Source organism: Leguminivora glycinivorella, chromosome 5 (genome assembly GCF_023078275.1).
Source record: "Leguminivora glycinivorella isolate SPB_JAAS2020 chromosome 5, LegGlyc_1.1, whole genome shotgun sequence".
In the NCBI taxonomy this organism is placed as follows: domain Eukaryota; kingdom Metazoa; phylum Arthropoda; class Insecta; order Lepidoptera; family Tortricidae; genus Leguminivora; species Leguminivora glycinivorella.
The window spans coordinates 14,304,537-14,448,715 of record NC_062975.1 but is presented as its reverse complement, the minus strand read 5'-3'; the positions used below and the strand labels follow the sequence as shown (position 1 = coordinate 14,448,715).

General features: G+C 36.3%; 11 protein-coding genes across 12 annotated transcripts; 1 reads left to right on the top strand and 10 right to left on the bottom strand.

Moving 5' to 3' along the window:
• Window positions 1-2,419: 2,419 nt before the first annotated feature.
• Window positions 2,420-10,516, bottom strand: LOC125226176 (cuticle protein 3-like). Its single transcript, XM_048130091.1, has 4 exons — window positions 10,410-10,516; window positions 6,445-6,743; window positions 4,425-4,677; window positions 2,420-3,199 (listed from the first exon to the last, which is right to left on the bottom strand). Exons 1-4 carry the CDS (start codon window positions 10,419-10,421, stop codon window positions 3,101-3,103), a joined length of 663 nt encoding a protein of 220 aa, XP_047986048.1. The 5' UTR covers window positions 10,422-10,516; the 3' UTR covers window positions 2,420-3,100.
• Window positions 10,517-19,681: 9,165 nt separating this feature from the next.
• LOC125226345 (putative protein TPRXL) lies at window positions 19,682-21,922 on the bottom strand. The gene is made up of 3 exons (XM_048130305.1): window positions 21,726-21,922; window positions 20,901-21,086; window positions 19,682-20,536 (listed from the first exon to the last, which is right to left on the bottom strand). The coding sequence occupies exons 1-3, from the start codon at window positions 21,881-21,883 to the stop codon at window positions 20,041-20,043; spliced, it is 840 nt and encodes a 279-aa protein (XP_047986262.1). The 5' UTR covers window positions 21,884-21,922; the 3' UTR covers window positions 19,682-20,040.
• Window positions 21,923-23,272: 1,350 nt separating this feature from the next.
• LOC125226302 lies at window positions 23,273-25,387 on the top strand. Its single transcript, XM_048130240.1, has 3 exons — window positions 23,273-24,432; window positions 24,523-24,625; window positions 24,935-25,387. The coding sequence occupies exons 1-3, from the start codon at window positions 23,381-23,383 to the stop codon at window positions 25,115-25,117; spliced, it is 1,338 nt and encodes a 445-aa protein (XP_047986197.1). The 5' UTR covers window positions 23,273-23,380; the 3' UTR covers window positions 25,118-25,387.
• Window positions 25,388-27,508: 2,121 nt separating this feature from the next.
• On the bottom strand, window positions 27,509-65,568 carry LOC125226018 (endocuticle structural glycoprotein ABD-4-like). Of its 2 annotated transcripts, none has more exons than XM_048129833.1 (4): window positions 65,487-65,568; window positions 34,854-34,981; window positions 33,011-33,185; window positions 27,509-27,879 (listed from the first exon to the last, which is right to left on the bottom strand). In XM_048129833.1, exons 2-4 carry the CDS (start codon window positions 34,964-34,966, stop codon window positions 27,781-27,783), a joined length of 387 nt encoding a protein of 128 aa, XP_047985790.1. In that variant the 5' UTR covers window positions 34,967-34,981; window positions 65,487-65,568; the 3' UTR covers window positions 27,509-27,780. The 2 variants fall into 2 exon arrangements, with proteins under 2 accessions (XP_047985790.1, XP_047985788.1); XM_048129831.1 differs by lacking the exon at window positions 65,487-65,568 and adding an exon at window positions 43,588-43,704.
• Window positions 65,569-68,923: 3,355 nt separating this feature from the next.
• On the bottom strand, window positions 68,924-91,246 carry LOC125226524. The gene is made up of 12 exons (XM_048130510.1): window positions 91,141-91,246; window positions 90,980-91,026; window positions 90,408-90,626; window positions 88,746-88,889; window positions 88,031-88,564; window positions 79,574-79,601; window positions 77,883-78,514; window positions 74,294-74,404; window positions 72,201-72,249; window positions 71,557-71,720; window positions 70,194-70,328; window positions 68,924-69,343 (listed from the first exon to the last, which is right to left on the bottom strand). The coding sequence occupies exons 1-12, from the start codon at window positions 91,153-91,155 to the stop codon at window positions 68,941-68,943; spliced, it is 2,481 nt and encodes an 826-aa protein (XP_047986467.1). The 5' UTR covers window positions 91,156-91,246; the 3' UTR covers window positions 68,924-68,940.
• Window positions 74,155-79,282, bottom strand: LOC125226017. The gene is made up of 4 exons (XM_048129830.1): window positions 78,985-79,282; window positions 78,729-78,857; window positions 77,883-78,514; window positions 74,155-74,404 (listed from the first exon to the last, which is right to left on the bottom strand). Exons 2-4 carry the CDS (start codon window positions 78,747-78,749, stop codon window positions 74,254-74,256), a joined length of 804 nt encoding a protein of 267 aa, XP_047985787.1. The 5' UTR covers window positions 78,750-78,857; window positions 78,985-79,282; the 3' UTR covers window positions 74,155-74,253.
• Window positions 91,247-98,603: 7,357 nt separating the features above from the next.
• Window positions 98,604-101,345, bottom strand: LOC125226250 (pupal cuticle protein Edg-78E-like). Its single transcript, XM_048130171.1, has 5 exons — window positions 101,285-101,345; window positions 100,455-100,687; window positions 100,224-100,296; window positions 99,514-99,603; window positions 98,604-99,228 (listed from the first exon to the last, which is right to left on the bottom strand). Exons 1-5 carry the CDS (start codon window positions 101,294-101,296, stop codon window positions 99,130-99,132), a joined length of 507 nt encoding a protein of 168 aa, XP_047986128.1. The 5' UTR covers window positions 101,297-101,345; the 3' UTR covers window positions 98,604-99,129.
• Window positions 101,346-106,370: 5,025 nt separating this feature from the next.
• On the bottom strand, window positions 106,371-109,290 carry LOC125226251 (endocuticle structural glycoprotein ABD-4-like). The gene is made up of 4 exons (XM_048130172.1): window positions 109,195-109,290; window positions 107,836-107,987; window positions 107,304-107,376; window positions 106,371-106,686 (listed from the first exon to the last, which is right to left on the bottom strand). The coding sequence occupies exons 1-4, from the start codon at window positions 109,204-109,206 to the stop codon at window positions 106,498-106,500; spliced, it is 426 nt and encodes a 141-aa protein (XP_047986129.1). The 5' UTR covers window positions 109,207-109,290; the 3' UTR covers window positions 106,371-106,497.
• Window positions 109,291-112,509: 3,219 nt separating this feature from the next.
• LOC125226252 (larval cuticle protein LCP-17-like) lies at window positions 112,510-113,498 on the bottom strand. The gene is made up of 2 exons (XM_048130173.1): window positions 113,383-113,498; window positions 112,510-113,272 (listed from the first exon to the last, which is right to left on the bottom strand). The coding sequence occupies exons 1-2, from the start codon at window positions 113,392-113,394 to the stop codon at window positions 112,907-112,909; spliced, it is 378 nt and encodes a 125-aa protein (XP_047986130.1). The 5' UTR covers window positions 113,395-113,498; the 3' UTR covers window positions 112,510-112,906.
• Window positions 113,499-118,667: 5,169 nt separating this feature from the next.
• On the bottom strand, window positions 118,668-119,428 carry LOC125226410 (endocuticle structural glycoprotein SgAbd-8-like). The gene is made up of 2 exons (XM_048130390.1): window positions 119,285-119,428; window positions 118,668-119,137 (listed from the first exon to the last, which is right to left on the bottom strand). The coding sequence occupies exons 1-2, from the start codon at window positions 119,294-119,296 to the stop codon at window positions 118,763-118,765; spliced, it is 387 nt and encodes a 128-aa protein (XP_047986347.1). The 5' UTR covers window positions 119,297-119,428; the 3' UTR covers window positions 118,668-118,762.
• A 6,583-nt stretch (window positions 119,429-126,011) lies between these two features.
• LOC125226276 lies at window positions 126,012-143,670 on the bottom strand. The gene is made up of 10 exons (XM_048130204.1): window positions 143,626-143,670; window positions 142,342-142,649; window positions 141,872-141,962; window positions 140,245-140,320; window positions 138,782-138,929; window positions 138,624-138,685; window positions 132,865-132,905; window positions 130,530-130,669; window positions 128,565-128,685; window positions 126,012-126,703 (listed from the first exon to the last, which is right to left on the bottom strand). Exons 2-10 carry the CDS (start codon window positions 142,647-142,649, stop codon window positions 126,539-126,541), a joined length of 1,152 nt encoding a protein of 383 aa, XP_047986161.1. The 5' UTR covers window positions 143,626-143,670; the 3' UTR covers window positions 126,012-126,538.
• Between the last annotated feature and the right edge of the window lie 509 nt (window positions 143,671-144,179).

Below are 144,179 nucleotides of genomic sequence, written 5' to 3'. Positions count from 1 at the left end.
ATCAGCAACGAAATTAAGATCATGCAAATTGAAGCAAACCTGGGTTACCTGGGGGCGTAAGGCGCAAAAAACAATCGCCTCTTATTCAATCTGCTGATTTACAGTCTTACACACAGCGGCTATAAGCAATTTGCCGACGCGGTGGGCACGTGGGTATTTTGGAACGGACAATATTTCAAAGAGCCATGAAATCTTGAATGGATTACATGGTGATCTAGGTGAAAAGATAGCAGAAGATCCAACAGGGAAAGTTCTTGGCTCTCCAGATTGGTATTCTCGTAGTGCTGTAAACAATTGTGTCAAGTCGTATGCCAGATCAAAATCGTCACGATCATAGATCTTCCCCCGTATCCAGTTTTTCGCATCTTTCTTAGTGCTTAATACAGAATATTTAAATAAAAGTAAATTATATGTATTAGAAATTGCATAAAAAGTCCAAAAATGTATTCAAATACTAAGTTTGGGCAATTTATTAACCACGAAGGTCACGCCGATTTCACGCTGATTAATAATCGGCGGCGGCGGCGTGGCCAAAATTACCGGCGGCGGCGGCGCGCCGGCGCGGCGCACACGTCTACTCCGGCCTAACAAAGAAAGGGCTTACATATCTGAACAATTTTTATTTTATTTTTTGATATTATAGTTATTATAGTCTGTTAGAAGGCACTTTTCAAATCTATTTTAAAAACTGCTCTATCACCTAATTAAATAAATAAATATTTTGTCCTCAAAGTAAATTTTAAAAAGTATTGCATTATATGCATGCATAATGTTGTATCATTCTTGATGAATGATCAAAAAAAGGTCAGTAAAATAAAATGTTTTTTTTTTTTAAATTTCACACCCATCCATCCCGAATCAACATGTTCATAGTAGTCGTAAAAAAATTTACGTACTTAGGTACTTTTTAGGGTTCCGTACCAAAAAGGTACAACAGGAACCCTTATGGTGCGACTCTGTCCATCTGTCACATTCCTAAATATCTCGAGAACTACTAATGCTATCAACTTGAAATTTGGAATAGTTGTGAACATTGTAAACCTCTACAAATAGAAAGTATAATTTTTTTAAATATATCAATTTTAATTGTAGAAAATGGCCAAAATGAAAGAGGGGCAAACTGTAAATTTCAAGTTACTAGGTCAAGTGGGGTATCGTTGGAAAGAGCTCAAATTGAACGTAAATAAGCTATTTTTTATATATTTTTTGTTGTGGAAAAAAATATTTTTGAAGGAAAATGTAAAAAAAAATACCGCCCCCCCCCTTATCTCCGAAGTTTACCAACGAAAAATTATGAAAATTTTAGTAATCATTGGTTTTATGCTAAATATTATAGGAAAAATATGATCGTGTTTGTATTTTGGATACTTTTTTTTAATTCACAAAAAACTTTTCAGATTTTTACTTTCAATTTACCCACCCTTGCGGATGTATATCGTACTTCAAATTAATACGAGATGTTACGTAAACCATCTTCTGTGCAATAAAGTAAAAACTGTTTAAATCGGTTAACATTATAAAGAATTATCCCTGAAAAACCAGGTCGCGCAAATTAGTTAGCAAATTGACCGGGACATGGCGCTATACACAATAATACTCATTAGTGCCTATACTTTTTTCCCCTCACTAGCTCGGAAACACGTGTTTTGTCCTTTAATACCAGCGGGTAAAAACGCATTTTATCCACTAGTGGGTAAAGTAATTTGACCTTGAATAAAGTCAAATTAACTGCTTTAAAATTGGTAGGTGAATCTAGTAATAAAGATGATTTACCACCTGTGGAACTACTGGAAGCAGTGATAAACGCATTTTTTGCGTTGTAGTTTCCTCGCTATAGTGAGGGGAAAAGTTTTGTGTTACACTCGGGTGCAAATGTATTTTACATCTCGTGTGTTAAAAAACTCGCAAGTTCAGGATTCTATTCTCGAACCACTCGCTTCGCTCGTGGTTCAACTATAGAATCCTTTCACTTGCTCGTTTTTCAATTCCACACTCGGCGTTAAAATACAACTTTGACCCCTCGTATAACAAATAACTATTGTCTTCTAGTCAAGTCATTAGAGGTATATGAAAATATGAGATTATTTTTACTAGGTAGTTTGATTGTACGGAACCCTCGGTGGGCGAGTCCGACTCGCACTTGGCCGGTTTTATTTAATGTAGAGATTGTTTTAGAAAACAATTTTCTTGCTAAAGCAGTAGGTTATGTTTTGATTTAATGGGACAATGTCACTATTTATTATATACTGACTAACCTATGTTATAGTAATTCTTTACAGATACTTTTCACGGAAGCTTTCGAACATATTAAGTATGTAATTTCTGTGTTCGATTTCAGAAGATACAGTGTTTGACAAAAGACACATGACAAATACGAACCGACCTGATTTAGATATGTTCCGAATCAAAACCACAAATAAATGTTTTAACATTTTATTAAAATATAAAAATAAGAAACGTATTTACAAAAGTAATAATAATCATAAAATAAACAATTCACGTTATCACAATGGCATACAGGATATGCAGAGACTAACTAAGGGGACACAGAGGTAAAACACCGACGTTAAAGGGTTGGCGATACAAATCTATTCTAAAATCCATTATTCGAATATTATTAGAATACACACAAACCCTCCAACCTTACGGCATTTGTTTTTTAAATACCCTCATTTTGTGAGGAGAGTACAGAATACAGAATTTGTCTGTTTTAAAAAAGGCATTAAATTATGGCAGAAAAGTTCTTTAGCCAATTGTTTGTATTGATAATATATGTTAATTAACCTTCGTACAAACAATACTGTTAAATTAAAGCTTAAACCAACACTAAATTTGAGTTTCTTGCTTTTATATGCACTAATATAGTGAACTTTAAAATTATGGCATATTTGAATTTGGACTGATTAGAATGGCAGTGGTTTATCAATCAGTCAAAAATTGAACCACTGTCGGATTGACGATATAAATAACCATAAAGATCAGTAACTATTTTAAAAAATAATGAGTATCTATGGTTTTATGTTGCGTAGTGCTTGACGTCATAACCCCCCCTTTTCTCAGGTACGGAGCACGGTTAGTCCTTAGGTCCTTACACTAGGATTTACTGCTGGTAGTATTGTCCTTTGTAGTCAAGGGCTGCTCTGTCTTGCTGTTGTCTGGCGGCCTCAGGGTTGTTCTTGGCTTCTAACGCGTCACGTTCCTGAAAAACAATACAAATGTTCCATTAATAAAGGATTTAATAAAAAGTAAGACATTGAGCTAATAACTATGATGTTAATAGGCTTAGAATAAAAATAGTGTTTTTGATGGTCTTCACCAAAACATAAAATGTAAATCCAAACTATTATACGCGCTTTAGAGCTTTCCAGTTTACAATAAGAAAGAACCTTTACATGTACTTCAAAAACTAAAAAATCGCTAAATCGTTATTACGATTAAAAAGTAACAAAACACAAGATTCATGATCACGAAATTCTAAAAGTTTTACAACTTTCAGAAACATAGCATCCAGGAGAAGTATAAAGTCACATGAAGCGAACCGTCAATTGTGATTGTAGAATTTCCTAGTTCAATAAATTAACATGCATTTAAAAGATTTTCCATATATTGCGCGAGTTTCTCGTGTCTACACTACAAATGGTCAATCGTTTTTAAGTTATTATCGTTACAATGCGGCTCATTTACTTTCAAATGATATAATTATGTATGATGCCTGTCGGCAGGGCTCATGTAACTCAATATTCAGTACCACTCTTACCAATTAACGGGTTGTAAAAAAAACGATATTTTGATATTGCAATGACGGGTTGCTAGGCTATCGCCATTTTACCACAATATTGAATATGCATATGCACGTAACTCCAAAACGTCCACAATATTTTTATTTGTAATCTTTATTTCTAAAAAACATAGTTTACAGTGGTTTAAAGTGGAATGAATTTTTTAAAAAGCGGCTTGTTTAAATTCCCGCACAAATTCTCAAAACGCAACTTGACATCAATCATCAATATCATCATGTTTCACTTGACGTCTGTAAGTGAGAACGAGAAAGAGTTATTCTTATCTCGCTTCCACTCGTGTGTACGGGCGTACGTGAGACGTCAGATTACGCTCGATCGAGCGCGCATAAATGGCCGCGTTTAAATTGCCCGTACATGATAGTGGTTTAAATTATTTTTTCTAGTTTCTTAGTTTATATTTTGGATGTGTTATATTTATTTTTAGTATTGTATTTAATAACTAGTAAAATCGCAAAAAAAAATCATGCATATACCCCATTGTACCTAAATCCCGCTGTCGATTTCTACGACACGAGAGGAAAGTGAATGGTGAAATTCTTTAGCCCGTCTCCATATGAATAACATTCAGGTTCATAATTATTTTCTTTGCCGGAATTCCTACAAAAAAAAAATTTAAAAACTAACCGCGTTAGCCTTGATTCCAGCGTAGATGAGGTCCAACCCCTTCTGGATCTCAGGGGACACTGGGGGTGGAGTGGGGATGTGGTCTCCCTTGACCCTGAAGCCGAACTCGTCAGCGGTGTACTCGACGGTGATGACCTCTCCGTTGGGCGCGGTGTAGCTGTAGGATCCGTGCTGGACCAGGGCGTTCTGGTCTTCACCGACGGACTTCAGGAAACCGGACTCTTCAGCTTGGATGTGGTTGCCGGTTTCGTACCTGGAATTGAGATAAAGAAAGTTTTAGATGTGGTTTCTAAAATATTGCAACGTCTTTTTTTTGTCTCGGTCAGAACTTGGTCAACATTTTTAGCGGGAGAAAGCAAATAAATAGTTCAGACAGCCTCAATATAACGTAATGTTACAGTTTTAAGTAATACTATTATACAGTGAGCTGCAAAATTGCATGGAAAAATTATGAATGAATTCATTGATAAATTCGCCATACCCTTTTGCATCTGATATATAGTACTTTTAAATCTCATAAACTAAGTTTTAAAGTAGCAGTAAAAAGTTAGTAGTGAAAAAAACCTACGGGTAATTTACATGTTTTTTTCTCAAAGTATCTCCATTTTAAATTTCATCTAAATCTTTTCAGCGGTTTAATTATGGACTAAACTTACAATAACTCTGATGGAATAAAAAAATAAAACCGCCTTCAAAAATAAGCGCGTTACAAAACACGGAGAAACTAAAAAGCCAAAAATAATAAACCTTTCAATTCAGATTTCTTATCGTATTGCAATAAGCTAAACATCCAAATTATAAACAAATCAATTATTTTTGTAGTCGGTACCAGACCTGTTCGTCGCCTTGCTATTGCCTGTTTGCCCCACCCAACCATACACAGGCTGGTACCGACTCCAAAAATAATTGATTTGTTTATAATTTGGATGTTTAGCTTATTGCAATACGATAAGAAATCTGAATTGAAAGGTTTATTATTTTTGGCTTTTTAGTTTCTCCGTGTTTTGTAACGCGCTTATTTTTGAAGGCGGTTTTATTTTTTGTTAAAAAGTTTATTTATTTGTTGATTTTTAGTGGTTCCTAGTGATATTATATGTATCAGTCCGAATACATGTACAGTAGTGAAAGAATTATCCTTTAACTCCTAACCATTGAGGAGTTGACCTTCCATCATCAGCTCAGCCACATAAAATTATTACCATCAGACGTAAATACTGGTGTACCTTTGAAAAATAGACTAAAAACATTACATGTGCCTATAACATTTGAAGAGTTCCCTCGATTTCTCCAGGATCCCATCATCAGACCCTGACTTGGTGCCAATGGGACCATCTCGGGGTTATACCGGTTGGATCAAAAAAAAAATTTTGAAAATCGGTCCACGATTCTCGGAGATATCGAATAACATACATACAAAAAAAAAAAAAAAAAAAAAAAACATTCAGTCGAATTGAGAACCTCCTCCTTTTTTGAAGTCGGTTAAAAAGAGTTTTGCATTTACAATATTACAAAAGGCTATCGAAATTAATGATCTCATAAGCTACCCGAATGTTAACTATAACTATTGTTACCACTGCTATGAAGTTACCTCTGTTACCCAAATTTCACTCATAACAACCTAAGATTGACTTTACCCTTGAGACAGAGTAAATATTTGTAAAAGCGATTATGTATTTTACTATAAATAACATGAGTTGTTATGTCTACGAATTTACCTCTACATATAAGTACTTTATAAAATGTGTTTGCATAGCATACAAGAGAGGCATTTAAGTAACTGGTATTTAGAGTAAGTATTTATTTGTAGAATTTTGATTAAAGTCACATTTTAAATACATAAATGTTATAGCAGTGATAGGTAGTATGTAGTGCATTTTTATGGTATTGTATTAAATGTATGTGTGTTGTATTAAATTCGATTAATTATTAAAACATGCATTTAACGCTATTTTGTGCGCTTAGAACTTAAGCGAACCGATCTTTAGGTGACAACAAATATGTAAACTCATGTGTTACTTACGAAGTCTTGTAGCTTCCATCGGTGCCTTGTTCCTTATCAAAACGGATGATGGGAATGTAGGTGGTAGTCTCCAGCTGCACTTTAGGTCTGAAGTCGTCGATCGGCTTGTTCTGTCTGAACTCCTGCGGCTGCTGCTGTTGTCTGTACTCCTGCTGCTGCTGTCTGTAGTCCTGCGGGTAGTTGTTGTAGTTCTGCTCGGCGGCTTGCTGGTCGTCGAGCGACTGCGGCTGCTCCGGCTTCGACGGTGCTCTTCTCTGGGGAAGAGCTACCGCCAGGGACGCCACAGCACAGAGGGTTACCTGGAATTATGGAGATTAATGGAGAAATTAGTCAAAAGTTTATACTGTTTGTCGTCCGTGATCACAGCTACCGATTAACTTAGCAATAACGTTGAAAAAGAAATAATATATACATAATAATATTTAGCCGCGTTCGATCTGATCTATTCTGATTTAAAATCTTATAGCAGAAATTTTGGTGTAACTTGAATTGATGTCAAGAGCACAACAAATTTTATCATAACATAATATTACTAAAATAAATAAAATAGATAATAAGATACCAATAATTATAGTGTCCGTTACATAATATATATGATCAGCCCCTTTAGCACAACTTGCCTTGTCGCGCGCGAGTCCATACATCAAGCGCGACTTAATGATTTTCTGTAAATCCTTTGTTTTTTTCTTTCTTAATAAAGCCATACCATACGATAATAATAATAAGCGCGACTTCAAATAGCTAAGTGCTAAAGGGTCTGGTAATCTTAATTTTAAAAACGTAAGTATGTAAAACCAATAACTTCCACTAAAATAATCTGAATATATGATCGGTACCTACCGATCCGATCGATAATAATCAATATCGATTGCACTTGGTTTATTTAATAAATGTGCATAAGAATTACACACGCAGGAATTACGTACGGCGAGAGTAATCGGGTGGAATAATAAATCGTGGAAATGCTTGCATTATATCACCGCGTTATTCCGTCATACGTTCGTAAGTTCATAAGACGTAATAATTTTTATATGTAACTATATATAAAAAATCCCATTATGAATAACTATTAAGTAATAAAACAATGAATTAATAAAGACTATTACAGTAACAATCTGTCCATATCACCTTGTTTTACCTGTTACAAAAGATTTATATGAAAATGTCAAATCAATTCGACCTTCGAACGCGTATGGCGACGAAATACAGAACAATGTATAGTTTTATGCGTCTGATACGTTGGCGATGATGCGATGATGTCAGACAAAAAAGCTTAATCATATTCGTTGTGTCGTAAGATGAGATGGAACGGATACAATAGGCTTGTGAAACATCATTCGGCACGCCGTTGGGGCGAAAGCGGACTCAACAAGTTGCCACTTTCAGGACTAGCAATACTATTGTTTTCATTGAGATCTACTTAACTTTGGTTATGGTTTGTTAGCATCATTAAGTATCTCAAGTTGGTCAACCACTGTTACGTCATACAAGTAGTTTGGTTGTTTGTTTTGCGTGTGATGTAAAACTATGTCACCTCAAAATATGTGTAAGGTATACCCATTAATGCGTTTGATTTAAAAAAAATGAATGCCTCTCACAGTGTATTCTATATATAATTATGTTGAAAGTAGAGTATAGCGATCTCCGAATGTACCTATTTATACTAACATTATTTAAAATGAGCATGAGCATTAAGTTACTTAGACATGGTCAAGTAAACAATGATGCTTTACTACAGAATTGATACATGATTCTTAGTATACTATAAAGCGAATAGAAACGGGACTTGTATTATGCATTGTAATGTTTTCAGACTCCTCAAAAACGGTTTAAGAGCAGTAACAGATCTCTGAGACTTAAAGCTTTTTGCTAATACTAAACAGTAGTGTTATGTAAGGTTCGTGCCCGTAAGTGCACTAAACAGCTCAACTAACAGCATTAGCTTCAAATCAAACAATTACTATACAAGTCCTGCCAATCGTCTGTCAGTTGCGTTACTCTACTCTAGTCCATTGCGTTACGCCTTCAACATCTTCATATAAACATTTAATGCGATTGTAAATAACGCAATATATTACACGCCTTGATATAATTTTAATTGATTGTTAAACGTCCATAAGATTATCTGCTTCAGTGACTATTTCGAGTTGAAGGCGTGCTTGTAATTGCTTTATTTAACATACTCAATGCTTTATTTCATTTCATTGTTTGTTAGTTGCGACTGAATGCAACTGAATGTTTATCAGTCCGCGATATTGACGATTAAGGATTACATGGCCGATTGACCAAAATGAAATAAAAATACGTAATCAAGGTTAAGGTTTTTTTTCTTTTTGGTGCATTTTTACTTCATATGAGGCACCAAGTTTGTTTATTGTTTACAACATATCTCCGTGTTTGCATTGATCGAGTTTAGCATTAATTTAATACGTCAATTTCATTATCAAATTAAGAAACCGTCAATTGGTCGTAAGCTGACCTTACACCTATGTGCCACAGCGTTATGCAATCAATGAACTAGTACAAAATCGCTTGTATAACTAAAAGTCTATTCAAATGAGGTTGCCCGTATGTGAAAAAAAATAGATGGTATTGTCTTTCATAATTATAAAGAGCTTTTTAGACAACAATGACACATTTGCATTGAAAATTGCATTTATTTAATTAGTTACATACGTTAATTAAAAAATATTGTTCATAATGAATTGGCGACATTTAAAGTTAAAATAGGTAATGTACTTAGTTCTTCCTTTCAATATCCCTTCTGACTAAAATATATGTATTATGTTTTAGCAACTCAAGATATATCATAAGATATAGTGGTCCAATCAAAAATCTATAAACTTTAGACCAGTAAAAAACTATCACAAGTTTTACGGCAATCAGTGCTTTGGAATTGTACCAATGCGTACTCATTATCTATGCAAATAACTTATTTGCAAGTTCAATATTAATTTTCTTAATGACATTGAGCATTGACATCCATGTGCTATGAATATTTGTGCCGGCATCGATGGCCAATTCTTGCGTTATCAAAATCCCGGGGTTACCCAAAGAACATCATTCATTGATTCATCGATGGTTTATGCAAGAGGAAATAATAAAGATGTTGTTGTTATACTTTGAGAAAGATCGAACATGTACTGAGTTTTAAAGTATTTTGTGGTACCATGAGGTGACTCTTGAACATTGCGTAGGCCAGTATTAGTGGGTAATAGTCAAATTAGGCCAGAGAGATGTACAGATAAGTAGGTACTATTTATATGTAGGAACATAGTAAATGAATGTTTAGTTTACACTTTTAACTAACCAGACTAAATACATAAAACATGGCTTTGCTTTTCTTAAGTTCGCGTTAGATACCAACCTCAATTTGAAGTACCTATCCCAAATTAATTAAATATTGCTACTTGTAAAAAATTAGAGCCTTACAAGCGAATGAACCCAAAATGCCTTATTAAATTAACCGTATAAACAAACAATAAAATTCCATACCGCATTAAATACAGATAATCATCATACGCCAATGATCTTTTGAACACTTTAAATTCCAATAATAGATGAAACCTTCGCACGATATTTTAATGCAATCCTCGAGTTCGTACCATCGTCGCAAGTTCCACGGAAACTGGTATTAACATTTGGCGTTATTCCACCAAGGGTACGAATCTGCCTGCTTAAAGTGAATGTCAAAGTTCGCGGCACGCCCACCGACCCTATTCGATCTCTTGCAATACTTGATCAAAGAAAATCCTTACGATTGCTGCGCAACATCCTTTTTCGTCCTTCATCTTATACACATCTTTAAATTTACTTATGGAAGCAATATTATGATTATCGTGTTTAAAGAAAGCACTTAACGTAACTAGATCTGTCTAGAGACTAATGGATAAGTCGTGTCAAAAAACTAGGATACCTAACTTGAGATTCGGAAGGAAAATTTCTTAATCTAGCTTTCTACTTACCAGAAGCTTCATTGTTTATGCGAGTGATTCGGCCGGCAGGCACGTGGTTGTTCGTGAACTATGCCAGAGTGGTGGTGTACCGCTCACTTTTATACCTCACCCCTGCCACGCGCTCTGCTTCGAGCCATCTCACTTTCATGCTTGCTACTGCAGTGTTGCAGCCACCGGCGGTGCTGTCAATTTTTTATTTCAATGTCAATGGGTATTATAGGGCATATTGTAGGGCTGGAAAAGTAATATTTAGTTGAGATGACTTTTAACCCTTTAACGGGCAAGAAAAAAAATCGTGGATTCAAACTTCAGCGCAGCTTCAAAAATACAAGGTGGTATTTTTTGAGACCAGGCTCTAAATAGTAAGGTCTATTTAACATAAGAACGTCCCTTTATGCCATTCTACATATTGTATTTAAGAACCTCCTACATATAAAACTTAAGTAAAAGAAAAATGGCAAATCTTCTGTAAGTTTTATATTTAGGAGGTTCTTAAATTGGAGAAATTATACCCATTTATTTATTTCAGTAACTGTATTTGAAAGTGGTAAGGCAAATATTGTACGTAGTTTTTTTTCCTCTTTTTGATATAAAACTAAAGAGCGTGGATAAACTGAAATAAATAATAGTAAATAATAGTAGTGTGTCTACTAAAAAAACACAAATTAAAATATTTCCTATGAAATAATTTAATTTGGTCTTAGATTGAGCGTGGATAAATTTAATGATTATTTGCTATTTCAAAATGTAGTAAATGCTTATTAATTTTTGCATAAAAGCAACCTATTTCTTAGTTTTATGAGCATAGCATTCCAAAGGATACTTGTCCAAATTATTTCTAATTGAAGCGGCAATACTCTTAGTCCCACTTGCACCAAACACTTTACTCAGGGTTAGTGGGCTGTCATCTGTTAAATTCCATATAAAATGGTGGGTTAACCCTCGGGTTAACCCTCCATTTTCGTTGGTGCAAGCTTAATGTAATTTGTACACAAAATGTATCTTAAGAACATGTATGCTTAACTTCCTTCTGTGTTTTCATCGAATAGGGTACGAATTGTTACCTACGTAAATATGTTTTTGGAGGGGGCTTCAAGGGAAGCCAGCCACTCCATTTCGTAGATTCCTAGAATAACTACGTTTACTTAAAAAGTAGCAAAAACTTCCTTGTTATCATTCATTCAAACGTTTTTACTGTGTTGCGAACTTTCGTTTAAATATGGTTTGTCTGTAACTGTTACACCTCTATTCGATACAGTATTTTTTATCTCCATTGTTATCAAAGTATCGGTCAGCTGGCCATCGTCTGCATACGGTCTCGTTATATAAAGAGTAGGCGTTGTTTCGCCCATCGGTGTGGCAACAAAAACCTAACGTTTATCAGCGTTGCATAATAAGTTCCGAAGGGTGCGTGTAGTCACACCTCCGATGTACAGCCGCCATCACATTTATCGGAGCACCAAAGGAGATAATAATTTAACACGCCTTTATTATCAAGGCGTTGTGAATGCGTGCTTAAATGTTTCTGATCACCTCGGGTGCCAGGATATATCTGATGATGAACGTACTAAATGTGTTTAAATTGTAAGTTTATTTCAGCGAATTGAGAACATTTTTTGCGGTCTGCTAGTATAAAAGGTAGTTCAAGTTTACACATGTAACTCGTCTGCTTAATAACTTAAAGTAGCTCGAGTTATTCATAGACCTCGTTAAGTTGATCACCGTCCCAATAACTTTGAATTCTTGTAACTCTAAGTGTGTGATCCGTCACGAATCATTTATTAAAATGACGCGTGATTCTCAAAATCATTTTGCAAGTTTGTTTTCAAATGTACTATCTATAACAAGGCTATTCGATTTCAAAAAAATCAATAGGGTTACGTTTGAGTATAATAAGTATATCAGTGTTGGGGAATCTTTCTACCCCTGAAGTATAGACCTTCATCCTGAACTGGACATTTCGGCTAGTTTATTTAGGTACAGATGTAGTGCGAAAAGGGTTTTCGTGTTTTTCCGTAAACGTTCGTATTTCTCATGCTAGTTCAGTCAATGTCAGTACATCTTGTACTGAGACTGACTGAAATAGCATGACCCGTTCGTACTTTTCGGTAACAATACGAAGGCAAATCTTTCGCACTACATCTGTATTTCGATTAACTTACTAACGGTTATTTGTTTAATAAATTCAAAGGATATATTTAACCGATATATTCAAACATAAACTTTAACCCTTAATCAAATGGAAAACTTTTTATGAGATTTTCTAAAACTAAGAGCAGTTTTTAGGTAATTTGGGTGCCTAATTTACGAAAATATACTTTACCAATTTTTTGAGTGGGGGAAAGGGGGGTTTTGCGGTGGGAAATAACTTCCCGTTATCCGGTACGGAATATCAAACTTATGAACTTTTTACTAGTAAATTTTAGTCGACTTAAAATCTAGTAACTTAGAAATGGAAAATATATTCTGTCGACATAGTAAGGATATATCATTATCAGAATCATGATATTCATGATTGGATAAATCAGACAGATCAGGTAAGTTCTCAAGAGTTTCTTCTATATCCTTTTTTGTAAGTTGTGTTCGTATTGTCTTATTCATTTCTCTTTACTAAAAATAAATATAAATAAAATAAATAATAACAAATAAAAAAATAGAGAACAACAAAAGGCCCATTTTTTTAAAGTTTAAGTCGAGCAATAAGTCGAGTAAAGTTAAACACTGGGAAATATATTCCCACTTCATTAAAAAGCACCAAAATCGTGAGTTCAGGCATGAACACTGGGAAATAATTTCCCACTTACCTTAAAATCTTGGCTAAATAATTTCGTTATGGTAATTCTACTTCAGCAAAGCACAGGAAAAATAACTCTAGTTTATGATAGTGTTCAGTGTATGCACTTACCAGATTTTTTTTCGTACTTAGCCTCAAAACACTAAAAAAATTCTTGTTATTATACAAAAAATCTTGACAACTGACTTTTACTTTTAGTCATAGGGCTTACGGCGAAATTATGGTCAAAAGCTGCACTTTATGCAGAAAGCAAGCCACTTTGCACAGTGATACTAGGGACCAATACAAATGATTTCATCCGAGGAAACACGATTTTCATCCACTAGAATTCAAGATGGCGGACATTTTCCAAAATGGCGGCCGCATATTTTTAAAAATTTATAGAATCATAACGGCTGCACCGATTTTGATGGTTGGGGTGTTTATCAGTTTGTATTGAAGAGTTTATTAATATAAAAAATAAAATCATAAAAAAATGAAGATGGCGGCCGAATAATAAGAAAAATATGAAATTTTTAAACTTTTTTTTTCATTCTCGTGAAATTTACCACTAAATTTTCTATGATATGGCCACATTTATATGTATTTAAATTAAACCTGATAATATTATCTACATAATAAAATAAAAATCACGAAAATCCGTTGAGTAGTTTTTGAACTATACTCATTTCAAATGGAGCGCGTGGATTTAAAAGACGTTTTTGCACGTAATGTAAAAAAATTTGGAATCATAACGGCTGCACCGATTTTCATGGTTGGGATGGCTATCAGTTTGTATTAAAACATTTATTCATATAAAAATTAAACTACAAACTGCGAAATAAACTCAAACAACAAAGGGCATGGGACATTCTAGTATCCGTTACCACCCTGAACTCACTCGAGGCTCTTCATGAGGCAAAGACCTTTCGAGGCTCTAAACTAGGTCCAAACCCGAATCTGGCCACTGACTTTACGTCTATCCTTCACCCCTACTTCAGACTCCAGTAGTTTTTATTTAAATACCAAGACATCTGTATCGGAAGATCTGATGATATTTACGCGTGAGTCCCTATTCCGCCATATCTTTTGCGCGAGGTACAATGAGGCTATCAGCTTCTTCCGGTTACGTTCCTATGGTTGACCCTGAAATAGCAGAGCAAATGTTCTCTGAGGAAGTGAATTGTTTAGAAAAAAAAAATTCACCACACTAATAACATCAACAGGCTACAGTTTCTGGAACAAGACTTGTTGGTTGTCATGCTGAACAGTGTCTTCCTGGAGGAATAATGGACAAGCTTGAAAAGTTCACCTGCGGCCTATAGGTACATGATCCGCAGACTCCACATATATCGGTGAACTTGGTGCGCAAGGAACTGTTTCCAACCAAAATTAATAACCAGCATCCCACCAACATCGTTAGCACTACAAAAACATACGCTCCTTGTCGTATAACAAGCAGACCATCTCGAAACGTAGACTAAGTAGACGAGAAGCAGAAAATAAGTTATTTTATACATAGATATTTCTGCCGCCTACAGAAGTTGTCGAAAATTATCTCTGGAGTCCTCGGAATGGACAATTGCTATTAATATTAATACAAATGATATCTTATATGCATTTAAGTTCTTTTACGTATTAAAATAAAAATTATGACCATCAAAGTTTACGGGGGTTATCTAAATATAAACTCGGAATAAAAAACTAATAATGTATATAAATGCTAAAAACATTGATTCTGAATAGTAATATAGTAAGTTGTGACCAAAATAAATAGTCAGTCTTGCGTGTATAGCGGTACCAAACGATACGATGCATTACATCAAGTGCAAAGACGTCTTTCAAACGGGCGCTTTATTTGCAATGCGTATAGTTCAAAAACTACTGAACGGATTTTCAGGTTTTTTGTTTTATTTTGCAGATATGACCATATCGTAGAAAAACTATTTGTAAATTTCGTGAGAATAAAAAAAAATTGAAAATTTCATATTTTTCTTATTATTTGGCCGCCATCTTTAATTTTTTTAAATTATTTTAATTTTTATATGAATAAATGTTTTAATACAAACTGATAGCCACCCCAACCATTAAAATCGGTGCAGCCGTTATGATTCCAAAATTTTTTACATCACGTGCAAAAACGTCTTTCAAATCCGCGCGCTCCATTTGAAATGGGTATAGTTCAAAAACTACTCAACGGATTTTCGTAATTTTTATTTTATTATGTAGATAATATTATAAGGTTTAATTTAAATACATACAAATGTGGCCATATCATAGAAAATTTATTGGTAAATTTCACGAGAATGAAAAAATAAGTTTGAAAATTTCATATTTTTCTTATTATTCGGCCGCCATCTTAATTTTTTTTATGATTTTAATTTTTTATATTAATAAACGCTTAAATACGAACTGATAGACATCCGAACCACCAAAATCGGTGCAGCCGTTATGATTCTATAATTTTTTAAAAATATGCGGCCGCCATTTTGGAAAATGTCCGCCATCTTGAATTCTAGTGGATGAAAATCGTGTTTCCTCGGATGAAATCATTTGTATTGGTCCCTAGTATTACTGTGCAAAGTGGCTTGCTTTCTGCATAAAATGCAGTTTTTTTCCGTAAGCCCTATGACTATTTGACGTGTGGTCACAAATGGGGGCCATTAGAAAAGTCTTGCCTATTTTCAAATTTAAAATGTTACTAAGATTTTAAATCTGTATGATGGGTATTGCTCAGTGGTGTCATTAAAAAAATTAAAAATATTTTGTGGTGAATGATGAAGTGGGAAATAATTTCCCGTTTTTTGATTAATGGTTAATCACAACTCATACTAGAAAATATGAAGATAAATTCATAATATCAATTTCTAAGTCGGTCAAATGTTGTTACACCAAACCTGACCTTATGATAACATACGGCATCACTGTCAAACGTTTCTTTATTTGGGACAATGCGTTCATTTTCTGATTGGAACAGGCTGAGCAAATTGGCGAGATTCATTCCAACTTTTGTGACCAATATAAAAGGAATCTTCGACTAGACACAGAGTTGAAATACCCTAAAAGTACAATAGTTGACGCTTCTTAGCGATTGATGCGCAACTGGCTCTGTCGCACAAATATGGAAATGCTATTGCTTGCAGAGAGGTAACTACAGTTCGATTCGGAGCATCAACGATTAACAATCTTGGCTAGAAGGCCAGTTCTTGGAGGTCTAGTTGTACTGGTTTATCTGGATTAGCGTTTGCGAAGTGTGCGGTCATGAGAACTTGTGGCCTGCATCGGAGATGGCCGGTTACGTAACGAGGTTACTGACACCACGCGTGCCGGTGCCGTAAGGAGATTCAGATGCCCACGCACTGGCGTTTCAATTTCATTAGTCTTATTATAAATACAAAAATGGAGTTTATTAGTAAGTACTTAGTACTTCTATTATAATTTTAGAATAAATATTTTGACTGTACCTGGTGCTTTGAAATTTATGACACAAAGTTTGCAAACTACACATTATATGTATTAAAATGAGTTTAGGAAATGGTGCCCGCCAAAAATATTTTAGTTCTTTGCTACATACAACAAAAATTTTAATCACTTCTCATAAAAAATATTCGTACATAAAGCTGGATTTATTTTTATGTGCAGTAAAGTTTAGAATACATAACATATATTAAATGTACCCTGACCCATACGATCAATGTAATGATTAATTTATATTCTAAATGTGGTAGCTTTTACAGTGTTATATAAACTAGTATGCAGATTAATTATAGTACAGGTTGCTACTGAAGAATTTAAGAATTCATAAAACAATATATTTATTTGCAGAATCGCCAAAATATGTCGCTTTCTTAAATAGAGAATGTATGAATAAAATACACTTGTCTAAAAATATGTTTACGTTTAGCGTATAATATAACCACGTTATATAAGGTCCTAATTTATTAGATGCAGATATTTTTACAGCTGATAGTACTCGGTCTCTGGAGTATATTAAACCGTGAAACATTATAGCTTTTACGATGTTTTTTTGGAGAAAACGGAAAAACAAATTTGCTACGTAAAAACACCCTGTTTATGTGATTATTAAATGAAAACTCATTGAACAGATTCTAGTACCTCTTTTACGTACCACTTAACTGTAACTGGCCACTTCAATGACATGTGCAGTTTTCCCGCCGAACCTTTATGACATTTACAACAAGCAATTGTTGACATGACAGACAGTGTTATTGTGACATGTGATAATGCACATGATGTTTTGTTTTAGACGAAATTATAATTAATTTTTTTGTTAGGAAAATGAAATCAAAAAAGTTACATGAAAAGATTTCATAATTTATATTTAAAGTTAATTATTTTAATGTAAAGTATCATGTGTTAAAATATCTGCAACTAATAAATTAGGACCTTATATATTATATAACCACGTTGTGTATTACTCTCAATGGTGTGAATTATGTGTAAAATTGTTGGTGTAATAAATAGTTATTTGTTTTACAAGGGGGCAAAGTAGTTGTTTAACCGCACGTGCCAATATTGATACCTGAGCAAGCGAAAGATTCCAATAGTGAACCGCGAGCGTAGCGAGTGGTTCAAAAAGTGGAATCTTGAGCGTTGCGAGGGTATCAAGGCACGAAGGTTAAACATACTTTGCCACCGAGTGAAACACAAAATTTTTCACCACACCAACACAAACAAAATACTGACTATAAAACATCAAACTAAATCAAATCCATCAATTTATTTGATATTTATGATTTAAAATCATCATTTATAGGTAACATCTAGCAGCCAGATTAAGACATCGAGTTAAAATTTGTATGAAATTACTTTGCCCCCTTGTGGATAAAATGCAATTTTGCTATCTGTTTTCGAATAGCAAAGAAAGCCTTTACCAGTTGGTGTGGTGAAAATTATATTAATACCAGAAGCGTTCAGCTTATGATGTAATTGTTCACAACCAAATTCTCAAATCTTTATTGCGAATAAGGACAAAGCCATGAAGAATCAGATTATCACTCTCCTTAATGGAAATTAAATCATCTAACAGAACGTCAAATCAGATAAACTTTACATAAACAATCATTTTCGTTACATATCACAAATAAAATATATACCTGCTATTATAATGTAAATATCAATGTATATGCATAAATATTATTTAAATAACAGGATCTCACCAAACCATTAAATTGTGACCTTAAACATTTTCTTATGATAGGTACCTACATTATTTCTGCTGTGGGTGCTTATGGGACATTAAATACCCTATTTTCAACGGCTTCTTAATTAAAATGTTTGTTATAGAGTTGTTTTTGACACTTAATACCAGGATGCCGAATGTAAATGAGTTTTGGTTTTATTAAAGATGTATCTCGGCAAAGATGCTGTGGCCAATGATGATGAATATTCTGGGCATAATTTTGGAATGCAGAAATGATTCACACTTACTTATGTATGGTTACTCATGTGCTGACGGGCTAATTTTTTCACCACCCGCTTCCCTCCCTTGGTTGTCGTAGAAGTCGACTGTGGGTTTTGGGTTCAATTTTAAATCGGCGAAAAAGTTTGAAATATAATTCTTACTTATTACTTTACCACTCAAAACGAAATCATGGGGATCGATCGTGTCATTGGTTTCAAACGAAAGTGAGAGGAAGATCAGCAGGCCTAGCCAAAGTCATAACCGTTAACCCTTCGTGGCAAACGAAACGCAACTGGCTCTGTTACACCAATACTGAAGAGCGATAAAGAGAGATAGTAATTACGATGAGCAAACGTAGTCGATTTGCAAGTTGGTTACGCGTCCTGTTTAACTGTCGACTATACGAGTTCATTCTTGGATTAGAAGTGAATTGCACTTGACATTTGTATCGAATTAAATTTGAAGTCACGTTACACGACGGAATGCTCTCATAAACTAATCTTTGACGTCTTCTAATTTATATCTCACAAAAGTTGTTACATTTTTTTATGAAATAGGCAGCAAACGAGCCGACAAGCCACCTGATGGGAAGCAGTCACCGCCGCCCATGGACATGAGCAACATCAGGGGAGCCACTTATGCGTTGCCGACCTTTGAGAATCCTAAATATCTGCTTCTTGAAGGCCTTCATATCATAGCGCAAGGGAAACACCTCAGAAGGTAGCTCATTCCACAACATGCTTGTTCTGGGAAAAAACGAGCGAAAGGCCCGTTTATTCCTGGTTTGCCACGTGTCGAGAAAGTCAGGATGAACTTTGAGAGCCAACATCTCTCCGAAGGCTAAGAAGATCTAAACCGGCTGTGAGATCGGGATCGCCAACAACATTTATATAAAATGATTAGAACACTTATTCAATTAGGTACCTCAGGTAACGTGGCATATTAGTTTTATCGTTAGTAGAAGAAAATAACATGGTCATGCAATTGATTATTTTACCAAGTATGTGGTGCGAATTGTTTTGTTATACAAAAAGGTACTAATAAGAAACACTTAGTACATTTCAAAATAAAAAAGCCAACTAGTACAATAAAATTATGTATTTACAAATTAAATATTAAATAATAATACCTTAAAATAATTTTCTGTTTCTAGAAGGTGTATACTAGTATGAAAGTTTGTTTACGACTTATTTAAACATTAAGTTTTAGGTAACTAGCCAAAACAAATTGGACAGAGTAGGAAAGAGTATCTATATCTAAATACATTTTTTGGTAATCCTTAGAAACATTACAGACACGTAATATGTACGTTCAAGTAAAATTAAATGACGACAGTGTTTGCTAATGTCATGATATATACTGTAGGCACAGTTCAATATCAGATTTCGGTATCGATTGGAAGCATGCCGTTTAGTATTGAAAATGCACTTAAGAAGATAGGCTTAGGGAGCAGTGGTAGAGGCAGCTTCAGTCGTCGACGCATCAGCGCTAGTGGAAGATGGCTCTTCTGATGTAGCTGGGGTGGTGGCATCAGCAGATTTAGTTGTGGCTTCAGCTGGCGTGCTTGCCTCACTTGCATCTGTGGCTTGGCTACTGGCACTGGTAGTGCTTGACTCAGTTGTGCTAGGTGATGATTCGCTTGTATTTTCAGAAGATGCTTCGCTTTCTGTTGTTTTAGCAGCTTCAGTGGTTGAAGCTTCTACTGGAGCAGATGCAGGGCCTGCTTCCATCTTTCCACTCTTAGGTTCAGGAGCTGGTTTAGACGGTGTAGCAGTCTGAGGTGCAGGTACCGATGCAGGCTTAGGCTCTGATGCGGAGTTTGCACTGTCAGCTGCATTCTGTTTCTCAGCTGAAGAACCAGCTGCTGCGGCCGCGGCTACGATTGATGGAGGAATGTGGTCACCAACTGGTCTGAAGCCGTTTTCATCGGCAATGTACCTGTTATATAAGGAAAAATTGTTAGCTTGTCGACAAAATAACAAGAATGTGTCATAATATTAATATTTCAATGTAAACTTTTGATCCCTTAATTTTGTAGAATGAGAAAGTTGAATTACAAAATTTAAAATCATGGTAACCAACTTATTGTTATTCATAAGTTATATTATCGCACAAAATTAAAAACATAATGAAAGTGATCCAACCTATTCATTCATTCAGCTATTCAAAAGTTTATCGACCATCTTCATAAGTTTGATGATGAGGCTAATGAGTATCCGGATTTCCTTGGTTCCAGGCAACAAAGAAGAACGACGAAGGAAATTCGATGCCCTCAGATATGATGACGTTCGTAAAGTCTCACCTGACACTGATGACGGTGCCATCAGGCGCGGTGTAGGAGTAGGACCCCTGCTGCACATGCACCTCGTTGCTCTCTTCACTCTCGCCGCCCTCGTTGCTGTCTCCCGCCGCTGACCGCCCCTGTACCTTCGGGACCACTTTGTCGTAGGACGTTTCTTCACGCTTGATCCCGTTGCCAGTTTCATAGCTGTTCAAAATAAATTCAGTGTTATTAAATCAGAATTAATTTGATACTTTTGATAGTTATTTGCCTATATCACTCCTATCCTACGTCCCTATCTCCGCTTAAAACATCACATCAATTCGTCGCTCCGTTTTGCCGTGAAAGACGAACAAACAAACAGACACACACACTTTTCTATTTATAATATTAGTATGGATTTTTTATTTGTTGCTCGTAAATCGCACCTTTGTACACATTGATCTTAGGATTTTAAAATAAATGATAGCCCAAAAATGGAGTCATCAAAACTCAATCTATACGAATCAGGTACTGAACTGAACTAAGTACGAGAGAACATTAGCAAGTAAATTTTCGGCACTTCAAAATTCATTTGCATTAATAATGACTAATAATTTGTGTAATGAGACATACATACACCTACTAAGGTATTGTTTCAATTTAAGACAAGTCAATTCGAAATTAATTTCCCATACGATACGAGTAGAATAATTGACTTGTACTTACGTTTTTGGTAACAAATATTAACGTATTTTTAAGTTAAAACTTCACATTTGTATACATATATTTTGTTTTATAAAACAGAAATTTTAAATTATTCTTAAGTTGTGTTTATGCTCACTGGAGAATTTTACGATTACTTACCTGAATTTGTACGTTCCATTATTTTCTAACTCTTCCGATTGTGACACTATGGGAATAACTGTAGGCTGCTGCTTCTCCAGCGGCACCACATCAGTCGCCGCCGGCGCAGCCCTCACGCTAGCCACCGCCAAACACACGAAAACCAATTTAGAATACATTTTTACCTCACTCACTCCAACTCACTGATGAATGATACTCCAGACTCCTTCGCCACCTATATGTAAGGCTCATCTATTTGCACTACCCTCCCCCCGCCTTCCGGTGGTTCCTAAACGTACGCTAAATACTTCAGCCTTAACGCTTGACTGATGTGTTCTTCGAAAAATTGCACAATCGTCGAGGTGTCAACAAAGGTGACGATCCTGCGTGATTAACAAGGTTTATTGGCTCGCTGAAAACAAGCTGTTCTTAGTAGCAGTTCGAAGAATTTACGAGAGACTAAGGTATTTTATAATTACAATAAAAACACAAATGTTTTAAAATTGTAATCAACGTAAGTGAGTACTTTTAAATCATTCAGATTAACCTTTTAAAGCCCCAATGATAAACACAATCATACGTCATTTTTAATTGCTTCTTATCCACTATTCTACACGAATGTTCATTCCGCAGCGTACTATGACAAATGCCCGCGTCTGTTACTATTCCAACACAGCAAATTATTGCATTATGCGGACAACTTTGGGTTACATATATTACATTGTTATAATGGGCACTTAATATATGAACAAAAAGAAAAAATGTAGCATAAATCTTAGTACCTACCTATTGTTTTAAATATCTCGAGAAAACCCCAAGCTCCGGCTCAGATTTGTTATAGCCTACTTTCGACACTAATATTACATAAAATTGCCACCCCATTTCAAAATGCCTCTGTCCCGTGTACGTACAATCTGGTTACTACTTACTGCATTTTGGGGTTGAGGTGACCAGATAGCTATGTTCCTAAGTGGGCCACACGCAACGTTCATAATAATTAGCATGTATTGTATGCCATGACAAATCATAAAACATTTGTTCGTTACATATTACTTATTTTGACTGTATTCTTTTGATTATTTTTAAGGTTAATTATAATTTTGTAATCAGTTGGTATACTCGCTGGCTTTTTTTTTGCAAATCAAACTCATGTTAAACTATATTACCGAATGATTCCATATACATCATTTGACGCACTACCAATGTATCTATTAAATATTAATGAACTTTTAAACTGTATGAACTACATAGATAGGTAACCCCTATCTGAATTAAGTTTTTATTAGGTATTAGGCATTTTAAATATTCCAGCCCGTTTTGTTTTTTGTTTCAAGCTAAATTCCCAAAATAATTATAGTTTGTTTTGACTCAAACCACAACAGCTAATTGGAGAATAAATCTTTATTCTTATAATAAACGAGAATCTTTTGAATATTTGCTTCCTTGTTCAAAACTATGCAAATATCTACTGATGTCATTCGGTATTTATATACAACAAAGAAAAATCTTCACTATATAAATATAAAATTAATCCAACTTGTCTGGTTGGAGTAGTGTGTAGGCGCCTAATCGCCGAAACATTCCAGCTTAAGCTGGCTATTATTGACTCATCTTCATTAATTTACTAAGCGCGGGCGTGGTGTGTTGTTGTGTATTTGATATTTTAGTTTATTATTATGCTAGCATTCAAATTAATTTTATTTGCACTAGTAATATCTAATGGCGTGTTAGGCCGTGACACTCGCAGAAGAAGCACAAGCCTCAAACAAGCTGAAGATGAATACAAGTATAATCACCCACCGACGCCGCAAGAAGCAATACCAGTAGCAGTGGTCTATGAAAATGAAAGCAACCGCGAAGATAAATCAATTACAGGTGATATTACACCAGATAAAGGTACTGATGATGTGAGTACAGAGCCACAAAGTAAATTAGATTCAGATGTAAAACCAGAATCCACTTCCACTGTAAAAGTCAGTAATGATGAAATAGAGCTTACGAAACCATCTAACGTCGAGGAAAAAGAACTTAAAGTAACTACTTACAGACCTCAAATAGAACGTCATATACCGGTAGCTGTTGTTTATGATCCAGAACCAACATATCAAAAGCCTATATCAAACAGAAATAGGGCTACAAATAAAAGAAAAAGAATCCAAGAGCCTGCTGTGGAAGAAAAACATACAGAAGAAGAAGAAGACAATACTAGCTTTACTCCGCAAGTGAACGGACATACTGGCCCTTTGATTCCATCTGCGAACAGAAATGTAGACTTAGATAAGAGGCGAAAACACCGCCGGCCTGTTGTGGAGAAGCAAACTGTTGCCACACCTATTCTCAATGGGACTATATTCACACTATCAAAACATCTGTCTATTGAAACAGAGATGCCAAGCAATTTCCACAAACCTACTAATGAAGAAGCTAAAGTTTCTCATGGAAAGGAAATCTCCACCAACCCAATAGTAAATAAACACGAACAATTGAACACACAAGACGAAATACAACGCGTTAAATCAGAAATAAAAATATCTAAAGACAGCAAAAAACGTCCTAGTATAATAGAAGATAAAAACAATCTAATCGTTAAGGCTGATAAAGCAAGAAAACCGAATACAGACCATAGTGAACAATTTAAACGTGACAACTCAACACGAGTCCGTGAAGTAATTCCAATTGTTCAGTCCGAAAATGTTGTATTTTCACATTCTGGAAACTTCAAATACAGGTAAATTACTCGCAACTACATATTGCGCTTATCATCTCAGAGTGTTGATCTTATTTTAGCCGTTTTATATATAATATGTTTAAATTTCAGTTATGAGGGAGGTGATGGAACAAAAGCCTTCGAAGCGGGAGAACTCAAAACCTTTGATGATGAGACCGCCGGAGAAGCCGTCAGCGGTGGTTTTTCTTATACGGTAATATAAAACTTACGTGAAAAGAGTATTTACAGTTCTTGGTCTTTCAAGCTGGAGATAAATATAGAATCATCAAAAAATAAACAATTACTTCTGTTATCAACTTTATCATAGACAAAAACCAAAGGTTACTTTTCTGCTGAGATAAAGCCAAACGTAAAAATTATCAATTGATTGAGCAGAAGAGAGATCAATGCTATTGGTCGATTCCTCTTTTGTTTGTTTAGGCAATTTTCTCCTCAGCGACAAGTCAGCTTTAACAACGAATTGAGGGTTTCACATAATAAATAATGCTGTATTCTATTCCAGGCTAAAGATGGCAACGAGTACAGCCTGTCCTACACAGCAGATGAGAACGGCTACCGGCCCGTGGGCGCGCACCTGCCTACGCCGCCCCCCATCCCGCCCGCCATAGCACGTGCGCTCGCCTACTTAGCTACCAAGACAACTCCTGAACCGGTCACGGAGTCTTTAGCAGAAGATGATGCTTAAATTATTTAAGGAATTTAATTATAGGTAAAGAATGAGTATTTTGAAATTACATTCTCTTTTATTACGCCCCTCAGTCCTTCTATACCACACATGAAGTTATTCTGCTACGAAGACTTAGGCAAGAGAGCTACATTAATCATACCTTGTACATTATAACTTACACAGATAAAGAGACTTGCTAGGTATAAAGTAGTTGAGAATTGTAAAGTTTTATGAAAGTAGAATTTTATTAATATTTAAGATCTCTATAAAGATTTCTATCCTACAAAATATTTATTTTTATTACCCTTATACCCAGCTTATAACCCGGATTTTACTTAAGATCTATTACACGGGTTTGTCACCTAAGTCAACAATAATCTAAAACCATCCGAGGACAGATTACAGTGGTGTTACATTTCAGTGAGTCAAAGTACATACGTGATTCATAATAAGCGTAAATTTAAATCCAATAAACTGATGTCATTCCTAAACCATCAAACCAAAGAAATAAATAAAGACATTGTTTTTGTGAAGAAAAACATCTTTCAAAACAATTCAAAGTTATTTTTGTACATGAAAATGATGTAGTTTTGTTATCAGTGCATCTCGATCACGCTAATTAAGCTATAAATCCGATAGAATATAAAAGCAGGCGCGACGATGTCAGTTAAATACGCACCTGTGTTCGAATTGACCTCCTTGTCATCCTCATCCAACTAAATGTTACATCCTATAACAAGCCTGTCTGCTCACCTTGACCTTATAGAGCCTAACCTACCCTTGTGTATATTTTAAATATTTTTTGGCAGGTGATCGCCAATTGGTTCATTTTCTTGTTTTTTTTTTATGCGTCCCCTTGTAATTACTTCGTACTATATATTACTCATATTACCCAAGTGTGTCAAGTGTATCTTTCCAAGAATATAATCTTATGGTGTTCTCACCAATGACCTTGTGAAGACGCTCACTCTGCTGAACGGGTTTGACGAGGAATGTCTGTTCGCTCAACCTGTTCACTTTTGCTTTCCACGTCATCTTAGGGATCCGTCTGTGGAAATGAAATTGAAATAAAGCGATGAAGATGTCTACAAATCATAAATACTGTGCCAATTTATTTATAAACGATAAACCCTGACAATTATTGATATTTTGTTATAGTCGATTATTGATATCTTATCTTCCAGTTTATTCGTCTTTAAGAGCATAAATAGTAGGTATAATCATAAGTAGAAGAGAATTCATTTTACGCATTTTACTGAAAAGCAGTTTCTGCTTAATGTAGTTTCTAAACTATTTGTACTTAATGCCTCTAATAACAGCATTTTATTTATTATTTATTTTATTTTATTAATATAACTAGCAATACATGAGGAAATCTCATAAATCCCTGTCACATTTACTTGTTAGAAAGTGACAGCCACAATGAAAGGCGATAAGTGATAAAATCGCGATCATCTTGGTCCTGATCTGGAATTATGTCGCGGTAATCGTTATGATACAATATTTCCGAGGCAAATAAGGAGGATTCTTTAAAGGTTATTCGGATACATACCGATACGCTTTACTTTCCCACGCCGCTGCGGTGCTGTTTAATATACCTCTTAATTAAGCTACTAATGGAGACACACGTTTTATCTACTTAGTTCGTGAGCAGTTAAAAATAAAAAGGAAAAATATATAAATAATATGAGATGGATGAATGGCGACATGTCTCCAGTAAACTTGAGAGATAAATAAACTAAGATCGTGAAACCTGTGTAGAGATAATGCGTTTTTAATAGCGTCACGAGAAATTACATTCATTGTTTGTAAAAAGTGAGAGCGCCCACAAAGTTACTTACTATAATTTTACTTAGAATCAAAACTTACATACATGCTCCGTTCAAAAACTCATGTGACGGCTTTAATTAAAATAAAGTGCACGCAAATTAAATGAAAATAATAAAAAATTAAAACCGCTATTTCATTAGATTTTAAGAACTTATATTAAATTAAATATAAATATATATGACATATGTAGATATGCCATTCTTTCAGCGGCAGGTAGGTAAGTTAAATACAGGAAGTGGCGTTTAATTTTACACCTAGTCTTGAACTTGTTGTTTGCTGCATGCTAATTACAATACATTCGCACATGACAAATATGTCATATGCCATTTTTAGACATTCTTGAAAGTTATTTTTGGCATGGTGTCATTTTGTCATTGTGTTACCCAAAAATGACGTACCCAAAGTTTATGAAATTGTAATTAAAACACGTCGATAGTTGTCACCTAAATTACACTACGCAGAACAATATTTATCATTTTTATCAATATCAAATACTTAGGTAGGTACTTATTTAGGTATTTGAAGTAAGGTGTGGATAGCTTAGCAGTTATAAGGGTAGCAAATGATTAAATGCATCAATTATTTTGCAATGCATCTTTGGCATTGAATTTGCTTTAATTTAATAAATAAAAAACATTTACATTGTATAAAAACTCTCGGGCATCTTCGCTTATCACAGATCAGTCACATTTTTTTGTTTTCTTTATTGCTGTTTGAATATACATTATTTCTACAACCGTTTTGTTGAGCCTTCTACAAACTAAAACGTCTCTAACTTTTGTTTGGCTGTTTACAAAACGGTGAAGCGAGTCGTTGAGTACTTGTTGTAGCCGTTGGGTAGTCTTTCAGTGTTAGTTTCGGCCTGGGGGCGGTGGGGGCAGCGTGGCCAGGTAATCTAGGGCCTTCTGGATCGCAGGCGGTATCGGTGGGGGAGTCGGCAGGTGAGCGCCCTGAAACACATTTGCAAAGATAACGTCAATAATATATTACCTATTATGATTTAGTAAATGAACATAATATGTGGGCCTTTTGTTAAAGACAGACAGGCAAGGGCCAACCCTTAGTCACTTTACCTTTCATATATTTCATACATACAAGATAATATTCAGTTTGCTTATCACCACCCCTTGTCTTATGTTTGTATCTGTTTTATGAAATATATGGATATATTTTATATATGCACGTTAGATAACTGTCAAAAAAGTAAACAATAAATCGTTGATTACAGCTTCGGCAGTTGTTGAAAAAATGTACGTAGTGTATAATGCCGACATAGAACTGAAGTTCAATGATTGCTTTATAATATGACATAATCAATAACATATTAGGGTCTATAACACCTGTGACGGCAATTAAATTACAAGTCAGAGAGGTAATAATGACTAATATTGATTATTATACTTCCTGAATATATCATTCAATGTAACAATTAATAACAAATGTGATCTTTCATTGCGAAGTCACTTACTAAATTGATTTCAACAGTCTTTCACAAAATAATATTTACGTAAAAATATTTACGGAACACTCCACTATTGGACTACATAGGTATCAATACCAATAGCTCTGTCTCTCTCTAAAACAGCTGCAATCTGCACGTGTTGATAAGCGAACGTCCGCGTGATGATCGTGAACTTTATTACGTAGGGCGTATGACTTAGTAAACAAAGCATTTATGATCTTTTTCTTATGTGCGCGATTTAATAGCCGCCTAGTCGGAGATAAGTCGGAGATAGGTCGGATGTCGGAGATACGTCGGAGATAGGTCGGAGATATGTCGGATGTCGGAGATAGGTCGGATTTAGGTCGGAGATATGTCGGATGTCGGAGATAGGTCGGATTTAGGTCGGAGATATGTCGGATGTCGGAGATAGGTCGGATTTAGGTCGGAGATATGTCGGATGTCGGAAATAGGTCGGATTTAGGTCGGTTGTCGGCGATAGGTCGGATTTAGGTCGGAGATATGTCGGATGTCGGAGATAGGTCGGATTTAGGTCGGAGATATGTCGGATGTCGGAAATAGGTCGGATTTAGGTCGGTTGTCGGCGATAGGTCGGAGATAGGTCGGATGTCGGAGATAGGTCGGAGATATGTCGGATGTCGGAGATAGGTCGGAGATAGGTCGGAGATAGGTCGGAGATAGGTCGGATGTCGGAGATAGGTCGGAGATAGGTCGGATGTCGGAGATAGGTCGGAGATAGGTCGGATGTCGGAGATAGGTCGGAGATAGGTCGGATGTCGGAGATAGGTCGGAGATATGTCGGATGTCGGAGATAGGTCGGATTTAGGTCGGAGATAGGTCGGATTTACGTCGGAGATATGTCGGATGTCGGATGTCGGATTTAAGTCGGAGATAGAGGCTATAAAAGGGTCGAAGCGAGCCGACGCGCGTCATTCTTAAAATATCTACAAGACTAACAGTGTCTCTGGCTTTCGTGTGTTATACTGGTGAATGAAGTTGTTCTGCTATTGTTTCTTTGTTTGTTTTTACTTGGAAATTATTCTAAGTGATTGTAAACTTTGAAATTGTGTCTCTGTTTGATTGTGCGGGGACAATATCGTCGTACAGTTGAACTTAGACCTGTGGTAGAATTGCTTTACCGTCAGTTGTGGGTTTATTTTAGTATTCTATTTGTAGTGTAGTGTTACATTTTAATTAAAGTGTAGTGAAGTTTTCTGTGCTTTGTTTCATGAGTGCCGTCAAGCAATACAAAGACTGGGTCGATGTATGGCTGGTGCTTGGAGATAAGTCTGTGTTTGGTTTTGTAGGGAGTAATTCTTGCAAAACTAAGCTTAGATTATAGCACGTAAAGAAAACTTCACTCGTTTATTTAGTTGGTCAGTAAAATTGAATTTAGTAATTTTCTATGGGGTTATTTTGTGAAAGTTATAAGCCAGATCATTGTTTGTGACAGACTGTTGTCCGGCTAGGCGCTTCTTCCCTTACGGTGTCAAACAAGGAGCGTTTAGGGGTCTTTTGTTCCAAGTGGAGGGCTTGGGCGCTTTTATTTACTTACAAAAGCGTATTTTCTCACCGGTCTCAAAGAGTCCAACTGTTAGATGGAAGTGAGGACTTTCACGATTGACGAAAGACATTAGGAGTAATCCTTGCTCACTGAAGTCGGCAGTATTTGAGGCTGGGGTCCTATATATATATATATTTATTTACTCGGTGTTCTGGTTCATGCTGGCGTTGGTCGCTGGAGATTTCGGTTGTGATCGATCCATATCTAAGTAAAGTCTGATCGCAGCTGGGTCTCCCATGTGGCTGGTACTGGTGTGTCCTAGAATACTGGATATATACACGGATAGGGCGATCTACTCTCTGCTACCCTAGCCCGCGGGCAAAAGCAGAGGGGGGGATCAGAACTCAAGCCTATAGGTTGCCTATCTCAGCTTCGCTGGCTGAACTGTACAGCTTATGGTAGGGATACACTTGTGCATATTCTGAACACAAGATCTATGGTAAGTGAGGGTCTGTGTTTCAGATATGTTAGAGTAGGAAAAACAATAGGATTAGGGTAGAGTCACACACTATTTCTATGAAAGTAGAGTTCTCTTATGATTGGTCTTGGAATATAATTGGTCAACGTGTATTGTGGAGAAATAATTTAACTACTACTACTTATATGGTTTTAATGGACTTTAAATGTGGTGTTTACTATCTTAAAATATGTGGTAAAACTGGTAATTTATAAAAACTCTTATTACTTAATTTATTTGAGTGAAATTAATAATTGTGGTAGCAATTTCTGATTTTTCGGTGTGGCTGCGGGACACTTAGTGTTGCTAACTGGTTTTTCAAGGTAAATTCTATCAAGTTGGTTAGGGAAACAAACTATTCTTTGGAATAAAAGGTATAGGTTTGTTATAGGGCCCAGTGGCATGCGAGCGCCGTTCACTGATGGAAAGTCAAAAGCTTAGAAAAGTTTGACTTACTTAGTTCTTATAAAAGTTAGCGACTGCTCGGTGTTTCGTTGAAGCATTGGAAGGATCGAGAAGTTATGGTCTATTAGCAGTATTGGGGAAAGGGGGGGTTTAGCTAGGGAAAAAGGAACAAAACAAAAAGGGGGTTAGTTCGTAGATAGATAGCCCTTCAGGCTTACTTGCTTAGGATCCTGATAAAGTGGTTTGATCAGGTCAGGGGTCCCATACCGCATCGCAAGCCCTTGCTCAAGCCGGGACCACTAATAAGGCGTAGCGGATGATTACCAAAATATTTTTTAATATTTATTTCATGTATGTTTCACTCACTAACTTTTATTCTAAAAATTTCTTTATTACGTCATTAATTTTCTCACATATAACTTTCTAGGCCTAAATCTGATAAAATACTCTTCTATAACACTATATTATTATGCTACAATAACCTTTATTCTTCTTTAAAATATAAATAAGTAAAAATTTAAAAATCAGTCAAAAATACAGCTGATACTCGGGATACCCCCATTTGCCAGAATTTCATTTGCCATAATTTTATTTGCCATCCTATTCAACAATCATAATATTGTTTCTCATAACATCTTATGCCATAATCATTGTTTACTATATTAATCTAGTGCCAGAAACTTTGTTTCCCATAAAGTCAGTTTCCATAATGTCATTTGTCAGAATCATCGAAATCCGTAATTACCACATTCCATACCATCATTTGTCATACAAATTAGCGTCCAGAAAAGTCAATTTCCATAATGTGCTTTGGCAGAATCGAAAACTACTACAATAGGTACTAGAAGGACTAGAGAATGAAACTGCTATCAGAAAGTAGGTTAGGTTAGGTTAGAACTGTGACCCTCTGGAAAATGAAACTGCTATCAGAAAGTAGGTTAAGTTAGGTTAGAACTGTGAACCTCTGGAAAAGGAAACTGCTTGAAAAGTAGGTTAGGTTAGGTTAGAACTGTGACCCCCCGGAAAATGAAAATACTATCAGCCAGTAGGTTAGGTTAGGTTAGAACTGCGACCCCCTGGAAAATGAAACTGCTATCAGAAAGTAGGTTAGGTTAGGTTAGAACTGTGACCCCCTGGAGAATGAAACTGCTGGAAAAGTAGGTTAGGTTAGGTTAGGTTAGAACTGTGACCCCTGGAAAATGAAACTGCTATCAGAAAGTAGGTTAGGTTAGGTAATAATATGGGCAACAATTAATATGGCAATAATTGCTAATGGCGTTTGAATATTCTATGAAACCATATTATTGCACTTAATAATATGGCTAACAAATAGTATGGCATTGTATGATTATGGAAGGTAATATTCGGATAAACAACGAGTATGTCATATGATTTTTATGGTAAACAAATCATTCGGGCAAATGAAATTCAGGCAAGTTAGATTCGGGCAAATGAATATTATGTTAAATGACTGTCGGGCAAACAATAGACAACCCTGATACTCATTAAAGGATCTAGGTTATCGCGGTTCACATCTAAGGGTTCTACTTATTCACGCTAGACGATCACAAGGCCAAATTTAAGGGGTATATTTAAAGGGGGGTTAGCTATAATGTTGGTTAGTCAAGTAAGTAAGTAAATAAGTAAGGTGAGCGGAGGTTTAGTTACAAACTATATGTCTCATTAGCTGCAATCTTCAACTCTCGTCCAATGTTCAGCCATGTGTTATGTGGGACATATAATGTTTAGAGAACTTGGTTCAACGTAGAAAGAATGCGACATAGTGACGACATAATATCTGATGTAACCAGACAAGCCAATTCAAAAAATTAACAAAGAGACGTCACTTATACGCTCGTTATTTTAGAGGGTAATTTCAGATTTTATAAAACCAGTAGCCATTGGGTTGATTGATAACAGTGCCATGCCACTAGGCGCGGTTTATAAATTAATATTTTGAAAAAAACCCCGATATAGTAGATCGATTTTCATGAAACATGGCTAAGAACACTCACGACTAATTCCTCAGATTTCAAACAAAAAGAAACTAAATCTAAATCGTATTAATAAAAAATACGATGCCACAGACAGACACACTCACAAACAGACAAACGGACAGACATGTCAAACTTATAACATCCCGTCGTTTATGTGTTGGGGGTTAAAAATAATGACCTCAGATGAAAGAGTTACCTCAGGCTTGAACCCGTTCTCATCATCAGCGATGTAGTTGAGATTGATGACGGTGCCATCTGGCGCGGTGTAGCTGAAGCCGCCCTGCGCGATGATGACGTCACTGCTGTCTGGCCCTGATGCCTTCTTCAGCGTGCCCGTCTCCTCTGCCTTTATGCCGTTCTCTGTTTCAAAGCTGGAATGGTAAGAAGAAACTTTGATATAATATATGATGTGTACCTTAACATATATTTATTTAATGTCTGGATTGGTGATTGAATTGTAGAGGGTTGGATTACACTTGTGCAAAAATGGGTTGTGATATACAATGTATTTAGACACTTAAGGCTACCTACTGCAGCAAATGTATAATGGTAAAGAAATCCATACTAATATTACCTCTATAAATGGGAAAGTGTGTGTGTCTGTTTGTTTGTTCGTCCTTCACGGCAAAACGGAGCGACAAATTGTCGTGATTTTTTAAGTGGAGATAGTTGAAGGCATGGAGAGTGACATAGGCTACTTTATGTCTCTTTCTAACGCGAGCGAAGCCGCGGGCAAAAGCTAGTATTTTATAACCCGGGTATTTCTTGGTAAGTAAAATATACCTACATGTATTTTATAGTATCACATTCATGAGCTGAAATAGATCTCATTTAATTAAAAATTATAGCAGAAATTATATAATTCTTCATAATCAATAAAATTCTTCATCTATTCGCATTTGAACTTTACTGTCATATACATTTTAGTGAAGAGATAATAATAACCTGTTGCTGACAAGTGTGTGCGTTGATGTCTTTTGGTAGGCGTTACCTTTGCCATAACTTGCTATCGCAAACGCTTATTAGATCAAATCTTTCTATCAACATTAAACACTGTTTATTCGACGAAGCACATCAGTTATATTAGCCATGGTTTCTAATCGCTAGATGGTATTGCAGTAAATCACTAAATGAACGAATTTAAATAAGCATTATATTATGTAGTTATTTTAAAAATGGCTAACTACTTTATCAGAAAAAAATCCCGACTTAGACGTCTCAAAATCTAGGTTTTATTACTAATAGCTAGCTATGAATGGATTAACTTGCTAAATATGCTAATAATCACTTGCAGTTATGCCACGGTCACGATCAAATCCAAAAACTTTGTCGACTGAACTTGAACTTAAACATCAAAATAAATCAATTCTGTCATCAAATTGTACCACATTAACATTAACAAAATATAGAAATTAGGTCAAGGAATATACCACCTACAGCAAATTCACTTTGACTATATTTCTGTGAATATGAATAATTCAGATGTGTGTTCAGATTGGCTGTGGATCTGCAAACGCGTGGTTACTCAATTATCCTCCTCACGTATGCATGCGTCATTGCCAGAATGTTTAGGATCGTCTTCAATATCCGATATGAAAGTCTTTATCAGATCCAATTTTTTTTTAACAGTGATCAGTCACTAGTTGTTTTTAATACATAAATAGGGCAGGCAATTGATCACTGTTTAGTAAAATTTAATCAAATAAGGTTGAAACTTCAGATCGTGTGGACTCAACTTTATTTTGCGTTGCGTGTTGATTTGTGTGATAAGACTAGAAGATACCTGCTTGACATTTAGTTGCCTAACGGAAATACCGGCATGTTCATGTATACCAGCGTATTTTACAATTCATAAGTACCTACTTGGATTAAGATTCATAAGCTTTGAAATAGAATATCATCCGTCGTACGTCTAGGTACGCCGACCTGTTGGTCGAAGGCATGCTTGTGTATTTTTCTCCCAGCACCATCCATGAAATACTCCCACATAAATCATCTAATTACCATCATCATTTGACGATACTACCTACTACTATTACCTGTAACGGTAGGAGCCGTCGACCTGCTGGTCGAAGTCCTGCTTGATGATCGCGATGGCCTGGTCCGCGGACTTTTGCTGAGGGGCGCCCGCTCCCAGCGCCACGAAGCACATCAGTAATATTATCCTCTGAAATCAAAAAATATAACTAGGTTATTACTAGTAAGTATTATGTATTAACACGCCTACTTGGTAATAATTTAAATTCATAATTATTTCTAAAATAATTGCGCACGATAGAGTTAAATCTAAAACAATAATTTTTAGGGTTCCGTATTTTTACAAGTATTTATGACATCAAATGTGTGTACATTTTTTTTTTCAAATTATCAAGTCCCTCATTTTTTTTCTAAAATAAAGCAAACTGATGGATATCTGATTGACTGCTAAATTAATTCATTCACATAAACTAGAAAACTGCACTGCATTTACATCGATTGCCGTAAAAGAACGCCTTAACAAAACGTTACGGCAAATAATGTTTGGGGACCAAGCGATCAATCATAATAAATAGGCTCTAAACTATATCGTTTTAGCACACAAATTAATCAAAAGAGCATCTATTGTGCATTCAAACGTCTTAAAATAATCCTTGAATGACTAGGTCAAGCTTGTCAAAGACTAATTGGATAGGTAGCTTGTTTTTAGGCCAGCGGCACGAACATACTTAAACAAACACGTAATGTCCACTTGCTAATTGTACCCACAAAACAAATACAGTTTGTTTTAGTACACAACAGAATAATATAGTCGTAACTACATACAAATTACATAGAAAAATTGCGTTTTTGTATGAGGACAATAAAAGTTGTGGCACGCGGCCTTCGCGTGACGAACACGCAAATGCTGCGTCCAATAAGGGCTATGATTATCGCTATTCGATTGTTTTACCGAAGGCAAATAAATATGCAGTGTTCACATAGCGTTGCAGGCCATATACGAATTTCCGGCAAATAGGTATTGTGTTCAATACATTTACCTAAGAGGCACGTGAACCTGGCCGCCATACAATCGAAGTAACGTTCTGAGGTAACATAAAGTTACACATTAACATTTAAGTAGTTAACGTAATTCGTAATTTATCTTATATCTACCTACATACACCTAGTTCTAGTTTCAAAAAAAATATAAGTACAAAAAATATTTCTTAACAGCTTTTAGGATGCAGGATCATTTAATTCTCAGGATAATCTGCTAGTAATTAACAAGTAATTGTACAAGTAGAAAAAGTTCGGAATTAAATAAACAGAGACGTTAAGTCAGTACTCGTCTTTAAAAATATATAAACGTGTTATAATTTATCTTCTTACAAAATACAAATTGAGTGTGATTTTTTTATATGAATGAATGAATGAATGAATGAATGAATGAATGAATGAATGAATGAATGAATGATTTATTTGCATGTGAATATTGGGTTTACATTATTAGGTTTTAGGTACAATATTTTATATTCTAATCTCCAAGATTCTACCTATACAGGTGTACATGCACTGTATATTGGCTTGGCTCGCTACTAATAGTAATAGAGTTTCACCATACTACAGAAAACTTACATATAACGAGACTTATTATAAAATGTTACAATATGAGGCTATAATACAATTATACATCAAAATTATTAACAAATTAGGGATAAACATGTCATAGAAATTACAAAACAATAAAAAAAGAATATATAATTACATGATTTATAAAACGGCGAATTTTTGATACGTTATCATACATCAAGTTGCGTAAATTAACTAATAAATAAAATATTAAAAGATATATTATACAGATTGGATAAGTTCTACGGTAAGCATATGAAGGCTTGTGTTGTGGGTCAGACACCGATAATTATATTATAAATACAAACATTTGGCGACCGGTCTGACTCAGTAGAGTCGGTAGTGACCCCTGTAGTCGGTAGTGGCCTACTAAGCCGCGGTCCTGGGTTCGAATCCCGGTAAGGGCATTTATTTGTGTGATGAGCACAGATATTTGTTCCTGAGTCATGGACGTTTCCTATGTATATAAATATGTATTTATCTATATAAGGTCCTAATTTATTAGATGCAGATATTTTTACAGCTGATAGTACTCGGTCTCTGGATTATATTAAACCGTGAAACATTATAGCTTTTACGATGTTTTTTAGAGAAAACGGAAAAACAAATTTGCTACGTAAAAACACCCTGTTTATGTGATTATTAAATGAATACTCATTGAACAGATTCTAGTACCTCTTTTACGTACCACTTAACTGTAACTGGCCACTTCAATGACATGTGCAGTTTTCCCGCCGAACCTTTACGACATTTACAACAAACAATTGTTGACATGACAGACAGTGTTATTGTGACATGTGATAATGCACATGATGATTTTTTTAGACGAAATTATAATTAATTTTTTTGTTAGGAAAATGAAATCAAAAAAGTTACATGAAAAGATTTCTTAATTTATATTTAAAGTTAATTATTTTAATGTAAAGTATCATGTGTTAAAATATCTGCAACTAATAAATTAGGACCTTATATAAGTAAGTATATCGTCGCCTAACACCCATATCACAAGCTTTGCTTAGTTTGGGCAGTTTGGGGCTTGGTTGATTTCTGTAAGGTGTCCCTCAATATTTATTTATTTAGCCTTATCGTTAAAATAGTAAACATGCATGACTCAGAAATAAATTAATTCCCTTTCCGGGATTCAAACCCAGGCCCATCGGCGTAATAGGCAGGGTAGTGACCCTAGCCTAATGATTAGTGAACCACTAGGTCAGACAACTCGTCAAAATTTAATTTATGGAACGTATTACTACTATATTAAGGTATAATAAAGTATTACAATGTATCCTCACATATAAAATTACAGGTTACCTTTTAACCTAAGCTAGATAGAATTACGAAGGTTACAACGCTTCATGGCCTAATGGCAGTAGATATAGAATTACATAACATAATGTCATCGTGGCCTTCCAATACTTTGTTATATAGGTCAGTACAGTACTAACAAGAGCGAAGTAGTCATATACTTAAGAAGATGGAGAAGACAAGGTATTTTAGCTAAAGCTTCATACTGAAAAAAAAAATAGATTCTCGAAAACGAAATACGAAAAACGAAACGAAAATAAGCGCTGGTGGCCTAGCGTAAGAGCGTGCGATTTTCGATCCGGAGGACCAATGAGTTTTTCGGAACTCATGTGCGAAATGTCATTTGATATTTGCCAATCGCTTTTCGGTGAAGGAAAACATCGTGAGGAAACCGGACTAATTCCAATAAGGCCTAGTTACCCTTCGGGTTGGAAGGTCAGATGGCAGTCGCTTTCGTAAAACTAGTGCCTACGCCAAATCTTGGAATTAGTTGTCACAGCAGACCCCAGGCTCCCATGAGCCGTGGCAAATTCCGGGATAACGCAAGGAGAATGATGATGATGATTTTCGAAAACGAAATCTATGGTTTTCATTTGAGCTTGTGCAAAAAGTAATTTCTGTAAGGGATGTTCTCCTTTAAAGGCCGTACAGGCGTACATATTTCTCTACCGGTTGTCATGAAACTTTGTGAGAAGTCCGAGAATTAAAATAAATAAATAAATATTGGGGGACACCTTACACAAATCAACCCAGCCCCCAAACTAAGCAGAGCTTGTACTATGGGTGCTAGGCGACGATATACATACTTATTTAGATAAATACATATTTATATACATAGAAAACATCCGTGACTCAGGAACAAATATCTGTGCTCATCACACAAACAAATGCCCTTACCGGGATTCGAACCCAGGACCGCGGCTTAGCAGGCAGGGTCCCTACCGACTGATCCAGACCGGTCGTCGAATTGTACGGATTTTTGTCTTTTCACAGATTTGAGAGTTGTGATAGGTTCTAAGATAAGTATCTCGATCACAATTCACTGTTATGAAATGTAAGCAACTAAAACTAAAACACATTCAATATAAATGATTAGAATCAATTATAAATTTCATCTTTCCAAAATCGATGATCCAGAATCGATCTATCTTCGATGAGGATCAGATTTATCGGTGTCAAAAGTATTATTTTTTGCAACGGCACTTTTCACACGGACATATCCAATCCATATTGTATATAAAGTCATTTTTGTCAGGCCGCTTGTGTAATGTTTATGTAATGCGACAACCCCTATAATCTCCGCATATTTTCACACACAATACATAGTTCGTTTTATTTCAACCCTTTACTTGCCTACTCGTAAATGGCACTGAATCTTGAGCAGTTCCAAGGGCTCTGCCTATCCCGTTTGGTGTAAGGCGTGAGTTTTACACACATCCGCATTATTTGTTCAGTTTTCGCATGCTTGACAAATGTAACTAGCTCTGGTCAAACAATTCGTCAGATGTATGATAACGAGGTGTTTTGCAAGCGCGGTGGGAAACGCCGAAGAATTCGAGTGGGCATTGAAAAACAATGCCTAAAGACAAAGACGTGAAATTACAGTACCTTTTATTTACACGGTGTAGGACCTTGTTTAAATGATAATAAGCAGGGTTCAAAATGTGCAAAAATAACACTTAGCCTTAGAAAGAGAGGCCATTGTGCGTAAATAGTTATGTAATATCAAAGACATATCGTCACTACTTTTAAAAAATCTCGTATCTCACGCTGTTCCTCAAAGTTAAAACGCAGTAAGTCTATATGCATTCCATACATACTTACTACAATTTTCTTTTCATTGACAGACGAAGATACAAGTTTTTTTAAAAGTAGTGACGATATGTAACTCCGTATAAACAGCTACAGTCTAATAAAAAAACGTACCTCAAAGAACTAGAGAAAAAGGTACGGAGGCATAGATGGCGTTACACCTTTGGGGAACGCTCGGCTAGATGGCGCTAATATTAATATTTGACATTTTAACACATAATTATCAAGCTAAGAATATGGGCCAAATTGTCAAAACTGAGGTTCAAAAGTTTTAAGCCTGTGTCGAGAGATGGCAGTCTATGCACTGTGATTACACAGTTTACTTTGACAGTAACTCTATATACTCGTAATACTCGATCCTCTTTGGTAATATTTAATTATTATTTCAATATTTACACTTACTTACTGTGGAGTAAAAGTTCGGTCTTTTTCCGCGAGTAATTAGATCATACGAGTATTTTCATAAACATGTAAATGGCATTTTTACATTGTTAATTTATCAAAGTTTTTTTATTAATAATGGAATTATGACTTTGCTAAGTATTTGTTGAGTTATTATTCATATGTAGTAACAAAATTAGACCAATCTCCGAGATGATTATTAATCGTAAGATATTTCTAAGATCGTGGCATGATCATAGTAATCATCACACGCATCACATATCTCCTTATATCCGTCATAGGTACATATGACAAATGTTTTTTCCTGTTATTTTTTCTTCCTTTTTTATACAAAGAAGTATTTTACTACTGAGACTACATTATGTATACCTAGTAATTATTATAGTTTGCATTGAACTCATATAAACTAAGCATGTATAGTAGGTACCTAAGCTTCGAAAAAAGTTGCTTACACGCAACAAGCCATCACTCAAATAGCACATGGTTAGTTCTCTGAATGAAAACTAGCAATAAAATTTAATTTGATGGCACGCTTGTCGCAGATGGCTTCGCTTAGGTATTGTGCCGTCCTATGCCAAAGTGACGTATGGGTCCTAAATTCTCGTGTGAATAGCAACCGGCCTAGCCGAGGTGACAATCGACGATTGAAACGCAACTGGATCTGTCGCGCCAATACGGAATAGCGATAAAGGAGACTAGAGCGTAAGCGATTATCACGTTGGCTACGTGACCTACTGTGTGATATGTAGGTATGTATGACTTTTTGGTTAAGCAGGCCATTGTATAGGCAGGGCTGGTTGCGTAACCACGGTCGCCCTATGAACCGGCTATGGGCACATCCTCGCCAGTAGATGTTTCAATATTGATTCCTCAAATGTCAACTTAAGGTTCCGCTGAACATTTAGCCGCGGTTACGCTTTATGGCTTAATAAATGTGTCAAGTGGGACTGTTAGATTTATTTAGCATAGCTACCTCTATTAGGCACACTCTTCACTTAACAATAAAACACATAAAAAATATTATAACTATTATAAGTAGTTTCTAAGTCAATAATTGTCTTTGTCGAATTTATAAATCTTTATTTGTTGCATTTTGTATGGGACTTCACATAAATTACTGGAAAATGTATCAATAAAAAAATTGCACACTTCTCGAAATACTCAAATACACAATATGTTCCAAATTTCAAATCCAGGTCTACACGACAAATGTTTGTATGTCACCATTCAATCTTTAATTGATACTTCGTGCAAGGGTCACGACCCTTAAAGAACCGTGTCTTCATAGTTGTGTCTAGGTATGTATCAATGTAAAGGTCGATACTTGACGTTAATAAAGGTAAATAACCTGGGTAAGCATTATAATATGTAGTCTTTAGTAAACTTGGCTAATTATAATATGAAAATTATGTGTAAAAAAAAAACAATTTCCGCAATTTTGTAATTTTGCAGTGTTGTGTTAGGTAAGATGCATGACCTTCGGGTTTTTTTACAAAAGTATGTGTGCTCATTATTTTCCTACTTATATTCCAATATAGTTATATAAATAATTTTAGTTTTACTCTATATGACGTTCCACCAGTGAATAGAAGAGATAACAGAAAGTTGGCATTTTCCGAATGGCGAGAAAAATGACAACAAAAATGCTTTACTCTGATAATTGGCAAAGAGCTGAGTCATTAAAAGTATTGTAATTATATTCTTACGACTAATAATATTTCTCTAATCAAGGGTGTTTTAAAAACATTAACAACTCCGAGAGGTGATGGGCTGATGCACGTAAATGAATATGAATAACAGGTCCGTAAAAACCAGCCAGAGAATAGGTACACTAAAAAAAATTCAATGAAAAAATAAATATACCAAACTGGTTATGATTGATGTAAAACTTTGCATTATATCTTTAAACACGTGTTTTATATGAATAAATAAATAAATATTATAGAACATTCTTACACAGATTGACCGAGTCCCACGGTAAGCTCAAGAAGGCTTGTGTTACCACAAACATTGTGAATTTACAAATTGTAACAAAAAAGTCTAAACAGTCAGCTTACAAGTTTTTGAGGAATGATTTAAACTTTTTATATTTTTTTTATTACCTCAAGGATCTTCCTGCGTTATCCCGGCATTTTTGCCATGACTCATAAGAGTCTGGGGTCCGCTTTAGAACCTATCCCTGGATTAGCCATAACCATAAATACTTAATAAGGTCAGGTGGGGTAAGGGGGACTATGGGGGAAGGGAAACACTGATTGATAACTCTGAATTTATAGACTGTAGCTGGGTCATTTGGTGGTCGGTAAGGTACTACCTAGGATTTAGTTCCAAAACAAAAACAAAAATAGCGCTAGCTCTAAGGAGTGTGCGTCCTTGACAAAAACAAAAAATCAGTTGTCGTGCTACAAGACCACGAGTTGGACGAGTATTATTTTTGTAGTGATTTGGGTAGCAAAAAGTCATGTCCGAAGACTTTTGATATCTGTAAATATTCCTTTATATGTTTAATGTTCATGTCTGGTATTTGAATTTAAGAAAACTATGCTGTAAATATGAAAATTCAACGTGATTCATAACACAACCTACAAATGACATACCGGGGTAACGGGAACTACCATAGCCGGGATAAGTGGAACATATGTTTCCTTTTCCCGATTTCAGGGGTCATGAACATTTTCAGAGACACATATTCTATAAGAACAGAAATTTTGTATTAATCCAAGCTTCAGTATTTTAAATACAAATAATTACTAATAATTAATAGTCGTTATTTAATTTGCAATACTGAAATTTGAATTTTCGAAAAAAACTTGTAAAAAAATCTTTAAAAACAATTATAATTTTTAGTTAACTACCCCTGTCTCAAGACCATATGTTCCCCTTACCCCGAATTTCAATTTATGTAAATATTTTCTATTTTAAACTATATGTCAAAGAACCAAAGTCTCCATTTGATTGATGATGTTTTTTTTAATTTACATTGCCGGTATAATCCACACTAGCACCAATACTTTGAGATTTTAGCGAACTGTTTCCCTTACCCCAAAACTCGGGAAAGGGAAACGGCAGGACCAGCCTAAACATTTTATAAATTTCCAGCTACATGCAATAAAGCTAGTTTCAAAATTAATTTCGCCCTAGAAAGCAGACTTAAAGAAGCATACTTTGTGTCGATCAAGATGAATATACGACATTAAATAAAGTGATTAGAGCTCGATGTAAAATATAAAAAATGAAGTATGTTTCCCTTACCCCACCTGACCTTACCTACTTTTACGAAAGCGACTACATATGGCAAGTTGGGTCTTATTAGATTAGTCCATTTTCAGCACGAGTTTTTCTTTACGAAAAACGCAATTACCTACTGGAAAATATATCGAATGATATTTCGTACTTACATATGTACGAAAAACTTATGTTCCGAATAACTCATTATTACGAGTCGAGGTTTGTACCTGCAGCCTCCGGATCAAAAGTCGCACGCTCTTATCGCTAGGTCACCAGTGCAGCGCTTACCCCTTTGGGTAATCACTAATTTATAAATGGTAATAGGAGTATCTCAAAGTAACTGAAAGGGTAAGTAAGTTCCCAGTAATCGTAGGTAAATTGTCACTAACACTGAAATTGTCGTCACAAAAAAAGTAGTTACATCTAAGGGCTACATACCATTATTTCAGTTGTTTCAGCAGTCTCGGGGTCCCATATGGTGGAGTCGGCGTCGCCCGCGCCGGATTGTACTTGCGCGTAATCACGCCTCCCTTTTATAGAGACGCGGGTTTGTCTAGCCGCTGCAGGGGAGCTGCACCGAGCGCAGGGACGGACTGGCCACTTGGTATCCTTATTTTAATTTGATGATATGAATTGAGTGATGGTTTTGATATATACCATCTATGTATGTTGTGGGAATCAATAAATTGGTCGTTTATTGATAAGAATCCTTCAAAGAGTCAACTGAAAGTGTAAGCTAGACAGGTTCCTAGAAATCAGTTTGTCTAGTCGCTGCAGGGTAACTGCCAAGTGGGGATGGACTGGCCAGTTCTGTTGGTATACAGGCGTCGGGCGTATCATTATTTCAGTTTAAGATAATAAGTGCACGGTGACTGCTTAATAATGTCACCACCCCCTTTCACCCCGTGGGTATCTTAGAACTCCACTGTGGGATGTGGGTTCAATTTTGGTGTGGGTGTTTTTGTTTTCAAATTCAAATCATTTTTCAGCAAATAGGCCACAAGGGCAATTTTTAACGTCAACATTGAACATACATTAACTCTTAAGTTGTTTTTTATACTTACTATGTTGTTTCCTCTATTGAGGTGTGCAATAAAGAGTATTTGTATTGTATTGTATTTTATTGTACATTTTAACCCGTTAATGGCTAAGCAGAGCACAGAAACTTGAGCAGTTGCTTTTGTTTTGACTGCCTACCCCTTTTGAGAAGATAGGTGTGAGTTTATGTATGTAGATAAGTACTTTTTTCTCAGAATTGGAGGTAAGGAGGTTGTTTCCAGGTACACGCCAGGGTGCAATCCGGGATATTTTGTTTGTGTATTGTGAATGTGGAGTGTGTGAAAGTTAACAGGTAAGCGTAAATGTCAATGAATTTTATGTGCCATTAAATGTTCTATCGCTCAATTCTTAACAATCCGACGTGAAAATAATCACTTTGATTGTCATACTTAACCACAAATGCTGTGGAAATTAATGAAGATTTTAGCTCTCTTTCGGAAAATCCATCCCGATAAAATTCGTATCTTAAAATTAAAATGAGAATAGGCATTTTTCCGATGGGGATCATTGTAGTCTCGCCATTTATATACAGGGTGGAACTTTTCTGCGATCTTTCCTGAAAGTGTTGTGTTATCCAACTGATGTTCAATCAAATTATTAAGATTATAATCGAGGTTAAGTAACACAATAAACAATAATAAATAAAATCAGTTTGAGTTTGGTGACAACCCTGCCGCTTTATTTACATTTTTCAGTGACACATGTCAATACTCAAGAAACACATTAACCCTATTTAGAATTTTTAGAATTTTACATTACCTACACTCGATGTTCAAAGGTCCCACCATGTCGGATAATGCAGGCGGCTTCCCGTGCTCCCGTATGTCGGTGTAGTTTTGACAACGTTTGGTTGCGAATATTTCTCCGGCAGAGAGTTTGAATGATTTGTGTCGAAATGTCGGCCCGCCTGTCTCGAACTTGCTCTTGGGTTTCTGTCAAAGTAGCGTAATACCCTTTCTTCAAATCCGACTGCATGCTGAATAACGCGTCCACCGCGTTGATCGTCTTGACCGGTTCGTGGTACAATAGGACGATTGTTTGTACTATAATAATATACTATAATACCTACTGACTTCAAAATTATCATGCCTCAAAGTCCTATACACAATATAGTATAGTGGAATTTATTGCTATTTAGATGTGGTTTGTGAAACCCTATTATATTTAGATATATTTTATACTAAATTGCTTAAATTCAGTTTCGGCACACTACCATGTAGCTACGACTCTATGGTCTATTTCGGACAGTTTGTCTACTGTATGCTCAAGGGTTGCTGCTCGGTCGGGTTGCTGCTCGGTCGAGAGACGTAGGTCCGAGATTCAAATCCCGGCGCAGGCAACAATTTTATTGTCTTCTGTCAACAAAGTAACATGTACATTTATTTATTTATTTAAACTTTATTGCACAAAAGACAAACTTAATTTACAAAAGGCGAACTTAATGCCATGAGGCATTCTCTACCAGTCTCCACCTTAAGTAAGGCAAAGCAGAGAAGATTGTAGGCGGTGCATTGAAAACAAAAGAACAGAAAAATAAAATCAGAAATCTAAAACATACTTACATCAAATAATACATAAATACATATAATACATAAATATAATTTAATGTTAGATAGATACTTAATTCTTCTTTGAACTACCAACTTGTACTATTTTATATTTTGTGGAACTACCAGCAAATAAATTACGCACAGATCTCTCTTTACACAAACGTACATAAACGTAACGTTTGTTTTACTACATTTTCATATTCAGGCATAGGTATTACATGCAATAAATAAGTACAATATTCCTTTCCTACAAGAAAATTGTGTTTCCTTTTAATATAACTTAGAGTCCGCTCGTTAAGTCAGAAAACTCACACTCTTGACTTATATTCAAAACCATAACTGGCCAATATTGCCACTCGTGCGAAAACAAAAGAATGACGTTTCTAAATCTTGAAGAATGTTCGCAACAAGCGCGTTGCATTCTGCAAATATTTAGTGTGCCGAGTCCGGCCCGCGGTGCAACATTATCTCGAGATACAATGGAATAACTAACAAGGATCGTCAAACACAATATGGTTATAGTGTAACGGGCCACCTCATTAGATATTATTTTTATTGGTTGAACCAAAAAAATGTTGCAAAGTGCCTTAGTTAATTTTGTCTTTTTCGCTACGGGGATTGATGATTGGGAATAATTTTATTATGATCGACCCGGTCTTTTACATAAGTAATTTCATTTATTATGAAAATTCCCTGTGTGGCAACAGGATAACAATCTTACTCTCCAATTTCTTCCCGTGAGTGTCGTAAAAGTCGACTGGGTTGGCTGTTTTCCACTTAATTGCAAAGAGTGGTACTAAACTTGAGCAGTGTCATGTGCTCTGCCTCAGAGTTTTTTATGTGTATATAACATTCGTATGTACATACCTACTTGTATGTATAAGGTTTACAAAATACATAATATACTAATTTGATCAGAACATGATAAGTTTATAAATACGTGGTAAACAGAAAAGCCAAACAATATGGTTATAATAACATACTTAAATAAAGCGGTAAAATATATCCCCCAAAAATAGAGATCATAAACAAAACCTTTAAATTGATATAATCAAAAAGTTTCACCTTCCTTTCAGCTTACGTTTAATCTAATTAAATCGCAAATGCCCGTTTTAGGTTCACGAGGTATTAAGTTAAGACAATAAAACGATTTAGGCATTGTCTTCAAGCACAAAAGGCAATTTCATGAGGTGCCGCCATTGCTCTCGGGCTAATTAATCCCTTTATTGATAAGAATTGGAACTTTTGTAGCCTCATGCAATTGTAACATGTTCTGTGGTATACCTTCTTCTTTGCTCATTCCCACGTTAGGTGACAACCTATCAGGGGTTGACAGGTCAGGAAGATTTTCTTTATTTAAGACTATTCTTGCTGGTCCACCACGTCAATGGGGGACCGGAGAAGTATAGGCCGGCATTCTTCTCCGGTTTAGTGCCTACTTTGCCAGTTCAGTGGTATACCGTTCCCCGGAAAATTAAGAATGTAAGAAAAAAACCTTATGAAGGAAACATCCATACTTAATATTATAAATGGGAAAATGTGTGTGTTTGTTTGTTTGGCCGTCTTTCACGGCAATACGGAGCGACGAATTGACGTGATTTTTAAGTGGAGATGGTTGTAAGATGGAGAGTGTCATAGGCTACTTTTTGTCTCTTTCTAACGAGAGCGAAGCCGCGGGCAAAAGCTAATTCCTTTTAAAGGAAAAATTCCCTTCGAAGGGATACCTACCTCCCGGAAAAGGCACATCATTAGTAGTTGGAAAAGATGAAGTATTGATTTTATCAGCTGTTCAGTGAACTGAAGCGATCGCCGAGATCCTGTTTCAATAATATCAAGACATTAACAAACTGTTAAAACAGAACTTTTTATACTTACCTAATTAATAATTTAGCTAAAATGTCTCAAAGTATTTACAGTTTATCTCATTAAAGTCATTTAGCATCCTCATTATTTATGACAAAAGCTAATTTATCACTAACAATGGTTATAGGTACCTAATTATTGATCTCACAATTTCGATTGGTTTTATATCAGACGTTATTAATTATAATACGTGCACATTGCCTAGGCAACACAACTTACACATGTAATAACTATATGTATCATGTCAGTAGAAACATAATAGTAATTGTAACGGACTACGATCGTTTACTGTAACATACCGTGATGCTTTTCTTTACACTTACATATTAAATGGGCGTTAACAATCGAGCAAAAAAGTAATCTACACTACTTTTTATGATAACTACATTTACACAATCCAATTCTACCCACTTCTTACAGTGGGTAATTGGAGCAATTACTCTGAAAAAATGAAACCATACGTGTATAAATAAGTAACTAGTATAATTTTAACAGGAATTCCATTTACTTATAAATATTAGCATTTTGATAACATAAGTAGCTGAATCTATTTTTAACCCCCGACGCAAAAACGACGTTTTTTTGTCTGAAAGCTGAGTTAGTCGGGAGTGTTCTTAGCCATGTTTCATGAAAATCGGTTTTTTCAAAATTTTAATTTTGTGGTTATATACAATCTAAGCAAGCTAATTTTCTTTCTACGTATACATGTAGATGTGTGTAGTGTATACATTATGTATAAGGATTGGATTAAATTTTCTATATGGAGGTTTTCGGGAGCAAAAAGAGCCTCAAATTTATAAAATGTGGACGGAAGGGTTAACCCCAAGTAGAACATTTTGTAAAGTACCTCAGTTGTTTTCGATTAATTCTAATCTTTGTTATTTTTCATTCTCTTTGCTCCATTTTTACTTGTCTCTGTTTAGCCCAATCTTTGACCGGTAGAGAATGCCATTAGGCGTTAAGTCCGCCATTTGTATTTTTTAATGTGCAATAAAGTTTAAATAAATAAATAAAATTTTAATGTTGCACGTTTTATAGTGAGTGTGTCTGAGTAGATATATAGGTAAATAATTATTCTTTGCCCACCAGTGGCGTTTCGAGCGCCAGTAAAAGCACGAATAATTAACTACAAGCAAGGTGTAAACTGATAACTAGGCTTAGGACTTTTTATGGCATACCGTGGTTCTAAAATCCGTGGAGTCGCCATATGAAAAATTTTCAAAGTCAAAGTCAAAGTCACTGTCACATTAAATATAAATATTTATACATAGTGTCACATCGTCACTGAGTTCATTTTAATCGAACGTAGTTAATTTTATCTTAATAGTAATTTTTTGGTATTATTATATAGAATTATGATAAACAGGGGGCGTACTTTTCATGCCGATGACGTCAATTTGAGGGCATGCTCCATGGATATAGGGTGTTCAAATTGTTTTATTGTAAATTATTAATCATTAGTCATCAATCATTTTAAGTTACATATGAATTTCTTTGCATGGTAATGAATGCAAGAAGGATGGTGTGCTTTACGTTTAAGAGGAATTCTCTTTTCTACGTATTTATTGTAATGTGTTGTTAACAATACTATTTAATAAAACCGGCTTCGCCGGCTTGATCGGTTTTTTCTTTAGTGTATAGTATCTATTTCAATTTATGATTTAATAAAATGTATGTATAAAAACAAATCAAATAACTTTAATTACGTTTCACATTTCAAGTACGTATTATTAATACCACATGTAAATGGACTACTGTATTTGAAGTAATTTGTACACGATTAAAATGATTGACGATTAATGATAAATAATTTACAATAAAACTATTTGGGATCACCCTATACGGAAGCGTGACGTCAAATTGATGTCATCCGCATGAAAGGTACGCTCCCTGATGATAAAATTTACCAATAAATAACATTATTAGTTAAAATGAACTACGTTCGATTAAAATGAACTAGGTAAAGTTGTGACAGTATGTGTAAATATTTATATTTAATATGACATCATACTGTTGGACTTTGATTTTGACTTCGAAAATTTTTCATAATGTCGACTCCACGGATTTTTGAACCACGGTATGCCATAAAAAGTCCTAAGCCTACTGATAACATAATGACAATATAAGTATATACTTATATGACAAAATGTATGTCTGAATTGTATATCTATAAATAGACGAACATTAATATGTAACTTTAAATTTCCCAGAAAAACCAGTTATTAGTCAAGTGCCAGTTCCTCAAATGGTCACTACATGTGATCGTTTGGATGCGTCAGTGCCATTCACTATTGCAAGGGCTAGAGGGCAAACCTAGAAAGGTTAATAATATTATTTACGTACTTTACGGCATGTATTACCTCAAAAAGTTACTATGTAATGTAATTGTGCTGTGAGGGTTGTAAATAAGTGAATTACTGAACCTTTGGATACGTACAATTTTATAGTAGTACACCTCAATGACCGCAATCGCATGACATCCAAGTTCATAACCTTATAAATACATACATCTACAGATTGAGTCTGAACATGGATAATTGGTGCTTATGTGAAACTAAAGGGCGTTTTAATTTATGCAACATGTTGTATTTTTTTAGTAATTAGTAAAAAAATCCGTAGTGACTGTTTACCTATAAATCACAAAGTAGTGTAAAGATTCCGCGGCTCTGTGGATCTCCAGAAGCTTTCTGACCAGGCCCCATAGCCGAATGACATTTCAGCGAGGCCAAATGCTGCAGAAATGCAGTCTAGCTCTGTCGCGCCAATACGCAAGGGAGATAGAGTTAGATTGCATTTCTGCGGCGTTTGGCGTCGCAGAAATGCCATTCGGCTAACCGGGCCAGCACATCAGTAAAAATTTGAAAGAAATCTGTAGATTAGCATTAAGTATAAGTGCCCTTCCTATATTCTTCTAGAATACTTGATTAGACAAGGACCACAGAATAATTAATTTAAATTTACCGTCATGTTTGCATTGAAGAACCTTAGCTGACGCATACTACTTATGATGAAGAAGAATGTTGACATTTTGACGCAAATCTATCGAGGCATGTCAAAAAGTACTCATAGCTTATTAGTTCCATAGTGACATAGGACTTTTTGAATTAGGATTAAAGCTCTCAGCAATGCGATTGTACGGCATTAGGTTTACCTACATTTGAAGACGAAGCGACATACTCGGAGCATACATACTCGTAATTGCTAGGCCTAGCGTAACCTTCGCGGTTCAATAGCTCAGAAATAAAATCGCACTTATTCACGAGACTCGAGCTTATGCAATATCATATGCCTCAACTATGTATTTAGCTCTATACTAATTTCGTTTTACACATATCTTCAAATAACTTACCAGAACGCAGCTTTAAGAGGGGGTCGTACGAAATCCTCGAAAAGTGCATTCGGCGTTTAACAAATGCTGCTCACATTTCTAAATTAAATGAAATAAAATAAATGGAGTTATTATCTTAAAGAGTGTGTCTACAACTTTTGACTATTCAGAATCTCTAATTATTAAAGGTATAATAAATAAACCCACGCAAAGTTGACCTAAAATGAGAAAAACGTATGTCGCCGTTTAGTAAACTTTGTTAAAAAAATTCAATACTTTAGTTATAACATTAAGTGATTCTAAAAGCCAGATAAATGGACTAGAAGTTTTGAGGTTTTTTATATTTTTCCTCTCAAAGGCAACAAAGAAATTTTACCTTAAATTTAAACTATCGTAAAATTTCCATACATTCGCCATTGCTTTCAGAATTCTCCTTTCGATTAGATGCCGTGAGCAGCTCATCGGAGGCAGACGTGTCGCCGGTCGCTCCGCGTTGACAATTAAATTTGACAAATATTTTGACAGAAAATGGTGTACGTACACGAAAAACCATACCAGTGTAAAACTGTGCTCAAAATAAATAGGGTAAATCAAATATGTCAGGTGGAGATCCAATCTCATTTAAAATTTAAAGGTGCATGGCTTGTGCATAAAAAATAAATAAAAATATATCACATTATTAAAGAAAATAACGAACACAACCGAATGAGTATAAATGATTTCATTCTAGTTCGGTTAAATTGAAAAAAGTTTCATGTTTTGTTTTACTCATTGGAATACATTTTCATTACGCTGGTATTAACAGTACGTCATTTTAAAAATATATATGACAGTACCTACGTCAAATTTTGTCAACCAAACTTCACAGGTTGTATGTAAACAATTACAATTTAATTTATTCATACATATTCAGATACGTATTAATCGATTCTTATTTAGAATAGAAAAAAGGGGAATGCGAGCGGGTATAGGTCTTGCTTTTGGTTCAAATTTAATTGTGTATACAATTTATATATATGTACAATTTATATATATATACATTGTGTATATATGTACAATTTCATTAAAGATTTACTTTGTGCATACCGCGAACACGTAACCGTAAGTTGAAAACAATAATAATTATAAATCACCTAAATACATCGTTGTTTACAAAGCGCTTGTTTTGAATGGCACTTCTCCACTCAACTAGACCAAATATTCATGGAACACCAGCTGGTGACCAGCATAAATGACTATGAACAGCCGTGCAAAAATATCTGATTTTCTATAGGGGGCCATAAGTATATGACGACATGTTCCCGGCAAAAATTTGTGATGCTCCGTGACCGGCAAAAACATCGTCTCTCTTTCTAGCGTCTCGCGAGCGTATAGCGTCGAGCCAACTGTATGGAAAAAGACGCCGCGTCAGCGCGGCCATACAGTTGGCCCGACGCTACGATCGCAAGACGGTAGATGTGGGAGGGTCCTTATCCGCATACATATCTGATCGGGTAGCTTAAAAATATTTGATTCTTTATATTATATTCAATTATATTCAATTGTAAGAGCGTAAAAAGATCGGCGGACAACATACGTGATTTATGTGCATCTGCGGACATCATTGGATTATTTACAGGAGACCTGGTTGCTTCCAAATGACTTACCGTTTCTTTCCTCAATACATGATGACTTCGCGTATACAGCTACATCTGCCGTCGACACCTCTGTGGGGATGCTCAGAGGTAGACCACATGGCGGTGTCGCGCTGCTATGGAGAAAGAGTATTTTTCCCTCAGCGAGTGTAGTGGAGTGTAATAATAATAGGATCTGTGGCATTCTAGTTAATCTAGGTTCTAAACGTGCTGTGATAATTAGTGTGTACATGCCAACTGATTCTGCTGAAAACTTACCAATATTTGTGGAGTGTGTGAGTACTATACATGCTATCATTGAGGAAAGTGAAGTAGAAGCTGCTTATGTTTTAGGGGATTTTAATGCCCATCCGTGCGAGCCCTTTCATAATGAACTTATGAGTTTCTGTGAGGACAATCAGTGGATTTGTGCGGATCATGAAATGTTGGGGCCAGACTCTAATACTTTTACTTATGTAAGTGACAGTCATGGGTGTGAGCGCTGGTTAGACCACTGTGTGGTGACTCAGGCGGCCTGGTCTACTATATCCAAAGTGTGTGTTTTGTATAATGTTTACTGGTCAGACCACTATCCTCTAGTGATAGAATGCAACTTGGATGTGACCCACTATAAAACATATAATTGTAATTTTGACAGGTCTAAAGTATTCTGGGGTGACAAACAACCAAATGATATTATTAATTATAAAAATAAATGTAATGAATTGTTAAAAGCTATTGACTTCCCTACACAGCTTAGAGAGTGTGCTGACAGCTGTTGTTATGAAAGTAATAATAATTCTCATAAGGATGTAATTTCTAAGATGTATAATGATATAATTTGTGCCCTTAGTTCTGCTTCTGTTTCATGTAGTAACAAACCATGTAATAGGAAGAATAAACAAATTATGGGATGGAATAAACATGTGAGTGAGGCTCACAGAGAGGCCAGGCATAGATTTCAAATATGGGTAGCTAGCGGGAAACCCCGTTCGGGTCAGTTGTATGATTCCATGTCTGTAAGTCGCAAAGTTTTTAAAGCCAGATTAAAATGGTGCCAGCAACATCAGGACCAAATTAAAATGGACCGGCTGGCCTCTTTTCATGGTAAAAATGATTTTCGCAACTTTTGGAAAGGTACAAACAGATTAAATCACAGGCCTGGGCTCTCTGTGAGTATTGATAATGAGACCAATCCTGTTAATATAGCTAATTTGTTTAAGAATCATTTTTCTGTCAAGTCTGCCCTTAGTACTGAGATCAGCAGTGAGGTGGTTAGGGCACATGGGTTTGTGTGTACGACTAAAATTACTGCAAATCAAATAACTAAAATAATTCAGAATATGAAGGGCGGCAAGTCCCCTGGGCACGATGGGCTTAGCATTGAGCACCTGCAACATGCCGGGCCCCATCTGCCCAGGGTCCTTGCAATGCTCTTTTCACTATGTATCAGCCATGCTTACCTACCACCTGATATGATTCGCACTGTGGTTGTTCCCATTGTAAAAAATAAAACAGGCGATATAGCTAAGTTGGCCAACTATAGGCCCATTTCTCTAGCAACGGCCGTGGCTAAGGTGTTTGATGCGGTGCTCGATGCTGAGTTAGATAGATACATACAGATCAGTGATGCGCAGTTTGGTTTTCGACCCAAACTATCTACTGAAAGCGCAATACTTAGCCTCAAGCACACCGTTGAATATTATACCAATAGGAAGACGCCTGTATATGCATGTTTCCTGGACCTCTCCAAAGCGTTTGATCTTGTTAATTACAATCTACTGTGGGCCAAGTTAGAAACGTCCGGGGTCCCGAAGGACATCCTGCATATACTTAGGAGTTGGTACTTGTCTCAAGTTAATGTTGTCCGATGGGGCAAGGAAGTGTCGGAGGAGTACAGGTTGGAGTGCGGAGTGAGACAGGGCGGGAGATCATCTCCGAAGCTCTTCAACCTGTACGTCAACGCGCTCATCGAGGAACTGAGCAGCATGCATGTCGGCTGTCATATAAGTGGTGTCTGTATGAATAATATTAGTTATGCGGACGACATGGTGTTGCTCAGTCCCTCGCCTTGTGGACTTGAAATGTTGCTTAAAGTATGTGAGAGATATGCTTGTAATCATGGCCTCAAATATAATGCTCTCAAGAGTGAACTTATGGTTTTTAAATCAGGGTCAAAATGTCCATCTTTTGTACCACCATTGTATCTGAATGGGACACCCCTTAAAAGAGTGACTTGTGTCAAGTATCTTGGCCATATTGTAAATGAAAATCTGCGTGATGACGCAGACATAGATAGGGAGCGTAGGGCGCTGGCGATAAGGGCGAATATGATAGCACATAGGTTCAGAGGGTGCACAGCGCAGGTGAAAATAACGCTTTTTAGAGCCTATTGTACTTCTCTGTATACTTGCAGCCTATGGGCTGACTATTCGCAAAGCTCGATCAGTGCTCTACGGGTCCAGTATAACAACGCCTTCAGGGTGCTGTTGCGGCTGCCACGCTTCTGTAGCGCGTCTGGTATGTTTGCGGACGCTCAAGTAGACGGTTTCTATGCCACATTAAGAAAGCGTGCCGCAGCAACGCGTAGCAGAGTGTTTGGCAGCAGCAACGGTATCCTGGGTGCGATAGCGGGCCGGCTTGATAGTCGCTATATGCAACACTGGTCGAACCTGCACCTCTCCCTAGCCAATTTTGAAAAATAGTATATGTATAGTAATTAGGCACTAAGGAAATTAACATAGTGGTAGTATTAGGTTTAAGTATTAACCTTGTATGGATTTTGTGGTCCGAAATAAATGATTTTTATTTATTTTATTTTATTTTATAAACCTAAATTACACTCTCACCCGCATAAATATCTATCCATTGTTAAAGCAAATATATATCTTACGGGCTAGAAATCATTAATATGTAATTAAAGTGCAATAATAAACCCTACCTGGTTGCCTTACAGCCGTAAATTGTATGAGGTGATTTGACAGTTCACAAAAACGGTACCTATAGACTTGTGTCATTGGATATGTCTGTCTCATCTGTTCTTAAATTATGACAAGTAAACTTATTGCAAATCTAGTATCAGAAGCCTTTATAGGTACAAGCTTTTATTCAACTTGCCTTGTTAGTTATGTTAGTTTGAGTCAAAACGTAGAAGCTAAATTTGACCCACTTTCCGGTTTCCAATTGAGCTGAAATTTTGCACACATATGTAAATCAAATGACAATGCAATATTATGGTATCATGGAGCTAATCTGATGATGGAGCAGAAAGGTGATCATAGGAACTCTGTTATGAAACGTCGTATCCCCATTGAGTCAGGGGTTTTTAGAAATGTCTCGGAGAGTAATAAATATTTTTTTTGCAAAAAAACATTATAAATTGGGAGGTGTAATTTTTTATTATCTCTTACATAGCATTAAGAAGAAAAACCGACCAAGAGCGCGTCAGTGTAGGGTTCCGTAGTTTCCGACATTTTACATAATGACAATTTAATAAATACCGTAATTTGGGGTGAAAAGGGTTCCGGGGGTATATAATGTTATTATATTTCTTGACATATTCCTTTTATTTTCCGTAATCAAAGTAGGAAAATAATATATTATGTTTTTTTACTATTATTATTATTTGTATTTAGGACAACAGCCGTAAATATTCAACTTACATAGGTATTTTTACATAGTCTTAGGCCAATAACAGTTATCTGTTGAGTGAAAAGTATTATACGCAATATGTTACTAAAAAAAATATGTGAATATTTAAAATTACAGTGAAAATGTGCAAGCCACACATTTTTATTTACAGTTTCATGTCTGTCAAAGTTGACGTTCAAATTTATTGGATTTTTACTCATTTTAATCGTTCATTATCCTTTTGAATGTGTATACACTTCTAAAGTTTATGTATAAATAACAGAAAATCATAAGACATATTTTCATTTTTATAATGGTTTTCATGAAGAAAGCGATGCAACTGTGTTGGGGAATTTTTACGGGATGAATAAATATCCGCGGCCTGAGGGGTGAATGGGATCAGGAATGGGGGAATCGGGTCGCAAAGGGGTGAATAGGTTTACGAAGGGGCTGATTAGGGTCGGAAGAGGGGTGAATTGGGATGTGTGGTCAATGCTTGTCACATTGTATAAAATATATATAACTTACCTAAAGTGGTATTTTTATGAATGACCTCTCTGTATATGGACGCAATTTATACGTCAATGTATTGCTTCGTAGTTAGACTAGATACAAGAAATTAACACTTAGAAATGTTAATCACACTTCTGTCTACCTCCACGTTTCTACTTAAGTCCGCAAAAATCACCCATGGTTGCTATAATATAGACGGATTACTTTAAAATAAAAATCATAAGTATGAAACTATACAACTAGGGAAGAAATAAAATTATTTTATTGAATCATTTTTGATTTGATCTTTTTCAAGTTTATATAAATAATAAATTTTCAATTCGCTCAAAGGTTGGAAGAGATCCCTTATAGGGATAAGTTCGCCTTTGTACATCATAACTTTACTGTATTTTTATGTCCTAACTTGTCTTATGTACAATAAAGTGTTCACATACATACATACATATATTGAAATAGATATCATACACGAAAGAAAAAACGACAAGGAGCCCACGGTGGCTGAGCCGGGAATCGAACCCGGGTCTTCAGCTTACGCAGCTAACGTTATTACCACTAGGCCACCAGGCCAGGTTAAAAAAACCGGCCAAATGAGAATCTATTTTCGCACAATTGTTAAACTAAATTATTTTTACTAGCTACCTCCAAAATACCAAATAAAATTGGGCTACATAGTACATCGTTTTCTGAAGATTTTGGGTTCATGGGGTCGGAACGGGTATACCTAACGTAATTTATGGTGAATAGGGCCAAAACCGACTTTTGAACGTCGATAGCAGTTTTTTATATGTGCCATGCTAATTTTTTACACAAAAAATCTTCCGGCAGTGTGAACTTCGGTTTGTCTTTGAAAATATGTCGTTTTATTTAGTAATTTTCGCTCACCCTAACGTTGGAGTAAATAGGGTCGGGAAGGGGGTGAATAGGGAAAAGGGTTGACTCTTTCGGATTGCGAACAAAATATGACCTGACACGAGCAAATTATATTTATTTTACCAAAAAATAAGGATTTAATATGTTATGAGTGGTCGGTAATGAAATCTACACATATTATGATAACCCTTAACCAACCTTTATAGTTAGATGGTGCTCTGACGCGGTGAATAAGTAAGTATGGTCGTGGGCAGTGCGGATGTCAAAATATAAGCATAGTTTGTTGCTATTTTTCATGTTTAAATAAACTTCTAAACTAACGTAGTGGGTATTAAGTATTAAAGTAAAAGGTTCACAGTGAATATTAGGTTGCCAGAAATGTGTTCAGCTATACCATTGTATTGAATTTTGTATCATAAAGTCAAACTAGGTATTTACTACTAATGATTTACTCTGTGGGGTGTCTTTGATCACTTGCATGGGGTAACATTGACCATAATGACACATACATACATACATACACATACATACAATCACGCCTGTATCCCATGAAGGGGTAGGCAGAGCACATGAAACTACTCAAGTTTCAGTGCCACTCTTGGCAAATAAGGGGTTGATAGAAAACGAAATTGTGCCATTGCAGTGACAGGTTGCCAGCCTCTCGCCTACGCCACAATTTAACCCATATCCCACAGTCGCCTTCTACGACACCCACGGACACATAGTTAATGACACATAGTTAATTATTGTCTGATTTTGTCACGGTACTTGTTGAGGCTGATAATTTGATCGCTTCTTGTGATAAATATTGAAATAATTGCAAATAAAGTTGGTTTTTCGAAGATGTTAGTTTCATGTGCTCTGCCTACCCCTTTATGGGATACAGGCGTGATTGTATGTATGTATGTATGTATGTATGTTAATTTTTATTCTTGATCAAAGTAACCCCAAAATAGTGTTAAAGAGTTGTAATATTTGACTGCGAACCATTTTTTTTTTAAAAAGTTGATGGTCCCATTTTTTTTCTTCCTTATGAAATGAAAATGAAAATGAAAATGAAATATTTATTTTTCAAGTAGGCATATTACAATGCGCATATGAACGTCAAATAAAGCTACGCCGGCTCTAACCCTACGCCTCAGCCTCGAGAAGATTTCAGTCCCCCCTCAGTTGGGAGGGGGGTATCCACTATGGGACCGGCAAGAAACTCGGCGGGCAACTTCTTTTCAAAACATTACATCTTATAATTAACATGCATTAAATAACAACATACAATTTAACAGCAAAAGTATTCATCAAAGAATATGAACAGACTAGGTACTCTATGGAAATCAATTTCAATAAATTATATTATTGCTTAATAATACGTCGTTCTTCTTCAGAGAAAACATATCAAATTGTCATAGAAGAAAAAGATAATATGAATCTCAATATCATTAAATATGTAATTTACCTACACAACATAAAATATAAAATATTTGATGTGCTTTCTTATCTGAACTGTGTCCTCTATACATAATACAATTATTTTAATTGCTATTCGTTTTTTGTAGTTTCTGGTTCGGGCCATGCATGTTTGTCTGTCAAATAGTCCTCGACTCTGTAATAAGCCTTTAACATCAATGATTTTTTTAAGTAGTTCTTAAGAGCTGGGAGGGGTAATCTCAAAGCAGTGTCAGGTAACTTATTATAAAAATGAATGCATTGCCCAACAAATGACTTCTGTACTTTACGGACACGAAACTTCTTTATGGCAAGCTTATTTTTGTTTCTAGTGTTATAATTATGGATATCAGAATTCTTAGTGAAACAGTCTAAATTCTTAACAACATAAATTATACTATCATAAATGTATTGGGAAGCTACAGTTAAGATATTAATTTCTTTGAAGAGTTCTCTTACTGATTCACGTGTTCCTAAGTTGTAAATAGAACGAATGGCTCTCTTTTGTAATACAAAGATAGTCTGTATGTCAGCTGCTTTGCCCCAAACCAGAATACCGTATGACATTACACTGTGAAAATAACTATGATACACTAGGCGAGCTGTCTCAACATTAGTCAGTTGCCTGATTCTCCTAACGGCGTATGCGGCTGAACTTAATTTGCTTGCTAGTTTCTTTATATGAGGACTCCATTGTAGATTTTTGTCCAATGTTAAACCAAGAAACAGTGTTGTATCTACCATCTCTAAGCATTCATCATTCAAAAGTATTTTTGTATCGATTGGTTTAACATTCGGCAGAGAAAATCGAATACATTTGGTTTTCTTAGAATTAAGAAGTAAATTGTTGACAGTAAACCACTGCAGTACATCAGCTAACGTGCTATTAATTTCATTGTAATCCGTAGATTTTCGGTCAACATTAAAAAGCAGTGATGTATCATCAGCAAAAAGTACTATTTCACAAAAGTTTTTCACTATACATGGCAAATCATTTATATAAACCAAAAACAGGAATGGACCTAAAATTGAGCCTTGTGGCACTCCTAATTGGACTACAGTCCCGCTAGAGCGAGTTTTGTTAACAACTACTGTTTGTGTTCTATTGCTAAGGTAAGAAGACATAAAGTTTAGGGCATTTATAGACAAACCATAGTGTTCTAATTTCAAAATGAGCGTTCCATGATTACGTACTTAGTTACGTTACGTTGACCAATTTTGGAATTTATACTTCTCTAACTCCTACATTTAATAGGTAAAAATACCCATTAAAGAGAAGTTTAAATTCCCAAATTGGTCAATGTAACCCTAGTTTACGGTAGACACCGTCAACCTATTCTAATAATTCTCTTTTTATTTGAAAGAAAATTCGTTACGATAATATGCATATAAAATATGCAATCTAAGATAAAAAATACTTTTCATATAGTTACAAACTTAGTTCAGATTTTTTTTGTACAACTTTTAAAAATTGTTCTACCTATCAAGTTCAAAATAATTTTCCTAGAAAGTCTTTTTTTCTACTCCCGAACTATGTATTATTCGTCATTTACAGGGTCGTGCATAGATCTTTAAAACCCTACATAAAAGTCTATTCCCCAAAGCCAGTGTCCGCCGACTTTCCGCGCATGCGCGCAGTATCGAAAAAATTGAAAACGCTTTGTTTGGCTCTGTAACCATGGCAACGCTTTATAACGATACGGCGCGCGTGCGCGGGAAGGCTTTGGGCAGCTGAGCTGACAGTGCAAACCTTTGCGTCAAAATACAGGAAACAGTGTGAATTTCACGAAAGTTATTCAAGAAACCTATTAAAAACTAAGTGCATGGTCGTAAAAAAAGTATTGTATGCAACGGTGTTTAACTGAGTCAAAAAATACTCGTGGCGTCTTAATAACAATTTTCGGCTTCGCCTCAAATAGTTACCCACGCCACTCGTCTTTTTTGATCTCCTTTAAACACCTGTTGCATAAAATAAGTACTATTTAAAGTTCTGCTTTTGAGATTTTTTCATATTTGAGAAAACTGCCCTTATGGCCTGAAATACGGCATACGGCAGTGATATTGACATTGACATATGCTTTTTCGTATTTTGATGGTATTTTGACTGCACTGTATTTTTTGCCATTCTAATTTGAACCTTATCTCTGAGCGATGTTTTTTAATTTTCAGTTACATCACAGATGTGTATGACATGACATCTAGGTATTTAGCCATTTAAAAGAAACTACAAGGGGCTTTACAGACGTAGCGACTGCAACTGGTACAGAGCCCAAGCCATAATTTAAAATTATATTGTGATTTTTATATGTATTTGTGGTTTATTTAATACTAAGTATGAGTTTCAACATTTTCAACTCAAGGAACTGAAATTAAGAGAAGGGACTCGGAAATTGGGTAAGATCAAGAGTCTGATGCAGATGGCGATGGCAGTATTGGATAACATAAGATATGCGTCGATATTCCCTGTCTTTCTTTGTGTCTCTGACTTGACTGCTGCTAGCTGTACTCTATTCATTAGGTTTTTATTTTATACACATACTTTATTTTTGTATCAAAATAAATGATAAATTGATAAAAAACCTAACGACCAAAAAGAATAAAGTACCTATCTGTTAGTCTTTAATACACCCCGCATATACGTAATGCACAGCACAGGCCTCCGAAGACCGGCAGGGCAATCATGGTCGCGCGATAAATGGTATAATATCAGGCCGTCCCTATCGCACTTACAAATAGTGTGATAGGGCTGATGTTTTATCATTTATCACGCGACCATAATAATTGTCTGCCTGGAGGTATCGGCCTTTAGCCCTTCACACACGTCTTTGAATAATGTTTGCGGGGATAGGCAGGCTGACGATTTTTAATCTAAGTATAGAAAAGTAACGCAAAATGTAGTGCAAAGTAATTTGAAATACACCTAGATAAACAATCAATTGAATAAGGAACGTTATCTACATATTTAGGTAAATTAAATTCACATGAGACATGAACAGAGAAGGAAAGCTAGATGATGCGAATTTTTTCTCTGTCTTCTTTTATGCTACCTTTTTTACAGTTTTAATTTCTCAAAGAAGGTCAGTAGTTGACTACAAACTCAAAATAACACTCTTGAAAAAAATTAAGGGTCACTGACCTTTCACAGTAAATTGAGGTAGTGTGAGTGAAGGGTGTTTGTGTGTGTAATGGGGTAATTTGACAGATTCTGAAAATTCTCCCTGCTCTACCCCCTCTTAATTAAAATTGTCAATGAAAAATAAAATGTATGGAAGTTGTCATACGACTTGCAAATTTTGCTATAGCATTTGTGATCACAGCAATTTTTTTTTGTTGAAGTAGGTACGACGGCCATTTTGACTCGGTCACTAGGTATCAGACCATCCATGTGCAATATTGCATTAAAACACACTTTATTTACGACTAAGTATCATACATACGTCAATACGTAGCGTATAACCTAACCACAAAATTAAAAAAAAACTAAATCTAAATCTACGATGCCACAGACAGACACACACACAGACAGACAAACAGACAGACACGTCAAACTTAAGTATAACACCCTTTCGTTTTTGCGTCGGGGGTTAAAAATACAAAAAATTGGTTTTTCCCCTCACTAGCTCGGAAACACGTGTTTTGTCCTTTAATACCAGCGGGTAAAAACGCATTTTATCCACTAGTGGGTAAAGTAATTTGACATTGAATAAAGTCAAATTATCTGCTTTAAAATTGATAAAAGTAGGTGAATCTAGTAATAAAGATGATTTACCACCTGTGGAACTACTGGAAGCAGTGATAAATGCATTTGTTGCGTTGTAGTTTCCTCGCTATAGTGAGGGGAAAAGTTTTGTGTTACACTCGGGTGCAAATGTATTTTACTTCTCGTGTGTTAAAAAACAACTTTGCCCCGTTGTATAACAAATAACTATTATACCACGCCACGTTACGAGATCCGAAATATTTTTAGTTTATTTAAATCATTGTGCAAAACAACAGGTAATCTTTAGACAAGACTTATAATATTTATCTCCACAGTCCCAGGGTTTATGCTCGTTACAAGACTGTTATTATTTTAAGACGTCGCAAATGATAGACTTGCTTTGAGGAGTGGCACGGCAAAGAAAACCACTGAACTTTGACACATAGGCGGTTATATTTAGTCCTATGGTGCATAGGACTCGTCGGATGCAACTTCGGGCATGGATGTAAAGATTATGGAAATAAACTCACGGAAAAATCATATTACAGCAGTTCTCAAAAAGTTTGTACATAGCCACGTCAGCAAATTTTAATTGATCCTATTTTGTTACCAACATTTAGTAGTATAAGTCGACTTTCGTAAGATATATACAGCAAAATATGGATACTAGAGAACCTTAATGACGAAATAAAACTTACTAAAATATCAATTCATCAAAAAAATCTTGGTAACAAAATAGGAATAAAAAACAAATTTACTTTTTCCTTAATTTTTGTATAAACTTTTTGAGAACTGCTCACTAATTTAAACTATGATATCGCGAAAAATTATAAAACTATATTGTGGGTTCCTATGAGAAAATTATCAGGGCAAGTAATGTATGCTATTTGGCTTTGTGTCATGCTTCACTTTCGCACTTACATACTTGTTAGAACATGACAAGTATGGTCACATTATAAGATCAGCGTTCTAGAGGATGACCATTACTGAGCTCATTGAAGCGTGACCCAAGATCAGAACGATATCGATATCAATCACTCAATGGGTGAAGGATATCCTTCAGATGTTCTAATGATATTTATATTTATATTTTCCTACCTATCACGAGCTCCTACCTATCAAACTTAATATTATATATTTATAGAAATAAAATTATTGTTCTTCCTTTGTGTTCTATTTTTGTTCTTGTATAGTGTGCCACTGATTCTTCTGATTACGATTATCTATTATCTACAATTGTTTTCAAGCTTATTGTACCTTTTGCACTATCGCCCGACCCAGGGCTGGAAGACAAGCGCTGTGGCACCATCGGTGCCAGAGCACATGCTGAGTGGTGTCCTCTTGCAACCACAAACCAAACCACATGTAACTGATTTTGTACTGTTTAGTATGTGAGTGTCATATTCTTTTTCTTTTTGGTTGCAATAAATGCCTTTTTCTTTCTTTCTTTCTTTCATATCGGTGTAAGTTAAAAGTGGCCTGTTCAATGCGCTGTATATCTGCGAGTGCAACGGTGTCATCTGGGCGGGTCCGCGGGTATTGGCTCACTTCCCCGCTAAATTACCTTCCCGTGAACTCGGTTAGCATTTAAATCTTACATCCACTATCAAGATTGCTATAAAACTATGTTCTCTTTAGTTTTTCCAAAGATTCCTTCAGAAACACCTCCAAGTAGTGAACTCAATTGAGTAGATTAAATTATGTACTTCCATATCTCAATTTAATGAAATTGACAAGTGATTTTTTAAAGTGAAATCCTTCTTGGGATGATTTTCGCTAAGAATTACGCTTATGTTTCTCAATTTTCAAGTATTGGTCGTGTAAATAGAAGTTTAGTTTCAAGTGCGACATTTCGACTACAAAGTTCTCAGAACTGCGAAGGTTACCCTTGACACTAACTAACTTGTAAGTTTTAACAATATGTTGTAAAAAGTTAGGAAGTATAAACTGCCAAATAATTATAATACCAACTTCTCCAAAAATACAAGTAATCCTTATCATCCTTATGAGCTCAAGATAACCAACCTGTAAGAGTATTTTGTTAAAGAGTTACAAACATATTTCCCATAGAATTGATTTTTCTGGCTGACATTAAATACAATTAAATCGCAATAGCATTAATTAATAATGTTCACCATCATATATATGTAATTATATATATTAGTCTATCTTTATATAAATTTATATAAGTATTAGTATTCAACCTGAGTTTAGTAAATTTATGTTTGATGTCACGATTATATTTGTCTCTGTTAGCTATTATTTCTCCTGCGCCAACATATATGTCTCTGTTTAACCCAATGGTTGACTGGTAGAGAATGCCTTTTCGCATTAAGTCCGCCATTTGCACATGTTTCTTTAGTTGTGCAATAAAGTTTAAATAAATAAATAAATAAATAATTCCTAACAAGTGATCCAATTATATTAAAGATAAATGATCAATGAGTAAGGAGTCTCCAAACAGGGAACATAATAAAGCAAGGCATGGTAAAGGTCGGGCGAGACGCACCGCTTCGTTATCGGTCACATGTCAGGTTTACAGGTCCACAGTAGCCTAGTCAATTAAGGTGTAATATGCATCATTTTATCTTTAACTAATATTTACACTAATCTCAGAAAATACGTAATACTAGGAGGGCAAAAAAAACTATTGCTACAAATTTATAAATTGAAAGAAAAAAATTAAAATTTACACCGCGGACACGACTTGAACCTGGGATTTGAATACCGGTCCAATCGCTCTGGTCAAATCTAAGTAATATACTTACATCGAAAAACTGGGCTTTGCTTGGGTCGGATCTCTGTGGCTCGGTTGATCAGACAGGCCGGCAGGTGGGCCGGTGCTCCAATAGGTCGCAGGTTTGGATTCTGCCGGAGATGTGATTTTTTCCTTTAGTTTAGAAATCAAAAAGTAGGTAATGCATAAATGAAATAACCCAGCTGACCCCAAATGTATTTCTCGCTTGCGCCTACAACCCCTTTATAACTTAGGTTTCTTTTTAAAAGAAAACTTAAAAATTGGGTTTTATTAAACCGTCATTACCGCCCCCAGCCCAGCCACATGCTGAGATGAGACCATTTCATTTTACTCTACATATTATTTTATGTTGTGTTCACGCATGAATTACATAATATATAAGGACTGTATCGTTAAGTATAAGGACAAAATAAACCTCGTCTAAATGTTGACATGTGCATAATTTTGTATTATTATGTTCCGAGAGTATGATCTTAAAGTATTGGTAAGTACTATTTGATATAAGAAGGTCTGATATTTTTTTTATTTTAGGGACTTTATGGTACTTTCATTAAGGTCTAGCAAATAAATTTCGGACAACCCCTATCTGGCTTAATTTGAGAATATTTCAATGACTCTTTGTACGATTTCAACAAACAAAGGTTAATATGCTGCCAAAATATATTCTTTAAGAGTTCTCTTCATGGTTTTTCCAATTGGGTACTTGTAGAATAAATGCGGCGAATTTATATAATTTAAAAAAACGCAATTTTGAGCAACGTTCCGGATTGCCGTAAATTTTTGATGCTAGCAGGATGAGAGAAACAGATAAAAAAATTAACCATAGGCCAAAGTCTAATTGACATTCATGGTGTTTGAACAGTGCTTAAACCAGATCGATATAAACAATGTATGATAGTCAAATTCGACATCAAAGTCGGAGTTAGAGTAAGCACCATGCCACATTCTCTAAATGGCCGCCATACGCAGATCCTAAACTATATTTTTTTTAAATAACAGTGGCTAGACTATGTCCAGATATTCTGCTTTGTGGATCATGTGTCGTTGAGGTTCGCACCATACAATTTTTTTTCGCAATCGTATCGTCTTTTACGCACTTTGTGAATTTTCTAGTAGCATTTGTCCGGAATCGTAATTGGTACTCGGGAGGATTAAGTCAATACTGTTTAAACCATATGCTTTACGTCGAGTTTCTAGGACAAAATGTGTACCTTATTATGTGCCTTATTAAGCCCATGGCTTGTTATAAGAAAAAAATATAATAGCAAATAAATACGGCTACTCAAAGTTGTCTTCATACTTAACGATACAGTCTTTACTCTACTCAACGGCTCGAAGTCTTCGTCGATTAGAGTACAGGTTGTATTCGGTATTAATCACAAAGCGACTGTACGCCGATATATTAATGTTGCTCTGCGTCGCAAATGCTAAGGTCGCAATGGACTGCATAGCATCGCGAGGAGAGGTGAAGAGCGCGCCTGTCACATCACTCTATTGAAACAATAGGCAAACCTGGAACACGGTTCAAGTGTGTCATTTGTATGATTTTTGCTTGATTCTTTAGATCATGGTTGTAATTCACACATACTATTAGCCGTTTTGATTGCCAACTATTTAATTTCTGAGTTTTTATGACGCTTTGCAAAGCATCACTGGTACATATGTACACTCACGCCTGTAATCCCAAAACGGGTAAAAAAGGGTATCACTGAGTGCAGTTGAAATACTCGTAAAATACCATCATCATCTTTTTCGCGTTATGTCGTTATGTCGGCTTTTTGCCACTAGAGAACAAATCCCAAAATATAACCCGTAACCATTAATTTTACGAAAGCAAATTTAATGAGACCAAGAGGGAAAACTAACGCCGTGGCTTGCGTGGGCGACGGTCGCGCGATGGCCGCACGACGGCGATGCGACGCATACGAAATCAAACCTTATCGATATGGAAGTATGAGACGCGACGGCGGCGACGGTCGCGCGACGGTCGCGCGACCGTCGCCCACGCAAGACACGGCGTAACACCGCATTAGGCCCGGTTTCCTCAAAATGCTTTCAAGAAAGAAAAGCGAGATTGTTCTCCCTCATTGCTATTTCCTCGGTCTTACCGCTACGCTACCAGCGCTAAATGAAATTCCGCTGACGACTCAAATTTCTATTTGCATCACTTAAAACATAACAATTAAAAGGCGACCTGTCCATATTTTGGCCAACGCGATAATTAAGAATACTTTGATTGTATGAGTGAAGCCTGTATCGATATAGTCATAACTGTCAAGAGCCACAATTGTATCAATTAATCTGTCACATACATGGTTATTTTCATTCACTCGTTCGTTTCATTTGTACCAACTCTTGTGAAACCTGTGCTTTCTGACATGCGTTTATGTAAATGTGCGTACAAAAAGTAAAAATAAAATGAGGATATATATACACAAAACTATTTTTAAACAATGTCACAATTATGTTTATATTGCTTGTCCATTCGTTTATTATATCAAATTGTAAATATAACTGACACCTTTTTGCAAATTTCACATGAAAACTTATGTCGGCACGTGTAACGTCTTCGTTCTCACGGTTCTATTCAAATGGTTAGTCCTAGAACACTCCTTTGAGACCAAAAACGTTCAGAAACTAGTTAAAAACATAAATCAGTAGCATTGCATCATCAGGCATGAAAACATCAGGCGTGGGCTCTCCTAGACTCCGATAAAAACCAAGGGCGATCGGATTCGCCGTGATCCGTCTTGTGTCGTTACATTATTGTCCTATTAGCATTCAAATTGCCATTCTTAGACGATTTATATTCGTCTTTTATATGGAGTTTATAAACTTTGATCAGATAGCGCCCCAGATTAGAACATCATCTTTGTTTATATTGTTTATAAGTACTTGTATTATTGTTGATATAATTTTATTTTTTCCGTTTTACGCAAAAGTATTTTATCTAATTTAGATTGTATCAAAAATTTACTAGGTAGGTAGTAGGTACATATTATACTGTTCCGGTTTTTGATTTGAAACATGCATCAGTATAAAATGTGTAAGACAACAGATTTACTGATCAAACTTGTCTTACCTACTCATATGAAAATAATAACAACATTACTTCCACGTCAACAATTTATTGCACTTAGGTACTATGATAAAATGATGTTAATGATAAATGGGAACATAAATAAAATAAATAAATAAATATTAAAGGACATTCTTACACAGATTGAATGAGACCCACGGTAAGCTCAAGAAGGCTTGTGTTGTGGGTACTCAGACAACGATATATATAATATGTAAATACTTATATACATAGAAAACATCCATGACTCAGGAACAAATATCTGTGCTTATCACACAAATAAATGCCCTTACCAGGATTCGAACCCGGGACCGCGGCGCAGCAGGCAGGGTTACTACCGACTGCGCCAGACCGGTCGTCCGACATGTATGTATAATGAGAATATTCAAGCTTTAGGCAAATGAGCACCAATCGGTCGGAATCCATTTTCATCAGCCGTGTAATCCACGCGATACTTGACGCCATCGTCCCCAACATATTCATAGAATCCTTTAGCCCTGGTGCCTCCGCCGTTCACAGCTGGCTCGACCCTGCCTGCTTCTTCAGCCGCGATACCATTTTCAGTTTCGAATAGATAATGGTATCCGTCCACATCCACATCGCTTTCTTGTCTGAGGATTTTGGCGTTAGGCTCGTAGCCTGACCTTGGGTAGTAGGGTGTGTAAGCTAAAGGCCTAGGTGTCACTGTGTAGGCGAAGGGCCGAGCTGATGGCAGGATAGGCACTGAGATGACTGATGGCCGCGCGGTCACCGTTGCTAGGGATGAAGCGAAGGGCTCTACTTCGAGTCTGGAAAACATTGACCTTTGTTAGCTTACAGAACGAGATAATAAAACAATATTGTTTTCGTAACGGTGAAGCTAAAAGTTTAATTAGTGCAGAATCAAGGTTTTCAACTATAATGTAGTACAAAGGAGTGTATAAAAAATTAGTACTTTAAAATCAATAATAAAAGTTTCTTAAGAGCGTAATAAAAAGTAACTGTTAATTTAAGAATGTTAATTGCGTAAATTCTCCTTCATATGATTCATGACTCTTTTCGAGAAATATAACACGCTATCGCGAAATACTTCTTAGGCATTAAGTTTTCGGGGCATGTGAGGATTGGGTGCGGCGGATAAACAACAGTGAGATATAAAGTATTCCTTGTTGTATTACCCAATCTTGAGTATATTTAAATAAAACATTTACGACCAAAATGACACACGTATTAATTGGACAACATTTTGGGAGAATTCTCTGTCTAATTATAATTTAACGATAGCAAACAAAGATTCGTTTTGTGACATTTACGACTATATTTCATTTTAAGAGCGTTAAAAAAAAAAAGTAAGTAGAAGTAGGTATGTATTTTTTATCTGAAAGTTGAATTTTCAGGTTTGTATGAGATTTTCTAAATTTCAAACCCAATGCGGAGGCTGAAGATGTTGATTTAAAAAGCTGAAAATTTGCACAAAGGCTTCATAGACTAAGGGTCATTGATTGATAACTATTAGGTTTGCTAATTCCAGAAAAGTGTTTTTTCGCTCCACCCTAATATATAACCAATTCTCACACTTCTCTCTCTCTCTCTCAACTACTAGACTACTACCAATGCTCTTAATGTCAATATTAAGAAAATAAAATTTTAGTAACGTACCCATTTTGATCTCCGTAGTTGACGTAAGGCGTGAGCAGCGGCTGGTAGTACGGGTTGTACGCCTTCACATACACTGGCTGGTACGCGCCGTAGATCGAGCCATATTTGCCATTCCGTCCGAACAGGCTCTTGTACCTAAATGATTTTATTCAGTTTAGTGCTTGTATAAAAATAGCACAATAAATGCTATTTAGAGTTAGCCTAAGCTAATTATGAAATCCAAATGTGTATTGACAAAGTTTGACATTGTTACCATTAATATAAAATATTTAACTATGAAAAATTTTATGACGTTTTTAGTGAAATACTCGTACCTACTTCTCAAGTGGTTATGTTCAAATTGCTGCAAAATTAGCATAGACGTACTCTAATTCTCTACTCGACGAAACGATATTTTATTTTCGAAAATAAATCCTACACATTACCTATGTTGGTGGTGGTGGTATACTTACCTTACCCTTTACTAACGAGGCTCTAAAAATACTATAAAAGAACCCTTTAAATTATCAAGAAATCATGTGATAATGATAACCTATAGATACTAAAGTAATTATTTTCAAGTTCATACCATCCTTTTGACTAAAATCATATAATTTGGTACTTTAGAGGTAAACACAACAAAGTAGCAAAATTACAAAGTAAAGTAGCTTAATACAATGTAACATAAAGGACGTTGCTAATGCTTATTTAAATCAGGAAGTACTTGCTATAATACAATAATGATATATCTGAAATTTTATTAGCGGACCGTTTAGTACTTGATAGGCTCATTACAGTCATTACGGCTTACGGTTACCACGAGGTTAAAACTGACATAGTATAGTTAACGCTTGCATACCTTTCTTTTTATAAATATATCTTGATATCAATAATATGCTAATGAGCTTCATATCATTAACAGACAGTAAACTAGATGCTAGGAGTGAGAGGAGATCGCAATGCACATTCTCAGTTCCTGTAGATCACTATGTCAAAAAAGTACTTTCTAGGCTGTCATAAACTTACTGCAACAATAACAGGTGCAGAGCAATATGGCTTCAGGGTTCTGGAATACTGGGAATACCCTGGATTCAACAGACATTAGCAGACTCTGAGGACTACCACATTACATCAATGCTTCTTTGCGAAAAGGCCTGCATCACCCCTTTAATGATCAGTAAGTTACGTACACGGTAACTAATGGCTATTAATGGTCTTAAGCACATGATCTGATCGATATGATTTTCTTCTGTGTTTCTAAACTTAGGGCCCATACATATGGATTGGGTAGCCTTCTAACTGCAACGTGTAAAGAACTGCACGTCGTCGTTATAACTGAGCTAAGCCTGTCTTTATTGGATCTATATGTAATACGAGTACTTACCTATTATCCAAATCTGTGTACACATGGTACTTGCTGTCAGGAGACCCGTAGTAGCGGCCTTCGTCGCCGCGGTGGTACTTGCCGTCGTCCCCGTATAGGTGTGGCTTGTACTGGCCATCGTCCTCAGCAACACTGAGGCCGAGTACAGCTACCACCACAAAGGACTGGGAATGATAAAATGTCTCAATACTGATATATCAGATAAGACATATACAACTATATTTATGTAGTACAGGCTTTCGAATAACCAGATTCGAGTACACCGGTCGTGAATCGAATCCAAAAAGTGTATAAGAAAAGCAATTTCTGAGCTTTCAATTAAATACACAATGCACAACCCGCGGTTTTTTTGGTAAAAAGCAATTAATGTTTCCCTTATAACTTTTGGGTTTTGTCTTAATTAGAACGACATTTATTTTAATCCAAAGAAGTGGTGATTAAAATAAGCTTATGACGTACTCACATACTCATACTTAGCTAAGTATGTGATTTGCTTGTACTAGTTACTAAACGTATACTATTTATAGTCAAAATAGACACTGAACTATGAATATTTATTTATTTTCACTTCCACGTAAAAGTTCTTTAACCATACTTTGTAACACTTATGTAACCGCCACTTTTTTCCATCAGATTTTACTTACTAAAATCAGCTTCATGTTAACAATAGAATGCTTGAACCCAGCGAAATGACTCAAATGATACAGTTTAAACAACAATCGGTTCTTTTATACATAGGCCAAACTCTAAAATGGTTAACCGATAACATATCGTCAATACTTCGAAAAAATCTCGTATCTCACACTGTATTCAAAGTTGAAACGCAGTAACTCTATATGCATCTCATACAAAGTTAATATTTTTTTCTTTTCATTGACAGAAGAAGATACGAGATTTTTTTAAAGTAGACTGTTGTCTAAGTTGCAGAAAATGGTAATTTTATTTGTTATGTTGGCATTCAACACGATGTTTTTGGGTTGACAAGTGATATATTAATCACGACTATGGTCGAAAATTAGATCAACTTGCTGTCCTTCTTAATGTGTTATTGAGTTTATATGTTAGCCTCATATATATAATTAGTCTCTTTATTTACATGAACATATTTACATAATTATATAAGAAACTAAGACTAAACTTAAAAGCTAGCTAATGTCTAAAATAGGCCCTTGAGGCATTGTACCGAGGATACTGGCGACATTTCCTCGCTGTATCGCAATGCTGATACGTTGTGCGAGGAAGTCGCCAGCTCTTCGGTCACCAGTTACCTCAACCAGACGCTTCGCGATTTCTGTGAACAACTTGTTCGCGATGGGGCCCCATGGACCTAGAGTTTCTACACCAAAGGGTACAAAAAGGTATTCTTTGCCAAGACTTTTGTATTTATTACGTTTCAAAATTTCGGCACTTTCTGCCGCTGCGCCCGCTTTTATCTTGGTCCGTTGGAGGTGAGACGGTGCCAATGTGTCTACGCGGGTAGCATCCCACACTAACATTCGTCCCATACTCCAAGGGACCAAGGACACTCCATCAGGCCTCTTGCCATCATCTCTGATTATGCCAGTCGGCTCAAGGAGAGCAGGCACATTGATGGTTGCAAGGGACCGACGGATAATGTATATTAGTATTGCTGTTTAAGCAGCCTATAATTATACAAATGGCGAGTTGCCAGTGTGGCGATGGGTTAAGAATTTTAGTACCCCCTTCCCTTCCGTGGGTGTCGTAGAAGTCGATTGTGGGGTAAGACTTCAATTGCGGTGTGGATGATGAGCTAGCAACCTGTCACTGGCAATCACGATTTCGTTTTCTTTCAACCCCTTAATTGCTAAGAGTGGCACTCTTAGTACCTAGTCCGTCAAACCTTGGGAAAAGCTATCGCTCCAGCAAGCCGTCGCGATTTAACTTACTCTCATTACCAATATTCAACTTCCGCCCCACGTTGCACAATGTACTCTTTATACACCGTGTTTTATTGTATTCAGTTAACTTTAAGTGAAGGTTTTTAGCGCAACTATGGGAACAAATCAAATTATTTTTAACAAATATTTTTATTTGTGTTTTTAAGTAGTCACACTTCTATATAATCTATATAAATTAAAAATCGAAATAAGATGTCATATATTAAATAAAAAAAACGCTGTGGCGGGGTGGCCCAGGGGTTCATAGCGGTAGCCCGGATTGCTAAAGACGCCGGTTCGAATCCAGCCTTGGCCACTGGTGGTGTCCGCCACTTTTTATTTAATATATGACATCTTATTTCGAAGGTTCTTAAGTCAAACACAATTAATTTCTCTAACACAAGCGCCGTAATTCTTACGATTATCAAATTATAAACACTTTCACTTCTTAATGTTATCTGTTTTGACATGTGCCGTCAGGCACTTGATACTAACTTAAATATTATTTTTAAGGTCCTCTCACACTCATTTATTATGTAGGTGTGAAAAGGATAAAAATAATTCATTTATTATGTAGGTATGAAAAGGAAAAAATAAGAAACAGCGATATACCGGGTGATTCTTGATGATGAACCTAACTGCGTGTTAAATTTAACAAAAAACAAAAAAACACGGTGTATAGTAAATAAACAAAGAAAACTACAAAAAATGCCTCTTTATTTCAGTTAAGTAATAGTAACATACTCGTTATTGACCAAAATTATGACCAAAGTAAATAAATAAATACACAATTGAATGTTTATTCCGTGACATCGACGACCCTAGCGATCACTTCATACTCCAGGGTCAGCTTTCTTGGAGAGTCGCCATCGCGGAGGACCTTCGTGCCTTTGAAGCTGTAGAACGATGCTGGTTTATCCCCAGGTAGGGAGGTCAAACGGGGTGGATATCTAGAAAAAAAAAGATTGATTTTTTATCGAATCTGTATGAGTTTTACAGAATATTAAACTAAATCTGAAATATTTTTTTGTACTACGTCGGTGGCAAACAAGCGTACGGCCCGCCTGATGGAAAGCGGTCACCGTAACCTATGGACGCCTGCGCAACTCAGAGTGTCACATGCGCGTTGCCACCCCATTAGAAACTAAAAAAAATAAAAATAGAATAAAAAAAATGAAATATTCTTAAATAATTAGATTTTAATACTATTTCCTTAATGTCATAAATAATGTAATATTATATCTATTGCCTAGTTTTTTTATGAGGAAGCACTTTAAAGCAACTTATCTCTCTTCTAAGACATTAAGTTTCTAGTTACAGGAGGTTACAGTTCTACCCTTAGCCTAGTTTTTGGGTGACAGCTTGTTTTATGAAGAGCGCAGTTAGAACCTGAACCATTTTTAGGGTTCCGTAGTCGACTAGGAACCCTTATAGTTTCGCCATGTCTGTCTGTCCGTCCGTCCGTCCGTCCGTCCGCGGATAATCTCAGTAACTGTTAGCACTAGAAAGCTGAAATTTGGTACCAATATGTATATCAATCACGCCGACAAAGTGGTAAAATAAAAAGTGGAAAAAATGTTTTGTTAGGGTACCCCCCCTACATGTAAAGTGGGGACTGTTTTTTTAAGTAGAACTTTATAAAGACTTTCTAGGAAAATTGTTTTGAACTTGATAGGTTCAGTAGTTTTTGAGAAAAATACGGGAAACTACGGAACCCTACACTGAGCGTGGCCCGACACGCTCTTGGTCGGTTTTTTTTTTCAACACTATTGCATGTCACGTCTGTAGCAAGTATTGAATGTCAAAAGTCTTACCTAATCATCAAAACTTAGTTAACATACATACACATACAAATACGTTTACAATTACTCAAAGATCTCTAGACAGCCCATATTAAGCAAATTACATTTGTTTTTCTTTTAGTGCCTTAAGTCAATAACTAAGATTATCACATGGCATTAAAATGTTTAATTTACTAGAGTTTTTAATTTACTGCATTGCGTGGTCTGACAGGCGAGTGGGTGTTATTGTTTTCTGTGGCAGTCCATCCAAATATCAGAATAAATACATAAATAAACATAACTGTCATCGCAGGCAAACAGTGTTATGCTGAAATTAGCACACGTAGGCTTAAAAATTGCTGCTATTTCTAAATTATATATTATAGCACAGAGACTTTTTTAAATAAAAACGGGCCTTAAATAAAAAAACACCGGACTGACAGACTGTTCACATTGTTCAAAGTAAGTTTTTTTTTCTATATTTAATTTCTGAAATCATTTATAACATAAACGATTATCGCATACTTTTGTTCATGTACTCTGCAATTATTGATTTTCACTAAACAAAATGCTTTCGTGAACGAATAAAAGCAACTAACTGATCATGACCAATCACATATATCGCTGTGGAGACCAAACCATAGAACAAACGACATCAACGATTTTACGACCAATATCCCATGCACTTCGTTAAGGCGGGACTTTGTCAGGTAGTGAATGCCACATCGTTCTATTCCAACCCGTCTCGTCCCAATTGTTGTGTGAATCTATCTAGTCCTCATAGATTTATTTAAGGCACTCACGTATGTGTAGGTATTTATATTTATCTGGTAACATATTATTATTTACATTATGGATAAGTTTATGTATTTCATGATCCTTGACTGTTTAAGAAGATATTTAATACATTAAGTATGTATTGTGGTATGTACGGTGGAGACGGCGGGCCGCTGGGGCGCGCACGCGAAGCGTTTTGTCCGTGACGTAGGCTAAAGGGAGAAGACTCGCGCTCCGAATCGTTTCTGTTGCAAAGGCTTCTACTTAGTGTTTTTTTGGACAATAATTACAATTTATAAATACTAATTACAATTTTAAATATCTTCTTATTTATAATTGTATCATATATACGAAGTATATAATATTATTTACCTTACCTTACACACTCAAAAAATATATAAGCAGTGTTTTTATTGAAAAAAAGCTAACCTGTAAAGAACCAACCCTTTTAAATAATGTTCTTAAAACAGTTATTTACGATATGAGATATAATGAAGTGATTCATTTGAATATAAAATGTGTTGAATCAGTCCTGGCATTTTCCAAAAACCCTCGGGACGATGACCGAAGGAGACCGATAATGTTTACCCAATTTGGTAAAGTTTTCATCTTATTTTGATACGACGTTTATAAAATACAAACGTTTAATCTGCAAGTAGGCCACAAGGGCTCTTTTACAGGTCAATATGAACAATAATAAATACATATATGTACATTTGTTTACATAACATAAATATCTCTCAAATATATATACAACAGCTAATACCTGAGTAAACTTTACATATAAAATAATCTGCAAATTTAAAAATAACAAAGAGAGATAATAATTAAAAAATGAGACATTGAAAAGTCCGGCTTAAATAATACTAAAACTAATAAGATTTGCAGGTGTAAAGTCTCTTCAAGTGTCAAAGAAAAATTATATTAGGTGATCAAATCGCATCAAGGCTGTTAGGCTAACTACTTTAGCTGTCTGATCATCAGCCATCTCACTTGCACCGCTGTGAGCAGGATCACCAATAAGGGTTAGTAGCTCACACTAATCGGAGATGGACGCCTAGCTAATGTCATATCCAAATACGAGTACCTATAACAGAACCGTTTTCCAAGAACTTAGGTTTATTGGCCATAAATGCACGCATTGCACGCAAAGCCAAATTCAACGTCATAAAAGGCTTCCTTAATAACAAATGTTTGTTTTATGAAACACATTTTCATTTTATTCAACAAAGTGCAAAGTTAGAGACTGTGTTGAGATCGAGAACAGTCGGAACAATGCACAATATAAGTTATGTTATTTATCATTTTCAATGATTTCTCACTCAGTTGCCCTAACAAAATACTATCATTCTGTAAGCAACTATATATAGCCGTTAGTTTATGTTTGTTCGTCTAGAACTGTTAGTATGAATTAATTTAGAGACGATATGCATCGAACCTGTCTAATGAAAAGTAATTTTCTACTGTACCTTATATACAAATTAGAATCAGACCCTTACCTTGCCTTAGACCTTTAGAAATTAGAGTCAGATGTCGGTTTGTTATTTCTTTCTTATTTAGTTATGTTATTAACAACATTTAATCGGTAGGTAATTATAAATTATAAAGTAATTATTTGACTTTTGTATTTACAAGAGAAGGGACAACACATAAATTAAATACCTAAATCAAGCTTTGCAAAAACAGGGTACGTAGCCGAATGGCACAAACGCTCACGAAACGCTCACGACACGAAACGCTCGTAGATATCTATCTCTATCGCTCTTGGGTATTGGCTCAACAGAGCCAGACTACCTTTCGCAGCATTTCGTTTTCGTTTCGCGTCGCAGAAATGCCATTCGGCTACGGCACCAGGTAAGTAGATACTTACTGCGAAACAAACTCCGAAGGATCCGCCTGCGACGTCGGCGAGAGATAGTGGCACTTGACAGCCACCTCCTTATCGGCGTACGCCTTGTTGTAGTGCGAAGAACTACCCAGCGACTCGTCCCCGAAGCCGATGTAGTCCGGAGACACATACTGCTTCACCAGCGCCTTGATGATATTGTGGATGTGAGGGTATCGCTCTGCGTAGATCTTTCCACCATAATCTATTGTATTATATGTCGAGTCATCTTGACCGCTTCCATCGCCGTATCTATCTCCATTCCCATATCCATCTCCATATCCGTCACCCCCTCCATATCCATCTCCTCCAAATCCGCCATTGCCCCCAAACCCTCCATTGCCTCCGAAGCCTCCGTTCCCTCCGAATCCACCGTTGCCTCCAAAACCTCCGTTAGGACCCACCTGATGTATATATCTATAGTCTCTGTCATCTTCGGGGTAAAGACCTTGCCTATACACATACGTGTATTTGCCCTCGTCTCCTCTGACGTATTTCCCTTCGCCTAAAGGTCTATAATATCGTCCGTCGTCATAAACGCGGTATTTTTTCGGATTATACTTCCCGTCGTCATACGGGGAACAGCCAACGATTGATAGTAACGAGAGCAGAAGTATCTGAAAAACCGATGTTAATTTTTTATTTTATTTTAATATACGTGTAAACGGTGTTCGTGTCAATGGTATCTACACAACATACATACATCTTCACAATTAATCATCAGTCTATAATTAAAACATTAACAAATAAACAATCGGCATTAAATATTATGAGTACCTAACCTAAAAGTATTCAGATAACTGCGTCATAATCGTAAATAAAGTAACTTACATATTTTGCATATTGCATCATTTTCACTGAATACAAAAACTCCACCCAGTCCCGAATATTTTATCCAGTAGATTTAATAAAGCTCCCACGATCGAAGCTCGCCCCGCTCACTTTGCCGTCTATCTGAAACTAGACCAGCGATTATATCATACGTGGAAATATTTTCAATGACATTGATCTTTCATTTTCTAAACTTAAGTTTTCATTCTCATTTGATTAACATTTAGATGCGCTATAAATTATGTGCAAAACATACCGAAAATTAGAGCCTTCAGGGTGTGCCGAGGTCGATCAGTAGTATTAGCATAGGTTAGATCACTGGAGTTCCGCCAAAGTTTTTCAATCATAAATCACTCCCACGTGGATTAGCTGCACTAGATATCGAAAAACATTAAAAAATATATATTTTAAATTCACAGCAATGTTTGCACTGTCGTGTGGACCGGCCTACGCGAGAGGCGCTACTCTTACATGGGGTGCATTTTCGTGGACCCCTTTACACGACGACACATAAACATGCCAGCGCGTCGAGATCAACAATGAACCTTCTGCATTCCAAAGACCCAATTTTATTAAGATGCGCTCAGATTCCTGACGCCAATCGATGACACTACACGGACTTCCCTTGCGCATCGAAATAGCAAAACGATGACTCCATCTACGTAAAACTTTTCGCATACCTTGTAAATAAGGCTATTATAGGTACATAAAATGAATAATATTATTGTTATGGTCACCGCAATAGGACCTTTGTCCATTGGTTTATTTTCTTTACTTGTAATAACCAATTCGTATACGATTGGCTAACAGAATATTAAGATGTTTAAATTCATGATATGGTTTACGATCTTGCAAGTATCGATTAGCGTCAATCTATAATGGAATATACTTCTAATTTTTGCACATAATCAATTCTTGCTTTATTTATTAGGTCAAAGGTGTAATATTAAATCAATATCTTCGCATTTTCGTCTATTAATTCTGAAAATATTCGTCTCAACAAAATTGTAGCAGGTTGTATAGATTCAAAGTAACGATGATTTAGAGCCACCCCACACTAGCGTCCTTTTAAGTATTGACGTCCAGCCAGCATCCATGCAGCAATGACGCAACTTCTGCGTTGCATAAACGCAACGTCGGCGCAACGGCAGCTGCTTTTGTTGATTGTCAGCGTCTGTCATGCTTCCAGGCAAAGATGTCACGACTTTTCGAACGTCAACGTCTTGTCAGTGATTTGACAGCGTTCACGCAGCATCCTTGAGACAAGCTTTGCATTGTGCCGCTTGTGAGACGCTGACGCTAAACTCTGTGCCGTGGCACGTCGATGCAGCACAATTGTTGCGTCGCCGCAGCGCGGACGCTGGTCGGATGCCGACGTCCAAAAGACTACTTAGCTTTTTAAAAATCAAGATAGATTTTATGAAATGATTGAATGATTTTTAAATTCATAAACTAGAGCGTACCTACTCGACATTTCATAATATGTGTAAGTATGTATTAATTACAGATATATAGTACGACGTACGTTTATTAATTATATCTGCATAATATTCTTATTTATGTATTTTATAAAGTAGATCAGTTGTTTTTGATTCATTCTAATTATTGGTTTTCCTCATTCTCCGTGCACCATTGTTACTAGTCCCTGTTTGGCCCGATGGTTGACTGGTAGAGAATGCGATTAGGCATTAAGTCCGCCATTTGTATTTTTTTTTTTTGCAATAAAATTTAAATAAATAAATAATATGTGACTCACTAATAGGAAAACATTTGAGCAGTTAAAAGAGTATTACAATTCCTGTTAAATGACTGAAATATGAGAAAAGTTGACTCAACATATTTTTGAAAGATTTTTGTAGTTTTAACTATAAAACTCCCGTGAGACTCATACATATTTAAAAATATTTTAAGCGGGTTACTCACGTATTAAGTCGATATAGCGTTCGACATGTTTCGGCTCAATTTCGAGAACCTTTCTCAAGAATTTTTGTAGTTAGTAGGTACTTTTTGCATTTATGACAGAGATGGTTATTATTGACAGACAAACAGATGGTAAAGATGATCCAAGATCCGGTCGTTTTTTTATACCACGTCGGTGGCAAACAGGTATACGGCCCGCCTGATGGAAAGTGGTCACCGCAACCTATGGACGCCTGCAACTTAAGGGGTGTCACATGTGCGTTGTCGGCCAATTAGAAGTTTCATAAAACCTACTAAAAATAAATACCTAACAACTGTGCTGCTATCTAAATATATAAAAGAAGAAGCTGACTGACTGACTGACTGACTGACTGACTGACTGACTGACTGACTGACTGACATATCAACGCACAGCCGAAACCGCTGGTCCTAGAGATTTCAAATTTGGCACGTAGGTTTCTTATATAGTGTAGAGGAGCACTAAGAAAGGATTTCCCAAAATTCACCTCCTAAGGGGGTCAAATGGGGGTTCAAAGTTTGTATGGGGAAACAAGATTAGTTTGACTATTTTATTCGAAACTTCACAGGAAGATTCCTTACGACATATGACTGAATACGTGTTTCAGGTTTTTTGAAAATTTAACCCCTAAAAGGGTGAAAAGGGGGTGATAAAGTAAAAAAATCAATATGGGTATCGTTTTTATAGTTTATCGGGTCGCTGATCACGATAAATACAACGTTTTTAAAATCTAACGAGGCGGAAGTGAAATACCTTCTCCCCTGTTGTGGTGCAATGGGGTTTAAATATCAAAAAAATATATAAATAAAAGAAGATATTGACTGACTGACTGACATATCAACGCACAGCCGAAACCGCTGGTCCTAGAGATGTCGAATTTGGCACGTAGGTTCCTTATATAGTGTAGAGGAGCACTAAGAAAGGATTTTTCAAAATTCGTCTCCTAAGGGGGTTAAATGGGGGTTCAAAGTTTGTATGGGGAAACAATGTTAGTTTCACTGTTTTATTCGAAACTTCACAAGAGGGATCCTAAAAACATATGACTAAAGACGTGTTTCAGGTTTTTTGAAATCTAACCCCTGAAAGGGTGAAAAGGGGGTGATAAAGTCCAAAAACTAATATGGGTATCGTTTTTACGGTTTATTGGGTCGCTGATCACGATAAATACAACGTTTTTAAAATCTAACGAAGCGGAAGTGAAATACCTTCTCCCCTGTTGTAGTGCAATGGGGTTTAAATATCAAAAAATATATAAAAGAAGAAACTGACTGCCTGACTAACTGACATAATATATCAACACACAGCCGAAACATAGGTTCCTTATATGGCGTAGAGAAGCACTAAGAAAGGATTTTTCAAAATTCTCCTCTTAAAAGGGTGAAATGGGGGTTCAAAGTTTGTATGGGGAAACAAGATTAGTTTGACTATTTTATTCGAAACTTCATAGGAGGATTCCTAAAGACATATGACTAAATACATTTTTCAGGTTTTTTGAAAATTTTACCCCTAAAGGGGTGAAAAGGGGGTAAAGTCAAAAACACAATATGGGTATCGTTTTTATGGTTTATCGGGTCGCTGAACACGATAAATAGGTACAACGATTTTAAAATCTAATGAGGTGGAAAAGAAATTTTCTCCCCTGTTGTTGTGCAATGGGGTTAAAATATCCAAAATAGCCATTAGTTGCATATATGTATATTATGTATATATCTTTATAATTATTAAGTTGACTTAGTTTAATTTAGATTAGTTTTTAATTTAATTGTATTTTATTTGTCTTAAGTTAACTACTAATATGTACTTTTTATGTTAATTTTGTTAATAAGTTATAGAATAAAATAAAATATGGTACTTACTTAAATAAAATATAACATAATCCAAAATAGCCATAAGTATAGGTTTAGTTTTTATCTTTACTTCTGGTTCAAGAGATTTCAAATTGACACGGAAGTTCCTTAGAGGACCACTAAGAAAGGATTTTTCAAAGTTCACCTCCTAGCATGATAATTTGACAGGGACAGGGACAGGGACAGGTACAGGGACAGGAACGGGATAGGGTTAGGGTTAGGGTTAGGGTTAGGGTTAGGGTTAGGGTTAGGGTTAGGGTTAGGGTTAGGGTTAGGGTTAGGGTTAGGGTTAGGGTTAGGGTTAGGGTTAGGGTTAGGGATAGGGATAGGGATAGGGATAGGGATAGGGATAGGGATAGGGATAGGGATAGGGATAGGGATAGGGATAGGGATAGGGATAGGGATAGGATAGGGATAGGGATAGGGATAGGATAGGGATAGGATAGGGATAGGGATAGGGATAGGGATAGGGATAGGGATAGGGATAGGGATAGGGATAGGGATAGGGATAGGGATAGGGATAGGGATAGGGATAGGGATAGGGATAGGGATAGGGATAGGGATAGGGATAGGGATAGGGATAGGGATAGGGATAGGATAGGGATAGGATAGGGATAGGGATAGGGATAGGGATAGGGATAGGGATAGGGATAGGGATAGGGATAGGGATAGGGATAGGGATAGGGATAGGGATAGGATAGGGATAGGGATAGGATAGGGATAGGGATAGGGATAGGGATAGGGATTGGGATTGGGATTGGGATTGGGATGGGATAGGGATAGGGATAGGGATAGGGATAGGGATAGGGATAGGATAGGGATAGGGATAGGGATAGGATAGGGATAGGGATAGGGATAGGGATAGGGATAGGGATAGGGATAGGGATAGGGATAGGGATAGGGATAGGATAGGATAGGAGGGATAGGATAGGATAGGATAGGGATAGGGATAGGGATAGGATAGGGATAGGGATAGGGATAGGATAGGGATAGGGATAGGATAGGGATAGGGATAGGGATAGGATAGGATAGGGATAGGGATAGGATAGGATAGGATAGGATAGGGATAGGGATAGGGATAGGGATAGGATAGGATAGGGATAGGATAGGGATAGGGATAGGGATAGGGATAGGGATAGGATAGGATAGGGATAGGGATAGGGATAGGGATAGGATAGGGATAGGATAGGGATAGGATAGGATAGGGATAGGATAGGATAGGGATAGGGATAGGGATAGGGATAGGGATAGGATAGGGATAGGGATAGGGATAGGATAGGGATAGGATAGGATAGGATAGGATAGGATAGGGATAGGGATGGGATTGGGATTGGGATTGGGATTGGGATTGGGATAGGGATAGGGATAGGGATAGGGATAGGGATAGGGATAGGGATAGGGATAGGGATAGGATAGGGATAGGATAGGATAGGGATAGGGATAGGGATAGGGATAGGATAGGGATAGGGATAGGGATAGGGATAGGATAGGATAGGGATAGGATAGGATAGGGATAGGATAGGGATAGGATAGGGATAGGGATAGGATAGGGATAGGGATAGGGATAGGATAGGGATAGGGATAGGGATAGGGATAGGGATAGGGATAGGGATTGGGATAGGGATAGGGATAGGGATAGGGATAGGGATTGGGATTGGGATTGGGATTGGGATTGGGATTGGGATTGGGATTGGGATTGGGATTGGGATTGGGATTGGGATTGGGATTGGGATTGGGATTGGGATTGGGATTGGGATTGGGATTGGGATTGGGATTGGGATTGGGATTGGGATTGGGATTGGGATTGGGATTGGGATTGGGATTGGGATTGGGATTGGGATTGGGATTGGGATTGGGATTGGGATTGGGATTGGGATTGGGATTGGGATAATCTAAACATCCAAATTATAAACAAATCAATTATTTTTGGAGTCGGGGCCAGCCTGCGTATGGTTGGGTGGGGCAAACAGGAAATAGCAAGGCGACGAACAGGTCTGGTACCGACTACAAAAATAATTGATTTTTTTATAATTTGGATGTTTAGATTATTGCAATCCGATAAGAAATCTGAATTCGAAGGTTTATTATTTTTGGGTTTATTATTTTTTAGTTTCTCCGTGTTTTGTAACACGCTTTTTTTGAAGGCGGTTTTATTTTTTATATGTTTACGTTTGCAATAAGTACCTATAAGCAAAATGGAAAAAATTGTAAGCGATAATGCAAGGAAGTACTTTTTACCCTACCACAGTATATAATAAAGAGTACTATCGTACAGTATGGCCACTCCCGCTCCCCGCTGAAAGTGCCGCCCACCCCCTCTCGGTTACCTCACAGTTACCGCCTGTCAATAACGCGAACAGTTGACCTGTCATGTTTCACTCATACAAGCATAGTACGCGTTCACCTACACGGGCTTAGACTGTGTGCTAGGAACGCGCCTCTTTCATATATTTGATCGCCAGTGTCCGAGGTGTGACCCTACCGACCATAGCGTCGAGATACTGGTTATGTGGGTTGTATGAAGTTTCCCCAGTATAAATATTTATATAGGTAAAATACAAACATATTCGTACCTACTACCTACGCTGTGGTCGCTGTGTAACAATTCTACAATAATTGCAAGAATTTCTTTTAAAACAATAGTAATATGTGTAAGGTACAGTCAGCCAAAAAAGTGGTTTACCACTTTTCGATCAATAGAGTCGAAAAGTGGTAAACCACTTTCTTGGCTGACCGTACAGCAAATAGATCAGTTACAATGGCCCCCCAGTCGAGAATTGCCCCGCTTACCTACAAAGAAACCTACGGATCCAAATGAAAATCTTATTTTTTGTAAACGTTTCAATAAGAATACTTTTATTACGCGGGCGAAGCCGCGGGTAAAAGCTAGTATAATTATAACTAATTAGATCACCCGGCCAAATATGTTTCGCCTAGATATACGAGTATGTATGTATGTATGATATGACTTTTGTTTATTTTTTATTGTCCCAATTAGGCACTTTGAACAAAAACCTTCCGTTGAAAACAACAAACAAAATAAAAAGCGAGTAACAGAATTCGTCCAGTCATTCACGCGAGACGAGTAAGCAAAGAAAATAGTGTAAAATATAATTACATTAAAATTAAAATAAAAAATAAATAAAAATAGGTAGCCTTTATTCCCCAAAAAGTATGCACATTTCAAATTATCATTTTAAATCATTTAAAGAAGAGAAAAATGTATATTAATTCAAGACCTAAAATATAAAAGTAAACTTAAACCTAATTTTTTTCTGGACGAAGGCCTCCTCCATCTCGTGCCAGTCGCTTATTAAAATTACTAACCATAATTACAATATACGGTACTGTAGATTGGAGTTTTTATTATCCATAAAACCTTATAAGCAATCCCAAGACATTTAGCATCATAGGTCAATATTAATACTAAAAACTAGATTTGTCAACCCACTGACCTATTAAAGAAAATCAGATCAATCTCATAAAAAATATAGACCTACGTAAAGCTAAACAATCGCTCACGAATCGAAGCGCGTAGATATTCTCTATCGCGCTTGCGTAAAATATAGCGGCGTATCGCTTTCGTTTGGCGTCGGAGAAATGCCATTCGGCTACGGGGCCTGACCATCCTTGTAGAATGTGGGTCAGAAGGATGCGCCGTGACACTTTTTGTCTTATCTGCATCTTTACGAACATAAATAACTTTTGTGTAAATGGGGTTGACAACATTTAAATGTCTACATAGATGGCGCTATCAAAGCTTGACCCTCTCTCTCAAGGAAATTTGGCTGAAATGATATCCATGACAAACTATTCGGTAAGTAAAACAATAATTTGATAATAATTTTTACAGGGGAAGCTTTACTAGCGCCATCTGTTCAATACTTCTGCCCGACGAGCCCATTGTTATACAGTGTGTTACGGTACGGGTGTGGTACGGGTGGTGACCCGGACCTTTATTAAAACCAATAATAATACAGTTATTTAGCAATCGTTTGCGCATATCAGCAAATCATAGTTATTTAAATTAAGTGTTTTTTTTCCGTAATCCCAACATTCAATGTAACGCGTGCACTTCTTAATTGTCATTACTCACATCGCTCATACTTATGAACTGTCATTGCCCTCACTTGACAAGTGTGTGTGCTGTACATTTCTGGCAATAAAGTTTTTGTTAGAAAGTTTATAAAGACAAAATTTTTAATTATTAATTAAATTAAGGGCATGGTTAAGTAAAAAACTGTTACGTTCCCTTAAAAAAAGCCCACTTGTTGGTAACATATTGTATATTGACACCACATAACGCGGCAGTTTTTGTATTTTCATCGACCTCCACCTATTAAACAAATTGACGCGCGACAGCTATGATTAGGGACAGACTACTTAGACGTTTTGACTGACCTCAGTCACGATAAGTGGATGCGTTTGCTTAATCGAGTGAAATAATCGGGACAGGTGGCATAGGTACTAGAAAAGAACGCTATGCTCAATTGCTCAGCACTGGGCGATAAAGGGCTGATATGATGATGATGACATATGAAATCTGTGATTGACAATACTAAGAACGGAGTTTAATAGATGTACTTATCTACTGTATATACTAGATTAAAAGCCTTTAAAAAAAATTGTTTATTTCGGACCAATTAAAAATCCATAAAACTTGTTAGTATAGACTTAATATCTACTCGTATAGGTTGTTAGTTGCTTAATATCCTAAGAGTAGTTTTACAACTATATTTTACCTTTTAGTGCACATTCGTAATGTAACCTTTCATGCTAAATGCTGAAGCTTTTACATTACGAATGTGCGCTATGTCGATTAGCGCAATAGTTAATCATGGAATAATACTATGAAAAATGCTTATATCGCGTGTAATAGGTAATCTTTTAACATATTCCGACATTTCGAAAACTTAACAGCCACACAGCTTTAAATAGTTGACCGCAAACACTGTTATAATTTCATTTTAATAAGCGGTTTAATACATTTCCATAGAGTTTTATTTCATTAGTATTACTTTGTTTAATACGTCTTAATCCAGTCATAATAGGGTTATTCAATCGAGTACCTATGGAGTGAGTGCGAAAAGAGAAGACTAGTCAAACATAAAGAGAACTAATGCATTTTATACTCTTTTCTGTCCGCGCAGAACCTGATATATGGTCAATTCTTAACCTAACAACTTTAAATATACCTACCTATTTAGTTTCTTACCATGATATTAGAGGTATATAGGTATGTATTATTTGAAGCCACACGGCTTTTTTGTTACTTAGATTTATTCATTTATTTAAACTGAATCCTCACTGAAGTCTCCCTTCTTAATTATATCTATTCAAAGGCAAGGGGTTTAAAAATCGAAACATTTTTTAATTATTTATTATATCAAGCCATTGTACAATCAATGCCTAGTATAATTTTATGAACACAGTTTGAGCCTTGTCTGACAAAAGAATACTCTTCTGAACACTCTTTGTCTTATACTTTTATCGGTTAACTAATTTAAGCCCTTTACTTGGGGATATGAGCGCCAGAGGGGTGGAAGCCGTTCTCGTCAGCGGTGTAGTCGACTCTGTAGGTGATGCCGTCAGGGGCGACGAACTCATAGAATCCCTTAACTCTGATAGCCTCGTTTTCGTTGTCGATCTTCTCAAGTTTACCGGCCTCTTCGGCAAGGATTTTGTTCTCGGTCTCGTACAGGTAGTGGTAGCCGTCGGGTTCAACCTCTCCCTCTTGACGGATGATGCCGTATTTGTATTCGTAGTTGCCAGCGTTGCCGCTGCTGTAGACCTTTCCGGAGCTAGCGCTGCTGGATACACCTACACCGCTGACGCCAACGCCGCTAACACCGACACCAGAGCCGAAGGCGGAGCCAGTCTTGCCGCTCACGCCGACACCGGAGCCGAACCTGGAGCCAGCGCCGAAGCCGCTGGACGCGGAGGCCTTGGCGGAACCGCCGACGCCAGCAGACGCTGAAGCGCTGGCGCTGTTGGCGCCACCGGCGTTACCGGCACCACCGGCACCACCAGCACCACCGGCACCGAATCCGCTAAAACAAAAACATAAGTCATTTTACTGTCTGATACTAACGCTGACTAGAGTGAATAGTACTGAATTAAGTCAAATTGGTTTCAACGGTCACCGCTAGCATGAAAGTTTGACACGTCCATAAGATCACGTATATTTGTGACAATCAGCGCCACTCCATCAAGTGCGTAGCCCATACTCACTTGTCATTGTTGCCGGTGTACTGGCCGCCGGGACCGCCACGGTCTCCACGGTCGCTAGAGCCCTTGTAGAAGCCCCCGGGAGCTCCGCGGTCGCTGGAACCGGAGTAGAAGCCGCCAGCACCACCGCGGTCTCCTCGGTCTCCGCTGGAAATTTTCATTTATTTCAAACTCTGGTTATAATAGTCTTCACCTTATAAAATAGTTACAAATATTTTACATATCTGATGCACTTCTTTTGTTTCATTGATGTACTTGTTTTATAATAATTATTTTGATAGTATTTTATGAATGGGTTTCTTAGGATATACAAGGAATAGGTAGGTATACGAGACTGCATTCATCACTGTGAACTTGTGAGATCAAACATAATCCCAAGATAATCGGGTGTTTCATGTAATATTACCTACTTCAGTTAGACACAATTCGAGTGCTGCTAAGTAGTAAAATTTTGATTATAATATAATTATGTTAGCAAGAGTATTTTATCGCCCCATAAATTTATGTATTATTTTATTTAAAGTTTAGAATTCTACATTATATACTCGTACTTCCTCTAGTTTAACTCCACTTAATTAATTTTTAACAAACACTTTCAATAAATAAGTAAATCATAATTATGCAGGCAGAAAGTGTAAAAAGCAAATAAAATAAATGTTACTGTCTCACTGACAAGTAAAATTATTATTTGGGATATTATCAGACCATATTGGTCATGCTTAATGCACAGGGTTACTGGGCGAGGACATGTCGTGTAAGCGTTTTATTGCTCATTGTATCGTTTAATACTGAACAGTGGAACTTTATTGGTATTATATTAACGTTTAAACGATGTCAAGTGCCACCCAAATTGTAGTTTGATTAACATATTTTTGTGTTTTAACCAACAATAAAGCCATAGATTGATGGTCTTTATTTAATTATGTATGTTTTGGAATGCCGATTTTCCAGTTAATATCTATTACGGTGTCAAGTTCAAATTTTCTATGAGACCTTGACCCTCCTCATTTACTTCTTTGATGCTGTGGTGGAATATTCTCTTGATTAATATTAATTTTGCCTATTAATTGACTGTGCCTACTAAGCCGCGGTCCCGGGTCCGAATCCCGATAAGGGCATTTATTTGTGCGATGAGCACAGATAGTTCCTGAGTCATGGATGTTTTCTATGTATATAAGTATTTATATTGTTGTCTGAGTACCCACAATACAAGCTTCTTACCGTGGGACTCAGTCAATCTGTGTAAGATGTCCTATAATATTTATTTGTTTACCTATTTGTGTAAAGGTAAAATATATAAGTAAAGACGTAAGTATTTAAATAATTTGGCCGATTTTAACAGACAAATAATTTCTGCTGACTCTAAGTTAACATAAATAAGCTTATCCTAGTGAAATTTTAATGTCCTACATTTTTTCAAAACTCTAGTCTCAAATAAGTAACACTAGATAGATATACATTATCCATATGTAGGTTCCAAGGTCGTTAACTTTTACTGTGTTATTCACTAAAGCCTATTTAATTTGCCCAGGTTAATGGCCACGTAGCGGGGTTGCAGCGTCCCGAGTTGTCGACGTAGCGTCCAGAGTTTACGTATTCGCGGCTGCGTCCAAAGTTGTCATTGTAGGCACCAGCGTTATACCGCCAGGTTAGACTAAAACTCACTTGTATTTTCCAAGATCATCGGGCACGTAACGTCCAGAGTTGTCGGCAGCGGGGTTGTAGCGTCCAGAGTTGTCGACGTAGCGTCCAGAGTTCACATCTCCGCGGGTGCGTCCAGAGTTGTCAGTGTATGCTCCAGCGTTGTAGCGCCCGTTGTAGCTGGCTGACGCCGAGGCGCTCACGCCACTGTTGAAACGGCGGGCATTTGAGTTGAACTGGAACCTGTGAGGAAAAATAAGTTTAGTCTGAGCCTGTCTACTTGAGGTTTAGGAAAGTCAAGATTACTTTAATAAATGATTTCTAAATACGGTGACATTAAATGAATAACTAAAAAGAAAAGCACATTGAAAGGGCTACTTGCTGGGAATTAGTAGTTGAGAAAATAAAAACTTGAAACTTAGTAGTGGAAGGTAAGGACATTTCACTGTTTTCTGATTTTAAAATTCTTTGATAGTTATTATTATTTTTATTTCAGTCGATGAACTATGTATTTGTATTTTTTTTTTTTTCAAAATGTAATAAGTAAGAATTAAACTATTAATACACTTTAAAATTAATAATAATAATTAACTTACTTGGGGAACTCAGCGGCAAGGGCCACGCCCAAGCACAAACAAACAACCTAAAACAATAAATTCATAAAGAGTCACTAAAACGCGTAAGTTATCAAAACTTCTAAAATGTTTTCACATAATTTTCAAAATCGCGGTCCCAATAATCGTAAAAAACCACTTACGAAGAATCCGCGCATTTTCGTTGTTTCACACGGGGTTTAACTCCCTGAATGTGCTATTTCAAAGACGAAAGCCTATTTATACCATCTTATTATTTTAAACAGACGATCCTCTTGTCTAGTTCGTCTCATTTACTATGTGTCGATTGCCGTTTATTCATAGGCAGCGGCTCTCAAACTTGTACTCGGTTGAATTGATTAATATGATTGCCGCGACAGCCGATTAATCGCACTTCTTATTGTGTGGCTCATTTGTAATTAATATTGTTAGAGGTTTTTGTGCAATATGAAAATGACAATGAACTCTGATGACAAATTAACATTCAATTTTTCAAATATTGGGATGGGATATAGTCATCAAAATGTATGCAGCACAAAATCAAACGCCTCTTAGAAATGTTACTCTTAAGTAGAGCTACAATCAGTAATTTAAAATAAGTAAGAGGTAAATTTGATTTTAAAGGTAATTAAATAATATTGTCTTCGGTTACCGCGATAGTTACTCATGAAATAAAACTATGGAAACTTAAATTATGGTAATTAAATAGTTTATCGCGCTGTAATTATTAAGTAAAATTGTGACTGTTATTTACTGGATATGGATTGTTGTACAAAATTGACTTAATTAAAATCTATTCAGCTAAAGTTTGAGCACCACTAAACTATTAATTAATTATCATCCATAATACACGTTCCACCAAATTCACCTAAGCAGGTGATGGAACCGTAAATTCATCCACACGTCTTGTCACCAAGGCCAACTTCCACAAAAGTAAATTGATGGTTATTTTATGCAAATGACTATAATGGGTCAGATGTTGTGATACAATAATGCTAAAAACTTGATTTACGACGGATAGAAAATAATGTTTCTGATGCTGGCATATCTTGACCACATCTTGGTCGCGAACTTTGACTGGTTATTGGAAATGGGTTCAATAACTTCAGATCGCGTTTCCATATATCCCTGTCAAACCAGTGTCTATACTTAACTTTTTTTGTAAACAAGATAGAGTTACATTATTTAAGTTAGAATATACTTATGGATATAGAAATTCCGAAGACATCATAACAAAAAATAGGTGTAGATAACAAAAAATGACAATCGCTAAAAATACAATGAATTATTGTTAAAAATACGCTGTCAAATGTTCGCACTGCGGTAATTTTACGAAATTAAAATAATATATTTTTTTCGTTGAATCATCACAGTTAATGTAAAGTAAATAAGAAAAAATTACGTTTTTATTTATTTAAATACTATCTTGGTTCTAAACAAAATCCCACTGTGAGCTATCTGTACTGTAGACGTAATCTACTTTGCAGTATATTACTGAAATTACTTTACCTATCTACCTTCCTTATAAGACTGTTAGTAACTGAGGTCGATTGTAGAGTGAAATGATTGTTATATGTACACATAGCAGATGGACCCGATAGTGTTAATCAATAAGCATTAAATGACATTTAAACGTCGGTCCGCAGTTACACGATTTCGCAGTAAACTGGGGACTTAGCCAACGTCTCAATCGCTTACGCTTTGTAAGCGCTTGTAAGCTCTCTGTGTCACTTTTCTATAGTGGAATGACAGAGCCAGATTGCGTTTCGATGGCCACGTAGCATCAGCGATGGTCATTTCGGCTAGGCTGACTGTTATCTCAGGACCGAATCTTGAGAAGACATAAAAATCGTTATTCATCGGCCCACGCTTCTTTATTATTGCAAACACCTTAAGCGATGTTTTAAGTTTTAAAAATAAGTAGATATATTTTAAATGTGACTATGATACGATATTCTTTGTTAATTTCACTCATACCATTAAATAACTTGTTATGAGTAAGAAGAAAACATGTTGAGTTGTTGACCCTAAATGTCATGTTGACCCTTGGCAGAAGTGGCAGAATTGTCGTTAAAAATAATGTTCGTTGTTTTAGTTTTCCTAATATATTTACGATACCGAATAGACCCTTAAACGGATCCCTACTGTTCTTATTTTATTTATATGTTACACTTTGTATTTGTTCGTGATCGGATCAACATAAGATGGCAATAAGAATATGACTTACGTGGGCAGATTATGTATATATATCAGTGTCAAATCGAGATTATATTTTTAAATGCAAACTGACACGTGTATGTTTACCGGATCAGGTAAGATTAATATGGGATAATCTTATACTGAACATAATTTTTGATTTATTATGGAATTTAACTATTTTTCTTTAACTATCAATTTGAGATGAGCCGACATCGAAACATACTCGTAGTCTTGCTCTGTTGCGCCGATACAGAAGAGCAATAGAGATAGACGATATTATCGTAAGCGTTTGTGCATTTGGCTACGTACCCAGCTATCGTTTCCATTTTCTGTGTGGGGGGTTAATCAAAATATATCCTATTATTTATAGAAATAAAAGTGGTAACCGTTCTTGTGTGTTATAAAACTTCTATTAGTAGTTACTTTCAAAATGACTGAAAAACTCTTAGTTTATTTTGCAAAAGCTAATTTAGGTATTCAGTTAGCTAAAGATAATGTTAAATAATTTGTAAACAAGAAGCCCGGGAGGCTTGAACCATTCTATTAAATTAAGTGTTAAAATCTAATTACCAACTTATTTTATCAACAACAAACTTATCCACTTGACAGTCCAGCCCGCGCGACCATATTCCGGTCAACCGTCCGGGTTTTTAAGCGACGCGCGCAGCGCGCTGCGCATTCACAACTTTTTACAAAAACGTCTGTATCTTCTAAACTACACAAGGTATAGTTAAAAAAAAATACTTCGGTATAAATGAACGTACAGTAATTGAAATAAAATTACAGTGATAGTAAAATATGCATGATTATATACTATAAATCAAGGTTGAACTTATGTAATCGGTAAAAAAATGAAGAAATTTCTTATTTGACTATTACTTAAATTACAGGAAATTTTGAGCGATGACCCCCTTTTTTATTACGTATTAGAGAAATATACTATTTTACCTTTATAATGATACCACAACCAACACATACAGTTCTCATGAAGATATCCAAAAAAAATTAAACAAATTCAAAATCAAACACAAACACGCGGAGTTTGACAAGGCACTGCCGAATTTATTTTTTCATTCACTAAGTAACTGCCATCTATACTTTTTGTAGCAAACTATGTAGTTAGGCTACGTTATTGTATCAAGAGAATAAGTAAATAATGCCGCAATATTTCGCTAGATGTCACTTTAATCAACTGTGTCTCCATCCCCTCCTTTGGATAGTAAGGTATCCAGGAACTGTCTACTGCATATTTTTTTGGATACTATGCTATCGTAGGACTGTCAAGTGGATAAAAACAATCCAATTTATGACTTATTTACCTAATTACATCCAATATCGCGCTATGATACATGCTTGATATAAAATTATTTTTTTTAATTTTGACACTTTTCTTAAGACACTAATTAGTCAAAATCATATTAAGTTATTTATAAATTATTAATTTACTAACATTGAAAAGCGATTAAAATCTCGAAGTGGTGTGTGGATGTTATCTATTTGTTCACTTTGCAGCTATTCTATATGAGGCATAAATTTGAATACATATAAATACTAAAATTTGTTAACAAGTATTAGGAATAAGGAATAGATTTGAACTCAACTTGTTAGTCATGAAATAAAACTATGGAAACGGATTAAATAAAAAGTAAATTCGTAACTCGTGATTTAATTTATCGCCACTCGTTTCGAACTTCCTTTTTTACGCACTTGTATCGTAATGTACTATTTTAGTCTAAATTAAAACATGTATAGCTAGCATTATCTTGTTAATCCAGGTCGTATCCAACAGTAGAATAGTTTCCCGGCAATCGTTTATCGCACCATTTTTAAGTGCTATAGGGGGACGGCCTGATGTTTTATCATTTGTGGCGCGACCATGCTTATACGACTGGTTGTGATGAAGTTATTTATGTTATTATAGTCATTTGATTATTTTATTATGTGTATTGATTAAGTATAGCCTTGACATTTCTTGATTTCGTGTTTTAAGCTTAGTTGACACCTATCAGTTTAGGCTGACAATTCTTTATACATACCAATACATATAAGATTAAAATGTATGTAGGTGCATGAATAAAGTGCAAGTCTTTTTTTATACTACGTCAGTGGCAAACAGGCATATGACTCGCCTGGTGGTAAACAGTCGTCGTAGTCTATGGACGCCTGCAATCATTAAATAAGTAGCTTGAAACATGACCGAAATAACTAATGTAAATAACACATAAAATGTAAGACGATTTCCAATTTTATAATATTTCTAATTGTAGAATAGTATCATTTGTTATTATTTTATTGCCCACTGCTGGGCAAAGACCTCCCCGCTCATTTTCCACTCATCCCTGTTGAGATAAATATCTGGATAGTCTTTCATATGGGGGCCACGTTATCCCGCCATCGACGACGTGGTCTAGAATAACTCACACTTACTTAGTAGGTTATTTATACCAAACACTGTACAAATACATACATATTCAAATAAATCGATGATTAATTACTTCAAACTTTTTTTTTATAAATATTCTGATGAATCATCAGTGTTTATGTCTGTGTCTGTGTAACTGGTGGAGTGACTAACATTGATAAGAAAATTTCGAAGGCTAATTCTCTAATTATTTGGTAAAATGTATTATTTAATAACTTCACTTTGACCCCATTGGGACCTTGGCTTCTGATATAAAGAGACCTTTTGATTCTGAAGTAATCACCCTTGTGAGTGGTTTCGTACTACGTCCGATCGGAATCCGATCAAAACCGAATTTGATCCGTGAAACTGGACTGTGAAACTGGTGGGAAAAAATCGGATGTCCGAAGATCAGATCTAGTTTCTAAATATAAATAATGCAACGGCTGCTACAGACCGTATTACTTTCACGGGTTCGGATCGGATTTGGATCGAAAGTATAGCGAAACCGCTTTAACGTAATTTTTTTTTATCCCAAAACACGTAAGGTGAGGTGAAATAAAGCCAACACTGGGTAAAACTTACACTTGTAGTAAATACTGTTTCTCTTACCCCGGGTAAAATGGACTGACTTTATATCATAATTCTTAAGTATACAACTTGTACAATAATAGGTGCAGGTGCTCCTGAGAGTCCTGAGCATTGCGAATGATTTTAACAGCATATTCCTGATTATACTTTTCTAAATTTCGCTTAGTTTCAGAGTTAAAAATTGAAAAAAAAAGTTCTTATTGCATACAAAAGGTTTTTTTAACGAAATTGATGCCATTGTGGAGAATAGTTTCACTATCCTCATTGATTAAATCTATATTAAAAAGTGAGAAGCCAAATCTTTCCAAAATGAGGTTTTCAGAAAAATAACGTCAAAACTATTTTTAAGTGCCAGTTTTATAAATAACATCTTTTTATGTGAAAATACATTAAACTTTTTTTTCTGGCAATATGTCCTCATCTGGATTTTTTTTTCTTTTGGCCTCAGAAATACGTGGTTAAAATCTCGCAATGCTCACGAGCACCGTAGTTGAAATCTCTTATGGTAAATACTTTTGATAGACTGAAACATTGTTAAAGATAAGTAGTCATTAGTACTGACATACTGACTCATTACAGATTACATTATGTATTCTAGTGACACTGAGATTTTATACGTGTACATATATGCCTATGTTTATTCATGTAAACTAGGTGTTACTTTGTAAATATCATATCATCCACTACTTTGACATTTCTAAACGAATACTCAAGCATAAAATGACTATTTAATTACTAAGTCTTCAACTTGTTGCTTGCTAATATTTCTAACTTGAAGACTAAGTAAGGGATTAGACGAGAAGCGACAAACAAATAATCATGCCATTTTATTATTATTCCTCTAGATATCCTCGGTGTAGACATTGAATTACTCTTAATAACTTCATATACTTAATGCAAATCTGTGTCATCTTCATGAATTTTAAATAGGTATAGATTTGTATTCTAACTAAGACGGAACCATTTTCCTATATTGTTTGTCATCATCAAAATTGACTAGATAACAGAAATATTTACCTCTTATTGTGCAAGGATTTTTATTAAATTACGTATATACGTCCAACACGACCGTGTAGATACAGGCCATCTTTTACAGGGTGTCCCAAAAACCAACGCCAAACCGAAAACTGGTGATAGAGGACGCTAACACTAAGCGAACACACAGCGAACATTAAGCGAATTTGACTTTAATGAAAATGTCATGGTTTTCTAGATATTGGTATTTTTTTTACTTTTTGTCCATACTTACAGGGTGTAAACCTAATACGGGCGAACCTCTTAACGGTGGTGAGTATAGGACGTATAAAATGTAATAAGATAACTTTTACTTAAAATTGAAATATTTTTTATATCCATACAAATTAATTCGGCCCGCAACGTAATGCAAACACACTCCCGTTAAACGCTCGTTGACAGTTGTCATTGATTGTCATCGCAACCACGTTTACAGTACATTACTGCTAAGATTTTTTTCAAAAATTCATTATGGGGTGAAAATTAAGAGTAATTCAAAAACACCTCTTAATTAATGATAACAATATTGAATTATACGCCTGGTTTCATTTATCGCCCTTATTACGTTTACGCGCTGTATTTCCCTTCCTCGGCCGATATCTCAAAAACCATGACATTTTCATTAGGGTCACATTCGCTTAACCGTTAATAACCGTTGTTCTAAAATGGTCAAAAACATTTTAGAACAACGGTTATTACGGTAATAATACCAGCCAACCGTAATAACCGCTGTTCGAAAATGTTTTTGAGGTAATTAATCAATTCACAAAATTGTTTATTAAATAACGCCTAATCGCCCAGCGAGCGAAATCGTTTAATATACTTGTTTGCGAACACTTTATTTGAAGGCGTTTTTACCAAGTATTCTAGGAATTGCAGTAAGTTAAGAATTTTACACCGGTTAAGAATTTTATTTCACTATCCCCTTTCCTTCTGTCGATGTCGTAGAAATGATTGTGGTTTAAAAGTGCTTTTAAAGGCTTTGAATTCTTTATCTTTTCCCAAAAACTATTTTATTTTATTTAAAAAAGTTATTCTGTGGTTTTACAATGAAACTTGATCTACAAAACGTTGCAAAGTATAAGCAAAAAAGGGCTCTACCTATTATAAAAATAATCAGCCTTAGTTTTCCGACACGGCACATTTAAAACTACGTCAGTGCCAAACTCTTGTTAATTAATTAATTAACTGAACGAAAACATGGCTTAATCGATTTCACCCAAGATACGTACGAGCGGGTCATATTGTATAAAGTACTGGTGTTGACTGAACGAGCATGATATATACTAACATTTCTGAAAAAATGTCATGGAAAACTATTTTACACTACATACATCTGTGTCTAAGTACGTGTTAGCTTCAGCCTCGCCCACTCGAATGTTATAGGAAAGACATAAAGAAGATTAATATAAAACAAATGAATATAGCACTGTGATTTTATTTGTATATTTGCTCTTATTTACATAACATCGTGTTACTCTCTAATATCGATTTTTACTTATGATTACGTAGCAGAGTTCGTTGTGTTTAGGGCTGTTTCGGACAAGGAGAAATCCTCGCTAATATGCGTGTTTCAACCGGTGACATTTGAACAAAATTTGACATTGAATGATGACATTGATGACATTGCCAAGCAGAGTTGACTTAGTTCGACATCAATACCTAGTACGCTTCAGTGTTCTAGAGTTAGATAATTGTCGCTCTGAAGCAATTTGAATAGCGCGGAACGTGAAAGTATTATTTTAAATACACGTCAAAATTTAATTGATTATGGAAGTTTTTGATAACACTTCTACGTTATACGCTATCAAATTCGAAGCCAGAGGTGGCGTATCCTTACTTCAGTACAATGATATTTTACTCCACATGGTTAGAATTTGCCTTAGACAGCCTCACGGATCCGCCGTGTCTGAAAAGTCCTTTAGTCCGTTCCGTTAGATCCGTGTTCTTACAGTCTCTTCTCGACTGGCTGAGGGTGGGCCGCGATGTACTCCAGGCTGCGAGCAATATACGCGGGAATCGGGTGCGGCGTGGGGATAACGTCACCCTGAAATGAAAATATTTACACGTTAAGTACATTTTTATAAGTGTGTACATTATTAACTCTTTGAACGCCAAGGACCACTTAGTGGGTTCGTTTCCTGTCGTGCCTACGACGCAAAAACCACTACAAGTGTTATGGCGGTTGTCAAAGCGACTTTTCCACTATTCGTTCTTTTCCAGTCGAAATTTTGGCGTCTACTAATACCTTTTTTGACATGGAAGGAAAAGCGTTCAAACGTTTAATTATTAAATTAAGACCCTATCACGAATAATGGTACAAGTGACTCACTGTGGGATGGTATCCGGTGTCGTCAGCCACGTAGCTTACTTCGACGCGCGTCCCATCTGGTGCCGCATACTGGTACTGTCCTTGGACGGCCTGCAACATATAATACTTTTGATTCAAAACTCCCAAGTACATGTGAAAATATTACGTTTCATTTTCTAATGAAACTGTTTCGATAAGCTAGGTTTCCATGAGCATTTGCGCAAAAAAATCTTTTTCGACAGAAGCTTTTCTTGCTGACTGTACTTTTCTTTTTCCTTTTCTGAAGACCCCTTACTCGATGGGGATACGACATTTCATTACACAGTTCCATGGCCTCCTTTCTGCTTCATCATCAGATTAGCTCCATGATACTAAACTTACTATACTTGTCTTATTTTATTTATTTATTTAGGTAATTACAAACAGAAATCTCTAATTGATTACCCAGTATCGTTAAACCAATAAGGTTTGTCTCGATACCTATTAAATAGTACAATAAAGTTTTTACATACAGACATACATACTATATTGCATCGTCACGTGATGTGCAAAATTTCAGTTCAAGATTTCACCCGAACATACATAGGTACATACTTAAATACATTGCAAGTTAAATAAAAGCAGTTAAATTTGAAATTGAAATTGAAATTGAAATTTCTTTATTGCCACAGAAACGAATTAACAAAAAAATAAATCCAAACAGTTAGTTAATTTGTTAATAATGAACTTACGATGGCCTCGCCTTCAGGTCCCTTCTGCAGAGATCCAGAAGCCTGCGCGGAAATTCCATTGCTCGTTTCGTATCTGTAATAGATTAAATATAATTTTTATTAATAATATTTGCCACATAGCTTGAATATTATGAGTTGATGACAGATACATCTTCGTTCATTATACCCTTTAAAACTCTTATTAAAAAACTGACAGTTGTCACCGTAAAATAAATTAAAGAAAAAACTTACACGTATTGGTAGGCGTCAGACTTGACTTCCGAGTCGAAGCGCAACACTGTCGCCTCCTGGTCGTTGGTAGCAACGGCACGCGTCGGCACTCGTCGTCCACCAGCCAAGCTAGGTATTTCTGTTGGTGGTATTGCAGCGTGGTGTTTTTGTCTGACAAGGGCACTATCAGCTATCCCTGGATATCTCGGTCCAGCTTCTATCAGCCCTACCAGGCCAATGAACGCGGCGAGCACCTTGAATAAATGGCAAACGTTGTAAGTCTGACACCACTCAAACTATATGGCATTTGCAAAGGGCTCGACCATAAAAACTTCAAGTTTCATAAACTGTTATAATTATGTATGTAGAGCTAAGGAAGGTAAATAGCTAAGTATAGTCACCGGCATAAATAAGTGATGATTTCTGTATTTCGTCGCTTATAATCGTTTAACAATTTCGTATTATATGACATTTCAAACAAGACGTTAATGTGACAAGGTATAGAAATCATCACATATTTATGCCGGTGACTGTACAACGGTTCAAGACAGTTGCAAGTTACTTTCTGGCTGGCTGGCTGAGCGACTGTACTCAGCTTTTAAGTATAATAACAGGCGTCATCTCAATATTCACATAATTGTGTATTTTCACAGATTTTGATGACATCTTTCGCCTTACTCACGATAAGTTACGATAGTTTGCAAGTGTTGGCAACTATTTGAGTAAATTAACGTCATAATTTCAAACAAGCTTGACGGTTAAGTAATGAGTGGTAATGATAATGAAACACCATGGGAAGTAGGTACTTGATGATTTGGAAGAGCGAGAAATATGTAAAATAGTCTACTTACTAAATATTTCATATTTCTGAGATATGCCTTTGACCAGATACCCAAATCGACAGGTACAGGATCATCAAAATCTGGGCTTTATATATTAATCTAGACCTAGACAAAACGAAAAAACACATATACCTAACCTGTTAGCTGAGCTGACCTTTTAGACCGCTATACTTAGGTACTCTCTCACTTTCGGCGGAATAAATTAAAAATTGAATACGAGTATGTGAATGCTGCCAAAAATAACGTCTAGGTAAGCGTCAGTATTCTGCATAATAGCCTATACCACCCAGAGACCTATGAAGTTATTTTATCGAATGTTTTGACTATTGAGCGGCTACTGGATATTAATATTAAAGGGCGGTGGCATCTGCACGGTCGCATGATACGGCGTATGGATAAGCCCGCAGTTATCTCGATTTCAAAGGTATTCTTTGCACCTTGTTCATTTCGAAGAACCTGACAGGTACGATAACCAAAGTGGTAAAACCTATTTACTTATGTAAATCCAATATTCACATGAAATAAATCATTCATTCATTCATTCAAAAATGGGCCCACATAATTTCGTAATGACTATCATCCGTCTATGCACTCATTTTATTGGAATCCACCTACTACCAAAATTTCCCAATTTCTCGATACCTGTTTAGTTGAACTGAGACGCCTTAGTATTTAAATTGTTGTACCGACTAAGCTAAGCCTATTTAAAAAGAATTCTTATTACAAACATGTTAAGCAAAATTTATAATACAGTACCGTAATGTATAGTTAACTACTTTAAGTGAGCATTTTATAAAACTCTTAAGACATGGCTATGTGAACATTCATATTATTCTTTAAAAGACTGTGTTTATATGTAAGTTTTTTGTCTGTATTAGGTAATATTTTGACTCTGAGATTTTTCAATAATCCCGTTTTATTTCTTGATTAAGTTAACATTATTGAGATCTTAAAATGCGTAATATAATATATTATAATAGTTACCAAATAACCTGTCTTCTTTTTTTTTTGTATTGAAATATAGGTAGTAAAACTAAATTTTTTTGTAATTTAATGGACCGGTATTAAATTATGTACTTATTAGGTAATAATAAGTTTAGGTATTGCATGTTTAGTTGTAGTTCACTGGTAAAAGACACCTATGTAAGTTGTGGTTACCTATAATTAGATAAGCATCAGTTTAGACTTTTGTAACTAGGTTTAAGAGCATGTAAGATGTATTATCTGTTGGTAATCCTAAATAAATAAAATTAAAAATCTAGGAATTATGAGGATTATTCTGGCGGGTGTTTCACATGTATGCGCTCGACGATCTCGTTCGAGATTGCAGACCTTTGGCCATGTAACGCTACAATTGTTTTTTACTTAATTATTATTTCATGGAAGTACTTACATTGTTTCTTGACCTTGACAGTATATTTCAGGAAAAACGTGATTTTTCCTTTCCCTAACCCAACTTATTTTAAATACTACGTTGATCTTTCTTTTTTGCGGGGGGCTTTGCCCCCCAAGCCCCCCTTTTTAGGGTTCCGTAGTCAACTAGGAACCCTTATAGTTTCGCCATGTCTGTCTGTCCGTCCGTCCGTCCGTCCGTCCGTCCGTCCGTCCGTCCGTCCGCGGATAATCTCAGTAACCGTAAGCACTAGAAAGCTGAAATTTGGTACCAATATGTATATCAATCACGCCAACAAAGTGCAAAAATAAAAAATGGAAAAATAGTTATTTGTTATACAAGGGGGCAAAGTTGTATTTTAACGCCGAGTGTGGAATTGAAAAACGAGCAAGTGAAAGGATTCTATAGTTGAACCACGAGCGAAGCGAGTGGTTCGAGAATAGAATCCTGAACTTGCGAGTTTTTTAACACACGAGAAGTAAAATACATTTGCACCCGAGTGTAACACAAAACTTTTCCCCTCACTATAGCGAGGAAACTACAACGCAAAAAATACGTTTATCACTGCTTCCAGTAGTTCCACAGGTGGTAAATAATCTTTATTACTAGATTCACCTACTTTTATCAATTTTAAAGTAGTTAATTTGACTTTATTCAAGGTCAAATTACTTTACCCACTAGTGGATAAAATGCGTTTTTACCCGCTGGTATTAAAGGACAAAACACGTGTTTCCGAGCTAGTGAGGGGAAAAATGTTTTATTAGGGTACCCCCCTACGTAAAGTGGGGGCTGATTTTTTTTTTCATTCCAACCCCAACGTGTGATATATTGTTGGATAGGTATTTAAAAATGAATAAGGGTTTACTAAGATCGTTTTTTGATAATATTAATATTTTCGGAAATAATCGCTCCTAAAGGAAAAAAAAGTGCGTCCCCCCCCCTCTAACTTTTGAACCATATGTTTAAAAAATATGAAAAAAATCACAAAAGTAGAACTTTATAAAGACTTTCTAGGAAAATTGTTTTGAACTTGATAGGTTTAGTAGTTTTTGAGAAAAATACGGAAAACTACGGAACCCTACACTGAGCGTGGCCCGACACGCTCTTGGCCGGTTTTTTTTAGCTCTTAAGGGTCACAAGAAAACCCTAACCCAACGTATTTTAAATACTACATTGATCTTTCTTTTATGCGGGGGGCTTTGCCCCCCGGGCCCCCTTTTTTTGCTCTTAAGGGTAACAAGAAAACCCTTTTTTTTTTTTAGGAGGAGAAAAATGCACTACGCATACCACTCGGGTACGGGGAAAGACCCGAGTGGTTATGTGGGACTCCTTGTTAAGGGCTAATGAGACCCCAAGTCTACCCACTAAACAACCCCCCCGTCTGCCGCCATTGTGCTGCGGCGGTGGGCTGCAGGTACGCTCGCGCTTTACTTCTACAGCACCACCAGCACCAGTCCGCTTTGCGGAGCACCACCTCCGGAGGCCCTTGATAGCCCCATACAGTATCAGACCGTATCCAGTACGGTTGACCTCTCAGGGACCGCATGTGCAAGGGATGGCAGGCGTCCCCGTGCCTGTCATCCTGCGATCAACCTACGGAGGCAGGCGGCGGTCGTGTGCGACCCGTCTGCGTCGAGCACGCTTGCGGCGCCGTTGGTCGGCCATTGGGGCAATCTCCCTAGCGCGTTCCGCCGTTTCCTTCTGCTGCATAACGTTTTCGCAGAAGATCTGTATCGCTTGCCACGATCTCTCACTGTCTACCATGGACTTAACCACGGCTGGCAGCGAGAGATCTGGCCCCACTAAACAAAAAACCCTAACCCAACTTATTTTAAATACTACGTTGATCTTTCTTTTTTGCGGGGTCTTCGCCACCGAGCCCCCCTTTTTTTAGCTCTTAAGGGTCACAAGAAAACCCTAACCCAACTTATTTAAAATACTACGTTGATCTTTCTTTTTAGATTTAGATCGAGCCCCCCTTTATCGACTTTTGTTTTGTAAGCTGTAAGACTTTTCTAAGAAACCCAAAAACAGCTATGATACGATGTTCCATCATGTAGTTCCAGTTCATATCTTCCGGCTTCATCATCAGACCTTGAAACGTAATCGTAGTCAAAGTTCAATCAATCAATCAATCAATCAAAATATTCTTTATTCAAATAGGCTTACAATAAGCACTTTTAAATTGTCAACAGTGTACAATATTCATCTTATTCTAAATATCAGAGCAATTTATTGGTGCAATAAACAATATTGTTTTAAAACTACATTGATTTAATAAAATGATATCAATCTAAATTGTATAAAAAAAATACTAGTATAAAAACTTCTAGAATAAATTCTAAATGTCAAAAAAATTGTATAAAAATACATTGAATTATCAATAATTATCATCATTAATAAGCAACATTACACGACTTTTCTAAGAAACCCAAAAACAGCCATGATACTATGTTCCATCATGTAGTTCCAGTTCATATCTTCTGGCTCCATCATCAGACCTTGAAACCTAATCGTAGTCAAAGTTCATTACAAGACTTTTCCAAGAAACTCAAAAACAGCTATGATACGATGTAATCAGTTCCATCATGTAGTTCCAGTTCATATCTTCCGGCTCCATCATCAGATCAGTTCAACAGTACCATATTATTGTATTGTCATCGGAACTACATACAGCTGCCAATTTTCATTACGCTACGACCCCTGAAAGATGGTTACGCGACGACCTAATAAAAGCGTGTTAATGTTAAAAAATGCTGATATGTTGAAAATTTCAACGTTATTTGTTTTAATATCTATTACATTATTCACTGTTATTACAGAATATAACAATGATCATGATTTTTTTATACTTATTCCCTTATGAAATAAATAACGCGACAACGAGCACTAGACGGTCTTGCCTTAATCAGCGCGGGGGACGATCAACTCGCCGAGCCTCAAAAAAAGTGATTTTGTGACAAAGTATTCATAATAATTCATAATTCATAATAATTTATTGGTAATTTAAAATTACATGTCAATAGTTACAGTGCGTATTTACATTTAGTTTATTACAATATTTCAAACCATTGGTTTCACATAACTAAATAACTCCTTGTGGTCGTAAAACGTCTGCTCGAGAAGCCATTTTTTAAGTTTTGCCTTAAACAGATTTACAAAATATAATATTTGCGGATAACTTTAGACTACTTTAATTATCTAGTTTTATCCACTCAAACTTTATTTCAAATAAAGTATGCCGGTCTTGTCCGCACTGATCTTAATTAGTTCACTGCGTACTTAGGAGCGCTCACTCTTTTGATTCCCAATTCCAACCCAATCAGACTAATGATAGCTCCTTATACTTTTCATCACATTTTCTGGCCTGCTGTTTACAACAAAATAATGAAGCATATATAGTGCATTAGGGTCATTCCGATAGTCATCTAATTACGAAAGTCACATAAAAATCACCATTATTTCCATCATATCTAGATTCCCCTTACGGAATTACCAGAGCATTTTTGTCATTCGGAATTACCCTAATGCACCATATATTTGCTTCCATATATTATCTCAGAGTTTAGGTTAACATCAACAATATGCCGAAACGAGAAGACGTGAAGACTGTGAAGTTGAATGAACTTAGGTGCGCTGCGCTTGCTCGTTCGATAAGTAAAGGAGGAGTCCAGGAAAATGTTTTAAGAAAAATGCAGAAAATATGGTACTGTGATTTTATTTACATTATATATTTGCTCTTTATTTCCATAACATCGAGTTACTCTTTAATTTGTACTCATGGTTCCGTAGCTAAGTTCGTATATGGTTGTCAGGTCCGTGTTCAGACTTAAGGCCTCTTTTCAACTGGGGGAGGGTGGGCCTCGATGTACTGCAGGGCGCGAGCGATGGCCTCCGGAATTGGGTGGGGAGTGGGAATGTGAGCGCCTTGAGGATGGTATCCGGATTCATCAGACTCATAGTTGACCTGGACAGGGGTTCCGTCAGGCGCCGTGTACTGGTATTGTCCTTGTATGACCTGCAGAAAAAAATCAAACATGGTTTATTCAGCACAATCTTATCGGGTACTTTTCAGTCATCAATATTAGATTAGAGTTGGATTCGTTGGATAAGGTTCAAAGTTTTACCAACGAATTAATTAAAGTGAGCTGATATTTTTTAGTAGGTATATATAAATAAAATATATTTTTTATGCCGGAATATATTTGTCCCATACAAATATTTTCTTAACCAGCAAGTAGCTATTTATTAGCTATTCTACTATTTTACATTAAATTAAAATCTTTTTATATACATACACACACACACACACACAGCAAAAGGGAGTGTACAAGTTTCTAATGGGGTGGCAACGCGCATGTGACACTGTTTGAGTTGCAGGCGTCCATAGGTTACGGTGACCGCTTTACATCAGGCGAACCGTATACTTGTTTGCCACCGACGTAGTATAAAAAAAATATATATATACGGTATATAGCGTGTTATTTTATATGCCTACTACTTATTGATAATCTAAATGTTATGTACCTACTCATTGACTTGTAACCTGAATGTTATCAATACATTTTCATTTTCATTATCCCGATAGAGTGATACGAAATTTTTTTTCTAAAGAGTTAACCATAGTTTACGTACCAAGCTTTCTCCTTCAGGTAATTTCTTCAGAGATCCAGAAGCTTGCACGGAAATTCCATTGTCAGTCTCGAATCTGTAAGTTTTATTTAGTAATAATAGTTATTAATTATGAACATCTCTTATTTATGCAATAACAAGATGTTTTTTCTTTCATAACACATTTCTTATAATATTTTCTGTTAAAATTCGTTAAATACCTCGAAATTCTCAAATAAAAACATCTATAACTAAGACCATATATGTATATAGAGGCTTTGAAGCCCTTCCGAGTTGTACTTGTCTGTATAATTAATTCAAACAATGTCATTCGCGTGTTAGACAGTTTTGTGTCTAGACGCCGCGGTGGCATAATGAGGAGGTACACTGGAATTTTATCAATCCGGCTGGCGCCACTACACTATGCCGCATCCAAATAACATTTTTTTTTTTTCGATTTATAGGCGTTGGCAATGCATGATCTACTCCGAACACCTACAAGATTGGCGACATCTCTCCTAACCTTACCTCATTGGCTTTGACTGGGAATACTTACCCATATTGGAAACCATCGGGTTGGACTACTGAGTCTGAGCGCAGCACGGTGGCAGCCTGGTCGCTGACGGCACTGACTGCGCGGGCAATACGGAACAGCACTGGGTCATTGTCTTGCGCACACACCAAACCCATCAGGCACACGGCAACTACCTACAATAGGTACAAGTATAATTATAAAAGACCATGATATGCAAATTAAGGATGGTAGGTAACAGGCGATCTTATTGCTAATGAGCAATCTCTTTCATACAACCTTTGGGTAAAGGAGACAAGGTATAAAAAAAAACTAATGATTTGTCGGTATAGAGAGGGCCCCAATCCCCAACCGTGGTCTATCGCTCAAGCTCCTTGGTGAAGGATACGCAACTGACTTTGTTGTTAAGAAGAGAAATAGAAAGAGATAACTATAAGTATATACGTTACGTTACGGAGCGTCAAAGATTGTACTTTTGGCTAGAGGGCCACGGTGCCCAATCGTGGCAAATTGCTCACGCAACTCAATTATCTTCTATAGATCTCTCTCTATCGGAGCGTTAACAATTGGCATGGCTATCATGAGGTGGCGATTGACATTTATTTTAGCTACTTCGTGATCCCATCATAAATATATCAGTGCGTTTTAGTTATGACACTTTACACAGTTGCTAACGTAAAAGTCAAGCGTCATCTCGTGGTACGGCTACAATATTCGTGTTATATTTAATACTTATTGAGTAGGTACCATTCTGTGGAGCTTACGCAATATTGGCGCAGGAACATAAGCTGACACATTCGTAACAAAATGAAATAAAATAAAAACAATTTATTTTAACAGAACCGGCCTCCAGTTAGTATCGAAAAAGTTTTTACATAAAATTTATAATTATTTATTATTTGGAGCAATTAAATAATGTAATATTTATTTTGGCCGGCAAAAAAAACTTTTTTCATTGCATTTCTGGAAATCTAACAAGACAAAAAATGTTACATAGGTGTCACGCCTGTATTCCCATAAAGGGGTAGGCACTTAGGCAGAGTCCATGAAACTAATTTAGATTCAGTGCCATTCTTGGCAATTTAGGCCCACTTGCACCAACCACTTAACTCAGGGTTATTGGGCTGTCATCTGTCAAATTCCATATAAAATGATAGGTTAACCTTCGGGTTAACCTTCCATTTTCGTTGGTGCAAGTGGCCCTAATTGGTTGAAAGAAAACGTATTTGCGACATTGCAGCGACAGGTTGCCAGCCTACGCCACAATTTAACCCATATCCCACAGTTGACTTCTACGAAACCCACGGGAAGAAAGGGGGTAGTGAAATTTTTAACTCGTCACCACACGGGGAACATAAACGTTATTTTAAGTAATATACTCACTAAAAGTTTCATGATGCTGAGATCTGCTTTTGAATAGATATCCAAATGAACAGGTACATGATCATCTGAATGTTCGCCTTATATAATAGATGAAGCTGTAAAAAACGCATCTGCATATATGAGATTTAATTGCATGAAACCTGTTGAGATAAGGTGAACTTTTATATAGTTCATTAAATAGTTACCTAGTTCGTCACTCTCCATTGATTAGCCTTAAGTTAAATTATTTTTCAGTATCAGCGAATTCGTGTTTTAATTTATCGCCACTCGTTTCGAACTTCATGTTCATTCATTTCATTTCATTCACAAGTGCCGACACTTGTATCGTGTACCTAATGAACTATTTGAGTACACGAACTAACTAACTATTTTGGCTCAGTGATCCAAAGTAAATGTTGGCCTCCGAAACGAGAGATCACCACCTGTCCCGATCCTGCGCAGCCTCTTGCCAGTCACTGACTTGAAGCCGACGCAGATCCGCCACCGCGCCACCACACCGTCCTCCCAGCTATACCTGGGTCAACCCGCCGGACGGCCACCAGCCGGTCGACCCAAGAACGCTCTCTTGACAGCCCGATCGTTTCCCATTCTAAGTAAGTGACCGAACCAGCGAAGTCTGTGGGCTTACGTTTCGCCGATGATATTGGGTTCAGCCAGCCAGCCGTCTCCCTGAATAGGTCCCAGGATCTTGCGAAAAATCTTTCTCTCCGCTACCAGGAGCTGACTTTCTTCTTTCAGTGTTAGTGACCAGGCCTTACAGCCATACATAAGGATAGGCCGTATGAATGGAGCTACTTTATTTCAGTATGTGCCTACCCAACTAACATTTTGAGGTCTAAATTTTGTGGTCGCATAAAGGTCGAGTAAACGTTTATATGACGCAAAGAATGCGCATTTTAAATGACTTTTTTTTTTTATTCTTTATTTGAGGCTTTTTCGTTTCACGAAGATGTCGCCTTTTTAAATGACTTAAAGTCGTATAAAGGTTGAGTGGTATAAACCTCAATTTAATTGCATAGTTGACGTATAAGCATCTCGAATTCGACAATTAGTCATATAGATAGGAACTACAACGACGAGTACACACTAGAATATTTTTATTGAAATTTCATGCTTATTGTTGTCAACTTGTCACAAAACTGACAGCGAGTTAACTTTTTGTTAAATGCTGTCAACTAAGTCAGGGTCCCAATTTCTGAAAATGCCCAGGGTGGCTAGCCGAATGGCACAATCGCTCACGAAACGCTCACGAAACGAAGCGCTAGTAGATATCTATCTCTATCGCGCTTGCATATTGGCGCGACAGAGCCAGCGGCGTATCGCTTTCGTTTGGCGTCGGAGAAATGCCATTCGGCTACGGGGCCTGAAACGTTTTTGCGTAACTTACGTCCAATTACAAAAAAGATATAACAAACACATCTAAGTATCTTAAACAAACATGATCTGACATTCCTACATCCATAATTAATTATTTTATGAATGTACAGTCGCCATCAGATTTATCGGAGCGGATACTATCTGAATACGCCTGTACAGGGTGAAATAAAAAGGACCTTTCAAACTTTGCATAGTAACTTTTGAGGTCATAATGAACAACTTTTATTACGGGACCAATACAGAAATCGCGAAAATTTACTGTTCCATACAAATGAGCGGCATTATGACAGTCGAAATGTATGAAACAGTAAAATTTTTTTTACGATTTCAGCATTGATCCCATAATAAAAGTCGTCCAATATGATATCAAAAGTCACTATGAAAAGTTTGAACGGTCCTTTTTATTTCAAGCATCGGAGTACGTGTTCGGATATTTTTGAGCATCTCGAGCACTCGCATAATATGATGGTGACTGTACTTATCACACTATTCTAGAAAACAAGCTTATTAGTAATATCAGTGTAGAAGAGGCTCCCGCGACCTCCACGAAACTAGTTCCAAAGTAAATGTCAACGGCTATTATTACACGGACAGGTCGGCGGGGTCAGACGGTTACGGACAATAACACGCAATCTCACAAAACTTACATTCTTTTGATAATTAAGTTATAGCAAACTTTTTTTCGTGCAAACAACTTTTGAAAAAGTGTTTCAGTACAGATGGTGCTTATTTATTTACGCACTAGTGCGAGAAGTGGTTCATTATATGTCAGGTCGAACCTTCGGAGGCTCATCTGTACTGAAAAACGTCGTACGATACACGTGCGAAAAGGAAATTCGTAACTTGTGTCGATTTAAAACACTCCCTTCGGCCGTCTGTTAATTTATTGCCACTCTTTTCGAACTTCCTTTTTTACGCACTTGTATCGTAATGTACTATGTCGTCGTATGTTGGAAAGGTAAATAAAAAACTAAGTGCTACAGATGAATGGCGAAAACAATTTCCATCGTATTTTTACGGAAACGTACGAACGTGTCATGCTATTTCAGTCAGTCCCAGCACAAGATGTATTGACACTGTCTGAACTAGTATGACAAACACGAACGTTTCCTGAAAAATACGAAGGAAAAGCTTTTCGCACTACATCCTTTTAATTTAATACATTGCTCATTTATTGTACTTATACGACAAAGATGCTAATAGAAGTAACCCGTCGAACGCCTTGTTCTCGATCTGACCCAGACAACTGACAGACAAATGAATTTAAAGTGTAATTAACAAATAGAAGGTTATTCATTCAGGAGTTTTTTTTTCTGTCAACGTCGTTTTAGGGGTCCGATCCCTAGATCAAAGAATTTGTGTGTTCTATGACAATACATTTCATTGAACCAACGATTGTTGACCATGAGGCACACACATAATAAAAGGAAGAAAGGTTAATTTTCATTGTAAAATATTAAAAAAAAATACTTTTTGCGATATAAATACCTATATGATCAAGCAAAATGAGCTCGTGATTAATTTAGACTACTGCAGGTTTCATTTTATTAGTTAACAAATGTCAGTCATTAAAGTGACTAAAAATACTAAAATCCATTTTAAAGTTACGAAAGCCTTAAAGCGCCACCTATCGTCGTATATTTGAATGTTTATGGTCATCGCGCAACGTACAAGCCCAACGACTATCGATACCGAGTATACCGACGTTGCAACACCATGTGTTACTAATAGATGTCGCTTATAAATAAGGAGGTATATACGTCGATAAAAATAAATTATTACCGTTTTGTGTTGGTTGATCGTGTTGGGAAACTATGATACTTTATTTTAGAGTATACTAGAGTATACTATGATAGTTTATTTTAGAGTATACTTATTCCACTTGATTAACTGTTGCGATTACTAATTTTAAAAACGTACCGAAAAGAAAAAAAAAACAAGATTTTTAAATGTACTTATATCTTCAAGTATGTATAAAAAGTATAAAAATATCTTTGTACAATAAAATTTTAACTAAACACCAACATCAAATCCATTTAGCAACGGACTAGTGCGCGATCAGCTACAACGCCGAATATAGCACTGTTGGCTTTAGATACCTTATGACAAAACAGGTTTACATGACAAAGGAATCTACAGAGTACCTATAATATAAAAAACACAACATATCTGAGCATTCACATGACCATTAAAGTCTCAGCTGCATTTAATGTCTTCATGTGCATTTTTTTAATTCAACTATTTGCAATTAATGTCATGCACTCTGTCTTCGTTATAAGATACCTTATAATTGTTCTCTTCAACGTTTTTGATAGCCTAACTAATCACTTCTCAATTAGTTTTCAGGTTGAGGAGGAGCGGTGGCGAGGTAGGCGAGGGCGCGCTGGATAGCCTCAGGGATCGGGGGCGGGGTGGGCAGGTGGGCGCCCTGCGGTTGGAAGCCATTCTCGTTAGCGATGTACGAGAGCTGCACGGGGGTGCCATCGATGCTAGTGTACGAGAACTGGCCCTGCGCTTCTAGGGCAGGCTCCTCGGCGCCAATGTTCTTAAGAGCTCCCTGCTCAGCAGCCGCGATGCCGTTGGAAGTTTCGTATGCCCACTGATATGAACCATCGGGGCCAATCTGACTGTCTTGCTTAAGGATCTGAGCGGTTTGGTCTTGCGGAGCTGCCACGGCCACCGCTACAAGGGCAAAAAGAACCTGAAATAAAGAAAGTTATCAAATCAATTATTGACGAAAGAGAAAAGTTAAAAATAATTCTATGTAAAGTGCGAATTTCATATCAATCACATATTTGCACAGTCACTTACAATAGATTTCATGTTTGCGTTGGGTGGGTGAAGGCACTAGACAATGATGATCTAACTGTGTTTTATCGGTATATATAGCGGTCTGGGCGATGTGCCTTCCACCGCAGGCGGTATTGCACCACCGATTTCAATCGGCGATACATTATCATGAGGCTGAAACCAATCATATGTGAGCTTGCGTGTTCTCAGCATCTTAACGTTCTTTTGTAATATCTAGACATTTATATTCGAAAAACGTAGGGCAATATTGAATCAGGTAATCCCCAGAATAGGGAAAACAGGGAGTTTGTCCTAGTTAAACAAAGTAGGAGTCGCTACGCTACTCCAATAGTACGAGCGCGAGCAAAGCCCATAGGCCCTTAAGGGCCAAAACGAGTAACGAACAAAAAAAATACATAATTATTAGGTAAGTAGATTGTTTTTTCACAAATTCATATTGCATTCGACGCCCAAACAAAATGGTATTGCAATAAAACCACTTCAGATTATACCTAATGACTACCTACCTGTTGACAGTAGTGTAATATTTAGAATTAAATATTTCATTCGCTGTTTACATTAAAAGCAATAGAAACGTCGTTAAGAGATTATCAATGAAAATGCAATTTGATTACAGTTGGAATTGCTTATGAGGTATATACGATATTAAATTAAAATTTTATGTGGTCTCCAGCTGACCTACGTAATATTTTTCTTAAGCAATATCAGCTATCTGCTAACAGAGTAGTCACGTCTTGGAACAAGCTACCAGAGGAAGTAGTCTCAGAACCCAACATAAACAGTTTTGAACAAATTAGACAAACATAATAATACGAAATAAAACTAGAAGAAGATTTCAGGATACAGGCCATATCAGTTGTTTTTTCAACAGCCTGTCTGTATTAAATAAATAATCAGGCGTTCCACATGTCATCAAATATCTCCAACTGGCCTCTACGTGTTGAATCTATATCCCCACGCACGCCTTATATGTAAATGACCGGGCTCGTAAGACCCGAGAGTTTTAAAACGGAGAAAGCAAAAATATATACATACATACATACAATCATGCCTGTATCCCCGGAAGGGGTAGGCAGAGCACATGAAACTATTCAAGTTTCAGAGCCACTCTTGGCAAATAAGGGGTTGACAGAAAACGAAACTGTGACATTGCAGTGACAGGTTGCCAGCCTCTCGCCTACGCTACAATTTAACCCATATCCCATAGTCGCCTTCTACGACACCCACGGGAAGAAAGGGTGTGGGGATATTCTTAACCCATCACCACCAAACAAAAAATAAATAATAATAATAAGGTACATTAGGGTAATTCCGAAAGTCGTCTTATTACGAAAGCCGCATAAAAATCACCATTATTTCCATCATGTCAAGATTCCCCTTTCGGAATTACCAGAGCATTTCTGTCATTCGGAATTACCCTAATGCACCTTATATGGTAAACCTAAAGATACCTTACGAGAACGTCATAGTTATTGTACAGTCGAGATTACATATTTGGGGCATTCCTCGAGAATGTCGCTTATATTAGCTACGGTCTGGAGTGGTAATTTTTTTATTTATACTACATGGTGGCTAACAAGGCTGCGGTCCACCAAATCGTAAGCAATCACCGTAGCCAATGGACGTTGTATCTCCAGAGCTGTTAATTACGCTTTGCCGACCCTTTAGAAATCTGTCTGTACTGTACTACACGCCTTTTTCGTAGAACTCCGTACCGTAGATCCTCGGGAAAACCTCAGCAGGGAACAACTATTCCATTTAGTGCTTAAGTTTCACAAAGCCTGTTACGGATTTCACTTCATCTATAAATAAATGACGAAGCCAGTAACTGAATTGTTATGTGTCCTCTTGACGAAACTTGCGCGGCCCTGCTGACTACGAACTATCTATGTTTTGTTATGTAGGTTGCCTACCTGATGTACCTTACTATAAAACCTACCAGGTAAGTGTACATTATTTATAATAAAAGTCATATCATTAAGTAGGTAAATAAAAGCAATACTTTGGCCTCCATTTTAATATTTAACGTGCCATAATTTTTTAAAAAGTGGCGACTGTCAAAAGATCTGCCTGACCTAGTATTTTCAAAGGCAGGTGTTAACTTCTATTAGACAGGATGTGCACATTCTTGCAATACTATAATAGATAACTCACATTAGACCGAACACTTTTTGGTTTTTTCTCTCTCTCTCTTTGGTTTTCCTTTTCTGACACCTTTTGGTTTTCTCTATTCTTGGCCCAAGTTGAATATTGGCTCCTTCTTATGTACTCTGATAACTTTTTCATTGTCTACCGGCTTTTTCCGTCAGGAGTGCCTAGCCACAACACCAATCCCATACACAGTTGCGAATGATACGCCAATCTCTCGCACAGTTGCGAACGCTACCGTAAATGTCACTCTATCGCACTAAAATGGAAGAGTTGCACGTAGAAGCGTCAGCGACGATTACATGGGTTTCCCGTATGTCAGCGAAAATGTCGTTAAGAGCTACGGGAGCCGCGAAAAGAGCCCGGTTTCTAGTGTTATTAACTAGATTTATCGAAAAAAAAAGTGTTAAGAACAAGTTAGTTAAAAGATATTGCGAAAAAATCTTTAAAATCGAGGTTCTGCTCTCGACTGTTTCCTCCTTCAAAACTTATTTAAACGGAACGAAATTTGAGAATCTGAATAACAATGAAATAATCTGTGTCGGACCGTTTAGATTTTTTGGCAAATTGTTTTTTTGAGCCATATTGAAAAAGGCCGTTTTTAAAAATTTTTGATTGGCTCTAGCGTCTTTTAAAATAAAAATAGTAATAAAATAAAAACGGTCCGACACAGATAAAAATAATAATAATCTGTGTTGAAAAAATCATTGCTCTATCTTCAAAAACCAGGGAGGAAATAGTCGAGAGCGTCTGTATGGAGAATTGACGTGTATCGTATAGTCTTAAGAATTTCACCACCCCCTTTCTTCCCGTGGGTGTCGTAGAAGACGACTGTGGGATGTGGGTTAAATTGTGTCGTAGGCGAGAGGCTGGCAACCTGTCACTGCAATGTCACAGTTTCGTTTTCTTGCAACCCCTATTTGCCAAGAGTGGCACCACACCTCGGACACTGGCGATCAAACATATGAAAGAGGCGCGTTCCTACCACACAGTCTAAGCTCGTGTAGGTGAACGCGTACTATGCTTGTATGAGTAAAATATGACAGGTCGACTGTTCGCGTTTTGACAGGCGGTAACTGTGAGGTAACCGAGAGGGGATGGGGGACAGTTTCAGCGGGGAGCGGGAGTGGCCATACTGTACGATAGTACTCTTTATTATACTGTGGTGGCACTGAAACTTGAGTAGTTTCATGTGCTCTGCCTACCCCTTCATGGGATACAGGCGTGATTGTATGTATATATGTATATAACATGTGGCAAATGTTGCCACTTTTTAATTTCTACTCTTTTTTACCAGGCTGTACCCTAGTAACAGTAGTTATGTTCGATCAAAAGTATCATGTCTTTTATATTCACTGGAAAGTCAATTTCCATACGTGTGATCGCTTATATTTTTAACTATCAACTAAATTGTGTAATATTATACACAAATCCGTAAATAATTTGTCCGGTTGTTTAATTTTAACTTAAATATTTTGAGTGGGTTTTTAATATTTTTACGACGGTAATTTCCATAAAGTCTATTCAATGTTTGTCAACGCGATGTTAAAATGTATTCATTTATTCACCGGTATCCATAAAAACGTTGCTTAAAATAAATAATGAAATAGGTACAATAGTTCATATTATAAACCGGTTGGACAAGGATTAGATATGAAATAACTAAACAAATAAAACAGGTATGTGCTATATGTAGGTAGACCCCATAATAGTACACTTCGATACAAGTGCGGAAAAGGGGAACTCGTTCCCATTTAAAATACTATTCAGTCGTGTTTTGATTTATGGCCGGTCGTTCGAATTCCCTCTTCGGTTGTGTATCATACGAAGTTTTACAGTACCTATGAAGTACCTTTAAAGTTTCGACACGACAAGAAATGTAGGTACCTACTACTTAAACTAGGGTGGAGAAAAGCACCATATGTACTGTGAAATTATTGGTCCATTCTTTGCCAGGGTGGCAGGAATTAAATGAAGAGGAGCTAGGCCGCACTACCTTAAAAAATTGTGCAAATCATTTTGTTAACCACCGACGCAAAAACGATGGGGTGTTATAAGTTATGCGTATCTGTCACTGCCACCTGTCGACACAAGGTTTAACCCTTAAATGCATGGTGATGTATATATGCATCATATATTTGATGGCCCGTGGCTCGATATGTAGCTATCCAAAATCACATTTATTGCTTAATTATTATTCATTATTTATTATTATTTAATAAACAATTAAATACATTCAATAATATAATGATTTACTATTTATTATTTAAGGATTAAGATGAAATGGCGGAAAAGTGTGAAAAAACAGGACGATGGCGATTTTTAGTATGTGATTTAGGCTGATTTTTTCGGAGTTAGTAATTAGTTTATGTTTAAACATTTTATCATAGAGGTTCCACAAATAGTGTACCTTTCTAATAGTAGTCATTTTTTAAAAATAAAACTTACCAATTACGATATATTTATATAAACAAGATTTGGCCTATTTAACTTCTAACACTGATTTAGTATAAAAATCGATCTTAAATATTTTTTTTATTATTTTTCCGAGAGTCAGAAAACCATTGTCTATCACATATATTAATATATCGTTAAAAGAAAAATTCATGCATTTAAGGGTTAAATATTTAGACCGAGATTCTTTATTACCTGTATTAAGTAAGTATTATAATAGCATCAACGAGGTGTTGCGCCATCTAAACAAACATACATTTTTTTTTTAATTTTTCCGGTGTATGTTTTTTTTCTCTTTTTCGGAATTATAATATTACTTATACCTATTTAGTACAAAAATCGAAACAACAACAACTAATCGAATATTTTTGAATTTTAATAAAAGGCTTTTTCAATAAAATTAAAATAATTAATGAAACACGAAATCTGATCGGGCTACCGAAAGCGTGAAGACTAAATTCGCAGGGTCTAGCAATCTTCAGTCAACTCATAATGATTAGAGCGACCTTGCCCAAGGCGTTAGCGCTCGCCATAAAAAAATATTTGTTAAGATGACCTATTCAATTTCATTGGAGAAGTTTGTAGATAAACATGATGGATATATATTTTTACCTTAGCATTTTTTTGGAAAGATCTCCGTTTCATAGTTAAAATAACAATTTTAGGATAAAAACAAACAACGATTAAAAATTCCAAATTTTTGGTATATTTATGGTCTGTATAAAAGTACAAAATGAGAAATAACTAATATTTATGAGTATTATGTGCAGGCCCGAAGTTATTGTTGGTTTTCAGGCTGTGGGGGAGCGGTGGCGATGTAGGCCAGGGCGCGCTGGATGGCCTCGGGCACCGGGGGCGCGGTGGGCAGGTGGGCGCCCTGGGGCTGGTACCCGTTCTCGTCAGCGGTGTACGTCAGCTGAATGTTTCCGTTGTCTCCCGGGTACTGGAACTGGCCCTGCACCTCCAGAGCCTCGACGTCGCCGACCTTCTTCAGATCGCCTTTCTGGTCAGCGCTGATCCCGTTGCCGGTCTCGAAAGAGTACGAGTATGAGCCGTCTCCGTTCACCTGGCTGTCCTGGCGCACTATCGGGACGGGCTCCGTCGGGCCCTGGGGCGCGCAGAACGCCACCGCGACCAGCATAGACACCAAAATCTGGAAAAACACAAGGCTTTAGTCGACGGAAGTCACTAACACTTAAAACTTTTTGCTATTTTATCAGCAATCACGGAACTGAACGCGTATTGTTTGCTGCATTATATCACTGGCACAAAAAATCCATGCGAATCACTTGACACTTACGATGGACTTCATCTTGTCAATGGTAGTTGGAGGGAAGACGAGTGTGTCTCAACTGGTACCGATACATCCTGACAATTTGTCTATTTATAGTAAGTGTCAGCGACCACCTCCTTGCATTTCTAGTTGCACAATAGGTTAGCACTGTACGAAATAAGTAAACATTAGGTGCATTAACGCGTGCCTTGTCTACTTAGCGGGCGACGTAATGGCTGTCAACAGATCTAGCGGAATTTCGAATTTGTTCAAGTTTGGCCTTAGCCCACGTCGGTATTTACGATTGCATTCACTAGAGAGGTGTTAAGGCGTTTATTTGTCTCTTAAAGGTCCCTGTTAGGGATAAAACTCGTGTACCAATAAAATATCGTCAGTTTAATTTAATTGTAATTACATTTGAACTAATTTAAATATTCATTAAAAAGCTAACTAAACTCTAAGTTTTTTCAGAAATTAGTACTTACCGTTACTAAAACCATGTCAGTGTCAAATGTTCAGATGCGTATGTATATTGCAAAGATTTCGCGGTCATTTGAGTGCGTAAGTAATTTGATTGTTTTGCAATTATAAACAATTGAGAAAATAATTATAGGTACATAAGAAGGAAAAAAGTACTAGTATCTATTGCCAAATTTATTTCACAACTAATTGTCGATAGCTCCCATTGTTCTTTGTGGTTTAACTGGAATAAATTTCCATGTTTATAATTCCCAAGAGGGGTAGGCAGAGCACATGGTATTGCTGAAGTTTCTATGCCACTCTAGTTCATTCATTCCAGTTTTCTTGTGACAGATGTGGTAGGTTATGCCGATCACGAATCGGGTTATATAGCCACATGCGCCGCTGTCGATCAGAGACGCTGCTTAAATCATCTGTAAAGATTTACAAGACCTAGTGTGTGCGCTATGCCACTCTTAACAATTAAAAAATTGAGAGAAACGAAAGCGTGATAGACGAAGTATCGTATATCACGCTTATTATAGACGTTATTAAAAATATACCTCTACTGAGAACTCAAATATGGTTCTAAAAGAACTGTACACTGGTATGTTCTTGTTGGTCCATATTAGGGAAATTTCCGATTTTTATAGATGTGGGAGGTTTTTTTATAGATCGTGTCATGATCATCTGATAACAGTGTAGGTAGACAAGATGTCACAAATCCATGCTTGAATTACCATATTCAAATTATAAATCTAAAATATGTTTATAAAAGAAGAAACTGACTGACTGACATATCAACGCACAGCCGAAACCGCTGGTTCTAGAGATTCCAAATTTGACACGTAGGTTTGACACGAGTTCCTTATAAGGTGTATCTAGAGGAGCACTAAGAAAGGATTTTTCAAAATTCACACCCATTCAAGGGGGTGAAATGGGGGTCTAAAGTGCAACGTTTGAATAAAATTACTTTTAGTACGCGGGCGAAGCCGCGGGAAAACACTAGTAAATATATACGTTAAATGTATCATTATTAGCATGTGCATAATGTCAAAGCTTTTCCAATTGCTTTTATAAATAGGAGCTTTTCGACTATTTTAGTAGAAATCCGACTGACTACTGAACATAACTAACCAAAAGCAAATTTTACTTCATAACAATGAAAATTACCACTATCTTATCATTGCATCGGGTAAGTAGGTTAAGTTCGCACTGTAAATTCATGGCAATACCATTTTGTTAATGTATTGCATATGCGTTCATCCAACTCTGACACGTCAGCACTTCTCGTGTCTGTCATCTTTCTGTGTATGCCAGTCATGGTATAAAATATACGATAGATGCGTGCAAAGTTCCAAATATATGTATTCGCGACTTTATTGCTTAAACGTTAAGGTTGTGGATATATCTTTTTGGCACTTTATCAGCATCTATATTTAATACCTACCTTGACTACTAAGGTTGGAAATGTGGGGCGTAGATTTCTGTAACCGACGTCACGGAAACTCAAGATGATATGACGCACGATGTGTTAAGGTCGGCATTTCGCGAAGATAACCCCGATATGGGCAAACCGGTGCATTTCTGAGATGTTAATTTTATGCGGCTTTAAAGGAAAAGATTTTTATCTAAATCTTGTGACCTTTTAACTAAATAAAATAGATTTTTATATACCGTTCCTTAGATCTGGAGATTCAGAGTATTCTCGTCTGAGATGAGCAATACCACCTACCTATTTTACCTGAAGTGTGTGTATCTATTTTTATGCTCGTAGTTACATATAATCACGCCTGTATCCCATGAAGGGGTAGGCAGAGCACATGAACTACTAAGTTTCAGTGCCACTCTTGGCAAAAAGGGATTGAAAGAAATCCACATTGTGACTTTGCAGTGACAGGTTGCCAGCCTCTCGCCTACGCCACAATTTAACCCATATCCCACAGTCGACTTCTACGACACCCACGGGAAGTGGGTGGTGAAATTCTTAACCCGTCACTACACGGGAAGAAGAAGAATTAAGTGCACTTCTCAAGCCTTATGTGAATTTCAATAATTTACTAAGTGAATATATATTAATATATAGATATTGGTGGGTTGGTAGGTAGAGCCAAATCAGGAACCGCCTGAAATACTTACATAAATTAAATGCAGCGTTCGTGAATGATGATTAAAAAATGAAAATGTGTCTTAAAATTAAATTGTCCTTCTGACGCCTCCGCTTCTACCTAGCGATTTCATAATCGTAGAAAAATGAAATGATTGATTATTTATTGACCATTATTTTTATCATGTTAAATGACTATTATCATTAACAGATATAAAAGATCACCTAGGTAACAGATAAATGTCACATGAACAAATACTATGACACCTCGCATAAAATCAAGCATCATATCTTAAATAACAAGTCAAATATCATACAGGTATTGCTTAATCTTGCTGAATAGGTTTAAGATAACAAAAGGACTTTATATTGTGTCTTACATAAGAAATAACACTTCAGTCTATAAGTCTGTATTGACTGGGTTCCGTAGGTTTTCAAACATAGTTTACCTACTCTAGTATATATGTGCCTAGTTATTATTCTAATATTGTTTTGTTAATGTTCTATTTACTTTATTATACCTTCTGTCACGGAATATGTATCCTTAGTACCTATGCCTACTTTTAACTCAAACATTTGGAAAAGATTGCGATTATATATCACTAAATTTTCTTATGAACATGATTTGGACGAGAGGCACAGGACAATTATTTTTCACCAAATATGACACATATCACTCGTAGCGTTATGATGTTTAGACAAGCTGCAATTGTAGCAAATATAAATATGTAAATAAAATAATAAATATTGGGGCCACCTTACACAGATCAACTTAGCCCCACACTAAGCAAAGCTTGTACTATGGGTATGGATGCTAAGCGACGATATACATACTTAAATAGATAAATACATACTTATATACATAGAAAACATCCATGACTCAGGAACAAATATCTGTGCCCATCACACAAATAAATGCCCTTACCGGGATTTGAACCCAGGACCGCGGCTTAGCAGGCAAGGTCACTAACGACTGCATAGCTATTATGTCACTTAGTCTGTTCCTAACAAATAATAAACATATTAAAAAAATATTTTTAGACTACCCAAGAACGGAACCCTAATTTCTTTAACTCACCACAATGTCCTCAAACAAATTTCGTTAGATGAATTAATTCTATTTGTTGGGAGTGGCCGAGTGACTGATGTATGGTTATGATAATTCGATGAAATCACGCGCCGTTTAATACTGCATTGAGTCTCTCATTCGTGATATTACTAAACGTAGGATAGAAATATTTAATTAAGAACATATTTTAAAAATTGCATCATGCGAAGGTATGCTGATCTACTCTTGGAAATTTTCTGAAATTGCTATTATTACAATACAATACAAATCCACTTTATTGCACAACCTCAGAAATGTACATAGGAACACACACATTACAATAAATTTTATTACAGAGGTAAACAACAGGCGGCCTTATCGCTAAAGAGCGATCTCTTCCAGGCAACCTTTGGGTAGTGGAAAAAATTCATAATTAAATTAAATAATTAATTAATATAGTTATGAATTTAATTATTAATTAAATTCATAACTATATTATTCTACATGAAAAAATCTCTAAATTGAGCTTTTCGTAAATTTGAATTGATAAGTCAAAGAAAATTGGGTCTAAAAACCAACTGCCTAATTTTGAAGACCCGCAGCTCCCAATTGCTAGTCGAAAGACTGAGTTGCAGGCAGGCAAGGACGGTAGCGTGATATTATAGCATCGCTGTTTCGCACTTTCCGTAAGTGCAATAGGGACGTACCGACGCGATAATGTCCACATGTCCACCAGGATTCAAGTGCCATTATATTGCGGCATACATATTTTACGGCCCTTGTAGTTTGTTTTCCTGTACATTATGTACATATCACAAAGTTAAGGAAATCTCTGGAATCACAAGATTTCTGAGAAAATATATATTAAAAATTAATCATCATCTTTTATTTTATTCTTCGTCCTAGGTTTTTTATATTAGCCGTTTTTTCTACACATTTCCTCTAATAAAGATCAAATATGAAAATAAATAAATGAATTAACATCCACTTAACTAAAACGCTGCTCACATTAACCTTACACTTACAGATTATTCAATTAAGATTGGATTTTTATTCGATAATGTCATTTTCAGAACACTTGATATGTCAAGCATTTTAAAGGTACAAGTTGACATAAATACACGTACTATCATACTGATTGTATGTAAGTCGACCATAGTTATACGTTACGATACGTTGCCATTTTACACCGATTGATCAATCGTAAACTAGAACTTTCCTTTGCTAATCCGCGAATAGATAACGTGCAAGTCAATCAGTGCTAACCTGTTATAATTACTTGCATATTTTTTACATGCAATTAATTTTCCCACCCTCCCACCGCAAAAATAAAAATAAATACGCAAATAAATATAACAACCCACCACCAAAAATAATGAATGATGATTTATTTGCGTATTTATTTTTATTTTTGCGGTGGGAGGGTGGGAAAATTAATTGCATGTAAAAAATACGCAAGTAATTATAACAGGTTAGCACTGATTGACTTGCACGTTATCTATTCGCGGATTAGCAAAGGATAAAGCATTAATTCTAGTTTACGATTAACATGGATTTCCGCAAAGTAACGCCTGATTCCATCGATTATCCGATTGATCAAATATGAAAAGATTTTCATGCCATAAAGTTTAAACTTTAAATAAATAATAATAAATAATTTAATCTACACTGTCCATATTTTTTCACTGAGGAAATTCTAAAATTCTTGTAAATATACTTATTTTATAGTAGTTTATGTTTTAAAGGTTGTTTTTTTTTTAACATTACATATTTTTATTGAACCGCTTTTACTAGTAAGTACTTAATCCTAGACATTATTTTACTTCTATCATATTAAATTGTACTATGTCTCTAACGAGTCTGTTTACCTATATACCTTGCAATTCTTAAAAGTAATTTTGTAGCATGCAATGATTGACTTTACTTTGTTGTATAAATTAGATAGGTATGCTAAACTAAACGATTAAGCTACAAACAAAACCACGTAACGATATTTTTTGAAAAAGTATGCACCCGGATATTCCTGAATTCTTAGGTAATAATGAAATATTTACATGTTAAGGTACTCCTCAACTTGTACTACTTTGTTGAAAAATAATTGAAAGCGCAAAAATATGATTTTGCGCTTTTTTGAGTTTAACTTCGATTTCCACTTAACAATTTAATGGGCTATAGGTTAGTTCCCTGTAAGATAAAAAAATAAACAAATATAAGTACTGTCTATTTTTGTACATATTACTTATTTTCCGGTGAAATTCATTATTATTACTATATTATTTTAAATTACCACTCATACTATTTTTAAAAAAATTATAAAAATTAGACAAGTATTATAGAACCCATTTTATTAAATAAAGATTTAAGAAACATAACCTTCTTAATTTTTTGTACCCCTATCATTAATAAAGATTTTAAAAAATAGATAAAATTAGCCTTACACCGTTTTGGCACATGACCGCCGGTTGCCAACTGGCCGGGTCAAGAGGTCGTTAGGAGTGAAGTTTATGGCGCGCGACCTTGACACGTGTGGGGAAAGTGATTCGACCGGTTCTTGGCCAACCCAGACGCCGATCCGATTGTTCGAGAACAACCGAAAGGCGCTCATCTGAGGGCCTACCGCGAATGACTTGGCTCGTTTGTCTATTTTTCTCTCTGTCGGTGGAGTGGAGAGTGATAGAGGTAGAAATCTAAATAGCGATTTTCGATGATCGAGACAATCACGTGAGTTTGTTTAGAGCTTGATGTTTCGCGATTAGTTTATTATGGGTTTTACCTGTAATGATTTTTACCTGTAGTGATTTTTACCTGTAGTGATTTTTACTTAAATGTGTGTGACTGGGTAAGTCATCAAAGAGTAAAATCAAGAGGATGAGGGCGTTAGTATCTTACGTAGACAGTTGTATTTATTTAAGAATCAGGCTAATTGTCAACCCCTTTAGATTAATATATGTAGTTTTTTATTGTATTTAAAATCAAAACCATGGTTTGTGTTATTGGGAAAAGTAACGGGAATCTTACAATTATTTTTGAAAAAATAAAATAATTTCATAACATAAAAAACATTTTAAGTTATTGATTAAATACAAACAACGTAATACTTAACACTAGTTTACAATTTCACTTATTTTTCGTGTTTTTAAACAATGATAATATTATTTATAACAGCTAGAATAATTCTATAAGCCTTTTATTACCTACATATTAATTGCCTCATATTGGGAACGGCCGTGGAAGGTAATGTAAATCCTCGACCGCAGAAGACTACTAAAGGAATTTAAGGACGACTCATGCTAGAACGGAAAGAAGCACATCGATGTATTTTATTTCATATCATTTTCTGTAGAATGTGTCACGTGGCCCATTTTTTAATGAAAGCGAAAAGTGAAGCCTGATGTCCACTATGACGGAATCGCGCCGCCCGAGTCCTCATACATTTTGAATGCGATTCGACGCGGCTCGATTCCGCATAAATGGACGCAGTCTCATAAGAAATGCAGAAAGCGAATTAACGAGGCTCGACTCGGCCAGCCTAATGGACGTCACGCTTGAGTCTAAAATGGAGTTCACCGGTTCTGTAATAGCCTTTTTCCCCATAGAGGCAGACATATCGATCACTTCCATTCCATTCTACTAGTCATCCTTTGTTTCTCTAATCACAAGTCATGTCTTATTGAGGTCTGTAGTTCCTGTTGTTATTGTCCTGCTGGGGCGGCAGCGTGGCGAGGTAATCCAGAGCCTTCTGGATGTCGGCGGGGATGGGGGGTGGAGTCGGCAGGTGAGCCCCTTGAGGTTGGAAGCCGTTCTCGTCAGCGATGTAGGTTAGCTGGATAACCTAAAGGGGAAAATTTAGTTTTTAGTTGTCTTCAGTTTTATTGTCATTGATATAATTTATTGGACCACTTGGTATATCAGTTCCACTATTTTTTTACTTGCCGTAAAAATACAAAACAAGGCAGATATATTACCTAAAAATAAAAAATAAACAATAGAAAAACAATATTTAATCGATGTATGTACCTTTCTTTTACAGAATTCGTATAGCCATTTCCTTGTTCAACTAAAGATAATCGATAGTACCAGTAAACTGCATTGTCACCAAACTTTAATTTAAATATGTAGGTAAGCTTAACAGGAAATGATTTTTTTTAAATTATAAATGGGTCTATTCTTGGCCACAGACTTGCCCAAGGCAAATACGGGGCCTACGATGGAGTGAGCTTGCCCAGAAGATGTATGGTACATTTAATGTTATATCATGTAAAATATCAATTGTCTCCATCAACACTGACCTCACGCTCATGAAACGCTCACGATAATATCTCTTTCGTAGCTATATATCTCTATTGTTCTTGTGTATTGGCGCGACAGAGCCAGACTACATTTCTGCGGCGTTTCGGTGGCGTATCGCGTCGCAGAAATGCCATTCGGCTACGGGGCCTGTAATCTTCTTTACTGAATAGTGAATACGTACTTGATCTTACCGCTCCTACGTTTTTAATGATCCGTTTTTTACCAGTTGTCTATAAATAACAATACAACAGGTCTAAAATCTTATCAAAAATCTTAGCACTAGCTAAAACCGGCTAAGCAGCACCTGACAATTAAATATAAGTAGCTATTGTTACGCGAGCATCCTTTGTTAAAATCCAGTTTGCTGTTTTGAAAGCCTACGGCTGAATAACCACCTACTTGTAGAAATCAAAAAGATTACATCAATTGTGATCTCAAAATTTAAATTTTGAATGACTAAAGATGAGAGAATCAAAATGATTGTGTACTCGTAATGTGTATGTTCAATTGGTCAAACAGGCTCCGTAGCCGAATGGCATTTCTCCGACGCGAAACGAAAACGAAACGCCGCGAAAGTTAGTCTGGCTCTATCGCGCCAATACGCAAGAGCGATAGAGATAGATATCTACGAGCGTTTCGTTTCGTGATCGTTTGTGCCATTCGGCTACGTACCCAGGTGATTGAATAACATAAGATTAGAATATTTAGAATCGATGGGAGTGTAACAGAGTGGGTTGGTATTTATTATACCTAATGTTGTATGTCAATTTGAATACTACATAATAGGTATCCAATAGTTAGTAATACTTTTTGCTAGATTGCATTACACGTTGAACCTACTTGTATATTTGTCTAAAATGCTGTACACAATCTTTGACCCTCTTTTTTACCATGTTTGTAATTTTTTTACCAGAATCATCGATACCAGTGAGTGTCAGTGAGGTTTGAACTCACGACCTCCCATGTTTCCTATCAAATCAAAGATTGATCAATGGCACGCGAGTTACACACTACACGCCTAAATTAATTTTACAAGTGTCGGAAGTTACCTGGGGCCCATTTCTTGAAGCTACAAGTTACAATTTACAAGCGGTCGTCAATATCTAATACCTATGACAAGTTGGAAAGAGACTTCCGCTTGTAACTTGTAACTTTCAGTTTCGAGAAATGCCATCAGGAGCGGTGTACTGGTACTTTCCTTGTTCCGTTTGTGTCTCCTGACCTTGTCTGATTCCAATCGAAACATGTCGAGCATATTCCATGGGGAATTGGACGTACGGAGACTGGACGTAGGTACGGGGAATTGGACGTACGGAGACTGGATGTACGGGGAATTGGACATTCGAGGCCAAAATCGCATATTCGACTTAGTAATTATGTGTAAGACCCTTGTCGGAAGTTACCTGGCCATCAGGAGCAGTGTACTGGTATTGTCCTTGCGCCGTCTGCGCCTCCTGGTCCGGGACTCCTAGGTTCTTCACATACCCCTGTTCTTCAGCTGCGATTCCGTTGCCGGTCTCATAACTAAATTAAAAAGGAAAAATTGGACATTAATAAGCCTATGAACGCCTGCAAAGCGCATTATCTACCGTAGCACCACACCTCGGACACTGGCGATCAAATATATGAAAGAGGCGCGTTCCTAGCACACAGTCTAAGCTCGTGTAGGTGAACGCGCACCATGTTTGTATGATTGAAATATGACAGGTCGACTGTTCGCGTTTCTGACAGGTGATAACTGTGAGGTAACCGAGAGGGGGTGGGTGGCACTTTCAGTGGGGAGCGGGAGTGGCCATACTGTACGATAGTACTCTTTATTATACTGTGGTAGTACTCCGCATCCTCGTTAAGCTCTGAGAACCATAATATCTAACATGACGTCAATACATATTACATTAATAAATTTGTCAGACTTATTAGTCTGACGTAATTATTTGTATTGACAAAATATTTGTCAACACAAGGTGAATTATAAATAAAAACAAGGACACATTCGAGGCTTTAATATAAAAGCCTCAATGGCCGGTATTTGATTACATTTATAATCAGTAGGCTTGATGCGTGCAGTTGGTTTACTAATTTTAATTGAATATTATTTAAATTAGGGACAGCGACCAATCTAATTCTTATGCTATTCCAGAAAGACTGCTGGAAACCTTAATCAAGTTGAAAGATTCACAATCTGCGGTATTTAATCAGCACGGTCGCATGATATGGCTATAGGTGAAGTTAGGCTTGCGGTCCGATTCGAATTTTAATATACGTCTATTATTAGATCTAGATACGACATGGATCAGATGTCAATTTCAAAAATTAGAAACATCACTTTCTTTACTTACAGATCAATTTCGCGGTATCTACCTCACATCTTATTGTCAATTGTAGCATTGTCTGAATACAACAATTACTTAATACATACGAGGGACGTTCAAAAAGTAATGAGAATGGATATGTTCCTGTATCTTGATTTAATTTGTCTTAACTTGTCCATGTAGCAGTACTCATTAAAGGAAATTGCATAATTCAAATTTTTACTACTTTCATTTGTTTTTCTTTGATATGTAAATAATTGACACAAGGTGGTGGATGAAAATTTTCAGTAAAATAAGAGCATGTTTTCATGAATATTTGACATGTCGTGAGTTCATTTCTGACATGAATATCAAAAATAATCATACTTTAAATTAAAGCTGGGTTTATCCTTTGTTAGTAACAGCAATAAAAAAAGTTCGTATAGATACATTTTCAAACGGTATGGTATCGAAAAAAAATCTAGGTGCTGTTTTGGGTCATGTTCACGATTTTTACAGATTATCACGAAAATTGGGAATATAGATTGGAAACAAAATTACGTTAGTATTAAAGAAGAACATATAATCATTTTAATATTAAAAAAATGATTAGTTACAATAAGAACATTTTAAACAAACAAATAATAATGTTTTTGGCCTTCAAAATGACAGTCGACAGGGCCGAACCCTCAAATTGCCGAGGGTGCTGCTCAAGTTAGTGTATTTAAAGCTACAAGTGACATACCTAATATTGAAGGTAATATAAGGATCATTAATATTTTATACCCGACCTTTAAATAAAATTGTAATATAATCGCTACTCTGAAGTATAATGAAGTAAAGTGCTTACTGACATGGTATTTAGACTATCGTTAAGATTTTAATTTTTAAAGGGGGCAAAAAAATAATAATTGAAAAAATTAAATATGTAAATAAATCACAAAAGAGTTACTTTTAATTATAAAAATATAAGGATACTTACATTCTTATGTTTTAATACTCATTATCATTATTTATTGAACGCCCCTCGTACATATAAACTCACGCTTATATCCCCTTTAAGTTTATTAATCTCACCTCCATTTATAAGATCCGTCGGGGTTGATGACCTGCTCTTGCCGGATGATCGGGATGGGCGTCGTGTACTGAGGGTCCTGGTAGGTCTGGAAACTGCTGACGTCAGCGTTGGCTGCGGCCACTACCAAGACGAGGATCACCTGGAAACGAAAGTACCTAATATTGAAAACATTAATTAAGGTACCTACATAATTCTCATTTGGCTTGTGACATTGCCTAAAAGTTCTGAGTTCGAATCATAGTGTAGGCAGTATTTATGTGTTTCTCACAGTATAGGGTCGCTGCGACACGAATGTCATGGCTGGACAAGTAACAAAGTTCTTATGGCGTATATGTTATGTACTTATGTATGTAGTACCTTGTATAATGTATATATGTCGGCAAAGTAGATCTGCTCTGGAAAAACTTCAACCCAAACGCCAATAAAAAAAATCTTCTATATGTATATTATACCAATCCTACTTATTTTTACTATAATAACATTTCTCTAGAAATACATATATTACGACTGCCTTATCCTGCAATTTAACCCACAATCAATTGAGGCAATATCTTCTCTTGAGGTGATAAACTGTATTATTCGCATTTTCTGAACCGAAATATCCAAAAAAGGGATAATATGCCTCATAAAATTACTCTGAGACGGTAAGGTATTTACTTAACTTACACTGATATCTTTAGGACATCAAAGAGATATCACTCAGCTATCGTGCGTCTCGCTCGCACTAATACAGCTAGGGGCAAGCACAAGCGAAATACACGACATCCGTACGACATGTTTCAGATATCTTTAAGAAATCAAGTGTGAGTTAGAATAGGCCTGTTACTTTCGCAAGTGCGCGGACGGATCATCGCTCACGAATTTCATATTAAAAATAATGGATATATGTTAACAGGAGTAGCCGTGAAACAATAACGCTAATAACGGTTTACGATAATGGTGCCTAACGCGATAAACGTATTCAAATATTGCAAAATAGATAGATGATGATTTGGCGAATATTCTAACATCTGTATGTAGTTGTAGGTATGAGCTCATGTCATCACGAACCATCTTAATTAGTTTACGTAAGTTCTACGGCTGTATTCAAACAATGCTTATAAAAAACAAATCGATTCAGATCGATTTATCAATGTCAAAAGTAACGTTTCCAGTGAAATAAATATAACATTTGACACAGATAGGTCGCTATCGTATCGCTGGTACAAGCAATTAATAGCATCATTTGAATACGACTCATCACCCTCCTTGCGTTATCCCGGCATTTGCCGCGGCTCATGGGAGCCTGGGGTCCTCTGTGACAACTAATCCCAAGATTTGGCATAGGCACTAGTTTCACGAAAGCGACTGCCATCTGACTGCCTTATTGGAATTAGTCCGGTTTCCTGACCATGTTTTCCTTCACCGAAAAGCGACTGGCAAATATCAAATTACATTTCGCACATAAATTCCGAAAAACTCATTGGTGCGAGCCGGGGTTCGAACCCGCGACCTCCGGATTGAAAGTTGCACGCTCTTACCGCTAGGCCACCAGCGCTTCATTTGAATACGACTGCTTGTAACAAATCGAAGCGTGGAAAATCTTCCGGACCTGAACCTGGCTGGGACCTGGCAAACATTGCAAGAAGTTCGGGAGCATATTTCGATGACTAGACAAGTATGTATAAGTGTGCCTTAAGGCATTAAGTTCGCCATTTGTACTTTATGTTGTGTAATAAAGGTTAAATAAATAAATAATACTTAGTACACGTACACAATCATTAGTCAAAGCGAAACTAAATTTCATGTAGAAGTAGATATTTTTTGTTCTTTACTACTAGAATCTGTTTTGAGGGCATCGTGGATTATATTTTTTAATCATTTTAATATTTTAAGCACACCGATGATCAAAATTTAAATTGGTATTTAATTTTTAATATCGTATGAGTTACGCCTAAATATCCTAGTTGCAGATCATCTTCCGCATTGTTTTCGATATCCGTTAGACTTGTTTCATTAATTAGCACCTAAAACTTACACTTTACTGTTAGTAAACATTTGAAATACCTAGATAGCTTTATAAATCTTGTGTTTCACCTGTGAGCAGAAAACTTTTAAAATAAAGCTGTAGTGAATCTTTGTAATCAAAATTTTCTATCCTATATTCAAAAACTCCGATTAGGTTTAGACTAGTTTTTTTGATAAAAATAAGAGCAGTACTCACAAAACGCATCATGTTGTATGCAGGTTGTAGTTGCAAGTCCGTTGACAAAGCTTGGAATGATGCAGTCACAATGCACCCCCTGTATTTATACGTAAAAATTTGTTGCAACTACTCATCGTAGCGGATGCAACGAGTAATTTAGCATATTTTATGGTGCACTCAAGGACCGGCCCTTAACAGAGAAACAGTCTTCTTGAGATGTTTCCTAGGTACAAGTGCCTGTGTTTGAATTTGATCTGAAGGAAAATTTTAAATAATATTTATAGTTTTCATTACTTTTCATAAAGTAATTTTTCCTTGGGTTATCACGCTATTTTTCTACGGGTCATGAGAGCAATGATGTCCGCTTTCACAACTACGTACTCGTAGACCAAGTATCCATGCCAAATCTGCGAAGTTTTACGAAGCCGTTGTCAGATAAGAATTTATTCATAAATACCTGGTTATTTGTGGAAACTTAACTCATGAACTGCTAAAGAATCATCACATTTTATTAACACAACAACATGAAACACCAGAGAGAACTTTCTGTCGGGTTATGGAAAGAATAATAATTAAGGTACAGCGGGGCAAATCTCAACTGGGGACAATTGTAACTAATCCATTTTTTCTATTATTACACTATGATGTTGAGTTCTACATGTATCCACTGAACACACCTACCATATATAACCGGTGGACACTCTATAATAATGCAAACATTGTAAAACATGGAAAAAATGTAGATACCTGTTACATTTGCCTCCCAGTCGAGATTTTTCCTCGCTGTACTTTACCTCGTTTTTATTTTTCGTAAATACACCCATTTTTGTATGAAATGGATTAAATAAATAGGTAGGTATATATTTTAAAGTGAAGTAGATATTATACACTTAAAAAAGTAGGTAATCACTTCTACTGGTAGCTTATCGGGAATTCGTAAGTGGCTAACGTCAGTAACGTTCTACAGTGCCCTAGGGTCCCAATTGGTTGACTGTACCAATAGAGTGGTCGGGTGATTTTAGAGCGTTAGGCCAAATTAAGACCTTCTCGTACCCATAAATTAAAAACCAATCGAGCCAAGTGAAGTCACTTAAGCCTCTTTTTTAACGTTTTTTAACTTTTTTAACGTAATGAAGAGCCAGTTAAGATGGTGTGGCCACGTTTGTCGCATGGATGACTGTAGACTCCCTAAATCCGTTTTCTATTCGGAACTCAAGGATGGAAAACGCAGCCACGGGGGACAGTTTCTGCGATTTAAAGACGTACTGAAGCGCCACCTTAAAGCCTGCAATGTCTCACCTGAGCGTTGGGAGGAGCTGGCGGTCAGGCGACCAGAATGGCGCAAGAAGGTAAGAGAAGGTGTAGCTACTTTTGAAGAAGCTCCACTAGAACACCTAGACCAAAAGCGCCTTCAACGGAAGTCTCGACCCAAGCCGTCCTACGCATACACCTACAACGAACAGGGCCAGCTTTACTGCGCACAGTGCGACCGGATATTTAAGACCAAGTTCGGATTCGCGAGCCATATACGTGCTCATCAGAGGAAAATGTAAAGATCGCCGTTGTCGGATACGACATGGAGGACTATATATAACGTTTTAGAATACGTTACTAATTTTTGGTACTAATTGGGGGCGATGTACTTGCACATGGGCCAGGCATTTAGAAGACTAGGACCTTTCTAGACCTAGATATATTCGTGTAAGATTCTGAACTTCTGATAGCTCCCTAATATTTAATAAAAACGCTTAATCCTATATATTATATTAGGTCTTGACGACCGGTCTGGACTAGCGGTTAGTGACCCTGCCTATTAAGCCGCGGTCCCGGGTTCGAATCCCGGTACCGATATTTGTTCCTGAGTCATGGATGTTTTCTATGTATATAAGTATTTGTGCGTTAAATATATCGTTGTCTGAGTACCCACAACACATGCCTTCTTGAGCTTACCGTGGGCCTCAGTCAATCAATGTAAGAATGTCCTATAATATTTATTTATTTTTATTATAATTATTTGTTAATTGTACCCATTTTCCTCTCTGTAGGCATACAAAACACGTACAGAAACCCGCAAATTCCAATACGAAGAAGCGAACCATTCATTATCCAGATACGCCATAAAGTAAGAAATATGAAAAAGAAACGTTTTCAAGTAAACGCGTGTCATGCTTAACATTATGTAAGAAAACGTCGCAGTTCCTTTAGCTTAGTTAAAAAGGGCTTATATACCATGGTATTGTAGATGACATTCACCGTTATTAGAGGCGGGGTTTAACCTTAGCGTGGAGCATCGCAGGATGCAAACCAGTCGCTTTGATTGCGAGTGTGTCGAGTGACATGCCCGCACTTTAGCGGGTAGGGTCCCGTAGCCCAATGCCAAACTTAATACACGTTTCCCGTAAATTCACCCAAATAGATTCACCCCTTATTCATAAACGTTCACTAAAGATATCAAGGCGATAAAAATTGTTTATCTCTTTTCAACGTTTCGGTGTGATAGAAAGAGACAAACGATTTTTATCGGCTTGTCAACTTTAGTGAACGTTTATGAATAAGGGGGTCAGTATTTATCTGCCTGGTAAAAGTGACGTTTTAGGTTTTTAAGGGTTCTCTTGATTCTTGAAAAACTTACTTACTCCGTTGGCTCAGTGCCCCAAAATGAGACTTGGCCTCCGATACAAGACAGCGCCACTTTTCTCGGTCCTGCGCTACCTCTCACCAATTCTTGACTTGGAGTTCGTACAGATCCGCCTCCACCATGTCGCTCCAGCGATACCTAGGGCGTCCGGCTGGTCGTCCTTCTGCTTGGCGACCTAGGTATGCTCTCTTAAAAACTTACTTTGGCAATTTTTTTAACCTTCGTGCCTCGTTACATCCTCGCAATGCTTAAGATTCCACTTTTAGAACCACTTTCGTGGTTCATGAAAAGATCTTGAAGGTAAAAAGTTTGCTTTACAACCCATAGACAAAACAAAGATATTAAAACGATCTGAAAGAAATAAACGAAATCAAACTAACGTTATTGTAATCACTTACACGGAACCCTCAACATGTCATACTAACTTGCGCTGGGCATCTTTTTTGTCATTTATTGAAATTGCACCACCAAGGCTCCATATAAAATAACATTATTTTCTTATTGACTTTAATTGCCGTCAAAACCAGTTGTGCAGTAACACGCTGCAAATTAGTACATGCATGAAATTTTATGATCTGATGGATTCACTGCGTGACATTCATATTGCAATGTGCAATTGTTCATACAAAGTTCAAGAGGTTTTTATGAGAGGCTGGCGAATTTATGCTCGCGTATATATTTAGTATGGTGGTTTTTATCTGTATGGCTCTGAATAATGGGTCACGAAGTGCATAATTTTTTGCCAAAATATATGAATGCATTGTTTACCTATCTTCGCGTTTATCCATCAATGACATAATCCATGTAATGTATTTTTTCTGCCTATGTGATATGATAGTTTTTGCAAATGCCATGCACCAAACAGTTTCAACTATTATTAATATTCTATTATTGCCGATAGACGGTCCCTTTTGCATTCGTGTGTGGCATCTGTATCTGTTTATTATTCTATTTTTCTTAATAGCAATTTCGAATAGTTTTAAGGGTGTTTCACGTTAGACCGGCCTAAGCCGATTCGGAGCTTCCGACATTTTTATATGATATGGAGCCGGAATGCTTACCCAATAAAAAATGTCAACTATTAATAAATAGTACAAAACTTACAGAACTTTTTTAAGTATATCGGCATAAATGAGTGGACAGCCTATATTGTTATATTTTATCAACACTGTTTAACAAAATCCAACCTGAAATGAGAATCACTTGCCATTATCCTTGTATGGAATGATTCACCTTTTTTTGCTAACTCAATTACATTCGTATTAAATCTCCTTTAATCTTATTCCGAGTAACGAGTCGTGGACGTTTAAGCGTTTCGGTAATTTACCGGGCGCCATATTGATTAATGTGGACCCTACAGCTACTTGCGCAAACGCATGCGCAACCTGCTGTCAAAAATGCTTAAGTTATGTTCGCAGACTATAATAAATTGGATCTATCTGACAAAGGCTGTCACTGGAGCATACACAATATACACATACAGTGAATATAAGTTGGTAGGTATGTATTACGAAAGTATATACCAAGGTACCTCAAGGTATTATTAATATGATCATTCCAATAATGGGGTACATCACGATACAAATGGTAAAAATGAGAAATTTTACTCGAGAAAAAAATCGACACGAGTTGCGACATGTATTTTCACATGCATCGTTTTACAGTACACATGGATATTTTTTTGCCATAGATTCGTTATGTTGTAAGTCTAGTCTTATTATGGTTTGATTGGTTTCATAATATTAAAATTTTCTTCTGTACTTAAATAAATAGATAGTTTGAATAAATTAATGTATTAACAACAAAGTCGCATTAAAGGAAATTTCTGTAAAATGTCTATAGCCTGACAAGTTTTTATTTGACCCTCGCCGCGTTGCGGATTTTCAGCTGAACTAATTTCTTTTACTGGCAAGGATTACTATTTGACACCCGTTGTCGAAAGTCATCGAATGTCAGTGATGTAAACATGAAGCAAATATTTTAAATTTTCTAACGGTTTCATCTAGGGTTGTAAATAGAAAAAAAACCAAATGTTTTTTTTCAGAATTGTGAAAAAAAAACATGAGAAAAAACCGAGCACCTTGGTTTTTTTTCTAAATATGGTTTTTTTTCAGATGAACAAATAATACGACAATAACGGTTTTTCGTGAGTTGTAACGTGTTTCAATAACAATAACGTAAATTTGAATTCAATTAACATTCAGTATACAAACGTTTATTGGGGAATCCCCGATGCTGCGTGTAGCGTGGAGAGGCGGTGGTGTTGCCAACAGTAAAAAGTGATAACTACCAACTACAGATTTCGTAAATGTTACTTTTATAAGACCAGAAATTAAAGTTATTTGATTAAATTCGTTTAATAGTTAACATTAAGTCTAAAAAACCGTATAAAAGTATTAACTACTTTCAAATTTTGAGATTTCGTACTTTAGAAAAAAAACATACTCCAGAAAAAAAACTGTTTTTTTTCACGGTTTTTTTTCATGTTTTTTTTTTCAAGCCAGAAAAAAAACCGTTTTTTTGCAACCCTAGTTTCATCGCAATTTTGTCCAAAATAATTTGATTAAAAGTGAAAATAATTATACTAAACGTGATAAATTACTTACAACAAAAAAGGATGAAGGATTCGACAGCATTTCGATACCAATGTTCTGAAATTGGTTATTGACAAGTCCGGGACTGACAGTTTATAGTGCGGTTCTCCTGTATTAATTTGTTGGTTTCGCGTTTAGCCTAATATATTTTTTGTTCTAATTTAAGGTGTCTGTAGCTCTGCCGTGAAAAATATGTATAGAAATAAGGAGGCCGTTCCATAACTGCCACCAGTACAGAACAAGGTCCCACGAAAAAAGAAAATAAACATCGATGACTTCGATTAAGGCACAAGATTCATGGATTTTAGGCTGTGCGGAAAGAAGTAGCGAGTCTTAAAACCTTGCTTTTTAAATTTTGATTCTCTAAAACCATGTTTCTACAAATATTAACGGGTAACCAGTACACGCTGTCCCCAATACGTATGACGTCGGCACATTATTGCCATATGAAAACGGTTTGTAGCGACACTCTTTCAGGGTCAAATAAAATCTTGTCAGGCTATAATTAAAACAGAAATAAGTCAGAACCTAGTTTGTACAATATTTATTCCCATTTTATTACAATTACTCTAGTACAATCATAACTATAGTGTCTCATGAGTGTTACAATTATTTCATGCGTCCTTTTTTGGTTCTTCTTTCTTATTCTGATTTCCGTTATTCAGCCAGGAGGGGCGGTAAGGGTTGTAAGCATTGTAGGTAGCTGGGTTATAAGGGTACCTAGGATCATAGGGGTACCTAGAATCGTAAGGTTTGCGAGGATCCTGGGGGTACCGAGCATCATACGGGTACCTCGGGTCATAGGGTCTGTTCAGCCTGTTGTAACCGTTGTACGCATTGTAGCGGCCCTCAAAGCGGTTTAAGGGGCTGTAGGGGTTGTTGAAAGCTCGGTCGAAGATTGGTTTCCCGTCCTTGTCTAGCACGGGTGCTGGTAACACGCTTTTGCCATCTGCGGGAATGTGGACTCCTGAAGGTCTGAATCCTGTTGAATATACTTTAAATATACTTTTTCTAACATCACTTCTTCGTTGACTACCTATATTATACAGAGTGGGGCCTGTAACAAAGGCGAAGAATTGAACTCTAGGCTATTCTCCTTATACTGATCAACATTTGTTCGGCGACTTTTAAAAATAACTTGTATTTTGATTTTTATCACCCTTGAAAGTTTTTTCTAAGAGGTAATGTATTGCGAATTCTGTTAAGTCTAAAGTGTGACAGACAACGTCAATGACAACAATAATGGCGTACATTGAAGCTAATATTTATTTTGTATGAAAAATTAAAAATTTAAAGACTTCATAATTTTTAAAAATCACTGAACAAATGTTGATCAGTATAAGGAGAATAGCCTACAGTTCAATTCTTCGCCTTTGTTACAGGCCCCACTCTGTAAAGTTTTCACTTTATAGTAAAGAAAACTACTTCGTGTTATGTTGCTCTGCCGTCTTAATAATGTTTTACTATAAACAATTTATTGCTTGGCTACTATTTAGTTGCCTGATTTTTTTTTCTTTAAAATCTATACAATGTTTAATCATTTAAGATTTGACAAAAATCTCTTCTATAAAACCCTCTTTTAATAAACAGTTGGCAGGTAGTATAAACTAAAAGTAATCCAAGCGAAAACACATTTTGCATTTCGAACTCACTTTCAGTCTCGTTGGTTCCTTTTCAGTTTCGAAATTCAATCGTAATAATATTTTCTCAAACATGCAATGAAATATTGTCTTTACGTTCCTTAAAATGGGCTGGGAAGTATCGCTTTTTGGGCGCAACAACTCGAGAGGACTGTAAAGGGATTTCATATTATTTTTAGGCCTAGGCCTGCAAAGTAACTTTTTTTTATAAAATATTGTCCTTTAGAGCATTTCTTTTTTATTTCATTGTATGTTTGAGAAAAGCACTATACATGCCTCGGCGTGAAAACGGATTCCCGGCCTCGTATCCCTATCCTATATACCCACTTGGCCAGTAATCCTCATTTTCCCGGCCTCTGATGTAATGTACTATTGAATACGCATAGTTACTGCACTTGATTTTAGGACCTGCCCCTCGAGACCGATTTTTGAATTTCGAACGCCTGAATTCGCCGTTCGAAAGTCGTAGCATTACGTCGTTTTCCACAGACTGACGTTTCCCTGCCCCTAGCACAACTTGCCTTGTCGCGCGCGACTCCATGTTTGAAGTCGCGCTTGATGTATGAACTTGGGAAGGCAAGTTGTGCTAAAGGTCTGATGTATAACATTCTCACATAATGTTCTCGGATATTTGTAAAAAGGGTAATGCATATTTACCATTTTCATCGGCGATGTAGCTGACTTGGATCGGCGTGCCGTCCGGCGCGACGTACGCGTAGCTGCCTTGCACCACCTGCTCATTGATGAGTTTATTACAAAGGACCCTTAAGGCGCCTGGGTTACTATTCTACTTCATATTGTGATAACTTATCACATCAACTATAATTATCACTTTTCTTGGCAAAACAAATATTGAGAGTCAAACCTCAATTGCGCGGCTTGCGCCTGGTAGAGATAAAATATTAATCCTTAAATGCATGGTGATGTATATATGCATCATATATTTGATGGCCCGTGGTTCGATATGTAGCTATCCAAAATCACATTTATTGCTTAATTATTATTTATCATTTATAATTATTTAATATACAATTAAATAAATTGAATAATATAATGATTTACTATTTATTATTTAAGGATTAAGATGAAATGGCGGAAAAGTGTGAAAAAACAGGACGATGGCGATTTTTAGTATGTGATTTAGGCTGATTTTTTCGGAATTAGTAATTAGTTTATGTTTAAACATTTTATCATAAAGGTTTCATAGATAGTGTACCTTTTTAATAGTAATATTTTTTTTTAAATAAAACATACCAATTACGATATATTTATATAAATAAGATTTGGCCTATTTAACTTCTAACAGTGATTTAGTATAAAATTCGATCTTAAATATTTTTTTTATTATTTTTCCCGGAGTCAGAAAACCATTGTATATCACATATATTAATATCTCGTTAAAAGAAAAATTCATGCATTTAAGAGTTAAGGGGATCTGGCGTCTGGCAATATTCACTGCCCAAAAGAAGTTGTGTTTATTCAAAAATTTTATACAATGTTTTAAGTATCATAATTTGGCGTTAAATCAGATGTACCAAGTTGCAACTATAAATATTTCCTCAGTTTTGGATGTCCTCTGCCTGGCTACATATATTTATTTATCCTGTGATTTATTTAAGTTTTCATACAGCCTAGATATAATCTTAATTTGGATGAATCTATTGGATGATATGCAAAATTTTGCCCAAAATATATATAAAATCACAAAAAAAAATCGACATAACGTAAGCTGATATTAAAAGAAGTGGAATTGAGCCTTTGCTCGTAAATTAACCCTGTCAGAGTCGCATTTTTCAATAAAGTTGAAAAATTATGGAGTTAAAAGGTTTCACTTCGATTTTAATGCGAGATAATCTGAAGGCGGATACATTTTTAATCGATGCATTCAATTGATTAAACTTCTTCATTATCATATTGGATAATTGGCAATCTACTTACGTTTAAATCAGGTATTAACTATAGATAAAAAACAAAATTGTATACATCAAAACTAGAAAACTATTTGTTTCACTTATTTCGTCACTTTTACTTTTCTCTTAAATAGTTTATCAAAATAATTTATTTAAGAGCACGAACTTTAATAAAAAGTCATAATTATTATCTATAGGTGATATAGATCGGATAAGTCCATGAGAAAAACAATATTTTTGCTTGAATAGATCTCACTTGTGACACCGGCAGATCGGTATCATTGCAGTAACATCCTACTCACATCTTAGAAGAATTGTTCGAATATGGCAGTAGAACTCAAGTTGATTACGTACATTGAGCGTATTGAACTGACCTGCGTTCCCTGGGGTTCTCCTGCGTTGTCAATGTAAGCGTCTTTCAGGTACCCTGTTTCTTGAACTTGTTTTCCATCAGCAGTGGAAAAACTAAACAAAAAGTCACATTTTATTTCACAATAAATTCGCACTAATATCTATAGTAATTTGAAGCAAACATATCCACCCCTAAAGGATATTTAACAATATTTGTGCTTTAAATATAAGAAAAACGATTTTTTAATCAGAATTTCTGTTACAGTTTTGAATAACACTTGAAGCTTAAGGATTCAGTAGGCATGGAAAGCGACATATGTGTCAATTAAAAAGTACAATGACTATTAAAGTTAATAACCATCTTTATTTAAAGTTGTACCTCAAATATTTGAATTAGGATTGCGAATGAAAAACAAATACTACTTAGTATCATGAGAACATTCATGACTATCATGAGCATTTTCCATTGCCACTGAAAAGTGTCTCATTCTACCTGTAAGAATAGCTGCCATCAGCGCCATGTTCGTTGCTATACGTCAGAATAGGCACAGCAGGCGCCGCAGCCGGGTTGTAATACGGGTTGTATCCCGGAACTCCAGGGACACCAGGAACCCCAGGGACTACAGGGACACGCGGAGTGGGGCCGAACGGGAAGACAGTGGGTGCCACCGGCGGTATGGGGGTTAGGCCTGGGGTGATACCAGGGTAGGGCACCGGGGTGGGACCCAACGGGAGAGAGGTGGAGATAGTCTGCCCGCTGGCTAGCGAGCAGAGGAGGATGCAAGAAAGGATTTGTAACATCTGGAAAAAAAATTTAAAATGGTTGGCAACTGGCTAGTAAGCGATCTCTTTATTTAAAAACATGTTACTTTTAAATTGACTTTGATGTAATATTTTTTAGACTTCAGTCTGCCTATTGTCACATAATAGTATTATATATATATATTGTATTAATTTATTTTTATTTAAATAAGTCTATATGTATAAAAGTGTTTCTACCATCTCACATTATACAGTCCACTTCCTGAATACCGCTAGTTATCAAAAATATTTGCAGACCATTATACATAGATGTCGGTGGCGCCAAACCGTCTGTCACCAACACCATAAGCGTTCGTTGCATTTTAACCCCCTTATTTATAAAATTACTCTAAAGTTATCAAGCCGATAAAGTTCGTTTGTCCCTTTCCGACGTATTGGTGTGATAAAAAAGGACGAACGAACTTTATCGGCTTGATAACTTTAGAGTATTTTTATGAATAAAGGGGTAAGTATTTTATAGGAAGATTCATAGACATTTTCTGAGTGAGGTTGATGTGTCTGTTAACTGTGGTTGATGCAATGCAACTGGCTTCTTTTTCAAACAGTTTCAGCATGGTGAATTGGTGACAGATAGATATCAATTGTGCGATATGTATGATCTGACTACAATGTGAGATTCAGCGTTTAAAAGTTGCATGAAGTTGACGTCGGTCACCATAACACATTTAGATTGCTGCATTGGGAAAACCTTAATATAATAAAATTTGATATACATACATAGAACAATACCTACTTACTTCCGCACATAGTTTTAAAGTCCTCTGGAGGATTCCAGAGGACTTTAAAACTATGTGCGGAAGTTAACCTCCTAATCAAAATAATTTGTCAGCCTACTTTTTTGTCCTTATTTTGACAACATTTTAAAACATTTAACCAATTAAAATAAAATATTCGTACTAGTGACGTACATCTTGAGAGTTTTTAATTCGCCGTTTACAATTAACAATTACTTTACCTCAGTGAGCTCCTAATCCGTCTCGCGTTGAACTCGGCTAGCTACTGTAACCGTGGGATCCAAATATTCCATTTATAGGTGCAGGGTTGCTTTGTGCCGATATTTTTTGTTATGCCATCACTCAAACGTGAGCCCCGCACACGCCTCCTTACCCACCAGATGTTTAGGATCTACTTAAGAGGCCTTCGTCTGTCCTGTGGCACCCTCATTGGGACAATTGTTTCTATATTTTTTTCGAGTGCGAAAAGGGTTTCCTTCGTACTTTTCCAGAAACGGTCGAATTTTCATGCTAGTTCAGTCAATGGCAGTACATCTTGTATTGAGACATTTGAGACTGAGTGAAATAGCATGACACGTTCGTACGGTTCCGTAACAATACGAAGGCAAATCTTTTCGCACTACATCTGTATAGATCTTATAATTAGACATAAAGCAATTAATTTATGTATTTAGGCATAAATTGGTATATTAAGTTTGTTTTACTTATTCCCCTACTTTGTCACATCACATAGTTTTAATTTGCTTATCGATCGCGTTATTTACTAAACAGCAAA

Excerpts from the sequence above, each read along its gene's own strand:
- LOC125226176 (XM_048130091.1), bottom strand. Across the intron at positions 4,678-6,444 it reads GATGGAAGCTACAAGACTTC|GTACGAAACCGGCAACCACA; the intron begins GTAAGTAACACA and ends TCTCAATTCCAG. Across the intron at positions 3,200-4,424 it reads CTGGAATCAAGGCTAACGCG|GAACGTGACGCGTTAGAAGC; the intron begins GTTAGTTTTTAA and ends ATTGTTTTTCAG.
- LOC125226345 (XM_048130305.1), bottom strand. The coding sequence starts at position 21,883 with ATGTATTCTAAATTGGTTTTCGTGTGTTTGGCGGTGGCTAGCGTGAGG. Across the intron at positions 21,087-21,725 it reads AATGGAACGTACAAATTCAG|CTATGAAACTGGCAACGGGA; the intron begins GTAAGTAATCGT and ends TATTTTGAACAG. Across the intron at positions 20,537-20,900 it reads GGCACCGTCATCAGTGTCAG|GTACATTGCCGATGAAAACG; the intron begins GTGAGACTTTAC and ends CTTATATAACAG.
- LOC125226302 (XM_048130240.1), top strand. The coding sequence starts at position 23,381 with ATGCTAGCATTCAAATTAATTTTATTTGCACTAGTAATATCTAATGGC. Across the intron at positions 24,433-24,522 it reads TCTGGAAACTTCAAATACAG|TTATGAGGGAGGTGATGGAA; the intron begins GTAAATTACTCG and ends TTTAAATTTCAG. Across the intron at positions 24,626-24,934 it reads GCGGTGGTTTTTCTTATACG|GCTAAAGATGGCAACGAGTA; the intron begins GTAATATAAAAC and ends ATTCTATTCCAG.
- LOC125226018 (XM_048129831.1), bottom strand. Across the intron at positions 33,186-34,853 it reads GACGGCTCCTACCGTTACAG|CTTTGAAACAGAGAACGGCA; the intron begins GTAATAGTAGTA and ends TTACCATTCCAG. Across the intron at positions 27,880-33,010 it reads AGAACGGGTTCAAGCCTGAG|GGCGCTCACCTGCCGACTCC; the intron begins GTAACTCTTTCA and ends AATGTGTTTCAG.
- LOC125226017 (XM_048129830.1), bottom strand. The coding sequence starts at position 78,749 with ATGATGCAATATGCAAAATAT. Across the intron at positions 78,515-78,728 it reads TGATGCAATATGCAAAATAT|ATACTTCTGCTCTCGTTACT; the intron begins GTAAGTTACTTT and ends TCGGTTTTTCAG. Across the intron at positions 74,405-77,882 it reads CCTTCGGAGTTTGTTTCGCA|ATATCCACCCCGTTTGACCT; the intron begins GTAAGTATCTAC and ends TTTTTTTTCTAG.
- LOC125226524 (XM_048130510.1), bottom strand. Across the intron at positions 79,602-88,030 it reads TCTGGCGCTCATATCCCCAA|ATTGACGCTAATCGATACTT; the intron begins GTAAAGGGCTTA and ends ATTCCATTATAG. Across the intron at positions 70,329-71,556 it reads TACACAGATTTGGATAATAG|GTACAAGAGCCTGTTCGGAC; the intron begins GTAAGTACTCGT and ends AAAATCATTTAG.
- LOC125226250 (XM_048130171.1), bottom strand. Across the intron at positions 100,297-100,454 it reads TCTGACGCCTACCAATACGT|ATACGAAACGAGCAATGGAA; the intron begins GTAAGTTTTTTC and ends AATCTATTACAG. Across the intron at positions 99,229-99,513 it reads ACACCGGATACCATCCCACA|GGTGACGTTATCCCCACGCC; the intron begins GTGAGTCACTTG and ends TTTTCATTTCAG.
- LOC125226251 (XM_048130172.1), bottom strand. Across the intron at positions 107,377-107,835 it reads CCCGATGGTTTCCAATATGG|ATTCGAGACTGACAATGGAA; the intron begins GTAAGTATTCCC and ends TAAAACTTACAG. Across the intron at positions 106,687-107,303 it reads TACCTGAAGGAGAAAGCTTG|GTCATACAAGGACAATACCA; the intron begins GTACGTAAACTA and ends TTTTTTCTGCAG.
- LOC125226276 (XM_048130204.1), bottom strand. The coding sequence starts at position 142,649 with ATGTTACAAATCCTTTCTTGCATCCTCCTCTGCTCGCTAGCCAGCGGG. Across the intron at positions 132,906-138,623 it reads CAATGCTTACAACCCTTACC|GGCCGGTCCTTGAGTGCACC; the intron begins GCCCCTCCTGGC and ends TTCTCTGTTAAG. Across the intron at positions 130,670-132,864 it reads TAAAATATGCTAAATTACTC|GTGATCCTCGTCTTGGTAGT; the intron begins GTTGCATCCGCT and ends TTTCGTTTCCAG.